Source organism: Aedes aegypti, chromosome 2 (assembly GCF_002204515.2).
Source record: "Aedes aegypti strain LVP_AGWG chromosome 2, AaegL5.0 Primary Assembly, whole genome shotgun sequence".
Taxonomy (NCBI): Eukaryota; Metazoa; Arthropoda; class Insecta; order Diptera; family Culicidae; genus Aedes; species Aedes aegypti.
In genome coordinates, this window is record NC_035108.1 from 29416612 (window position 1) to 29538507 (window position 121896).

A 121896-nucleotide genomic window follows, 5' to 3' on the forward strand; every position below is an offset into this window, starting at 1 on the left:
TGTATATCTGAAGTGTATTACGAAAGTTGATGAGTGATAATCGGTGATATACGTGATAGTGTCAAAAATAAAAGTGACGATAGTGAGTGATGAAATGAAATGGGGAATGAGGACCTTTTGATAAAACTATTTCGTTCTTCACTTTAACCACTCTAGTAGCATTTCAGGCCTTATCATAGTTTGATAGTAGTCTGAACTACTAGACTGCAAAACTACGGCAAGGGCTGATTGCTGCTAGCGTACACAGTGACCATTTGAGCAACATTGCTTAGGAACGTCTGTGTGATGAACGCAATAGAGGCTGATAAAAGCAAATGCTTAGAAGGAGCTTAGGGCAGATTAAGAGTACCAGTACTACCCCTATCGCTACCGACAAATCACCTTAAGAAGAATGGTCATTCAGAACAACATCGTAAAATGCGCTATTTTCCATCATATATGGAAGAGATTTTTAATGGGCATCTTGCAAATTAAGAAAAATTAAAATTATTCTTGTAAATGTTGCAAATGCATTGAATTGGTAATTATAAACTATTCTTATAGTGTACACATTCAATGATGTTCAAATTTGCAGAATTCGAGGAATTTCCAGATCGTGTCCGGTATTGGGTGCCACATTTCAAGATCGATCAATTTGATACTAAAAAACATAATCAAAATGCATTGTCAAAATTCATATTTATATTTTCAAATTTATTTTTGTACACTATAAAAATGATGATATTTATCACAAATGGGTAACACGAGCCCATAAAATCAATAGTTTACGAATTATGAATTTAGTGGCTTAAGTGTCCGGTACTGGGGGATCTCCCCATATTTTTTCTCAATCTCCAAACGTCTCGACTAATATTTGAATAGTGCGCTGTGTTCATAAACATCGTAAGAATGCAGCGCCGCCACACATGTCATTATGACAGTTATGTCGGGAACGAGTCACACGTCGCGTGTCCCATACGCGCGTTCTGATTTGGTAAGCGCGCGATAATATCATCAAATAAATTAAGAGCTACCAACATTGACATTTTGCTTCTTATATCAGACGTTTTAGGTGGACTATAGCCCACCTAACGGGAGCCTACTTAAAACGTAACCCATTTAAGGACTGTTCATTTTATAACCTTATGCGTGCATTGTACAGTTAACTCTCCCTTACTCGATATTTCGTAACTCGATATCGAGTTAGAGAACCATAGTAAAAGTTGGTTTTCATGGCTACCTCGATGGTCCCTTGGATCGCAGTTGCACTGGTTTTGTGTTCTGTTACTCGATGGTCCCTTCAATATCGAGTTAGGGAGAGTTGACTGTAGATATTGTGGAAATAAAAGAGGGACCAACATAATTTAATTAAATTTTATTGGAATATGCACAAAAGTTTTGAATTGTCGTTTTTTCGAAGGTAAAAAATATAAGTTTGCGAAGAAACTTGACAACCCTTTTTTAATACTGGTACAGTTGACTCTTCATAACTCGATATTCAAGGGACCATCGACTTATAAAATTATCGAGTTATAGAATATACTGACACATAAAATCACAAAATCGAAGGAACAAATTTCTGTATTTCCAATACATATATGATCACTTCTGCAATAAAGCAATATTCTCTTGTTGATAGTATTTTACAAACTTTCATTTGAAAACTTGCTTCCAAATGCTCAACTAATCACGGATAAGGAAGAATAAAATAAAGGATTTTAAAAAAGATATCGAGTTATGGAAATAAACTTACTCCTCACGTGATATCGACTAATACATATATCGAGTTATATAAATATCGACTTATAGAGAGTAGGATGTATGGAAATTTGACGGGACCAATCATCGAGTTATAGAGTATATTGAGTTGTGGAGAGTCGACTGTATTTAAATAGCATCATCAATGAAAAGCTTCCTAAAAAAAATTACGTTTGCTGCAACGGTAAATTTTAAAATATCAAAAAAATAATTTAACTCATTTTTTGAAGGAAAAATATTTAAAACTTGAAAAGAGTATGAAATGAGCAGAGCTTCTAGGTTGAAGCCGGTCTTCACAACCTTTTGAATATTTAAAACAACATTGTATTACGGGCCATGATTACACCAGAATCCATCCCAAGATTCTATTAAAAACTCTGCTGTTCAGGATTTCATAACAATTCTGCTGCGCTGGATTTCATAGAAAACATTCTCATAATTTTATCAGAAATTTTCATAGGATTCTGTTAGAACCTCTTCTACGTACTATTATTTGAAAACATTACCAGAGTTTTCTAAGATCCCCAATCTAGCGCAATGCGCAGGATTCTGTGAAAATTATCCCTAGGATTCCGTCAAGTCTACCCAAAACTCATTTTAAAATGATGTTCTAGACTCTGGAGAAGTCTGTACTGTTTAAAATTATGTAAGAAATTAATTAAATTTTGTGTATAACGATATTGAGGGGCCTTCCTTAACCGTGTGGTTAGAGTACGCGGCTACAAAGCAAAGCCATGCTGCATTCCCGGTCAGTCCAGGATCTTTTCGTAATGGAAATTTCCTTGACATCCCTGGGCACAAGATATACAAATGCGAAAATGGCAACTTTGGCAAAGAAAGCTCTCAGTTAATAACTGTGGAAGTGCTCATTGAATACATACTAAGCAGGCTCTGTCCCAGTAAGGACGTAAAACCAGAAAGATGAAGAAGTATAACGATATTGTTCCAGATAATCATGGCTAGAATTCTGTTAAATGCTACTAACGATTCGGTTACAATCCTGTTGCGCATTTTGTGGAAATCCTGTCTAAGTTTTCCGTGGAATTTATCTGAGAATCTTTTTAAGTTCCATAGGCTATTAATCTGCCTAATATATATGCCTAATACATATATGTTATAATCTTATTCGTGTTTAAAATTCCCTGTCCTTTCGGTTCGGGGTATGGGCGCGTTCTGCCAACTCGGTCGAGGCAGATTTCTTGTGTGAACAAGTTACAACATGGACGTTCTAAAGTGCCAGAATGAAGTGTTGTGCCTGTGGTGAGCACTTGAAGATGGTCAATATTCCACGTTCACGCTTTACTTATACTTCTCTGAAAAGTTCTATACAATAATCGACCATTAGCGTAACTATCTAAATTAACAGTTGCAAATACAATAGCCATTTTGAGCTTACTTATATTCCGTCGCGTTAATTTTATTGTCCCGAATGTCGCGTATGGCGTACAGTGACCATTGCCATGGAGTTTCTCGGAAAGTGCATGGGGATTGTTATCAGGGTTGCGATGGATCTTCTTCGTGAACAATGATCGACGCATCTTCGCGATCCAACATTCGCCAAAATTCATTTTTCAATTTTGCGTCACGAAGAGCATCGCAAAAAGCGAACGGATGCAACGCCGAAGAAGCAAAATGAACACACCGACAATTTGTTATCGTGGGAATCCAAAGAGCGAATTTTGTATGATTCCATTGTAGGCCAAGGCCAATACAGCAATAAAGCATGTAGGGGGACATGGGGCAAGAAGGACACCCGGGGCAACAGTGCCACCTTTAATTTCACGTAGTTCAAATCAATTTTTTGATGTTTAACGCAGGATAAGTATAAATTGAGTACTAATTGAGGGTTCTGTAAATATTACAGTTAAAAATGTTTAGTACAAAATATGCGAAATATTATAAGAATGTAAGACTGGAAAACAAGGTTTGACTCCCAATAAATACAAAACATATTGATTTTTCCGCACAGTATTGATGATTTTCAATTGTTTTATATGACTGTGAGGAATTTTTTTCGAAAAAGTCCTTTTGACATTAAATTTTACATATATAAAAACAGTATGTCTTATGGGGCAAGAGGGACACCGCAATTTTCTCATATAAAATTAAATGAACTTTTATTTTTCTTGTTTAATATTAATTAAATCAATGTTTCCTACTAAATAAAATCAAAATAAACCATTTTGGACATTCAAAATGGTTTCTGAATTTTTTTACTATTATTGTTACAGATATAACTATAAGTCAACTTTTATCCCTCAGTTTTTATCTTTACTTACTCTACAATTTATCCTTTAGGCGGGGAAATAATAATATACAAAATTTGTGGCATTTTGCTCTGGTGGTCTTCTTGCCCCATACGAGTGGCGCTCTTGCCCCGTGCCTCGTTTAAAAACCTCATAAGAAGGGACATTTTCAAAAATCTCAAATCATCATGTGTTTCTTATATTTTTGAAATCTATCGATAACATCATTTAGAACAAGAGCTGAGCTTGCCCCTACACTGGAATAATCTTCAAAAATTGTGCTAATCAACCATGATTTGCACCTATATATCTTAAGGTGTCCTTCTTGCCCCCAGCCCCCCTAACAATCACTAACATTTCTCGCGGAACATTACTAAAGGACCTCTTCTGTTGCGTTTTTTGTATGAAACGCTAGCCAAGGAAATTGACTTTCGATCTATAGTGAAAAACTCCCCAAAATCTTCAGTATTCCACTGTTATAATCGAAAGAGAACGAGAGAGGAGAGAATCTCTCATTTGTACATAGGTCCTTTAGTAATGTTCCGCGAGATTTCTTCTTTCCTTATCCTTGTTTTCATATCTAACCCGCCATTACACCAAGGAAAAAATCATCGGAGAGGGAAGACATGGCAGCGAATTGGCCGAGAAAAGATAAGTATTATATTTCTGTGAATATTCTTATTAGATTGAAAGGTGAATCAGATGAACAAAATTTTTATCTAATACCAAACTTGTTTTACAGAGCTATTTACAAAACACCTCACAAAATCACTCCTTTCTTGTGTCGTTTGCTTTCGTAATTTGAAAAGCAAACCAGCTTCACGATTACCGCATTCCAGAGTTCAATTTTCGCCGATATTCCTCCAATTCTCACCATCTTCTAGGAGTACCGTATGCGCTTATATAATTCCAGATGGCCGTGTAGTCGCCACGTTTCATAAAGTAATTAATCTCTATGAGTATCTCAACTAGACTTCCAACATCTTTTCTCAGGCATTCAAGCTTTATGACCAGCCCACTTGAGTATGCCGTGTATGAGTAACTACCTAGAGAAATAAATGACGCACCAGTTTCTTCTATACGCCATTTATAGCGCCACAATGACAAATGCGAACACAGTCTAACTTTCTCTTTATTCTCAATAAGTGGAATATATTTCTCTCTATATAACGTTTGACTTTTTAAGAAAAGACCCAACATTATATTCCAGTGTTGCTTATGCTAGAGTAAACTGAGTGAAATTTGGGTATTCCTTTCGAATATTAGGGATTTATTGCGAGAATGTATATTGGGGATGCTGTGCGAAATCTGTCGATTCTTTGTAAACTCCTAAAATTTAATAGGCAGCCTTATGATTTTCTAGTGGTATACTGCGGATTCTTAATTGTATTATTTTTTTTTGGCAAGATCTTGAGAGTTCTGAATAGGTTTCCAGCGGAGTGGCAGTCTGGAAAATCTTTATGATTTTTTGAGAATTTCGATCCGAAACTTGAGAACATGCAGCAATATCGTAGCAAAATCTTAAAATTCTAAGCGATATCCTCAAAATTCTAAGCATAGAATTCTTATCTGGCTGCTAAGCAAGATCTTAAGAATTCTAAGGAAGATAGATTCTAAGTGAGCTACTTTACAGCTCTAAGGGATGGTACACAAATTATGTCACGCTAAAATTCAACTTTTTTGACCCCCTCCCCCCCATTTGTCACGTTTTTTGTATGAGTCCTCCAAATTTTTTGTAAGGCTTGTCACGCTTGGCTTGACCGCCTCCCCCCCCTTGAAGCGTGACGTAATTTGTGCATGACCCCTAATGGGTTTCTGTAGTTTCCTAATGGACACCTGGAGATTCTTATCGGGCTCTTGGAGTTTCCTAGCGTTCTTGCACTACTTTAAGGAATTGTACTGTTTTTTAATAAAGGTCACTTATGCGATTATTGTTTCTACGTGACCTAGGTATACAAATAAAATACATAAAGCTTATAAAACAACATCGAAGTTATTTCAATAGTAAAAAGTGCGTAAAACGCCTGTCATATGATAATATGATGGGTCTTCAGATTTATAACATAATCCTAACCTATGGAAATCGAAATGGACCGTTCGGAAGTCTGGCCATCATTTGGTTTCATAATTGGGTCCTAAAATGTTTAATGAATTCTTGTTTTTATTTAATAATACGAAAGAGCATGTTTTTGCAACTACTTTAGCAATTTTTCTAGCTCAAATAACGGCTATAACCTATTTAAAATTCAATTTAAAAAATAGTTCCAAATATGAACCTTGACACTTGTGATCATGTTTGACATTCACTTTTTCTACAAAATTGCCACAGGGCTTATAGTTTTAACACGGGGGTTGTTCCTATCTGACATTTCGGAAGGGACACGGAAAACAAAATATACCCAAAATTTGAGTTTAAACCAAGGGGCGTGACAAAATCTCAAAAATGTAGATAAATGGTTTTTGTACTTAAATCAATGAAAATCATTTAAAAATTGAGTAAACAAGTGTTTCTGCCCTAAACTTAAGCGTTTGATACTAAAATTGGGGCAGGGCTTTAGGACCCTATTATAATGGAACAACGTCCAAATGATATTTTTGAAATTAAAAAAATGGGTTCCGATTTTGGCACGGTTCCGTTTTTGGCAACTGAAAATTTCGACATTGTTGCCAAAAACGGAATCCCACTGTATGTTAATCCGTCAAGTCTATGGACTGTGGAAGTCTGGGTTCTGAACGTTAGGCATCCAGTATTAATAGCAATGAAATCATGTAGGTACTCTAATGTTATTTTTTACGCAGTTTTTTTTTGCGTGTTTTTTCGCGGAACCGCGTAAAAACCGCGTCAATTAATTTAAAAACCGACGTAAAAATAACATTAGTCGAAAAAATGTTTTCTATTTTTTTGAATTGATGCGTTTCTCACATCGTTTGTTTTTAATTCACGAGGTTTTCTTGCGCGGTTTTTTTTTTTGATGCGGGATATCGACCGACGTAAAAAAAACCTTATTGCGCAATCCAGTAATAAGAATGAAAATAATAATGAAGAATAAAGAACACCATCTGCGATAGATAGACATAACAATGCACAGGAGTTTGCGAGAATCCATACGATTCAGTGAAATTAGCTTCAACTGTGTTTGACCTTTTGTCGTTAACTTTTGTTTCTAACTTAACATAAAATCAGCTTTGTCACCATTAAATGTTTAAAAATTTATTGAAAAGATTTCTTGCATTTAATCTTTACAAAATTGAGCTTTTTTTAAGTAAAAATTTGTAGAAATCGGTTTGGCATAGCAGAAAAAGCGACAGATATGGAACTGATCTTCAAGTTCTTGGTGGGCAGCACAAAATAAAGCGGATCGTATGTTAAGCAGCCCTGGTTTAAACTACATCCTGACGGAAATACCTTAATGTGAGAAACAACCTACGCTTTTCCACACTATGTTAGTTTAGTCTCCAGGTTGTATTAAAAGTGATATAGATAAAAATGCGTTATTTTCCCCTTAAATTTTTAAAAAATGTTCATGAATTATATCACTTTTGCAATTAAATCTCATATTTTGGTATGTATTATTTCCTTAGCAAGTTTATTTTAGGAAACCCGATCGAAACATATGAAGAAAACGTTCATGAATTGTAGATCGGTGAATGTGCGTATATGTTTGAAAATGTGAGTTTTTTTTTAATAAAACGACCATAACTAGCAAAAATTATAATTTTGAATGCGCCTAAAACTCACTATTTTGCTCTCTTTCATATAAATATAGTTTTTTAGCTAACTAAACCAATCTCACTCTACTTTTTTCCTGGGCGTTATTCTTCTTTTTCTTGGTTTTTACGTCCTCGCTGTGACAGAGCCTGCTTCTTGGCTTAGTGTTCTTATGAGCACTTCCACAGTGATTAACTGAGAGCTTTCTTTGCCAAAGTTGTCATTTTCACATTCGTACATATATCGTGTGGCAGGTTCGATGATACTCTATGCCCAGGAAAGTCAAGGAAATTTCCTTGACGGAAAGACCGGGAATCGAACCCAAATACTTTTATCATGGCTTTGCTTTGTAGCTGCGGACTCTAGCCACTGCACTGCACTGCAGTGCACTGGGCTAAGGAAGACCCCGGGGCTTTTTTTTTTTTTTTTGTTTTTTTACAAGGGGGAAATCTGCAAACAGATCCCCTGAGAAGATAACTCAGGGAATGCGGGGATGACGCACCAACGACGACCCGCTAAAACCAGCCTATGAACTGTGCATGAGCAATTCATTTAGAATTGCTCAAATGGTGAACAGTGCATCGACATGACCCTTGGACTCAGACCCTCATCTCCCCGGAACCACCTTACGGTATTTCTTCGGGAAGGGACCAGTGCATATAGCACAACACGTGTAGCAGAAGTAGCCTAGGCAAACTGCTTCTCCTAGCCGACTTAAACAATGTTACAAGGGACCAGCCTCGGCAGGGCTAATCCTCTGCAGCCAACTCTTGGTCGGCGCGCCATAGACGCTGCAATTCTAACATAATGTGAGTGACAGCCGTAGTTACTGCATTCCAGCACTCGGCATCCGCACACATTCTCTCTATAATATTGTCGGGGGACGTGTCCCCTCCGCATGTAGTGAGCATGCGACCTCTCACAACAATGAAACGGGGCAATCGAACACGACATGCTCCGCTGTTTCCTCTACACCAGTACAATTGGAGCACGCAGGAGATTCTGAGTGCCCGAACCTATGCAGGTACTGTCTATAGCAACCATGTCCTGACAGAAACTGCGTCAGGTGGAAGTTCACTTCCCCATGGCTTCTACCATACCAATCTGACACATTTGGTATTAGCCGATGGGTCCATCTACCCTTAGTGGAGTTATCCCATTCCTGCTGCCAGCTTCTGAGCGTTTCCTCTTTACACGTGTCGCGGACTCCTCTGGTACCCCTTTGGTTGAAGCATTGAGCATCTTCCTTGATGATGAGCCCGATGGGCGTCATCCCGGCTATGATGCACACGGCCTCTTTAGATACCGTCCGGTATGCACTTGCTACTCTTAAGCACATTATCCTGTACGTGCTTTCCAACCGCTTTAGGTTTCTTCTCGTTATAAGCGCTTTTGACCAGATTGGTCCTCCATACCTTAGTATGGATAGCGCCACGCTTGCCAGCAGCTTGCGTTTGCTGGCAATTACAGCAGAGCTGTTAGACATCATCCTCGAAAGCGCCGCTATAGCCGTAGATGCCCTTTTACAGGCATATTCAACGTGGCTAGCGACCCCGGGGCTGGGCGTTATTATCCGCTGTTATCAAGGATCCAAGGTAGCTAGATGAGTTCGACAACCTCGTAATTGTTTCTGTCTTTCATCATTGACAATGACCAATACCATGTCAATTATTGATCAGTCAGAGAACTCAATTCGTCGATTTTGAGTAATGTTTACACATGTTTTCGGTATTGTAGAATAAGTGTTCTCCATATTAAAGACGAACATTTTAACAGTAGAGTAACTTCATAATTTATTTATAAAATTCTACCTCCAAAACTGTTCGTTTTAGAGAAAAATGTTGTATCGAGAAGTTGTAGGGAACAGTTTGGAATATAAACAACTATATAAACGATATAAACGGTCGATTTCAAAAATTTTGATTTTATTTTTTTGATGAAATTCAGTTTACTTTCCCTAACTCAATATTGGACCAGTAACGCGGGTAGATCACCTTTTTGTGGTGCGTTATGGGGTAAAAATCTGCCAATGAACCCTAGTCCTGTCTGCTTCAAACGAAGAGAACAGGATGTTAAAGTATTCAAAAAAACACTTATTAGTCTTTGTTACATTTTACATTAAAAGTGACAAGTCTCGGTTTTCCCGGGATTTTTTAAAATTTATTTAGTTCTCCAGTATGAAAGAATAATGGCTAGGATTTTGATGCATATGGGTGTAATCAGGGTGGCCACCGAACCGGGAAAAGCGGGAAAAAGACGGGAATTTGAATCCACCGGGAAAAAGACGGGAAAAACCGGGAATTTGAGAAGATCACCGGGAAAATCGTTTTGAACGAACATCTTCAAGCTGTAGTGGGAGATCCCCCAGTGTCGGACAGCACCCAATACCGGACAAAGCCGAAACATTGAGAAATCATGGTCCAATCAAGATGGTGTATTAGTAGAAAAGAAAGCTATTTTGTAGACTAATGATCCTTGAAATCCTTGAAAATTCCAGATCTTGTCCGGTACTGGGTGCCACCTTTCGAGATCGTTCAATTTGATACTAAAACTCATCATCAAAATGCAATATCAAAATTCATATTTATATTTTCAAATTTATTTTTGTACACTATAAAAATGATAATATTTATCATAAATGGGTAACACGAGCCTATAAAATCAATATTTTTCGAATTATGAATTTAGTGGCTTAAGTGTCCGGTACTGGGGGATCTCCCCCTAATCTGCAAACCAACCTCCAAAATAAGTTATAGAATGTAGTTATGTTTAATGACATTTCCATGAGACAGCAGCAATTTTGAACAAGTATCTTTCAAACACCAATGAATTAATTTCTACTATGGTACACCATATTTCTTAAAAATGTTTCACTATTTTCTTGGCAATGTTTCGAAATATTTTTTGTGGATTTTTGTTCTCGAACTACCAGGGCTAAAACTTTTTCAACTTTTCTCTAACTTGTTTTACTAGACGTTTTAAACCAAGGTTTAATTACTTATTGTGGATTGGCTTAGCTCTCTTCTGTAATTGCTGAATACCACAACTAATCTTGAAAACAAGTCTCTATTTATGAAAGCTTTTAATATGTCACTAGTTATCTAATCGACGAAGTTTTAAATATTGGCTTTTTTACGATCTTAATAACGATCAAACCATTACAGCTCATATAAAATTTGTAAAATATCCATACAAAAGGCATTACGAGAGGGTGGGTGGATGTCAAAAATGATAATGTTTGGTGTTATTAAAGTTGTGAGTACTTACTTAGCTTCTACGTGTTTGGCCTTGTTTCATTCATATCTTGAACTTATGTGCTTTATGGAATAAAAATCAAAGGATTAATAGGGTGATTAAAGTATTTTGGACAGACCGTTACGCGTATATAATTTGGCCATTTACGGCAAAATCGAATGGAGGTGGCCAAATTATATACCTACGCGTAACGCTCTGTCCAAAATACATAAAACACCCTAATTCAAATAATTTCAATTACGGCAAAGAACTACTTGGGCATCTTGATGATTTACTTAGGCACCTAGGGCTTTTGTTGGCCAAATTATCTCAAATTCAGCATTAAGATGCATTATAAGATGATTATAAACCTAAGAAATTCCAAGAGCATGAGTCTAGAGAGGCAAACAGAGCTTTGAGCTAAAAATTTTGATCGTTTTATCATCACCAGAATGCAACCAACCCATCAAATTTGTAACGCGAACGGTTGTCAGGTTCTCTAGATCTTAAAACTTGAACTTGAAATTTCTAAGTTTGGCTTAAAGAACATATTGTTGGTAATTATGGTTCAGATAGCATTCAAATTAAACTCCTGACGTGTCAAGAGTAGGATCTATTTTATTAGCACAATCAACCATATCTTTCCCATGATAGATAGCTCCAGAGCTCCATTGATTCTCGATGAACGCGAGACAAATCGATTCAGCTACTATACCAAGCCATAGTTTTCAGAATAAGATTCTATATAGATTAGAACACTCTAATAGTCAACATATTTATCCAATAGTGAAACTATTGATAAACAATCAAATTACTATGGAAAAACAACTAAAAAAAATTAAACCGATTTAAAAAAAATGTTGCGGTGCTTTCCATAGAAAAGGTCAATTAAAGTCGTTGGAAAGAATGGATTAAAAACCGGGAAAATTATGTATAATATACCGGGAAAACCGGAAAAAAAGCGGGAATTTCAAAACCGAAATTTGGTGGTCACCCTGAGTGTCACCTTGACTTTACCAAGAAATCCTATATTGACTGATAAAGGGGCACGCCATTGAATAGTGTGAGCACCTCATACCCTCCGAAGGGTATAAATAGCGGAACCTTTAGAATCTTTTTCTGCGATCAAGTTAGGAATGAAATCTGTAAGGAAACCAATAACTTTATCACCTCACGATAGTCACAAAGTAGCACGACGTGCACTAAACAAAGGACATGGGATAAACAATGGTAGATCAAATAATGGTCGCAATGGTTTATGTTCAGAACAGAAAAAAAAAACTCAATATTGAAGGGACTGTCGAATTGGGAAAATATCACGATACAGAATACATATTTTTCAATTTTAGTGCTTTTCATTATTTTGAAAAAAAAAAAAAAATACATTCAAAACAGTAATTTAAACGCGGAAAATATTAAAATTTTCACATATTTGCATATTTTTTCTGAAACCAATAGTTTTGGAGCTTGAATATTGATCGACACTGTTCATATAATCCTCGAAGCAAACACATTACTGGATCTGTTTAAAATCATACCCTGGCTGTTGAACCTGGCACTCCGCAGCCCGGATAAAAACGTACCCCGATTGTCCCTGTCTTCCGGTTCATACAAATCATCTCCTGGCCCATTTTAGTGATTTCAGCTCCGATACCATTCTTACTACAGTTAACTCTCCCTTACTCGATATTCCGTATCTCGATATCGAGTTAGAGAACCATAGTAAAAGTTAGTTTTCATGGCTAACTCGATGGTCCCTTGGAACGCAGTTGCACCGCTTTTGTGTTCTGTAACTCGATACCTCCCTAACTCGATGGTCCCTCCGATATCGAGTAAGGGAGAGATGACTGTAGCAGCTTTATGGTGAATATCAACTTTAACCTCCTTTAGTGGCTAGGCTAGTAACTTATTGACGCGCCTATTTTTGAACCTCATTCCCTGCGCTCTCAGCATCATTCAAGTGTACATCGAAGTCCAGCTTCCATTTTTCGATCAGCTCACGTTCGTCCGTCAAAATGCTTCCATTCATATCGCTGCACTTCTCGGCCTGCGGCACGAAGCCATTCCGGGTTGCATTGAGCTTCTGGTAGAACTTCCACGTTCTGCTGAGTCCCTTGCTGCAGCATGGCCGTCCACGTTGTCGTTTTGTTTCAGAATCTGTTACAATTCTCGTTGAATCAATCGTTCCGTTTAAATACGGCAAGCTCGCGGCACGCTCTCTCGCAAGCTTTCTATTCAAACTTCATTTTTATTTATCATAATAATTATTAATTTTTATTTTTGTAGTTGACTTCACACTCAATCACGATTTGCTTGTTCGGTAATTTTTAATACTGGGTACGAATTGTAATTCATAAAAAATACCGAACTTTCAGCTTTTTGATTGAAAACTTCTGATGTTCAGTAATAATTTTTACTTTTTACTGAACTACGGTAGCTGTCAGACCCAATTTCGCTACATTACCGAACAGGCCGAAAAGTCAGTAAAAACAATTTCCGACTATTCAGTAGTTGATGTTTTTTACTGACTTGTCGTTAAAATCAAATCAAAACAAACAGATGCGCATGCGGGAAAGTGTCAAATGAAAATCTCCTGCTGTAAAATCGTCCGGCGCCGGGAGACACGGCTATGGCCTAAGATAAGATCGGACAACTGGCTTCTTTTAGTTGTTCTTCTTTTCATCCATGAGCCCAGTTTGAAATTTCCCACCCTTGCGTGTTACGCTAAACAGTGATGCCATTTATGTGGAAGATGATATACAACTTCATTTGAAAAAAAGAAGATGATCCGGATGCAATTTACTATCCCGTACACAATTTAAAGCTTTGCACTTGATTTATTATATTTTCAAGCTGATTTCGCTTCAATATTTTCTTGGATGAACATCAGTCGGCTAGTTGACACGAACTTTTATGAACACCCGCAAATAATAACAAGCTAACAATGTAATCCGGCAACACAGGCAAAACCAAAACAAACGCGTCCGATGGTAATTTTCTACACGCAGCCCTACACTCGGAGACATCAAAATCAACCAATCAGCGACTGGATCACAAATTGGATCAAATTCTATACCCAGTTGTCCGATCTTTATCTTAGGCTATGGCAACCAAACTGTTCCTGCACCGATTTTGCGCTTTCTCGTGGTAAGTAGTCGAAATTTAGTGAGAAACTGAATCATTTTAAGCAATCAAAAGGCTCCGCTAAGGACGATTTAACTGCTTACGTTGGTAAATTCGGTTGGTTTCCATACAAGAGGTAAATTCATCTGCATTATTGAGTTTGCCTCTTGTATGCAAACCAACCAAATAATGATTTTGTCACACATTTTTCGATTACTTCCACTAAGCATACCGTAGATGTTTATTCGCACGAAAAATGCATGTCGATGTCCATGTTCAAGTCGGTTGGGTTTTAATTTGTAATGATTTCTGAAAAAAAAAAACAGAATCCGGAGAAGCAAAGCATGAAGCATTGGAAATTGGAAAGCCAGTAAAAACGCTCTTTTATTTTACTGACTAATAAGCGGTTTCTTCACCACCGCTTAGGCCTTAAACCTGGTTTAATCGTATGGGTAAACGTGGTTTACGGCTTAAGCGAAGGTGAAGAAATCGGCCCTAAGTCAGTAATTTCCATCAATCAAAACATATTTTGATTTACTGGGTTTCTTCGGTAATCGTAAAAATTACCGAAAAAACCGTAGTTCCAAAACCCAGTAAAATTTAACTGGGGTCGGTAATCTGAATTGGCTGTGTTCGACGAGTCCCTAACTGGAGGATTTCAGTTCATCATTCAGTGCACAGAGCCTGGCACCAGTCATATTGTAAGTATGGTCAGTTCTCTTTACAGTGATCCAAAGCAGTCTTTAAATATCATCATTATATTACGATTTGTGCAATTCCAGAGAGCAAGCAACCGTTGCTTTGTTGACCACAGAAGCAGAATATTTCGGTTCGGTTTGGGAAGGAATGGGCTTTTCTACAATAACGAAGCACATCGATGTAAAACATCATTTTGTTCGCGAGTGAGTCTAGACTCTCATCATTAGGGATCAGGATGTATAGATGTATAGAAGTATCGCGGATCGCGTCAGGGATGTTTTGTCCTTTCATCGCATTCTTTTTTTCTGTGTGGGCGACGATCTGGATCAACAGTGTTTGATGTATTTGTACGCGTAGTGTGATGAAAAAAAAACGCGAATCGCCTCTGTAGTGTTTGGTTCTTTGATTATGTTGGTTGCTCCTACGAGGGTAAGCGATGAAGTTAGGATATTTACTTGTTCGGCATATAACGGGTGATCCAGTAATATCACGCATGTGGTGCATTCGATTCGCACGCAGATGTGCGCTCATGCGCCATACTTTTACTAATTATTGACCGAACTTACAATATAAATAAAATCATCAACCATTGGTAAGTACACACTAATCTTATATCTTAGGGTTTATTCGCAAGTTTCATAACGCCAAAAATGGTCATTTTTGACACCCATCATCCCCCTCGTAACGCATTTTGTATGAATATCTTTCGAATTTTGTATGAGCCGTAACATTTCAAGGACACCCACCCCCTTCAGCGTTATGAAATTTGTGAATGGGCCCTTATAATTGTTTGACTAATATTCCTTCCCTTTACAGATGCCGTAAGGACGAGGTAAACGGCGTTATTGACACATTGAGAATGGTCCATATTCATAGGATCTCTGTGCATCTTGAATTGATCACGGAGTAGCAGCTAAGTATTGTAAACAATGCTCATGCTTATACAGTTGATCAAAGACTCTCATCATCAGACAATAATCAATGCCATGATTGTTCCTGGAAATGCACACTTCGAAATATCTGAAAGCACGCTTTTACCATAACTATTGTGCTCTGCAAGAGAAATCCACGGAATGCGTTTATCTGAAAATCTTCGATATTCCCACCGCAAAATCGCTAGTGTTTGGAGGTGATGTTAACCTCCAAATTGCGAAAGCATCACCTCCAAGTAAGTTATAATACCCTCCGTTATATGAATTATGGTGGCGCGTCGATCATCGCACGTCTCTCGTCAAACAGTTGATACCGTCGCAGTGATAATAAAAATCATCAAATGTTTCAGATTTGGCTATTTTGCAACATATACGTCCTTACAGAACGGAACAATCCAAGTCTACTTGGAATTTGACGTTGCGTTTGAATTGCGCGCATATTATCTGCATGTTACCCCCGCCGCTGGATGTGGATTTAAAATAAGCACCGCAATATACCGTCGCAGTGATAATAAAAATCATCAAATGTTTCAGATTTGGAAACTTTGGAACATGTGCGTCATTGCAGAACGGAACAATCGAAGCTTACTTGGAATTTGACGTTGCGTTTGAATTGCGCACATATTATCTGCGCGTTACCGACGCCGCCGCTGGATGTTGATTTAAAATAAGCGCCGCAATACAATCATTCAGACAGGGGAGTAACGCTTCCCCCTAAATACGCATCAGGTTACACCTAACCAGGTATCTCACTTGAACGAATCAGCTCGCCGTATGAATCGCCGACGCGAAGAATCGAGTACTCATTGATTCGATGGAAATACGCAAATCCAGCCGCCCTCGGTGCGAAACGAGCCGTCGCCACCGCTCACTTCTCACATACTGTTAGTCACTGAAGTGCACTCACTCCCACTAGCAGCGCTCATCGTTCCATCATTGCGCTTTCAACCGTTGTCGGAGAAGGACGTTTATCGCAATCGGTTCGTTGTGCTTTTAATAGTGATGTATCTACTCTCTTGTGTGTAGTTCAGAAGAAATATCTGTCTGCAAGCTCTTATTACGTTTTCAAAGAAGAACGTAGCTTACAAGGATCTAGTAGTACCAAGTCTTAGATCAATAGACTTTTTCCAGTGGTGGAAGATTACATTGATGGAACCAAACTCAAATCGATAAAAGTGGTGAAAGTGCGCGGGGCTTAAAAGTGACAACGTCGGCCAATCAGTGGAAGTGAAGGAAAAAAGTGCAATTTCTCTCTTGAGCTAGTGCTGCTCCCATTCGTAGCTGGGCACCCCTCCTACTCTTGTTTTCCCATTATTGAAAACGAGTGAACGGCGAAGGTGTCAGTGGCTGTATGGTGTGGATACCATGGAGATATACAGTTTTAATGACTTTGTGTGAGATACAATCGCATCATCAAAAGTAGCAGTAGCATTTCCATTGAGTCTGAGCAACCTTAAGATCTCCCCGAAATAAAATTCAGTGAGAATGGAGAGAAGTAATAAACATTGGCTGTTACGCACGCTCACACTAAAGCGAAGGTTTGTGTCAAAAAAGCAACATTACATTGTTGCCAGACTTGCTGCTGCCTAGTAATGCGAGAATAGCCGCCGTGAACAGTGTTCCCACCAATATTACCTTAGCAGCAAAACAAGACAAGATTGTGAAGCGCAGGGGTGGAATCGTGTTGGTGAATATTCAGGTTGCTCGTCATTTGCAAAAAGCTGGTGTATGTTGAACCGTCTGTGAAGAACGGAGGCAGAAAAGAGACACAGATATTGAGAGACCTTCGGCTAGAAACGAAACGAGAACCAACACTGTGACATTAGCTTCAATCGAGTGAGATCGAGATCTCAGACTTAACATACTTTCTAAATATAATTGACTCTCGACGTGGGAATCGAACGGACGGATTATTTTTGCGTTCCCGAAGTGAGTAAGAAGTGAAGTTTTTTATTCCACAATATCCCGGTGGCTGTGTAAATTAACGCCGCAGGGTTGTCCTGAAGTGAAGCCTGAGCTCTCAATGTGAAGTTACAAGTGAATCCTGTTGGATAACGGATAACGGATGTTGACCAAGTGGTGAAAGTGGATCGATTCTTCACTTTAAGAAAGTTTTTCACCGAAAAGTAGGAAAAAGGGAAAATTCTTCAATTTTTCTTACACCCCTGTGGGTGTATTAGTGAAAACGCTCGTGTGAGTGCGGAAAAATGCATAAATATAGGCGGTCAAGATCCATCTAGTGCTGCGTGGATACGAATGTATGGAGATCTTCCGCTATCATGCTCGATGTATGTGTGCGTAATTTTCGCAAATGTCAAATATGACAACAGTGTTTTAGCTTGTTTTCCATGTCCGCCATTTTCTACCGTCGCCATCGGATGGTGAAAATTTTCGTCTAGTAAACGGTGTAGCCCGCGGTGATTAGGCGGTATTGACCGCGTAATAAGTGAGCAACGAAAGTACGGTGAAGAATAGAAGGATATCGCTGTGCAGAAGTGAATAATAACCAGTCTCGCTTGGGAAGATTTTTTTTTACTGAGTTGAGAAGAAATCTCGCTCTTGCGAAGCCGAATTACAGGCGAAGAGAAGTAAAGAGAGAGAGGTGTCAGTCTCGAATATAAAAAGAAGTTGATGAATGTGCAACAGTGTTTGTGTATCCCAATATCTGCGAATCTTTGTGTTGGTGCATGAAATGAATCGAAGTAGGGAGAAGCAAAGCGCAATCTTACCCACACAGTAAATAACCGAAGTAGAGTGGCAGCAAAAAGCAGTGTAGAAATTGTTTTTACCTCTCTAGTGAAAATGTTAAGCATAACACAACCATGACGCACCAGAATCACCAAACTAACGGCGCAAGTTTGGAAGATTGCCACACCAACTTTTTCGCCCTGGTAAGTGTCGTTTTTTTTATTAATCGCTGACATTCCGGCTCTAACATTCATCGTTACACAGACAAACTTATTTTTTAATAGATTCAAGAAGAGAATAACTCTCAACATAACAGACTGGTTGTTACATTCGTTCTCATATATTTTTCAATAGTTTTTGTATGAATAAACTATTCAAAAAAATATTAAACTATTCGCTTTCACTATATGTCATTGAAAACAAAAAATAATGTTTTGTTGACATGCTGAACAATGGTCGTGTCCACATCATCATCGCTCATTGAAGAGCTGTGTGACTTACATCACAGTAGGCAACGTAAACACAAAACAACAGCAATAAAAGCGGCTGCAGAGCAGCAGTTTCAAGGCGAAAGCGCGTACACAGCCTGCTGAGTCGGTAACCGAGTGTTGAGGTCATGTCTAATTGAGCCTTATCCGGCGGCTCGTTTAGAACGGAGAGTTTCTGTATGCGTGTGGTGGGGCTTTGCGCCGTACAACTATTTTGCACTGATAACCTTCTGTCGTTACCGCTCGCTCTGGTGTCAACCCCATGCAAACCTTATCAGGCGAAAAATCCAAAAATCGCCCGTAAAATGCGTGAGAGCGATCGAAGGTATTGTGGTGGCGGCGATTTCAACCGTGTCATAAGCCCAACATATCTCTAAGCTATTTTAAAGGAACAGAGCAAATCAGCCCGGTCGCGTGTCCACATATACATATACACACATATATAACAAGCAACGCACGACTGTGACGAGCTGTGCTGGTGCTGCAAAAGAAGCTAGTTGCTCCTCGTTCCGTTCGGCCGTGAAGCGTTTGGGCCAAGGAGCCGAAAGAGAGCGACAAGGAGAAGAATTCCAAATTTGCGCACCACCAGGCAGCAGTACAGACGACCGAACCAGTCAGCCAGCCACTCAGTCAACCGACCTGGTTGAAGATCGTCCAACTAGCATCGCTGGAAAACTGGTTCGCTCGTCTCCTTCTCGTCGATGGTTGTTTTACCAGCGTTGGCGTGTGCAGTTGCGGATTTTTGTTGAAGGGGCTGTGTTCTTTATGTACGAAATTTGATTTTTATAATTCCGTACGAGTATACCCCATTTGGCATAAAGACGTTAGGCATAAGGACGTTAGGCATAAGTATGTAAGGCATAATGGACGTTAGGCAAAAAGACATTAGGCATAATGGACGTTTGTCATAAAATAATTTGCGTGTGTGTCATTCAAAACTCTTCTCATATCGAAAATTGTTCCGGTCCATTTACAAATTCCATTACGGTGATGGAGGTGGGTGGATGTCCTTAAGATGTAACAGCTCATAAAAAAATAATAGAAAGTTCATACAAAAAGCGTTACGAGGGTGTGAATTAATTGGTTGATTATTAATGACTATTTCAGGTGTTATGAAATTTGACAATGAATCCATTACCGGAAGATATGGAAGAAGATTGTTATCATGGACATTGTTATCATTCATAAGTGCAGTTCAATCCATTTTGTATGTATCCATTAATATTTACGACTAGTGATCCCGGAAAACTTCGTCTTGCCATCAAGTAGGCTGTTGTGAAACGTCATGCAATCCCCTATGGACCGATGCACGAGTTCACTATCTGACGTTTGAGCGGTGCCGTGTTATTTACGTGACCATGGCAACGAGTGAATTCGGCACCGCTCAAACGTCAAATTAGTGAACTCGTGCATTGGTCCATACAAAATGACACATAAGTTTTCTTTCGTTTTCCTTATTATTCCGGAGACTTTTCTCAACTTGTTTCTAACACGATCACGTCGCATGCCTTGTCGAGTGAAACAGTGAAAAACTTATATCAATCCGTTCATCCATTCTCAAGTTATTTCGTGACATACAAACACCACTCCATTTTTATTTATATAGATAGATGAGCAAGTGTTATTTATTTCTAGAGATGTTTAGTTTGAAGAGTATATGACATTTTTTGTATAATTTTCTTACATAATTGCGTTAATTCTAAAGAAGGCAAAGAATCCATGTAATTATTAGTACTTATAATGCAAATGATTAACTTGAAGACAACAATCTAGAGTCAAGTCAAAAATTCATGTTATGATAGGTCACATAACCTTCAACAATAAAATTCTGGTAGTGTGACACCGCTAACGCATGACGGCTCACCATAGTAGCATGTCCGAAGGAACTGGAAACTAGTGAGAACCAGAGCTACATGTCCAAAGCCCTGATAAAGGCGCAACCCTGTTTAGGTGACTTATCGAAGACTCTTCACCAACCAAGAAAGGCAAAATAGAGGTAGGTGTGACGCCAATAAAAGCGAATCTGCTCATTAATTTAATGTGATGAAAACAGTTCCTTTGCCTCTTCTGCCAACAGTTTTTGATGATTTTCAAACAATTTTGATCAGCCACATATGCCGAAAGCACCTGGAAAATATTTGAAATTCGTCGAATTTGAAAATTAAACTTTAATTTCAAAGTCAATTTTACAGTCAAGCTCAAATTTAACATAGCATAGTATTCAGCATTTAGCATAGCGTGCATTTTTTTATGGAAATATTGTTCGTTTAGTTGAGGAATAGATTATCGTGCACATCTTCAACGAGGAAAAATAAATACTCACACATCAGTTTATATGGCACTTTCATAGAAGCACGCACCTTGCATTCAAAGTACAATCCAACATAATGCGTTACATGTGCGTTACTTGTTGGTTTTGTTAGCTACGACGCCATCCAATATATGGCAAACATGGTGGGAGAATATTTTGGTGGGACAAAATTATTTAGGTGTGAGTCTATTGGAGGGCAAAATCCTCAATATTTACATCTACAATTCCAACAACTATTAGAACAGCAAGAATCCACAAAACAGCATATAATTGAAAGAAGGTCCCTTTCTTACAGTCATTAGATTAACCGTTTAAGTATGAAGAATAGCCTATGATTCAAAGAAGGGAGAATATATGATGGAAGTATTAAGAGTAGTAGTGACCTGAGAGAGACTCGCGAAGAGGAAAAATATCAACGTCATATGCAGCCCAGATTCCCCTCTCACGAAACGTCAAATGCAGCCCACCGTTTTTATGGCTGAAAAAGTGAAAAGTATTGTGTTCAAAGTAAACTGTTATTAAAAACCTCAGTCGGCGGAGCAGTTTTTTCCAAAGTTGCTGATAAATCTAAGCAGAAGATTAATTATTTCTAATGTCTTCTACGTTTGCTGGCATGAAATTTCACTCAAATGGCTATTTATGATTCGATGTGATGCAAACTTAATCATTTTTTGCTGAGAGGTTCATGTGAGGATTTGAACAGCATGCGTATAATTGGTATGCGCATGCGCATAATTGGTATGCACAAAGTGGAATAAGAAAAAAACTCAGCAATCACAGAAAAAGAAGACCGTCTTCGCGAGTCTCGTCTCAGGTAGTGACATAATATTTTGAATTAGTATGTCTCGAAAGAACACTTTAATTATAAAAAAAGATTTTTTTTCTGATTACAGTAATACCTCCATGAGTCGATGTTCCATAACTCGATATCGACTCATGGAACCATACTAGAAACGAAATTTCATGGTTACTATGATGGTCCCTAGAAACAGCTTTCCAAAGGATTACTGTTCCATGACTCGATATTTCCATGAGTCGATGGTCCCTTCAATATCGACTCATGGAGGTTTCACTGTAAAACATTAGCAGCACTAACTCCAACAGTTTTGTCGACAGTATAGCTATAAAGAACAGCCTTCAATATAAAGAAGGGATAATCTCTGAAGAAAAATTTGCCAATGTGTACAACTAAACTCAAAACATGAGCAGCAATTACAGCGTCGTTCATATTCTTGGCATTACGCCCCAACCCAAGCTCTCAGCTTAGTGTTCTAGGAGCACTTCCACCATTATTAACCAAAGTGGCCATATTGCATTCCTATTTGTGTACGATACATATGGTCAGAGAAATTACCACAAAGCTAATGAAGGTAATTTACAGCATTGTAATGCTTATCATTTAATCAAGTTTTATCCTATAAATTGACCTCAAAGGATTCACAACTATGGGACGATTGATAGGCAATCGTATTTTAAAGTACACACTTTTGATCTTTGAAGCCATCCACAATTGCCAAAAAGTCAGATCACTTTTCGCACAAACATTTTTTTTATTTTGGCAATTATGCCAATCGTCCATTATGCCTAATGTCTATTATGCCAAACATCCATTATGCCAAACGTTTATTCTGCCTATCGTATTTATGCCTATCGTACTTATGCCTATCGTATTTATGCCTAACGTCGTGCACCCATTCCGTACGACCTTGCTTTTTAAACTTGACTTGACCTTGCGTTAGCTTCTTTTCAGACAACAAATTGATAAAACTATCATCAAAACTGTTCTAAGCACTCTATTCTTTGATCATCTATAGTCCGCCTTATAAATATTGTCAGTTTGTGACAGCTGGGCCAAAACCCCAAAGCATCTGAGATTCCGAAGAGCTAATATAAATTTCTGCGGATGATTCTAAACACTTTACTGAAAGCAAAAATTCTCACGTATATAACCTGACTAAAATGCGATTAGTGGCTGTATTAATTGACGAAGGACTTCTGGAAGTGGATTATCGATATTGATCCTTGGACTTGCAAGTAGATCTGACGTTCTATGATTGCATAAATATCGTCATTCTGTGAGAGCTGCGCTAAAATCGCAAAGCATCCGAAATTCTGAAGAGTTTATGCAGATGGTTCTAAACACTTCCCTGAAAGCAAAATCATCTTACGTTCATCGCCTGGCCAAAATTAAACAGCTGAATGTATTGATTACTATAGGACTCCGACTCGTAGATCATCCAGGATTCTCTACGCTGAGGTTGAAAGTATGCTATTTAAAGAAATCTTGCTATTTTACGATTCATCAGAAAGCTATCAAATCTGGTGTGATTGCATCGGTACATCCAATAATCAGAATTGTGATAGTTAGGTAATGTTTGAACACCTCCCATTCGGATGTTTCTGGTCACGCAATTGTCTGCCATCAACACTGTCTAGTTACTAGCTAAACAACCGAGCGAATCCCACCGCTCCGTTGTATATTCATGTCGCTCATGGATCAGTATTGGTAGACAACAACCACGGATCCAACTAAAGTAGACCAACAGCAGAACAGCCAAAAGAGCGAAAAAAAACATTGAACTTCTCTGCGGTACTGCTGTCCGACGACGATGCACCAACACAATGAACCTTCCTACGATAACATCGTATACATACGCGAACAACACACTGTGTATTGGAGAAGCAAAACGAGAAGAACAGAAAAACTGCTTTTAAAAATAAATGAAAATGTTTCAATAATAAGCAACGCGCTCCCTGCGACTAATAGGATGACTACGGTACGGCAACGGCGATGACGATGTCAGTGATTGTGTAGTTGGTATCACATATGAATGTACCCGAAAGTGGAAACGACAGTACGTGAGGAAGCGGAAGGACAGAGTGTGTCGTTCGACATCATCATCGTCGTTGTCGCGGTCTTCGTTACGAAGATCTCTTGTTGTTACTTGGTACCTAAGAAAGAAAGACAATATCCAGAGCGTGTAGACGAACAACGCAAAGAAGCGTTTGTGAAATTCCTTGTCTCGATACAACGCAACATGCTCTACAGAGATTGTCCTAATCTTTTGAACATAGCAGATTTTCGCCATTTGGAAAGCGATTGAAATTTTCTGATAATCAACTGTCACACCATAAAGCATACACTGACATTGACAGTTGTCAGCCCTAAACGTAATCTACGACTTTCGTTGGAGGCATTCGCAGCATCGAGGACAGTCAAATAGACGCCTGGCGCAATACGCCGAAAGTAGTACGGCAGAAGAAAAAAAAATGCAATGTAGCTTCGCGTCGGTGCATGACACAGAGAGCTTCACCACATTGGAATAAATTTGCATTTACTAATAGGATACACCAGCCGTGCAGCCTCAATCGCCAAAGGTTGCAGCAATGTTATGGATGCAATGTAACGACACACGCTGAGAAGCAAACGAATGGAATAAAATGCAGCAGCAAAAAAGAATCGAGCGAGAGAAACAGAATACGAAGGTATAATACTAAAATAGAACCCATACAAAAAAATTGAAGAAAAAAATCCTACATCTACACGTACCACAGAAACAAAGTTCGCTTGTCGGTCGGCGCATGCAGGCAGCCCCGGTTGTCGAATGTATCGCTGCTGGTTCGCTAGCTACAACAAACAGAAACGGTTGGATGCAATCGTCGAAGTCGCCGCACGCCGCAGCTGGTGCAAGTAAGACAGCGCGTTGAACCTCCCAGACCCAGGCAGTTCGTTTGGATTCAGATCAAGAGGTAGTGGGAGGAGCGGAGGTAACAGGCATAGAGTGCTCAATGAGCCTTGGCTGTTGCCTTTATCAGCAATAATTATTTTTTCAAGTTTAAGAATATGTATGCGAATCGTTCGTGGAGCAGCGTAGCTTCATGAAGGTTTGCATGCAAAAATATACAACAACAGAATGGTGCGCGGTGCATTGGTACGACGACTACCACATGCAGCGCGAGCGGGCATCGAAGTTGTAGGGGTTGCATATTTGGGTTGTATGGGAAATTGAAACACGACCCTACACGGATTGCCTGTTGTAATGTCATTGAATCCTTTACGGCAAGGAAGCGTTTAGAATAGGATTGAGTCATAACTTCTTTCCATACTCCAGACGCTTCATCCCAGCTGCTTGATGCTCATGTTAGCTCTGTATTAGCTCTATCAAGTTATTCATATCAAGTGCTTACTGCGACAATGATTTATCTTCCATTCACTGTATTGTGAGTCAAACACAATGGTACACTATGTATATAGAAGTCGTGAACATTTTGATTCCCTAACGATCATCAACCAGTCTGGAATTTGTGCCCAGAGCTGTATGTTTACGAACTTAGTCAGGGTATGCCTCTGCAAAGCTCCGCTTCCAAAAATAATGGCATTATTCATCTTTGACAATTAAATCTTGCAAATTAAAGTAAGACTGTAAGATGCATCGAGACAGGCTTTATAATGTTCTTGCTGAGATAGTGCTCGTTGAGATGTTAGTTTTTTTTAAGACTTTATCTATAAAAAGGAGGAAAAATGTGAGAAATACGTACAATCTACGAAACTCCATAACTTACCAAACGTTTCAGCTCTTGGGGACTTCCTTAGCCGAGTGATTAGAGCCGCGGCAACAAAGCAAAGCCATGCTGAAGGTGTCTGGGTTCGATTGCCGGTTGGTCTAGGGTCTTTTCGTAATTGAAATTTCTTTGACTTCCCTGGGCATAGAGTATCATCGTACCTGTCACACGATTATACAAACGCAAAAATGACAACTTAGGCAATGAAAGCACTCAGTTGGTAAATGTGGAAGTGCTCATAACAACACTAAGCTGAGTAGCCGGCTCTGTTCCAGTGGGAACGTTAATGCCAATAAGAGGAATCTCTTGAAATTTCGGTAAATTCAACGTAATCTCCGAAACCTTGATCTCAAAGGCAAATGCAAAGAGAGACTCTATTCAACTTTTCGATAAATTTCTCCTACTTTTACTTTCAAGAGCTTATTTTGCAATATTTCTATAGTTGTGCAAACAATATCACCGAAAGTTCATTTCAATGTTTTGTTCACAACTTCTTCTTTTTTTCTGGCGTTACGTCCCCACTGGGACAGATCCTGCTTCTCAGCTTAGTGTTCTTATGAGCACTTCCACAGTTATTAACTGAGAGCTTACTATGCCAATGACCATTTTTGCATGCGTATATCGTGTGGCAGGTACGAAGATACTCTATGCCCTGGGAAGTCGAGAAAATTTCCAACCCGAAAAGATCCTCGACCGGTGGGATTTGAACCAAAAATTGGCCGAAAAATGCTACGCCATTTATGGACGCTGCCTAACCAAAACAGAGACAAGAGAGAAAGCTTCATCGCCATTTTCTGATGATTCTCTGATTTTACTGTTTGAAGCTCCTTGAGCCTAAAATATAAGTTAGTCCACGAGTTGAAGTATATAAATAACATACGTTCCGTAAAGTTCGGTAGTGCACAAAAGTCTGAAGGGCCTATTTCATAACTCGACTTAACCTTCCAGTTGTTGTTGTTGTTTGAGAGGGACTTTAACCCGAAGGTCATTCGTCCCTAACCTTCTAGTCGTCGCATGGTTTGCCACCGTCAGAATCACCACGCTGCTGTAGTGAACGAAAAGCGAGATTTTTTCAACAGTATTGTACAAAATACAACAGCGCGACGACTGAAGTGTTAACTCACTGTCGACTAAGAAATCACTCGACACGACTATGTCACATGAATTTTTCGACAGATGTTACTTTGTGTGACTGCATTACTATGCTAGTCGATAGGTGACTTTTGAAATATGAATGCGTATTTTGATCGTCTGCAGACTAGTCACATGCACATGATCCATAAAATTATCCCCTAACACATTTAAAGCGTAATAAAATTACCTAACACCTGAGCTAATGCTACAATGCTACATAGAAGATACTTTTTCTTCATTAAACTACCAAATGTAAGTAGCGTTACGGCACCCTTTTTGATTTTGGATGTTTAGAAAGCTCACATTGAAATTAAAATAAAGGGATTGAAGTTGAACTAAATTATCGCCAAACTGTTCAGTTGATCAATAATTTAAGGTGACACGTTTTGGAATCAACTTCTAAGATTGCATTGAAACTTCAAAGGCACAAATCTCGCGAAGAAAGCATGCAGCAACAGTGAACTTTTTATTTTAGCTTTGTGCACTATCAGAAAGCTTAAAATAAGAATATCAAAAACGTTTGCAAACTATTTATCCAGTTTAGTGCCTGTCAAAACGTGAGTAGGGGCACAAGTCGGCCATCCATAACTCAATACAGAAGGGACCATCGACAAGAACTCAAACCTAAAAAATGGTTTCAGCTCAGGTGGTTTGAGCCTTGCTCAAGTCTAGAGTATATTCCAAACTCAAAACAAACAAAAATAACCTTCGCTGATGAACGCACCTGAAACAGTGCACCTTGGGGTGTGAACACCATAACGATGGAATTCGTTGAACTTTGGTGTGCATTGCAGCGCAGGCAGAGAGTCTCTTCATTGTGGTTTCAATATCGTTGTCGTGGTCATAGCGAAAGGAAATCTCAACATCTGCGTGTTTACGTTTTTATTTTCGCTTTTTCCACTCGAGCCGCGAGCCTCCCTGGCAAACGAAACGATGCCCAATGCGCTAGCTCATAGAGCCAGTGCAAATGAATGTAGTCGGTTTGACTCATCGTATTGTACATGTAATCAGCACCGCGGCGCCCACCTACCCTGGCCCCATTCACAAACGCCTTCGATTCACATTCGTCTAATTACCCAGCAGCTAGAGTAGTGCGGAGAAGCTACATCGTCGTGTAATATTTACGGTTTTTTTTCGGTTCATTCCTCCACATTTTTTTTCTGGGGTTTCGTTTGCTTTCTCATCGACATATACAGTGACTCAATTTCATATTCTAACAGGGCTGCTTTTCACAACGAGTAGGTAGAATACTATTATTCGACAATTAGCAACATTTACTTTTATTTTTGGCATAATGAAATAGTTATGAATTTGTATCTCAAACTGACCAGATTCCATTCTCGTATATGACTGTTCAAGGCCTTCATAAGGTCATTCAGATGTATTAGAGTAGGTACATTTGAACGATTGCTAAGCAGAGATATTTGATACTTAGGGTAAATTTCAAACACCAAATACACAGTATTTTCCTATCAAAACACACCAATGAAAACATTTTCAAAACATCAAAAATTAAAAAGAACATCAAATCACACCAATCAAAACAATTTCACATGAGATGTCATTAACTCAAAAGAATCACGTCTCAAAATGCGATCGATTTGGAGCTACCGAAGAGATTTGCCTGCAGTTCTGATGGGAAAGCTGCCGAAGAGAATGAGGCTGCCGACAATAGCTTTTATTAGGACTGTCGGTGTTAATCGGTAGAGGGTTGGGAAGCGCATAAATGTAAACAGACAAACACGTAATTTGTCTGCCGATTTCAGAGAAAATTACAAAAGAAGCGCGGCATCTGCTTAGACTGCCGAGAATACGTAAATTCCCCTATATCAATTTCTGAAAAAAAAAACTTTGCTTCTATTTTTTTCCATTGGATTGTCCAACAGTAATTTGTATTTTGGACCCCCTAAGAAGTTGAATTGGACACCCCAATACATTTTGGACTCTCAAAGTATATGTTTTGGTCCCCGCACAGTATTATCAATCATTCGAATAACAATGAAAAATGAAAAGAATTTTCGCCTTTTGGGCCAGATATATGAAAAAATAGTTTTTGTTTACGTTTACAAAATTGCTGACGGCTGCAATTTCTGTGTTAAACGTATTGTAATGGTTGTATTGATGAACCGATTAAATTTAATAAATTTAAGTCAAAATAAAAACATTTTTTCATGTACAATCTATTGATGAAAGTGTGAAACAATCCTATCTTTTCAAATGACTTGCGCATTGAGTGGATTTTTATTATTTAATCGTGGAAATTAAAGTAGATGAAAAATCCGAATTTAGTAATATACCATTTAATTCCACTATATGTAGTTTGTATCTTTTGACAGATACGCGTATTTCGATCTCAATTGTAAGGCCGTCTTCAGTGTCGTGTACTAGACACGACTGGGAAATTTGTTGGAAAAAGGCCCAGTGGGTCCAAAATATATAGAGGTCCGAAATGTGTTCAATCTACAGACATCTCAAACAGCTCTTGTCATCTGGAGGCTCAGAAAATTGTTTTGGTGTAACTTCAAAACTTTTCTCAAATGTACTGTTTAACCAAAGCAAACCATTTTTTTTTGTTCTAAACAATAGGAAAAGGTTATTTCCTGCAAAAAGAATCTAAATTACTAATTTCGTTATACAACAAACTACTCTAAACCATGCTCTCCATATTTCCAAATATTCGATGTCATCTTAATATTTAGGTTCATATTCAAATTATATATAAAGCTAGCTGCCACCCGTAATGCCTAAAGTAATGTTTTCTTTTTTATATGTAAAAATGGAATGTATGCAGCACAATTCCCATGTTTTTTACCTCATAAATCATTCTTGCGTTATTTACAACCATGCAAAACAGACCCGGTACCAATCAGGCTATTCGTGCTAAAGCTATATGCGCATTTTGTATGAAAGCATAGATTTCATGTTGTTTTTGAACAATCTACTTGAGGCCAACAAGAAGTTTGTCAGGACCTCTAGTATATCTTCCATCTTCTATATAAATAAAAATAGAATGGTGTTTGTATGGCACGAATTGGCTTGGGAAAGGCTACGTCGATTTAAATAATTCTTTCACGGTTGCGTTCATCCAGAACTCCGACGTATTCGTGTGACGAAAAAGTTGAAAAAAAGTCTGCGGAATAGTCAGAGAAAACAGGAGACAACTGATCTGTCATTTTGTAGGGGATTTTATGGCATTTTTCACCAACCTACTTGACGGCAAGACGAAGTTTGCCGGTACCACTAGTTTATAACAAGAAAAACCTACCACTAAAATACTTTGCAAACATTGTCAACATAATCATAAAACTTATCGTTATGAACTCGATTTTCAAAACGGCCAATAATCGCTTTTTTTTCCAAATCATTCATTGGCCCCCGCTCGAAAAGGCCAATGATCGGTTCTCGCTCCATCAAGGCCAATGACTCTCTCTTGCTCATTCATTGAAAAAGGCCTAGCCTTGGGCCAAGCAACAATCTGAGGTTTGGCCCTTTTGAAATGTTACGCGAGCTGTTATGAATTTATGTAAATTTTTTGGTAAGCTTCAAAGAGAAAAAAAGTGTCGACTTACTGTTCCTTCTTAAGGGCTCTCGTCATCGATCCTCTCTTTCACTGATAACTTCGCCAAATTAAATGATTCTGTAATACTTTTTGGCATCCGGTAAAAATCCGGGAATTGGAAAACAGATTTTGAATGCACACCCTGATATTAGGGAAAGTGTACCAGTTATGGCCATAGTGGTGCCCTATTTGGCCATATGCAAAATGTGGATAACTTTTACATTTTTAATATTTTTGAATGTTTCAACATTAAGATTTATCCTTTATTTTACTGCTAAATCATAAAAGATGTTTCAAAATGTGAAGGCATTCAAGATATCACGTCTGGTGAAATAGGGAACCACTATGGCCATAACTGGTACACCTACCCTATATGAATTAGCAGCAATCAACAAGAACGCGCATACATTTAATTTCAATGACGGCCTACTCCGCCTTAAGAGCCAGCCGAGTAACTTTATGCGAACTGATTATATGTTTTTTTTTTTTGCAATTTCTCATCGTAATATGCTGTTTTTCATCGAGCCAACCTAGCATGCAACGGCCTACTTTTCTGCACTGAATTATGCAGTGTCGTAATAGTCATTATGCAGTGACATAATGACTATTACGATATACTTTTTTCATTACGCAACTGTTTAGAGTTTCGTGTTATATCCTCACACAACAATTTTAAGAAATTGCAGAATAATGGTGAATGCAAACCGATATGATTTCTGATAACTTCAAGTGGAACGAAATTACGAAATTGCAAAAAATGTTGTACCCAACTTTGCACAATTTTAGACACAAATTCATTATTTTTATATTATTCCCAAGATTAAAATAGGTAAATGAAAATTGTTTATTGTCGAATAATGACATCTATGAGCTTTATTATTGATAAAGAACTCCAATTTGTCATTTGACAGCTTTTTAAAATTTTAACGTGAAATCAGTACGGTTATGAACTTGAGTCACTGTTCAATGGTCGTTTCGTTTGCTGAGTTCGTTGGAATGTTCGCCGCGCCTCGCACGCTCTAGCTCTAGCTCAGCTTACAATTGCCAACCGCTCACTCTCTATCCGGATTGCGTTGCGTTGATTTGGTGTGCTCGACTTTGCGCCTGGCAGCGGTTCGGTAAGGCGTAGAAGAGCGACGCGGAAAGTTTGATGAACTCTCAACACTACACAATAGTGAATAGTAGTGCCGCTGGAGTAGTGCGATCCGTTCAAGTTGTCTTATTCCGCTCACTGCACGGTATTCGGGCACCGAAAGCGATGACGAAAGAAATGCATAATGAAGCTATATATTTTGGGGCGGATGATAGGCAAAACGCCAGATGATGGAGATACAGAGAGTGAATAAACGTTGCAAGATTTCAGGATGAAAATTTCATAACACCAATTGCAAGTCGGTTGTTTGACATAATGATATTGTTAGTGATTTGGAAAGCTTTATGTTCTGTACTGCCCATAACTGCATATTAGTCACATTAGACATTTTTGACAATATCGCATTAATATCGGGGAGAGTCATCAAATGATAAATACTTTTGATGAACTGAGATCGGTGGGATTGTTCTAGAAAATTTGAAAAAAATACTTAGTTCTTTTGTCACATTGGTAATTGTAACCGCATAACAGTCATGAGCCTTGAAATGTAGTAGCACTGAAATTTCTATCAGAATTATTTTCTGACTCTTCACCCCGTATGCGATATGAGTTGTACAAAATTTCAGCCTCAAATAAACACTTTTGAGTTCTTACTAATTTTCCAAAAATTTTAGTTGCCTCCCATACTGCCGTAAAAAGCACACCTTGTATTCCATTTGCTCAGTGCTTACTTTTGTCGAATGTTATAAATATGCAGTTATGGGCAGTGAAGTTGCCATGGTAGTTTAATATTTTTCCATGGAAAAATTTATAACATTATTAGTCAACTATTTGAAATAACTATTTGACTACCCAGACCTAGACAAAATTAAAACCATATATTGACTGTAATTTTATCAAATTCCAATGAATTTGCATGGATTAACAGCTCTCTACTCAGTGGAATACGTTGCCAAGAATCATTGAAGGAGTAAGGGCTACATCAGCTGTTGATATCTTTGAGGTAATCCACCAAAGCATTGGCATTGGAATAGTTTTCACATAGTCTGTGAAATATCTTACAAAATTACAAACCAGCCTGGATAACTTTCAAGTCGAGTAGGATCTTCTTTGAGATTGATTTCAGATGCATCTAACAAATCATAGATCATTACAGTTGGATCGCAAACAAGCCGAGCTCTGTTCCTGAACAGTTCATGAATTGCGATAATAATAATTGAGATCGTGTAAGTTTCCATTTTCGGATAGTTTGATATTCAAAATATGACACTGGAGTTAACGTCCACAAGATTTTTTGAGATGTTTGAAGCTACATTCCAAACAGTGAGTGTTGAAGAAGGTTCGCACTATTGTCAAAGTATCGAAATAGATACTTAAATACCAAGACTGTTTAGCTGCGAGTTTGGCACGGTCAGAATCAGTATCTGCGCTCCCGAGACTTCCTAATGAATTAAGTACTTCCGAGTTATTTTCATACGAGTAAGGCATCTCTGAGTTCACGAAGAGATTATTATTATCATTAAAATCAGCACTATTGTATCTATTGTTCGTTTTGTTCATTATTTGATTAGTCATTGTTCGGAACTGTGGAATACAATAGCCTTCTTCTATATATTGCTATTGTTCGTCACTTTAGCCGGGATGACTCAGACCGCTATTCGTGCAACTGCCTTTGAGTGGAATAATGGTACAAACATCGAAAAATGCTGTCAGCAATTTGAAAGTATCCATAAAACTCTTCAACAAGCTCTATCAAAGTTGTGATGTAATGCCACAAAGAAGAACAAGTACTGCTCCCGAAATATGTGGCCTAGATTTCCACTCCAGCTAGACGGCTTCTCGCGCTTTGCATACACGCTTAATGCGTCTAAACAGGTCGTCGTACTTTCTGGCCATTACGCGGGCTCCTCTCTCAACAGCACCGAGTTTCGCTTGCCCGCGCTCAACCTCCAAAGGCTGTCGGGACGGGCTGCTGCACATACCTTCTTGGTATGTAGCTATAGTTGGATAATCAGTTTTCGCTTCTTCCATTCCATTCACCTTTCATCTCGGGTACTCGTTCGCATGTTTCTGTTCGCTTGTGTTGTGCTGTTGTTGCCTTCTTATGTAGGCAGCAGCTTTCTTGTGAATGGCTGGCCACAACAACAACAGGCAACGGGCCTCCAAACGTTCGGTGGGTAGCGAGGCCAAGGATTTCCTTCTTCCATGCGCCAAACGCCCGCCGAAGCAAACACGAAAAATCGGCTGCTCTATGAATGGTCTCCGAGGCGGACCGGAGCATCGCTGGGTATGTGCAAAGTTGTTGTAGGGGAGAGAGGTCTGAAATGTACGGATGGATGGATAATGTTTAAAACATTCAGAAGTTTTCAAGTTATATCTGTGCATGGGTAATTGTGTGGCAAACCCAATGATACAATATGCTCGCTCAAGCATTAAATATTTTTTTTTTTCAGAACTTAGGATCTGATTGAGAATTTGAGAATCGAACCCATTATCTGCGGATTGACAATATAGATCCTGAGCTAGGTTCAAAGAAAACTCTGAAGTACGGAGTTCTATAATTCAGCGAACTAATAATTTATTATCCACCTGTAACGCGTGGAGATACCCTTTTCGTGTGATGCGTTACGGAGTAAGATCTACTAATCTGAACCCAAGTTTCATCATGTTTGTCGGGCTAGAGTAATTATGTTATGTTCTGGCAATTCAAGGATTCATGATTAGTAGTACTAAGCCCCTTTCTTTAGTTTTCGGAGACTAACCCAAAAGCGAAACAAGGATGAGACTAGAGTTCCGATGAATGGTCACCGATTTGACTTCTCAGAAATCAAATCGATTTCGTTTGAAAAGGGGTGTGCCTTCAGTGATATCTAAGTCTCTGTAAAGGGTGTAAAGCGGAATCTTTTCATCACATTCGTTTTTTCCATCAATCTCTGAGGAAATAAAACAAGAACTGTACGGAAATCGATACTTCATTACCTACCAATGGAAATGAGGTAATGCGGCCTACTTTCCTGCACTGAAGTATGCAGTGCGGGAATAGTCATTACGCAACTGAAACCAGTGCTGTAATGATTCATTATGCAACGCTTTCTCATTACGCAACTGTTTTGAGTTGCGTAATGAATCATTACACAACAGTTTTTCAGAAATTGTAAAATAAAGGTGAATGCATTCCGATATCATTTCTGATACCCTCAACCCCTCTGATACCTTCTACGAAATTGCAAAAAATGTTGTACGTCATAATTATCCTAAATTTACGACTCGTGCTGTAAAAATCTTCATTCTGCAACTTGTTCCGTAAACTACTAGTGTGTAACTCTTAAGAGTTGCATAATGGAACATCACGCAACTAAAATCAGTTGCGTAATGAGGTTTACTACGTTGCATTATTCAATGCAAAAATGCTGGCCGTTTCATAACAGATTGGCGTGATGAGAAACAGTTTATTACGATGAGCCATTGCAAAAAAAAAGCATTTTACGCTACCTTCCTCTACATAGTGACCCGTTCGCCACAACAACACACATTCTCTAACAAAATGTTCGTACCCCCGTAAGCCCTTCTCCTGGTAAAATGCGGTGAGAAGCATCGTCAAAGCTAACTGTTTTCTTTGACAGCGCCTACATACTGGGTGCAATTTATGTCAATGTCAACCTCTTTACTAAAATTTGCGCAATGCGTATTTGTATGCGCTTGCGAATGCGATCGAGTTTACATGATCGGTCGCGTACTCCAATCTGTTTCGGCCATGTGCGGGGCATTTTCAGTCACATATTTGGTCTAATAGACGTATGAATTTGGACTTGGATCAAGTACCGGTTTGGCTCGCTAGGAATTACAAACTACCGTGCCGACGACACGTAGAGAAACTTCTCATAATGATGAACTATTGTCTGCCGGAAGGTTGCGGCTAGTAGTGTGGGTAAATACACACCATCAACGTCCAACCGTGTTGTAAAGCAACCCCTCGACCAAATGCGATCGGCGCGGAGCTGTGCGATGTGGGAATAATGATACTATGACAACACGGCATTTATCATCATTTTCTCGGTTGCTTGGTTTGCTCTTTCATTATTCGTTATATTTTCTTTAGTCCGATACAATCTCCTGCTTGCGTTCGAGAGGCGAGTATGATTTTTTCTCCCATTTGAAAACAAACGCTCTAAGACGCAGATAGTTACTTCTAGCAACAGTGTTTATAGCACTGTATGTACATACCAAATTGATTTGTTTACGATTTTCATGTTGAGCTTATGTCGTTTATGATACTTTAACACGGAAGAAATCATGTTTTAAAATTTTCTTATTTCTATGGTTTCAGGTGTCAAACCTTATTATTATTAGTTTTCCCTTAGATTAGAACGGCTCACTTGATTTTTCAGAGCAGTGTGCTAAATGATTCAGCAAATTCTCCTAATCATCTGCAATGTTTTACTGAAATTCAACAAATTGTACTGAAATTTCAGCCATATGCTTTGCTGATGACCAGTGCCGTAGCTTACGGTTGGCCAGATTGGCGACCGCCAAGGGCGCAAGCCTTCAGGGGGCACCAAAATGCGTTACGCATTTGGTAAAATTTACAGAGATGCATATTTAGTAAGGGGGTGCAGGTCGTTAGGCCGAATGCCGTTAGGCCGAAAGGGCCGTTCGGCCGACAGGGCCGTTAGGCCGAAATAACATTTGATCATTTACTACTTTTTCAAATGGCTAACACATTCATCAGTGTTTTTTCCTTCTTTTAATCGGAGGCTGTTCTTTCTAGTTGTATTTCGCAGCGGTTATTGTGGGCTTCCAGGTTCATTAGAACTATCCGCCATTTTCGGCCTGATGACCCTTTCGGCCTAACGACATTCGGTCTAACGGGATAGAACCTTAGTAAGGGTATCTCTTAAGTCAATATCCCGAGAAAACAATCTTTGACAAAACATGAAGAGTTGAAACAGTTCCTGAATCGATTCAAACAAAATATTTTGGAAGCATTCCACAAGATGTTGAATTCATTAAAGACTAGTTGAGCCTTCCTTAGCCGAGTGGATAGAGTCCGCGGCTACAAAGCAAAGCCATGCTGAAGGTGTCTGGGTTCGATTCCCGGTCGGTCCAGGATCTTTTCGTAATGGAAATTTCCTGGATTTCCCTGTGCATAGAGAGTATCATCGTACCTGCCACACGATATACGAATGCGAGATCGAAAAATTTGGCAAAGAAAGCTCTCAGTAAATAACTGTGGAGCTGAGAAGCAGGCTCTGTCCCAGTGAGGACGTAATACCAATAAGAAGAAGAAGTAGAAGAAGAAAGACCAGTTGTCCCGACAAACGTATTGCCAAGTAGTAGGCTGTGAAGTAATTGAGATAAGTCACAAACACGTCGCATCCCTTGTCGTGTTTTTAAACTATTTCGTGACATACAAACGCCATTCTATTTTTATTTATATATAGAAAATAATATTTCTTTAAATGAACTATCTGAAAATAATTTCTAATTCCGCTGTGACAGAAAATATTTTAGAAACTCATACAAATCTTAAAAAAGCCACCAAACGAATGATAATAAGGGGCCTATTTTGTAAATCGAGCAGATTCATGTGACTCGTCTGTTTTCATTGTCGATCAAAGCAAGCATGCATATTTCAGATGTCACCCGTCGACCCTCATAGTAATCCAGTCACATAGAGTGACAACTGTCGAAAAACTCAAGTGACAGAGCTGAGTCGAGCAAATTTTTCGGTCGACAGTGACTCCGGTCGAGTCATTTTGATCGACTCGACTTATAAAATAAGCCCCTAAATCTTCGAGCTGTTTAGTAGAATACCTATAAGTAGATGAAAAAAAAAAACGAATTTAGTACCACAGACAAACAGACGTCACACTCTCATCATTGTCCATCGACCACCTTTTTAACGGTCAATTCAAAAATATGGTAGGTGGCCAATCCACCACCCGCAGCGCTCGCATCGTTTTTGTTCGCGTTTGACGTTTACACATTATCGCCATCTGTTGGCCCGTCGGCCAAACACACTAATTTTAGCATTGGGCGTACATGTCCTCGAGACTATGACTTTGATCGAGATTTGTTCTAAGTGTTACGTCTGTTTGTCTGTGTTAGTACTATACCATTTACACACTTAATCGTAGAATTTCATCTCGGTAAACTTAAATGACGAATTCAGCCGGTAAAACATATTTTTACCGAAATCTCGTTCAATTTTGACAGATGAGCGATATTGACAGATGTAAATTGACGAAAATCGGTAGTTTGCATAAATAACTGAGACTCGGTAATCTATTTTACCAAAACAATCAGCAAACAAATACTTTTACTGAATTTCGGCAAAGTGCACCTGTCAACGCCGAAAAATCAGAGCTGTAGAAACCAACATGAGCTCGAAATGTTTTAAAACGTTCGTGGAAAGTATTCACATGCCTACATGTAAGTATTCACATAACTTATTGTATCATGGCGTACACTTGTGCCCATAAATGATTCATTCAGACGAGTCAGCTCAGTTAATGCTATTTTTATTACACTTTTAGGAATATTCCCCGGGAAGTGCTTGAAACAATCGAAGTGCAGTGAAAGTGGTTGTGATGCTATCATTTGTTCCAAAAAGAAAAGCACGAAATTTCACCAATTTTGTGAAAGTTTAGATGTTTTCTGTGATGGTATTTTGTAACACAATTATATATGTAATTTTAATAAATTTGTTTCGATCATTGAAATTTATGTGGGTTTGTTTCTTCTTATTCTTCTTGCAATAGAAAAAAAAAAAACATTTACCGAATCTCGGTAGTGGTGTGCCGAGATTTTCAGCAAATGATTGCCGATATTTTCGTCAAATTTTGACAGCTGGGTTGATTTAACATTTTGCAGTTCAATCGGCACTTTGAACTTTTACCGAGATTTTAGCCGAAATCTCAGCTGTTTCCCCGTTATCATAAAGGTGAGGATACAATGTTCTAGAGAATATTTTGGGCAAAATTTCTTCAGGCCAGAATCGTCTTTGAGTACTTCCTCATGTATAAAATTTCTTCTATTTTCTTACACAAATTTCCTTGAGCTTTTTTTACGAAAATTCTTAAGAAAAATGTTCGATTCAGGACAAAAATATTCATTATTTTTTATTTATTGAAAGAGTTGCTTAAGAAATCAATTGAGAAACTCCTGCGAGGTCGACTATGTAAGTTGATAAACTATTTGTTTAAGGAACGATATTTCGAAGCCATACCTTTAAATTTATAAAGAACAAATCTAGAGAACCAGCCAGGTTTTCGAGCTGAAAACTCAATTCAACGATTGATCATTCGATCAAGTTTTCAGTCCGTACAATGGTCTGCTTCTGTAGATTTGTGCTCTCGAAGATATGTGGCTTCGATTCATCTTTATCTTACGAAATCTTGTAGATAACTTCAGAGCTATCAAACAGTGCAGATAAATCGATGACACACCTCAGATCTAAATGAGCACAAATCAACAAAATCAGACAGACATTCAAGCTCGAAACTTGATCGATCAGTTACTCGTTAGTGGAGACCGATCGATTACGTTTTCAGCTTGAGCCACTATTTGTTTGTTTACAGTTGTGTTTTTTATTTAGGCAATAGTTTCGATTTATTTCCACTCTAAATAAGTTTTTAAATATTTAATATTCTTTTTTGCAAAGTCACAAATTATTCAATGGATTTGTTTTGTAGTTCATATGCTTTATCATGAATTTACAATAGAATTTTAGAAATTAGCGCCGATGTTTTTCTGCAATATTTCATGTAAACTTGTACAATGTATAAAAAACAGCTGAGCTTTGACTTAGGGGCGCTCAAATATCAGTTCGCCGAGGGTATCATGACCCCACGCTATGGCTCTACTGATGACTTCAGTTTAGCGTAAATTACGACAAATTACTGGTTGAAGTTTTTGAAAAAGTCCTGAGCAAAAATGTTGAATTTCTGAGGAAGGTTTGAACGAAAATGTTGGAGATTTTCTTAAGAAAATCCATTGAAGAATCTCTGGATGAAATCTTTGAAGAAGGAGGATTTCTTTAAGAAAACAATTAGGTTGAATATCCAAAGTAAACAGATATTATTAGAATTCCTAGATGCATTCTTGAAATAAAATCATGCAAAAATTTGAAGGATTATCCCATAAAAGAATCGCTTGAAGAATTCCTGAAAAAATCTGGATTTCAGCCTTAACCAAACTTTGGACAAATATCTGAATAGTTGTTAATGAAATACAATCTGAAGTAACGAATATTCAGAATAATTTTAATTAAAGAATTGTTAGTATTTCATAATTCCTACTTGGTCGCTGATCAAAATTTATTTGAGAGATAATGCTTAGGCTTCTATGTATTTACTGAACAATCCCCACGGGTGTCGAAATCGTCAACCAAACATGTATGGACACAAATTGATTAATCCGATAAAAGTAATGCAAATATTTAGGTTCCAGCGTTTCATGTGAGATTGCTCGGCAAAAAAAGTTGCTCACCGTCCTGTGCATGGAGAGCAGATAACTTTCTCGCTATAAAGCCTATAAATCACACCCACACTTACCACTACCCTCAGCAGCTCACGTACTGGCAACGACACGTGCACCGCTAGCTGCGGGAAACGTGAGCCTAATATGAGGTACTCTTCCCTTCTTTGGCGATGCTTCGTCCACCATGGTTATGTTTCTGTACATAGTCGTTTCATACCCCTCTCATCGCATCTAGGGGGGCAACTGGGACAACGAAACGACATAAACCGCCGGTGCTGAAAACGGCGAAGTTTCCCAAAGATACGCCAACTCGCCACACACCCCCCCTCCTATGACGAAGTCCGGTTTGGTTAGTCTCCTCCATCGGCATAGGATCCCACATATACTCGTTCGTCTTCGTTGTTTTCAGATGGGTTTCACGATTCTCTTTTATTATTTGCAAATTTCTTTATTATAGTTGTTTTCATCGTTTTTATCTATACCCTGTGCCTGCCTCACTGTGCTGCGTTTGAACGTGTTCATGGTTGAACGCGTGACCACTAGGGAGAGCGACGATCTTAGTTCGCCGTCGCTAAGGCACCGATGCTTGTTCCCGACCACGATCAAAGCAGGCGACATCGGTTCGATAAAAAAACCCCCCACAACAATCCCCAACGCAACGTAGTCGGGTATTTGCTCTGCCCGTAGCCCCATAGAGGGGGTTGAATCGGCAATGGTTAATCAAATCAACTAACACCATCTCACTACTGTGAGTATCGTCATCATCTCCTGAGTATACGTACCCAGCATGATAGGAAGAGGAGTGTGATACCAATACAACTGGCAACTCTTGACAGTGATGCGGTTTGTAATAGAATAATAAAAACAGGCCGCTTTGGCGACGGCGAGTGTGTAGTGGCGAAGAGCGAATAAAATTCAATGTAGTTATTTTTATTTATAATACCGAAAATGCCGATCGCTCACTCTCTTCTGCTTCCTGAGCAGAAAAGTGACATTTCAACAAGAATGTATTGGTAGATTGTGAACGTCCTTAACTGCACACGCAATGGTATGTATGTATGCCTAGCTAGCAGAAAACATTCAATACAGATGTTCTTCCGATGATTCCTTCCAGGAATCGTGTGGGTTCCCACACACGAGTGAGACCGTTTCAATTATAAATACTCACTAAAAATATAGGGTGTATCAGGGAGAAACGTTTCACTTCTATCAAGAAAACCAGTTCACCTCAAATGCTCGTAGTATCTTCACTTGTCATACATATTAACGATTATCAACAAACCTGGGTGAACTATATTGCTGCCCACAACAATGTTGTCGCCATTCTCTTATCAGTACAACATTTTTCCACTCTTCAGTGCTCTGGGCTGATATCGCGGTGACTATACGGCGACGACGCCACACGGAGCAGTTCGTCTTAATTGAAAGACACACATAGGCCGCATCCCTTCCGATGATAAGGAAACCTGTTTTCGTTTCATGTGCGGCTTGCTCGAATTGGTTGTTCTTGAAGGTGACGGCGCTGACATCGACCCCCTATCGACGACGCAAAGAACCTACGTTCTCATTGCTCACCGTTCGGCGTTGTAAGGGCAAATCATTGCCACCGCCGTCCAGCACACATTCGACATTCCTGCACATGCGCGTGCACTGCACACGGTATTCGTCCAACAGGATGACCTCCTTCTTGTGCTTTCCGGTTGGGGTGCTATGCGATGTTTTTCGAATAGACAATCTCTGTCTGTTTCGTACATAACTACTTCGGTGATGGTACTTGCTAATGATAGCATTCAATTTTCTCATTTAATGAAGTCTAAATAAACGAGATAATTGAATGGCAACTAAGTAAGTGCTATAAGTGGCTTTCTATTGTATTCGATTTGAAGAGATTTATCATAAGCATTCAAACGGATGTGGCATTTCTAAAGAAGAACTTTAAAGAAATGCAAAAATACGTTAGACGTAGAACTAAGATGGGCCCAACATTCCACCACGAGTTACGCGGGAACCAAAAGAAGAGTACATCACGGGCACTTCTCGGAAACATCCGGAAGGGTTTCTATTGTTCTTGACCAAGGTTAAGTGAGCGGAAGAGTGCGAAACAGACAGGAAAACCAAAAAAACAGATTACACAGGAAGAAGCTGACCAATTTACGATCCAGGACAACGGACTACGGCTCCTGTGGTAAAATCCATTCAAGATTTCGTAGTAAACTAATCAATATTGCAAGTTCACAGTGGAACAATTGACACACCTCAACGAACGGCTAGAATATTCGATGACTCCAGACGTGAAGAAAATCATCATAGACGCATGGAAACAGCGATTACCCAAACCGTATCTGTGAAGGACAAGAATATAGCGAAAAATATGGAAGCAAAGGCCATTAAGACAGGAAACGCAACAAGGCAGACCAGAGCAGGACGAGGAATCTGAAAGAACTGAAATAAACTGGCACGTTTATCAAAGTGAACATAGGCATTGTCATCTTTATCACAGATTAGCCGGAACTATGACGAACAGATGGAGAAAAAGATGAACGGAGACCCTTACCGACATTTGAGAGTAAGATTCAATACCCGGACTTTCGGAAAAAAACGGAAGGGCTGCAAGACGATCACTGGCGAGGCTAGTTTGAAAGAGGCAACATCATACTTCCACTCATCAGAGGACTACCGAAGATTCGCAAACCAGGAGAGGTATTGCGAGAGATCATTTCGACAGAGGGATCCCCCAGTCATAAGCTCAGTCATTCCCTTCAAAGCTCTTCCCCACTTGATCGGTTCAAAATGATTGGGATTTCTCCCAAAAACTATTAAAAGTCAGGAAACATCGAGAATGTTGAGATGATGGCGTTTTTCGATGTAGCGGCTCTGCTCCATAGCGCTCCTGAATCTTTCCAAAAAAACAGTCTTTGGATTACCAAGAAGACGGTTGCAGCATGATGCTATGAAAGATCAAAAAATGTTTGAGCTTGGCAAGGTTGTACATGAACGAGAACTACTTTCAATTAAGATGGTATTTCAACAAGCAGACGAAAGGACCCGTTTTTGTGCGAGATATTCTTTGGAAAATAATTTGAAGAATCAAGGAGTATTATCGGACTAATAGTAAAGAAACGCTGATGGCATAACCAGTCTTCTCAAGAGAGAGGACCTACCCAGAATTATAATACATCAAGTTCAAACACGGGACTATGAATATTAGACCTGTTCACTTTTCGAAAAAAGTTCTCCGAATCTCCGTGCCGCGTCAAATTCCGAACTTATTTATCAAAACAAGTTATCTGTCCAAAAATTAGCCAAATCCATAAAGTTTTAGAGGTGTATCAAATCGATTTTGTGTTTTTATGGACCGTTCTACACAAAGGGATGACGTCCAATTTTTTCACTATGGAATTTGACAGCTGAGCTGCTTGAGCTTATCGGGAGCATAATTTATACTCCAGAATCAAATTCCACTCACAAACGTATATTATTCGGATGTTTACCTCTTCCTACGAGAGAAAACAGTACAAAACGCATTGAGCGCAACGAAATCTGCTATAGCTGTTTGATAGTAATGAGCTACAGAAAAGCCAATGTTTCTTGGATAATCTAACCATAGATAACAGACAAAAAAATGAAGTGTGAATCAATTTATTCAGAACTAGTGGTCCCAGCAAACTTCGTCTTGCCATCAAGTAGGCTGTTGAAAAACGCCACGTCCCATACAAAATGACAGTTATATTCACTCTCGTTTTTTCGTCTTTCCCGGTGTATATTTTGAGTTTCTAAAACACACGAACACATCGGAACACTTCAAGAACCTAACTGTGAAAGAATCATTCAAATCCGATGACCCGTTCTTAAGCCATTTCGTGACATGCAAACACCATTCCATTTTTATTTATATAGATGAAACGCAAGTAATGCGTTGAATATGGGTGCCGTGATTCATTTACCCACATTCGCATCAGCAACTTTGTTTGGGTAAGCTCCGCCATCGTTTTATAAGAGGCAACAGAAAAAGATCCTCGTGGCAATCCCTTGGTTCTACAGGAATGCCATCATGAAACACCAAAATTACTTTGAAAATGATTCGAAAATAAAACTAGCCTTTTGCTAACACCAATGACCTATCACTTTGTCCAAGACACTAGGGTGTTTTGACCGCTTCTTCATTATGCTTTTAAGGTAATTATTCCAAAAATATCGAAAAAAGCAGTATATGTTTCCAGTTTGACACATGAATTCCAATAAAAATCTTATTATATTGTGTATCCAATTCATCTATCTATTTCTTCCAAATATTACAAACATATTGTTCATACATCATTTTTATGTAGGAATCGATTTTCAATGTGAAATAATTGAAAATGTATCACTCTATACCCTAATTTCTCAAAGGATTGTCAACAAGATTGCAGTCTATGAAAACCTCAATTACCCATGATTTAGACGTCATATCTTTAAACCCTACAGAGTTCATCACCATCGGCTCAAAATAGAGTGAATGATAAGGTTTGCGCCTGAGGATTAGAAAACCCACTGTTCTAATACAAGAGCCAATTTTTTTTTCTTCATACCAATCAAGCTAACGTTTGTAATTATTTAACCTAATTTGGAACATATTCTTCGAGTTTTTTTTATTTCACTCACATGGAATGAAATCTTTTGTTTCTCAATAGAACACCGTTCTCAAAAAGGATTCTACAGCAAGAATTATATTGTAATATGCAAGGGCAACTGTAAGTGATGACTCAAGTTTAATCAGCGTAGCAACAGCCTTGAGAACTAGAGCCCACCCCAAAACGCCCAGCAACGAGGAAGCATTTATTGAGTACTAATTACGTAATGAGTGAACCAGCATCGTACTGAAAACCGAAAAGATGCTAATAATTATAATCTATAAACCATCGCACTTATGACCAATCACCAAATTGCATGAAGGGGTGGGTGGATGACCTTATGATACAAAACTTGTAGTATATTCATACAAAAAGCGTTACAAGGGGGTGGATGCCGAAAATGCAGTTATGAAATATGTGAATGAGCCCTACCCACACATTGTTAAAACCGTTCAAAAAACTTTCATGTTTGGCATGTATTACTCAAAATACCAAAATACCCAGTAGTAATGTTCATTCACTAATTAGTCATGATATGCTACGATTACTGTTGATTATGTCAAAAAAAAGATGAATGTACTTGAACCGAGGACCTTCTGATCCTTATGCCCAAACATCTACTTTAAGACGATGGTGATGGACTATAGGGTTCAAATATATGACGTTTAAATCATGGGTAAATGTGATTTTCACACAGTGTACTCGTGTTGGCAACCCTATGAGATTTAAGGGTGTAGAGTGATACACTTTCAATTATTTCGCAGTTAAAATCAATTCCCACATGAAAATGATGCTTGAACGATATGTTCGTTACACTTAGATAAAATAGGAATACAAAAAAAATATGATTTTTATCGGAATTTGTATGGCAAACTGGAAAAATATATTGCTTTTTTCGAGATCAAAACACCCTAGTGTCTTCGGCAAAGTGATAGGCTATTGCGTTAGCAAAAAACTAGTGGTATTTTCGAATAATTTTCAATGATATTTTTAGGTTTCAGGAATGCATTTTGGTGAAAAGGTCCAATAAACCACAACATCGATTTGATACACCAAACAATAAACTTTACCGAATTGACTCATGTTTGTATAGATAACTTGTTTTGATAAATATTTAAATATGGATTTTAATGTGGCAAGGGTACCTTAGAAAAAGCGAACAGGTCTAATGAATATGTTCTTTGGACGGCAAGTGTCAAGCAAAGGAAAAAGTTTTGTCATGACGTTTTTTGTTTTACATTTTTGAAAAAGGACCGGTATGTCAGCTATCAATAGTAGACGGAGAATTGACCAACGATGGCTATTCGGTTGAGTTAATTTAAAACCCATGAGTTCGTATAACATAGTTAACATCTGCTCAGTTCAATCATGGTTAGAGAATGTTTGTGATGGGTGATGAGAACATTATGTAGTGAAAAATTAAATTTGAAGGAAAATAGTATTTTAGGTGTTTTTAGTTGAAGAACCTATGGGCCTCCCTTAGCCGAGTGGTTAGAGTTTGCAGCTACAAAGCAAAGCCATGTTGAAGGTGATTTTTTCGTAATCGAAATTTTGTTGACTTCCCTGGGCATAAAGAATGATCGTTTCTGCAACACGATATACGAATGCGAAAATGGCAACTTTGGCAAAGAAAGCTCTCAGTTAATAACTGTGGAAGCAAAGGTAAACACTAATCTGAGAGCAGGCTCTGTCCCAGTGAGGAGGTAATGCCAAGAAAGGAGGCTACACGAGAATCGACGAACGACGAAAAGCGGGTTTCCTCAAGTACGGCAGTTATTTACCTTTTGCCGTCTCCCGCCAGGCCCTTCTACCCAGTACACCCATGTCATTCCGGTTTCACCCTATTCGGGCCCAACGACGACAGTCAGTGGCTCTTTTTGCTTGCATTACTAATACATGAACAAATAACCACCACCGCAACACCCCAACGAAGACAACGACGACAACCGGCCTGATTTGGTCTGCTGGTTGTGCTGGCCGCTCTACTGCTGTTCGCCTCGAAGCACCATGAGAGATGAAAACAACAAAAAGCGAACATTCACCACCACTAGGGTTCCTCATCCCGGTGCGGCCGTGGTCGATGCCTCCCTATTAGGCAGCTTTCCCGTGGAGGTATTTGAGATCGCATACGACGACGAGGTGGGAAATAACGCACACTTTCGACCTTATGTACCGTAGATTCCGCTGTGCTCAAACGTAGATACACAGAAACAGAACTGCTGCACGTGTGGCTTCATTGAGCGCATCGCGCAAAGCCCCGTTCCGGATTCGTATTGGGCAGTCAGTGGGTGCGACCTGCACCAGCATCAATCACTTCATCATCTAATGACCGCCGCAGTTCAGTTGCGTCGCAGGAAACCATGATTATGTGAAGGCTAGCCTGCCTGCTTGGATGTTTTGGATTTCCCTGCGGAAAAAGCGTTATTTCGATTAAAGGAACATTAGCATTTTCACGACTGCGAAATAGCGGAGCATATAGCGAGACTAAACAACAGCCCGGTCGATGACTTCCAGCGTTGATTGGGGGGATGCTCGGCGCCTCCTCAGCCAGCAGAAGCAGTAGGAAATTACGAACAGCTTTTGCAGGTGACTGAAACGGGTGCGAAAGAGAATCACGTGAACGACGCTTCAGAGGGGATATAGCCTACTGCGGATCTCCACAGCAATTTTCGAAAAATGTACATAACCAATGGACTATTTTATATAAGCTTTTGCTTTCCCAACGTTATTTTTTCATCACTGACTAGACGAACTCGGCCGGAATGTCAGCGACAGACTGTTTTGCCCGCTTGGCGAAAATTGCTTTCATCATTCCCATCAACGCAAACTAATCGATCACTGCTATTTTTTCCTTTTTTTTCAGACCGATCTGTGCGGTATCAAATGGCGTAAGTTGGTACAGGGTGAACGACCGAACGCGTCCAGCTATCCGCTGGACGATCCGGTCCTACGGTCCTACTCGAAATGCCTCGAGGTGGACATTCTGTGCGTGTGGCGGCGGGTGGCCGCCCCCAAGCCCGCCGAACAGGACCAGAATGTGTTTGAAATGAGCATGCCGGGTCCGGTGACGGGCGGGTCGGTCATCCATCCGCCACTGTCGCTGACGGCTGCCAAAGAGCTTTGGATTTTCTGGTACGGCGAGGAGCCGGATCTAACGGAACTGGTCGATCCCGAGCTGCTGAAGTCTTCCGGTAAGTGGGAAAATGCTATGACTTTTACACCTATGCTTTGTAATATGTATTAAAAGATATCGCAAATGACTTCCCCAAACAATCAAATTAAGTATATTTTCCATCTACTCGTTGTGGTTGGTAGTTGCGTTTAACCCCTTCAATTGGGTTCGCTTTCTTGTCGAAGCGTTATCAGTTTGTTCAAGCTGTTGTTGATAGCAATCTATCGGAAAGTCAGTGGTGGTTTATCAACTTTCATTTCGCTTTCGTTGTGCTTTCTCAAGCGATATAAACGCGGTTTTGGCACATCGATAGACTCTTTATTCGTAGCCACAGAAGCGCCACCAAATTATGTCGGAGCGCGATAAACCGCGATAAGGGAGGATAAGAGCTGTTGCTGGAATATGTGTTTTTGTCTACTACATTAATTTGCGGCCTGCGTTGTTTGGTTTGAATGGTGATAGTCTTTTCAATTTAGCTTCGCAAATAATGCAACGCTGCTTAATTGGGTCGGTCTATCGCTCTTTGTAATATTATCGCTGCAAGTTATTGGAATCCCGATGAAATGCATGTTGATCAGTTTTGATTGATTGATTTAGGATCTGTGGCTTTTAATTTGTCATATGATCCGATCACAACAATCATACCTTTCTTCTTTTCTCCCAAGCTAACACATATTTCATTCCACATATAAGTTACGTACAATTGTTCGTTGAGAATATGCTAGTATTCTTTACACCCTTTTCCTTTTTAATTATGGAATCTTCCATGGCTCAGTAGTTAAAGTAGAGCCGCTATACAATATCATGCTGAAGAACAGAATGTTTTCAGCTTTTCTGACCGTAATGAATCCTGTTATGTTTTTTGACTGCATCAACACATACTAATGTATGACTGATAACTTTTTCAAAGACAACACTCCATGATTTACTGTGGATAGCTCATAAATCATAGCCTGTGCTCCTAATGGAACGTAATACGAAAGATATTTTCTTGATTATCCGTGGCCTGAGAAAGTAGATGAAAGAGCCTTCATAAACTATTTTTGCGTCATATTCCTGTCGTTGGTATAGTGCGAACATTGGCCCCATACAAGGCGAACTTTGGCCCCCATTATGTGGCTGAGGTTCGCATTTGACTTGTAATGCTAAATATGATATTTCTTGAAATACAAATGAAACATTTAAATTCTCGCACATCGTTTTGAAGGTAGGTATAATCTGTCTTACAAGCCGCAGCATAACTGCTTTCAATTCAATATATATCTATGAAAAGTTAGGTGCGAACCTTTGCCCCGCAATACTCTAAGCAATTAAGGTGAGATTGAGAGGTACTATTTACCTGAAAAATCTGCTCTTGATTCTCATTATAAATTAAGAATTTTAAAATCGTTTGATTTGCAAAGAATTCAATAGATATGCTGTCAGAAACTCCTTTAAGATTTTCTCTCGAAATTGCTCCAGTAATGTTGCTACAAGTGTTAACACAAATTTCAGTGGGTGTCTGTACCAGTACCAGGTAGTAGTTATGGGTTGAGAAATAAAAAAATGTCTTAAAATAAGGCAAGCTCGCTTTTTCATATCTAAAGATGTCATTCGAAAGCTTTTCTGTACTACACACTTTTGTTTTTGCACGAGCTCGGATGTGCGAATCTCGGTTTTTCAATTTTAACCGACATTCAGCTAAGAAATCACCAGGTTGCTTATGAAACATGATTTACTGGATCTATGCTTTTATTTCCTGAGATCTAGTTAAATTTGTTTGACGACTAACTGGGCTGTATGAATCTTGGTAAAAACTAGCCATGATGTGGCATTCTAAATTATGTATATATTCCATGTAACGATTAATCTCTGAAGATTTATCTATAAACCTGAGCATTGTGATCCATTGGAGATTCCTCCATGCATGTTCCAAGGGTTCTTCCGGGGATCGCTGCATACTAATTCTGAAAATCACATTGAAAATAATCGACGAATCCCTCCAGGGACTTCAATTGATATTTCTTCAGCAATTCCTGTAGAAGATAATATTTCTGGGAATTCCTACAATATTTCTATCATATTAATAGTGACAGATCGATGTGTTATATTCTGCTTGCACAACAATCCGTATAATGTACACAAAAAATCAGTGCTCGATTATACAATACCGACAAGAACTTCTCTAAGGATGATTAAGACTGTTTCCAGAGATTTCTTCAGGAATTCATCGAAAAGTTCCGCCAGTAATTAATGCAAGATTTTCGTTATAGAAGTTCCTTTTGAGAAATTCTTCCATGGATTTCTACAGGAACTTCTCTATGGATTCTTTCATAAATTCTTCGGAGTATTCTTATGGAACGTCTTCAGGCATGACTGAAATTTACCGTGGATTTTTCCGATAATTGCTTTGTGTATTCCATCTGAAATTGCTCTAGAGAATGCTTCAAGGATTCCCCTACGTTTTTTTTTTCAAATATTCAACCAAGAATTTCTGTATTAGCTGCACAATGGATTCTTCTAAGAATTGTCAAAAAATGTCATATCCCATTTTCTCCGGGTATTTTGTAATGAAAGTAATTTTTTTAGGTTTTTTTCGGACAGAGATTTCGAATTGATTCTACAGCTTCTTCAGAATCCTTCTGAGTCATGAAAGCAACAAGTTACTGTTGAAGTATTTATTGAATATAGTAAGCTGAAATTAGAATCCTTAAATTGTCCAAGTTTGTCCAAAAACCAAAAGATGTTGCACAAAGCTATTGTGTAATAAATCTACTCAAATGGACCCACCATCAGCATTTCTTTCCAGCGATGGTGCATCCTACCTTCTTCATTTTCCTACGTTGTTGTCCGAGCAAAATGCAAAGAAACGAAACCAGTCCACCAACCCGCAAACCATCCAACTACAATCCAAAAACCACATTCCAGAATTTGCAATCACAAATTTTTGCACGCTTCTTCAACTCTTCAGCCACGCGCTTCAATCTCTCGCTCACTATTGATGATAACTCTTACATAGGGGGTAATATTCCCCAACCCCCGGGTATCGATTTGGGTTCTCTCCATTCTGGAGCGCACACGGATAGCAATGTACAGAAGGAGCGAGTAGAACAACGCGTGCTGAGCATGAATCCTTTTTCCAAGGCGCGCATGTGTCCTCCACGAAAGCATGTCTGGCAGGTTTGTCGTTTACAGACCGACAACGACGACGACCGGCTTCGGCTATGTTGACGTTGGCAACCGCTCACGCGACCTTCCCGGATTAGGTACTTGATGCTTTGGCTCTCATCGCGAAAGCAATCTCCGATTCCGTTTCGCGCTCCCTCGTGGGAGTCTCAGTGCAATTCGAGCATCTCTGTCTGTCTGTGGATGCGAGAGAGTCGCGGGAAGTTCAATGCACAGGGAGCGAATCCAAGCTCCGGACAGCAGCAACAACTTCATCATCATTAATGCTTGACTTTTTCCTTGTAGAATGGTATTGGAGGTGCCTACAATTTGGGGTTTCTCATCGTAGCGGCCGGTGTGTTTGGGGATGGACGAAACAACAGTATCGTTACTGATGGTATGCAGGGCTAGTAGCAGGTCTCTTTATATAGACTTGCTCACTATTTCAATACAAGTCTCTAGTGTTTAGCAAAATGGTCTTCAAAGTCACCTTTTTCCACTTCTGTCTGCAGTAAAAACTGGTGTGGAATTCTTGAGTTTGTTCCACAGATTCCTACAATAATGGTTCTTATCTATTTGATGAAAGGAAGCATAGCATAGGAAAAACCATAATTGATGAAGTCTTAAACGTTATTCGCCTTGAAATGGATACTTAGATAAATCTATATAAATAAAAATAGAATGATGTTTGTATGTCACGAAATGGTTATTGGATTTTGAATTTTTTCATTTAGATATGATCCTGCATGTTGTCGCTTCTAACCGCCGAACGTAACGCCGCTTGAATTGCCTTCGATTTAGTTGAAAATTTGAACGTTTCTCAGTTATTTAAATCACCTGCGCTATTCGATCAAGCCGTTGAAACCTCTCCATCGAATATTTTGGTGATATTTGAAGTTTACGTCGTGATATTTGTGCGTAATCGATATTCTAGAATCGGGTTTTGGTTAAAAGTACAGTGGCTGCCATTCCCGCTTCAACATGGATGAAGAAAAAAATTGCAAAAAGTGCTCTCTGAGAATCAATTTCAAAGCCGACCTCTATACCGTTTGCGAAGGATATTGTGCCGGCTTCTTCCATGCTAGCTGCGTTGGATTGATTGAAGATGTGTTGTGTTTGTTGTCCTCGTCTAACATTATATGGATGTGTGACAAGTGTATGAGCAAGTTTCGGAAATTGAGAGATGAAATTCACTATGATCCTGCCAATGATGCGACCAGCGTAAACAAGACTGTAGCTGACGAAGTAAAACTCCTGAAAACAGTTGTGGCTGGAATTCAACACACGTTGTCGAGTATCGTAAATGCAGCATCTAACAACGAAAAATCACCTCTACATTCGACTCCGATGTCAATGCATTCAAGCAAACTTTTTGATGGAACCGATGCATACGTATTAAACGTAGAGAGTAATGATAATAGAACCGAAACAAATGAAGATGAGTTCTCGTTATTTCTAACAAATATCGATGTGAGTGCTACCGAACGGGACATTCGTATGATGGTCACTCGTGCACTGAACATTCTTGAACCCGAGCACATCGAAGTTGTAAAACTGGTGTCTAAATGGAATCTCAGGCAGTCATGGGATTATATTTCTTTCAAAGTGAATTTGAATAGAAAGTGGAAATCCCGCGCAATGAATCCAACTACTTGGCCAAAAAGTATCAAATTTAGAGAATTTGTTAATTCGGATAGACAAAACGAAACATGGAAACCATTATGATTTATATATGTTCAAATTGTTCTATTTTAAATGTTTGATTGCTCGATCCTGAATGATGTAAAGATTATTTGTAGCTCTAAGATGTGAAGAAATGTAGATGGCTGTGTTGTTATGTTTTCTTTGAAGTAGTCTAAAATGCATTTGTGTGTCAATGATGTGTTATGAATTGCATATAAAATGGATTGTATTTAATGTTTTTAGTTTTAAGTCATTCAATAAGACCTAAGTGGTCAGTTGAATTATCTGAATAAATAAATAAATAAATAAATAAATAAATAAATAAAACTGAAGTGTTTGTGTGTATAAAAAGCTCAGGATATTCACCGGGAAAGTTAGAAAAAACAGGAGTGAACGGAGCAGCCAGTTTTGTATGGGACGTTTCATGACGTTTTTCAGCAGCCTACTTGATAGCAAGACGAAGTTTGCCGGGACCACTAAATTCGTTCAAAAAATCCTACAGTAATTGCTCGAGGAGTTCCTACACGGGTAGTATTGCAATTTTAGGGAAAAATTTCCGTTTTACGGTTCAACGAAAAGCTACCGCAGCAATCACATCACTTGTAAATCATCAGTAGGCTTCAATGATACCTGGGATACCGTCTTGATGATTGTTGTTTATTGCTTTTTTCCATAGCGTTTTGTCTTTCAAGCATACTATGATTGAATTGTTTGTTTCAATGATAGAATGATTTCGAAGCCTGCGGTAGAACTTTGACAGCTGCGGTAGAACTCTGCGGCTACCGCAAACCGGAAATTTTGTTTAATAACCGTAATAATCAGTATTCCATAATCATGATTCGTCGTCATGATTCGGTCGTGTTGAATTTGATGGTGACCGATAGGAATGCTTAGTGTTATAACTCTGTATGTTGAGTCATGATTATGACTCCAAAAATCATTATTTCTAGTTCAATTTATGAATTTCTCGACTTGTTTATCATGATTTTAGAATCAGATTTTTAACAGTGTATAGTGTTTTTTTTCATTGATTTTTCCAGTCATTTTCATAGGAATTGATTCATGAAATACGTCAGGGATTATTTTTCGCCAAATCTATTAGAAACTGTTTTGCACGAATTGCTGTTTTTTTTTTCAACCAGGAATTCGTCATGAAGCTTCTTCTGTACTTTTCTGCAGAGATTTCGTTTGGGATTCCTCCAGCATATCATCCAGAGATTTTTCCTGCAGTCTCTTCCAAAGATTCATTGAGTAATTTTTCCATTAATTTTTTTATGGGTTCTTTAAAAGCTTATATAAGATAAGCTCGATATTCGCATGTACTTTTTCAAATTGAAGACTTTGCAAAACATTTTTTATTCTGTGCGGTTCTGCTAATATCAGTAAAATCTATTAAAAATACCAGGATCCAGTAAAAAATACTAAGTTTATTCATTTAGTGTCTCAAATCAGAAAATGCTATAATGTACAGTAAGTAATGGAAATCGTATAGTTGAGATTTTTAAAATTCTAAAGACTTTGAATTGAAATAAATGGTGTCGTGTATATTTTTTAGCTTGACTCCTCTGGTGGGAGTAGTATGCTGAAATTAATTTTTATGAATTAAAGAAAAAATACAGAAAAAGTTTTTGAAAAATGTATCCTGCTTGAGGGGCAAGTGAAAAGTTTGTCATTTTGAACAATGAATTGAAAAACTAACAGTTATATTTACGATTTTTATTAACTTTAATACATAAAGAGTAAACACTAAATCAATCTCTAATGACTAACTTTTCACTTGCCCCACGTGATTGAAAAATTGACGGTGTTTTGATTTTAATTATTTTAGGTTTACGTCAAATTAATTCCAAAACTTTTTTTATTTTAGTTTGAAACTGTGTAAGTGTTGGTTATTTTATGTTGTGAGAGTCACCATGTTTAGCGTTTTTAGAATTTAATTTGTCAAATGTCAGGAAAACTTGTACTTCGTTATGTTTTCACCGTTCAAACTCCCGAGCAGCCTTAGATATACTCCACCACCCTAGACTACTCTACGCAGCCACTTACCCACCGCAGTGAATAAACCCACCACCAGAGGGCTTGGTTACCATCTTCTGGGTAGTCTTGAGGGGTGGCGTAATGGGGTCGTTGAGTTCATGGAGAGGGCAATGACCGAGCAACGAGGTCAGGAACCGCAAGACAGTCGACGACTCCTTAATTCCTTCACTTGCCCAGAGTTCGTCGACTGAAATAGTCAACAGTTAAAGGCTATACCAAAAAGTTTAAAGTGAAGAATTGAAAAGGATAGAGAGAAGAAAGGGAGTTAAGACGTTGAAGAAGTGAAGGCGAAGTGGACTGCACCTGACGGCATATTTTTCCATGCAGAACCCCGCCGTTTTAAAATACCATTTGTAGACCGTCCCTGCGGTGTCCCGGTGTCCATCTGGGTAACATTCCGGCAACGAACCCGCCGAAGGCCTATCCGTTACCATATCGGCAGGACCAGGACACGCAGTGGATCTACAGTCAAATGCTGTTTTTCCATACAAAATGCCCAAGTTTGGGGTGCTGTATCTCAGCTTCTGGTAGTCGGAATTAGCTGAAATTTGGATGACGAACTACAAATATCTTGAAATGTTGCCTGTGAGGGAATTATTACATTGCAATCATTTTACAAAGAGTTTTAGAGGGTTGTTCAAAGACAAAAGTAAGTAACCGCGAGACTTTGTAATTTAATTATAAAACGGTAAGTCGTGGAAAGTTGGTGTGTGACTTTAGGAAAAAAGGCTGTTATCCGTTGTCTGACAAAATTATAATTTCCTTAAAGAATTTTCGGGAAAAGTTTTCTAGAATTTATCGGGAAGAACCTAATAATGTATTGACAAAATTCTGGAGTTTTTCTTAAAAGTATCCTCAGAGCAATTTCTGGTTGAAATATTGAAGAAATACTGATTTTTTTAAGTAAAACACTTGAGAAATTTCTGAGTAATCTTGAGACAAATTACTGGTTGAATTTTTCAAGAGCTCCTAGGCGAAAATGTTAAAGAAAATCTTAGCCCTAAGATAAATTTCATGAAGGCTGAAAACTTGATTGACAAATTTCTGGAATAAACTGTGGAGGAATTCTCTGAAGAAGTTTCTGTAGTAATTTTTTGAGATATTCTTGGGATAATTTCTGATTGAATTCGTTGAGGAACCTTGAACGACAATCTTGGGAGGATGCTCGTGATAAAAAATCACTGAAACTAGGAGTTGTCTTCAAAGTAATGTGTCAAGGAAATTTTGAGAAAATACTTAAATTGCATACTGTTCAAATGTCTGGAAAAAAATAATGAAAAATACATAGAGTAATATTTAGCGTCAAGTTACGAGGAATCTAAAATGACATTCTTAGAGGTTTTGTGAGGAATTTTAATTAAAATATTTTAAAAGTTTTTTCGGGTCTATGTCCGTTCTCTTTTGAGTTCTTGTTCAGTCTCTTCTTGGTCTTTTTTGGTCTCTTAAGTTCATATTTAAGACACTTGGTCGTCACCAGCCCTGTGGTATGCAATCATTATGCATGCTCGAGTTTCGTTCGCTGCTTCATACAGTGGAAATGCACCAAACGTTCAAAACAAGCGTCCTCCAGAACCATTGGGACAGCTAAACTTCTGCTGGACGTGTGTGATAGGACGGTGGTATTGATTTTTCCATTTATACCATGGAACCGAATAAAACGAGCAATGTTTTCGCACCCACCACTCGGAAGGTCGGACCAAAAAAGCAGCCAAGCGCCAACGCTATGCAATGCAATTGTGCGTTTTTGCGTCATCTATATTTGCATGTACATTGCACAGCCAGCGAAACACGTTGTTGGCTGAGAAATGACGCGAATCACAATGCAACAGCAGAGGAGGGGTATCGAAGCTAAACGTGATAAATTATACCGGCTGCTGCGTGAAAGAGGATCATCAATCGCAGTTCGAACGTCACCGGTTGTACTTATAGTGTGGGAATGCTACCATCATCGGTGCACAAAAGGATTGTAAAACTTTGAGAGTGTCTATTATGGCAATTAACGGGTTCTATTCGATCTATATCACTGTGCTCAAAAAGCTTTAATTTATTTGAGCGTTCATTTTCTAAAAAAATTGTAAGAGAATTTATTGGAAGTGTTCCGCCAGAATCCGAAAAAAATCTACATTAAGGAATTGAGGCCTTCCTTAGCTTATCCGATTGATAAAGTCGGCGGCTACAAAGCAAAGCTATGCTGAAGGTGTCTGGGTTCGATTCCCGATCGGTCGAGTATCTTTTAGTTATGGAAATTTCTTTGACTTCCCTAGGCATAGAGTATCGCCACACGATATACGGATGTTAAAATGGTAACTTTGGCAAAGGAAGCTCTCAGTTAATAACTGTGGAAGTGCTCACATGGACATTAAGCTGAGAAGCAGATTCTGTCCCAGTTAAGACGTAATGCCAAGAAGAAGAATATATTAAGGAACTGTAAAAATAATGAGAAATACCAAATGTAAAGCGATATCATTATGTTCACGAAAGACTAAAAGTATGATTGAACTGTAAAAAAATCAAAAAGCAGCATTACAAAAACTTAAAAGTTCTATATAACCTGGAACAAAAAATTACTTTCAAGAAAGTAGTTGATTGCAGCAGAGTAACATCAAATCATTTGGTTTCGTAACTAAAAATTGGGTCATGCATCATTGATTTATAGAAGCCCCAACATCAATTTGGCACAAAACATTCTGCATTAAAGTTTCCATAACATTTCAGTACACATACAAATGCCTTCACTGTTCACAGCAAAATCGATACCCCACCTCCGCAGCGTCATTAATTTCACTCACAGTAAAACACCCAAATCGGTGCGTTTATTGCATGTTTATTGCCAGGCAAAGCATCCACACGAGACCTGTCTTCTCTGCCTCGAAAGACACCCGATCCTTTCATCGGATAGGCCACGAGCCACTTCCACTTGGGTACGGGGTGGCATTATGTCATAAATACCAATACCTAGCCTAAATCCGGACTCTTGAGGGTTGCTGCAGATTCGAGTTTGGCTACGGCTAGGAAAATTCTCGAACCAAGAGCCGCCTCTCGGTCAGGACCAACCAAGCTGGTGCAGAGCAAAGCGCAAAGCTTCACCGTTTGTTGTCGGTCGGTCCGGTCGTCAGCATGCACTAAACCGAGACCGAGAAAGGCAAAAACTTGACCTGGAGTGGGTGGAACGAACGTGCTGGCCGGCACATAGACGAATGTTGCCTGCTGCTGCGCTGGGTCGTTCCATACCAAGTGTCCACAAAAAACCTGCAAAGGTGTAATCGACCATCACCGATTTGAGCTAAATTTTGGTCAAATGTTGATTCACTTGATATGTACGAAAAGTCAAATTTGTATGCATATCGGACCACCCCTCGGCCTATGGGACCACTTCCCATGATTGTAAATTTGATTTTTTTATCTTTATTAGAGATTTTCATCCAGAGGCTGGTTCATCTCTTTGTAAATTTGACAAAAATCCCAAATTTTGCTTATAATCTTAAATTTATATCTACGAAACTATCAGATATAGAGAATATTACATATATTTGGCAACACTACAACTTAATATTAAACTCGTTACTTTCAAATATAATATGAAATTACAAGAGCTTTCAATCTACCTATTTCATGTTTTCTTAGCTTGATATTATTTTCCATAATTCAATTAAAATATAATCTGGCAACACTGTTGTATAAAATTTGGGCTTTTTTGCATGTTTAAAATTAAATAACATGAAGTTGGTGATGGTACTGTGGCCACTTGGTATGGAACGACCCTGCTGCTGTTGGCATAGTGAGGTTACTGCTAGGGTCAGAGAAGCCCTACATAATGGCTAATATTGTATAGGCGCTGTTTCACCGATCGTCAGTTGGAGGTGTACGTAGTTGCTGTCGTCTGGCTGTGGTTGTTGGCGGGGTATCCATTCCGATGCACATGGGGTAACGACAGTATGGTAAACAACAACCAATAATAGCACAATGATGACCGATGACTAGAAATGACTACTCCCCCAAGACCAATGACTGTTACTTGCAGGGCATGGAAGTGGTTGGCTGCAACCAACACCGAGTGGCACACACCTTTTAATCTGTACCATTATTACTATTATTACTTTTTATTACTGGTTCACCGTAATGACCCCTCTTGAACGGGGCACTATTTCTGGTCGAACATAATGAGATGGGGGAGCAGGAGTTTACAAAACAACCGATCGCGCTCGAATTGGTTTGGATTGTGAGTGGGTGGACAAAGTGAACCACCCACATACCCCTTGCTGGGGAACCAAATTCGATGGCTTCATGTTGGACTTTGTATGATCGCTTTCGTAGCTGTAACAGCTACGTACCAATAATATTGAAAGGTCAATGGTTTGGGATATGGCCGTCACAAAAGCACATTCTATGTATACATTGGCACAATGATTGTAATTTCTGTTCCACATATGGTGGTATCAGGTCTTTTTGGAGACTACGAAACTTCCTAGAAGTCTTTTCATAGTTTCTTCAGCAAACCTTCTCACAGATTTCTTGAGGGAAAGCTTCGGGGATTCTCCAGAGATTTGTTCAGAAATATATTTAAAGACTGCTCCAAAATCCCTCCAGAAATTTTTCAAAAGATTCCTTTTGAATTCTTTTAGAAAGGAAAGACATCCAGTAATATCTGCTTTGATTAATTCCTCCAGAGCTCTCTTAAGGTAATCCTACAGCAGTCCAATGCTGATACCCCTAATATGTTTGCAGGAATGACACAAAAATTCTCACAGATTTTTTTAAAGCTTCTTCCAGTAATTCTTCTTCTGGATATTTTCCAAATAATCTCACAGAAATTTTTTAATGAAAATCTATTCCCTTGGTTATGCGACCTAGCCACGTTAGGAGGGCCTAATCCATCAGCCCATTAGATGGAACTCGAGAGCATAGCCTATAGTGGTGGTATAACATTTTAATACGCACTAATCTCTCGGATGTGATCCAACCGACATTCTGCGCCACAGATTGAATTGGTACTAGTTTCGATCAACCAGTCCATTTGAAGTGGACATCAACACATTTTTCGACGATCAGTTTGACTAGCTAGATACAACTATTGACTAGCTAGATACAACGTTATAACATTCGTATTACATAAGGTAAAGAACTACTCAGGCACTTCTATGATTTAATTTGACATGGGAAGTTTTCTCGGCCGAATTTTCTAAAATTTCACAATAAGATGCACTTCAATACGACGCAAATATTAGCTCTGTACTTCAGTAATGTTCGCCATTGTTATGGTTTTTTTTATTTACTCAGCAAATGTTGATACGTCTAGAGCAGGACTGCCTAACCTTTTTGAACCTGGCCCGCGGTCTCAACAACAAAATTTGGTGGTGGGCCAAATTTTTCGTTGTCTGTAAAAAAAAATCTTTCGACGTTGGATAACGTCTTACGGCAACATGCTGGGGTACAATTTCGAACAACGAAAATCGCTCGCGTCATGAAAAGTGATTAGATTTTGACTGTTAATAACATTTTAACGCCAGGATAGATTTTCGAGATTCTTGCACCAATCGATTGTAAATCTTTCTACGAATCGACTCCAATAATGAAAACTATTGATTTTCATGACTAAACTACTAATAAATGGGTAAATATCGAGGCATGTCTTATTTTCCATAGAAGAGCACATTTTTCTTGCTGTTATAAGGTTTTAACGTTTTGAAGTTTACATGTACCGTAATTTCGAGTGAAATTGATCATTCTTCACGTTTTTTCTTATCTGTTTTCAATAATGTTGAAAATGCCAAACAACTGAATACAAGTACGATGGTCAGTCTCTTTGGCTCATGTGCCAAAATTTTCTGACAAATGTGTTTTTAGTGGTAAAAATCATCCTTTAAATAAAAAATCGGAGAATCCCATTTCGGGGTGAAATAGACCGCTTGTCAATGCGATTATTGTTATTTTTTAAACGACTCTACATAATGAATATGAGCTCCCTGAATCCGAATATGCTTGCCAAATTCTTAATAATGCAACATTTAAAGAAATCTATCTATCTATATAAATAAAAATGGAATGATGTTTGTATGTCACGAAATGGCTTGAGAACGGGCTAACGGATTTTGAAAATTCTTCCATAGTTATGTTCCTGAAGTGTTCCGACGTGTTTGTGTATATAAAAAGCAAAGGATATTTAACGGAAAAGTAGAAAAAACAGGAGTGAACGGAACTTCCATTTTGCACGGGGCGTTCCATGGCGTTTTTCAACAGCCTACTTGATGGCAAGACGAAGTTTGCCGGGACCACTAGTAATGAATAGTTATTTTCAAGAATTGCAATGAAAACGCCTAAATGTAGGCAGTTTCCTAATGAAATCTCCGATATCTAACAGAAATTCAATTATTTCAACCGTATGAGCTAATTGGTGCGAGTTTATACGATGAAATCGGGCTCGGGGATATAATTTAAGCATCCTTACAAATTTTACTTACTTTGAATAATTCCGTTGTCATCGCCGCTACCTATGTAAATGCATGCTAGAGCGATCAGAGTATCAACTTATCAAACAAAGAGCTAAAACTAATCAGCAACAGCTTTGTTGATGTTTTGATTTGGTAAGAAATTGTCTATCGAATCGAAATACGCACACAGAGAAGACTGCAAAAATGCTACCGCCGCCCGACCCAAGCGACGGGAACCTGGGTAAAACTTTGTTTGCCATTTATCTCCGTTGAAAACTAATCAACCAAAATTATAATTGATAAATAAATGAATTAATTAATCAATTAATGGTAATAGATGAAATATCTCTGGGTGTAACTATTTTACGTCGAATTCAATGTTGTGACCCTGAAAAAGGGCGTTTTGTATGAAATTGTGCTGCAATTCAATTTAAGCGCTTTCTCCACGAATACGACGAGTCAGTTGGATGTGCCGAGCGCTAGAATCGTAGATTTGCCTCTACATTTCCCCGGATACCACGACGAAGCAGAAGAAGTTCTTCATGGTGCGGAACTTCTTCGAGTATCAAAAGGAGATCATGCCAATTATCGTGACTGACAACTTTAACATTGTTGTTTGGGGAGCAAGAGTTGCCGCTCGACCGATTCTATCGGTGTCGAAGTGTTAACCGAATCAATCAAATAATAACACACAATGTTCATAATAGGTCAAAATTGACATGCAACATATAGTGTGAAAATTGATTAGATTTTTATCAGTAGAAATTTTTCATAAGTTCATAGGAAGAAATGCCTATGTCCCAACCCAGGAGAACAACAATGGAGTGTGCATTAACTTTCTTTGCAACGCCACTCCCGATATTAACATTAACCCTGAATTGAAACGGTTGGTACGGTTGTCCCCGTTTCTTCTTTTTTCGAATTAAATTTTTTTTGTCTATTAGTTTATTCATGCTTGGATAACCTAATTGTCATGATTGTTTCAATTGTCTTCAACCCCCAAGTCTGCACAGTGGGCCTGACCATTTTAATATTTGTATCATATCGCTGATATTCTGCAAATATTAATACTGACAAGAAAATATTTGAATAATTTTAGATATTTCCAGGATGCTTTTGGCTGTGCAAGCGCTTAGATTAGATTAGTAGAAATCTTTCATAAGTTCGTGACGGTCTCAAGCTAGGAAATAGAAGAAGCTAACGTTATCCAACGTCAATTTGGCGGTTATAACTCGGAAACAACCTCTTACTTTTTCATTAAAATCGTACCAAATCAGCCAATTTTTTTTTTGAAATGTTGAAAAATATATTTGCAGCTCAGTACTTTTTCCGAGTTTTATTTTTTTTAGTATCTTGTCTTGAATTTTATGACAATGAAATCCAAGTTTTATTTTATAAGGAAACAAGTTTTTTCTTCAGAATTCTTTTAGCGTCCAACCTATCTCTGAAAATCCTGCCCAGGATTCTAAAAAACATCAAATTTTTTTGAGATATTTCTCGATAACTTTTTCAAATCGACGTAAGTAACTTTCATACGGATTTGAGAAAATTAATTAGGAAGAATCACAACCTGTCTAAAACTGTTTTAAAATGAATCACCTTTCTAACATTTTTTCGCCGTGTACATCGCTTATATTTTGCAAACAATTAGCGTTTCCACAAAAATAATTGTAACAAAATGATAAGCCGTTTCGAGTTACTTTCGACGTTTTTCTATCAGTGTAAAATCGGCTCAAGTAGTGTTTTGTTTTGATTCGTGGTTAAGTCACTTTGTCTCTCCATACAACGGAGCGGTGAAAGTAGCAGTTGGGTTGCGAAAGTTGAAATTACTACTTACGCCGTTTTGTATTTCCGTTCTAAAACTATAAAATATAGTTGGGTAAGAGCGGAACATGTGGAATTTCGTCTACGAAACACGTAGGATCAATAAAGTAAGATTGTTCACTTTTCTGTTCACTTGAGACTATTTGAATAAGTTTTCGAGATTTGACCGGAGATTAAATGAGGATTTGAGATATTGTGCGTAGCCCTGTGTCAGAATCTAGCTCCCGATTTGATTTGTAATCCTGGTCATGAATATGTAAAATTTCTATCAAGAATTTTATTTGAATCCAGGTTTAAATTCTATTAGATTTCCCCTTCTCATGGTTATGTTCCAGATGCGAGGATACTGTCAAAGATCCTATAAGAATCCTACCATACGCACATGGAAATGCTGCAGAAGTTTTCCATAAAATTCATGTAAGTGATTTTGTGAGAATCATACCCGAGATTTTTCGATAAATCTTACTAAAATAATCCTGTCCAGGGATTTGCATAAAGTATTTCCAAAATTCACCAATTGGATTTATAACTTATGTTGAAGTTCGAGAAAAATTCAGTTTATTTTTATATCAAGAAGTGACAAATAAGAACGCCCTTTTACGAACTTGAAAACTTAAATTTCAAGCTAAACTTTAGTGAAGAACATTGTGCATAGGAACCAGCTACTGAACATACATTCATTTTCAAAAAATTAAAATTGTAGTTAATTTTTTTGAAAAATAAATGAATGAGAATAAAAAAAACTTTATATGCTCCAACTTAAAGTTGGTAAAACATTCGACGGGCCAGATTTGACAAGAATCTTAAATATTTTCGCGAGCCGTACGTTGAGCAGCCCTGATCTAGAGGAAGTACAAAATATTCTTTTTGAAATTACGTTGCATATAAGCCTACTTTATATAAAGGAAATGAACCACATAACGGCCTACTTTTCCTGACAACAAAAACAGTACTGAAAAGTGCTACTTTTCGGTGCTGAAAAATAGCACTTTTCAGTTCTGTTTTGGGAGTCACCAACTAAATATCTGCGTCTCTTCAAACCCCATTTATTGAACGGCCCTGTGAATCTCAATGACTAGTTCGACAATGCTTCTGCTTCTGCAACCATTTGGCAATGTGTATCCGTCTAAAGGGAGCCCAGGGAGCCATTCTCATTTAGAATAAGGTCACCCAGTGTTCGCGAAGGTTACATTCCAAAATGTCCGGAACCTAACTTCACGGTTCGTGCAGGCAGAAAATAGCACATGAGGAATAATTTAAATAATTCGAAAATTGATTCCGGCATCTTACTTGGGCCGTCGTCGAAATCAGATCAATGGACCGATGCACGAGTTCACTAATTTGACGTTTGAGCGGTGCCGAATTCACTGGTTTTCATGGTCACATAAATAACACGGCACCGCTAAAACGTCAAATAGTGAGCCCGTGCATAGGTCCATAGAAAATCGATTGAAGCGTGAACTTTTGTGAATGTCATTCGCAAGATCAGGCTGCTGTGTCACAGCCTACCTGATCAAAAACTACTGAGACTATGCGTCGCATGGAGGGTCATGTGGATACTTTTGAAATAGGTATGTTTGTGCTGTTTTTCAATAATCAATGGAACGGCATTTTTCGTAATAGCAAAAATTGTTGTATTAATCCAACTCGTGCTGAAAAAATCATCATTTTGCAACTTGTTGCTTAAATAACTATTATTATGCATCACCAAAACAAACAAAAATTGGACATGACATCAGTACTATAATTTGTCAACATAGACTATAAATTGGTTCTATGTGTTATTTCAGAACAAACATTTCTAATAGTGCCGAATGCGTAAACCAGAATCCTTCGACGAAATAAACAAGACTAAAGCATGGACTAAAAGTTGATTGTATAAAACTGCCTGCAAAAGATATTTTTTGATACCTCACACAAAAAATAATTCTAAAAAATGATTCTGGGGCATGGTAAACATGATAAATTATCCGCAGATAGACTCATGAAATTGAAACTCAAATATACTGACTTAACTGTTGTTTTTTTCTCTTTTCTCTTCCAGGTATGTATCGATTACATCTTCATGGAATTATCATCATTTTTATCTTCATGGTATGAAATTTATTCCTAAAGCACTCGAAGAAGTCCAAAAAACGCCAAGTGTGCAGCGCACTATGCATACAAGGACAGTGCTCCTGTGCGTCGCGAGTTTCACGCCATTCAGCATTATTGCCTCGTCGTCTAATCAAGTTTAACAACCCCGCTTTGCCGAAACTCGTGCATTGAAATTATGCTTACGTTGGCTTCACGTGTGTACGATCTGCCAATTGCGTTGCCGTTGCTCTGGGGTTTGTCGAATCGTGTAAAGATATTCCGCACCCCTTTGCAGTTCACTGTGCCATTCTTGAAGGTGGGACCGGAATCAACCATTCTCGCGACTGCGTTTCGCTGTTATTGTCGCGAGAACGCGCGAAACTGGCTTCCGAATACAGTTGTTTTTCGTTTTGTCTTACACAGCGCCCACACTTCAACACACATAAAGAGAAAATGCAACTGGGATAATTAGCGCGGTAACAACACAACGAGAGAAGACGGGTTTCGTGCTGTGCAACAAAGAGAGTTCATTTTCGGACCAATTTTGTCAACTACGCGCGCGCTTGGTATATTAGGCAAGTTTCGTAGGATGCACTGTGCTACAGAACCATTATAATAGCTGGTGAAGCAAAAAGTGTGGATCTTGTAGCTACGCCGCGCTACTTGCAGCTAGATAGAGCGTCAGTGGTGGTAATTAAATTAATAGAGCGTTACGACCTTGACGCTCGCGAGTTCTTAACGACTTTACCAGCCAGCGTAAGCAATGCTACTTGCTGCCGTAGGTTGAATTTAATACTACATTACATGCATTTTGAATATGAAAATGCATTTGACTGTTGTTGGAAAAAAGTAAATAGCTGGTGTTGGGTAGAGTGGCTTTGCGTGAAAGATTTTCGCCTAGTTTTGTTAGATCTCCTACTTATTTGGAACAGGGATGCAAATTATTCTCAATCCAATTTTGACATGAACAATGTTATTGCTTTCGGGTTGAGAACTATTCAATCACGAAGCCCTATGGGGACCCATTTTACATTTTTCTTCACACGTACACTTTTGTAATAAAAGACTGACAACATAGATGAAGTGCATTTATCGGACTTGTAATGGTCAAAAATTATAATCAAAAGACATAACCTCACAAAGCGGAAATAACTTAATGTCAGTACATATAATCAAATGCTAGCTGTACAACAAAGCAGAAACCACAAAAGCACCGACCGGAAAAAAGATAATAAGCAGAAGGAGACATAAAACATTAAGCGCAGAAAGAAAAACATACCAGACAAGAACGAAATAAGTACCAACTGGTAGAACATTATGGAAAGCAAAACATACCAAAAGACACAGAAGGACAGAAAACATTAAAATGTACAAAAGGAGGCACATAGTATCGAAAGACTCAAAACAGAATTGATCACAACGCAGAAAGTATTGAAAGGTGACAGAGCCAAAAAAGGAAAGTGATTGACAGATAAGTAAGAACCAAAAGAAAACAACAGTGAAGAGCAACGTTGTTCATTTACGATAAATCTTCCTTCATATTTGGTATAGGTCTATATCAGTATATTCACTATATTTGATCAACCAAGTTGCAATTCAACATTATCGACTAGTTCGATAAAATCTTTTACACCAAATATAAATATTCTATTATTTCTTGGTGATAATGCTCAATCACAACAGACAGTAGCTCAATCGACGAGCAAGAAACGAAACATAACTAGCTCGTTCCAGTTTCCTGTATTGAATAAAAATAAACAAACGAACGAAAGTCAACAATCACGACCCGATCGCTGAGAAGAGCCACACCACAAACGCGGTGCTGTCGACACAAATCACACCACCTATACATAGGTATAACAATCTGAGTACCCAAGCAAATTGCCGCAAACCAGTAGAAAGGAAAACGAGTGTGCAAACAAATCTCGCTCTCGTTGACGGACAGCAACTATTGGATTAGTGATTTGTGTAGATATAATGTTTATTGTCCTTTTTCGATTGAGTTCAACTTTTATAATTTTTCACTCTTGATTGAAAAAAAAAATCGGGGTAGCGGACTTTTCGGTATAATGTGTTTTGAGATTATGATTCTTAAAAAACCTTCCGAAAACCATTAATCCGAATTGTGTAGTATTCAGTTTTGTTGTTTTCGAAGAAATTTTGTAGGATCTGAACATTTTTAAATTTTAAATAAATTATTTTAAAATTATAAACATTGAAGATTGAAATACTTATTTGAATGTGTATCGCATTATATCCCTTTTATAGAGATATATAATATATCTTTAGTATTATGTCAAATGACCCAAATGATAGTTTCTGCCTCCTCATAGACTGGTCTAGGCCAAGCCACCGCTTCGTCCGTTTTACAATTCTTATTACGGTGACCTTGAATGGTGTGCGAACATCGAAAACTTAACGACAAATAGTTTTTCAACTGCATTTTGCATGTTGGCACGCACCCGAAAACGTTCTAATCGTTACTCCTTTGGGCTTGGGGCTGTTCATAAAATTCATGAACCAAAAGCATAGACTTTGATCGTCCACCGCTATTTTCCTCCTAAAATATCCACATGGATTATGAACGACAACCGTGTACCGCACATTGGTCGAAAGTCAACACCAGCAGAATGTGCACAACCTACCCACCAAGTGAAAATCACCGGATCGATGCAGCAATTTCCCCAACTTCATTGATCCATCTCGTGTTGTCGTCAGCGCTTGAACGTCGCCGATACTGGAAGGACTAGCTTCTACAGCACAGAGAGGACCAACGATGACAAGTCCACGCGGGAGGTTCTGCCTTGCCTGGATATTTATGATGGGAATGGGTATTTCACCCTGTCCAAAGTTTCTACCGCTTCCAGCTTGGTTGGTGCACATCAAAAACGCTTCGCCTCCTCAATTCCGCCACCATCTCAGCGTCATCGTCATCATCATCATCATTACCATCACAGCTCACTCGGCTGGCTGTTGTATGCTATGTACTGCTCTGCAGTACTCTAGGCGGTAATTCGATGTACGGTTTCCGTATGTACTCCCTACATAGCGTGAAAGATAGGCAGCTATCACGAGCAGGCAGCCAACAGCAGCACCCCTTGAACGCTTTCTGGAAAATGGGGAGGGAGACAAAGCTTCGCCACCGTACCGGTAGCTTTTTCCTAGAATCTGTCCGTCGGTTGCTGGTGCTGTGTGAAGACAGGAATGTGGTTTGGGTTAGTTAGGTCAAAGAATGCAGTTGCTGTGATTTGAATCCTTCAATACAATGAGATCAAAGTCAAAAGGATAAATCTATATTCATCTTCAAACAATATCAATCGAGAAAATGACGCATTTGTTCTACATTTAATCAGGCCCCTTTCAGAACCGCACCGGCCTAGTACCATGTGTTCAAGAGCACATACCTAATACAACTGTTCTGTGCACACATTTAGCACCATCGCAAGCACGCTTCTGGTCTGCTTCCGAACGAGGAATCAGACCGGGATTATACACAGGACGAAAATTTACGATCATATTTTCCATTTTCGCCCGGTTCCTATTCATTTTCATTCCCTCCTACTTGGAAAGCGGAGAACACAGCCAGCTACAGCAAGAGAGCGTAGGAGGACGATGGATGTCCTGTCTGCCTTCAGCAGCAACCCAATTTCCATTGATGGAGTGGTTGAGATTTCGAGAGCTTTTCCCTGCTCTCCATCCCGGCCAGGGGGAGAAGGTCCCATTCAAATCCCATAAAATATGTCTTGTCACACGCTGGCTGGCGGTTTCAGCTTTGGTTGAACGAAGAAAACTGTACCTAGTTCTTGTTGCCCATGTGAAGGAAGAGGGCACCACCAGAGGTCCATTATTTCATTTTCTTTCTCCAGCCTGTGTCTGTGTTCTATCCGAACCATCAGAAGAGCAGTCAGGTACGAAAAAATAGACTCGTGTGTGCTTCCCAGCTCGTCTCTAATCTGTTTATATGTACGTTGAGTAGGTTTTGTGCTGTTGAGCTTAACCTGATGATAAGAAGATACCTTCTCGTGGCGAACAACCTTCCGCAGCTACTGCGTTGGGAGAGTTGAGCATAGAGAATAGAAAGTCAAGCATAAATAATGCAAACATCGTCGCTGGGCATTGCCATCTATATTCTATGACACGTTCGCAGATGAATATATGGATGCCGTCCTTATTGTGCTTTCCGGAATAGTGATTTTTTTTGGCTTCCTTATTTACTTTTTCTCTCGGACACTTGGATCTATGCATTGTTTGCAGTGTTTTTTTTTTAATGTTGCATATTATATGTTAAAATTGACTAATTTCAAAATGAATTCGTATGGTTTAATGAAAAGCTAGCGACGGTTTTGAAAAATGTCCATTCCGTGAGTTATACTACCAACCATTTAACTTCGATCCAAGGAGTATGCGTTCGATTCCCGCTCGCCATGAACGTTTTCCGACTGTGCCACTGGGCGTTGCATGCTAGTCCATTGTCTAGTTTGGTGCTTCCATCAATGGACTATTTATCGTGCACTGGAAGCATTAACGTATCGGTGTCTCTTAATGTAACATGTGCAGTAACTCACCTCTTTCAAAGTACCAAAGCCGTGCAGCTAGCGGCAGCATTCGTTTAGGCGTTTTGTGCTACGGAGTGTGAGTTCGACTCCCGCTCCAGCCGGAGGAAACTAATCGTCAATTGAATAATCCTTCACCGGTCCACTGGTTGTGGCTTGTGTCCGTTATCTAATGTAAGGTATGTTCAGTATGCGCGCTGAACATGAAAGTTCTTAAAATCAAAGTGCATTGATAATAAGATTTAAATTAAATTGAAGAACATTAGAAAAAAAAAATTGATATCTAAAACAAAACATTTTTCGAAAATAACTGAAAGATCACATCTAAAATCCATATCAGATAAACTAGTAAGGTATGATTCACTGCCGCTTTGAACATTTAGTCAAAATCCAACTTAAATCTAGTAGGTCTGAAAATCTTCTAGGGTAGATTTCAATATCTCATAAGAAATTCATTCCAAAAATGCTCTGGAATCGCTCCTAATAAACATAAAACAAAATTATAGATTACCTCCAGAGATTAATAATCGAGGTATTTCATCAGAAATTCATAATGATCATAATAACGTCGAGCTAGGGGTCTTTCAATCTAGGTTTAATTTCATTTTTTATTAGGTATCTTAATTGATTATGTTGTCTTTTTGTAATAATTTGGCTCATTCTGGAGCGCTGGTATTTTTAGACATAATGATCTAGTCAGAATTGCAACAGAAATATTTTCAAGGAAACCACTAAGCATTACCTCTGAAAGCTGTTACGAATATTTTAAGCATCTTGATTATGGATTTTAAGAGCTTACTGTGAGAAATGATGCGACCAAGGAATCTCCGAGAGGTTTGCCGCAAATCTGTCGAGATGCTACCAATAATTATTACGACAGGTATCTGTTAATCATCTCACCAGGAATACTTCTTAGGCGGCGTTAACATCCGATTAGACTTTTAATAAGGAGTCTATAGATAACTTCAAAAAGGTTCCTCCAATCAAACGTTTGATTGGGAACGTCAAAGTTTTGAAAGGAATCTGTCTTGAATTAACTAGCGATTGCCAAGGCAGTCCTCCAGACATTTTCAACATATCTACAACAATAAATCTGCAATCAGGCTCCTGAGAAGGTAACTCTTGGCCGCAAACCCGGCAACCCACTAAAACCAGCACATACACTATAGGTGAGCAATACTCGCTGAATTGTTCAAGTGATGTACAGAATGCATAGACATTATCCTTGACCATAGACCCTTTTCTCCCCGAAACCACCTTACGGTATTTCTTCATGGAGGGGCCAATGCATATAGCCTAGGTAAATTGTTGCTCTTAGTCGAATTATACAATGTTAAAAGAGACCACTGCAGCCGACTCTTGGTTGGCACTGCAATTCTAGCATAATGTGGGAGACAACCGTTGTTACTGCGTTCTAACACTCGGCATCCGAACACGCGTTGTCTCTTCCCAGTAAACACACGATTGTATATTATTATATAAGAGTATAAATGGATATAAGAGTACAAATCGCCTCCATTTTGATACTCTTATACACTATTGTATACAAGTTTGTGTTTACTGGGTTTACACGCGTTGCGGACTACTCTGGTACCTTTTTGGTTGAAACATAGAACATCTTTTTTGATGATTAGCCCGATGGGCGTCATCCCAACTATAATGCACACGGCCTCTTTCGAAACCGTTCGCAGGATATCCATCCATCCGAGAAATCCGGGAAAAGCGGGAAAAAACCCGGGAATTACACATGACCGGGAAAAATACGGGGAATACCCGGAAATTTAAAGAACACCCCGGGAAAATATGTATTTCAAACATAAAACTACTGGTTTCATTCACTATGGGCGAAATTTCTTCCAGAAGGTGCACGACTGCCTACCACTCGTACTTCCCACTAACATTTGGTGAGTTGGTAGAAAGATAGTTAACGATTAAGATCTATGAAACATTTCTAGAAGGGTACTTAATAATTCATGGCAAGGTTCTTGGCAAGATTCTTGTTAGATTTCTATTCAAATTCATGACAAATTTTCAATGAGATCTACGCTGGAATCCTAACGGGAATCGAAACGATAATTGACCAGTTTGTTAAAAGATTTTTCTGAGAGATCACTGAAATTGTTATTGATAGATTGCTAATAAAATTTTTAGTGGATTCTAGGATTCTTTGCTGATTCTGCTCGAAATTTTTAGTAGATTCGTAGAGGTTAATGAAAAGTTAAGCGAAAAACATAAATGGCTTGTTTCTTGAGAGACCTTTGGCAATCCTGGACAGATTTATGAAAAGTTGACAACCAACTTCGGGCTGAAAATCTCTCGAATAAAAATAAGTAATAAAAAAGTTCCATTTGGCGGATTTCTGGGGTTATTTAGGAAATTGATTCTTGATGAAGCCTTTTATGCATTCGTTTATAGTTTGACTATGACAAAGTTCTTATGAGGCCCCTGACAAGATTTTGTATGGATTTCTGAAGGTTCACTACGAATTCTTCCAATCATTCTCAACAAGCTTATTGGCAAGATATTCGTTAAATAAATAAGCAGCGAGATCCTTTAAGTACTTTTAGGCCTTGGGCAGTTTTTGACTAGATTTTTGATCAAATCTTGTATCTCCAAAGATTACAATTTTATCGAAAGTATTGATCATTTCATGACTCTCCATAGTATTAACCCCTCTACCGGCAGCTTCATTTTTTACCGCAGGAAATTCAAATCGCCATAACTTTTTTGTTTCTCGGTATTTTTGCACCATTTTTTCACAAGTTCTCAAAAAACTCTTCTAGTTTGAGGATCCGTGTCGATATTGATCATTGGTCATCTGGATCCAGAGATATTCCGAAATTCCTTGGGGGACCGACGCTTAATCATAACCCACGTATATATCTTAGGCTACAGATTTTTTAACGTATTCAGAAGTCCACTCTTTGGAACAATACATTAATGAGAGTATGTTGTGAAAATATGAAGCAATTTGGAGCAGCCGTCTTTGAGTAATGAGCATTTAAGTTGCTGGTACCAAGCTGACCAAATAAAGATCTTGAAAACTTCAAAAAACCTCATATCGTAATTTTCAGATATCTCTAAGAATTCTTAACCAATTTGTATGATTTTTTCAGAGTAGCTCCTTATTACATAGCATTTTATAGCCCACATTTTACTTTTTCGATAAGTTGACGTAAAACAAAATGGCCGCCTAAGACATTTTGTATGGAAAATGTCGGTCCCCCAAGGAACATTGGAATATCTTTAAAACCAGATCACCAATAATCAATATCGACACGGATCCTCAAACTAGAAGAGTTTTTTTGAAGACTTGTGAAAAAATGGTGCAAAAATACCGAGAAACAAAAAAGTTATCGCGATTTGAATTTTTTTCTTGCGGTAAAAAAAGAAGCTGCCGGTAGAGGGGTTAACTCCATTTTGTCAAATATGTCAAATGTGACTGTTTTGCAGTTATGGGCAGTGTGCTCTAAGCGCCATTCAGATGTTCACCGTAATGTTTCTTCCACCTTTCGATCCCCTAACGTTCATTCGAGAAAACATGTTCCAATTCTTATAGTTGCATATTTCAGCTAGCGGCATGAAGTCTTTGCGGAATGCATTCAGTGGTTGATAAAACTTCCGTATATTTTTTGTGCGGTTCAACTAATCCCTTTCTTCAAACTTCGTTTTCTTCTGAAAATGTATCTTCATGATCGCGGCTTGACGTTCCTTGTAGTATCTAACTGTCTAAACGCTAAAGCTATATACCCTAAATGTGGCAAACTGCTAATTACGTTGACGGCGGCTGCGGTGTTAGAATCCGCGAGCGACAATAATCGTGTGAGAGCCGACTGTTCGTGTGCCGCACGCACGACACAGCTCGCTCCTCATTCCACACACATCCTGCTGAATCCAACGGCTCTTGATGGGTAGGGAAGACCGCCCGAACTACAATAGGAACAACCACAGTGCGGGTGGTGGAATCTGAGACCGAGCGCGAAAGAGAATCGCTGATGGGCGCTTTGCAATTAATATGGGTAACGCGCGCGTGATTTGGCCGCGTGCGGCACTCTCGTGTTTTGCGTGAACGTTATATTTAGAACCGCACCGCGTGCGGTGTACTGAAGGTCTTTCCTCCTTCCTTTGGATCCAAAACGAAAATAGACCCCATTCGGTGGTGTGTGATTTCTCTCGCAACACAACACCCACCATCATCAGCACACATCACAATCTAAGGCCTCTTTATAGATTGTGTATAGCCCTTTCCGAATCATCTAAGGGTGTATTTAATTGAGGAAAGTTTTCTGTGTCGTTTGCTTCGGTGGTGTTAGTATTCGACGACAAAGATTATTGTCGGTGCCGGTTGCCTGATTGCTACGCAATAGAAGTGCTTCCATAGCGGGTGCGTGCATTCACGCGCCCGTGATCATTCACGATTCACGTTGCGATCGAGTGATTCATACTTAAATAGCATATCGATCAAAACTGAGACGGGATGAATCACTTTCGCCATATTACATAGTATCTTTTTTCCGGTTTTGTGGGGGATTTTCTCTTGTTTGTGATTATTGATTAATATTTGAGTTTTGGGTTCGCTTGTCTTCTTCATTTTCACAGTGTACTAGGCAAACTACGGGTCGTTCGGTGTCATATTCCGTGAAAACATTCTGGGTATCGTCTCTCCTCGCTTGAGTGGTAACCTACTAGTACCGTACTACTCCTCTAGTCGATGTGGTGTTAGTATTGCAGGGCTGGTAGTAAATCTCTTTTGAGAGACTTCGCTTTACTAATGCAAATTGCGTTGTGTGGTAACGGAGTATTTCGTAGATTGCATACTGAAAACTGTCATGTTATTCACTTTACCACTTTTATTCCAGTTACTTATGAAAAACTATTTTGGATGAAATAGTTGTTCAATCGAAAATGCGTCATGGAAAGACATGAAAATGTCCATTGCCGGCCACGCCCATCTTCTCTGTTACGAGGAAAGGGAAGGATAATGATGGTATGACATCTATTTAAAAAGAGGCCAGCGACTTACCGACGCCCTCATAGATGTCAAGGAGTTGGATAATAAGGAATGAAATGGTCTAGGATGCACTATAAGCGAGTGGAGCAAATTGTTGGGAGTGACGCAGCTAAGAAGATTAATGTCACTCCATGCGCTTGTATTCCAGGGAATGGGGCACAGGTATTTCCCCCTTGTGTCCTAGCTAAAGAGCTTTGGTGTAAGCGCCATTGTTCGCTCTCTGGAACGAGAAAAAAACATTACCCTAGCCTTTGAAATAGACCTAGTTTCATTGAAAATAAGTACATTAATTGGAACAAACTCACCAAATCCGATCTAAGCAAATGATTCGATTCATCACGCAAATGGTCATCACAAAAAGCAGTGCCAAGAGTTTGCCACATGTGTTGTACGAACTACAACAGCGCGACCAATAAAGTGTGACCATCGAAATGCTTTCCACCATGATTTTTAACCACTTTGGACGGTATTAGAAAAACTTGACAGTTGAGCACTAAATGTCACTATCAGGGTTGGGAAAAATTCTGAAATTCACTCTACAGTAGCCAAACAAAGCAAATCAAAGTCAGCGAAGCCAGTGAATTTCACGCCCATCGCTCTGTAGGCAAAAATACTTGTAAATAGCAAAACACCCTTAGCAACCCAAAATTACTTTAAAAAATGTTCTATTTCGAGCTGCATTTCCCGCATTTAGAGCCTTCAGTGACACTAACTATTTATAAAATTCATGCACGCAACATAGGCTACTTGATAAGATTCACGTTTTTAAATTACTGTACTGGGAAGAGCCACGTGACTTTCTCGAAATTCAAGCCTACTACTATTACCATTCCCAGCACTGGTCACTATCATATGTTACAACTAAAAAACTTTTGTTTTATCAGAATCACACTTATTACCAACGAAAGAAAAACTATCCGGGTGGCGTAGCACCGGCCGTATCACCAGTGGAATCGCGTAAAACTTATCATGCAGAACGCGAAAAAAACGTGACAGGCAGTTGACAACACAACCGCTCGCGGCGCGGCCTATTGCGTTTCTCACTTCGCTATATTAATGCAAGTCTTCAAAAAGTCTCTTTTTTCAATGGATTATCTCTCTATCTCTCTCTGTACTGAGAAAATTGATCTCCAAAGTCACTTTTTTATGTTCTTATATTTAGCAGGCAAAATTAAGAGCGTTTTTGTATTTTCCACACACAAACACTATTTTTGATACCTTTCTAACCTGCCAAGAGCGTCCTAGCGTTTTTCGAAAGAATATTTCAGGTTTTTAAGCTAGAATGCTTTTTGAGCTTCTGTAAAGATAAAATGGATTTTTTTGCAGTATTTTTGGAATAATCCCTGAACGAAGGTTTTTGGACGAATAAAAAATGTGTCATGATTGTGATCCCTTGCAGATATTACAAACGAATATCTGGTCGAGTTTTGTTAAAGAAATTTTTCCGTAGCTGTAGCTTGAAATATTACATAATTACTAATGGTTTTTAATGTTGGTTAGTTAAACCCATTAAGTAGTCAATTTGCAATTTCTGCAAAAAATCGTGTAGTATTAATTAAGTGTAGTGAATTTTGATGTAAATACTCAGTCGCTACCAGCCATGGTACTGAAGAGAACAGACGCATGCACTCACACTTGGAGTAATTCGCCCACGGTACATAAACAGAAGAAACAAGAAATTCAAGTTTATCAGCCTTCCCGGCTAAGTTGGGGAGGGAGATGACAAGCCGTAGTGCCACCCCTTCCCCCCCGAAAGCTTTGAAAATCTCCCTCACCAATACCTGTTCGTGGTGGCATATGACGTCACAAACATTCTAATTTATTCCATACAGCAACAATAATTCGCCGCGCTCTTCATTTGCTATGCTTTTTCGTTCACGCCATCTCTCACAGTTAAAACGTGCTGCTTCCAGACGACGTCGTCGTAGTGATGATGATGACGTGCGTGTTTCGAAACTCGAAACCAGTTGTTACCTTTTCCCCCCTGTGAGCGAGAGATGGAGAGAACGGGGCAAACTTTATTCGCATATCCCGTTACTATTTCTCATGTGGAGAAACCCCACATTTGCCAAAATTTATTCCATTACTACAATGCTGTGCGTTGGTACTTGGTAGTGCAAATTTATTACACTCCCGTCGACGACCGACCTCCTTTTCGTCACATTTTCCCATGAACCGACTCAAGCCTGGAGAGGAACCGAAGACGGCATTCCGTCATCGTCGTCACGATTTCATTACCCCGTTGTCGACGCTCGTCGTGGGAGATTCCGCTCTCACAGTGCATCCCCTGAGCAAGAGTCCACTAGGGTGCCTTCTATCTACTAAGCGCTGAACGACGTTCATGAATGAACCAATTCTCGATTTTTTCGCCGTGTACATCGCTCAAATTTCGCATACAATCAGATCGCGTTCAAAAACTAGGTAGTTTCTATTAATTTCAACAAAAATAATTATAACAAAATGATAAGCCGTTTCATACAGTTACTTTCGACGTTTTTCTACCAGTGTAAAATCGGCTCAAGTAGTGTTTTGTTTTGATTCGTGGTTAATTCACTTTGTCTCTCTATACAGCGAGGCGACGAAAGTAGTGGTTAGGTTGCGAAAGTTGAAAATCTTACTTTCGTCGTTTTGTAAATCCGGAAATTAAACGTTCTAAAAGTGAAAAGTTGAGTTGGTACAGAGCGCTACGTGTAGAATTCCGCCTGCTTAACACGTAGGATCGATAAAGTAAGTTTGTATACTTTTTTAACTTGAGTCTGTATGAATAAGTTTTCGAGAATTAGTGAATGTGGAAAGTTCCCGCATTTCGGTCCAGCTTGTTCAGTGAGATACTGCGGTGGGCGATATAGACGCAACTACATTGTTGGACGGAAACGTGATTCGACTATGACGAACGATGCGATGTCGGCGATTTCTTGATTTCTTGAAATAACAAGTAAACTCGAGCTGAGCCATCTCTTCAATTTGTGTGTTATAAGTCCTTCCATGGCTGTGTTTTATGAATCAATAGGGTAATTTGCCCATTATTGCGGTATTCCCTATTATTGCGGTATAAGAATTAAACCCTCATTATTAATCGAAAACTCTTTTTTCTATGGATATTATTGATGATGATGAAAGTTTATAGTATTCCCAAGCTGTACCAGATGAATGCTTTAAAAATTAAACGATTTTGATCGTTGGAAGAACAGTTTTAGATGATGCATCAAGCAAAGCCTATATTTTTAACCAGTCTCTCTATCTACGGGCCTGTTTTCATAAGCTTAAATTTTTAAGTTTAGAATCAAAACAATTATATGTAGCGGGTATATCAGTTCAGTATAGATGTAGTTACATGATAGGTATTGAATTTTGAATAAAAGTTCTATATTTTTGAGAAAAAGCATATACCGCAATAATAGGATAATGAAAATAGCTTTTTGCCTATTATTGCGGTATCTGTAAATCTCATTCAAAAATTCGATATTTCAATAGTCATTTTAAATGTAATTGCTGGAAACATTAATTATATTATTAGGATACTAATTTGGGACATAATTTTGAGTTATTCATACATTTATTTATTCAAACAAAAGGGAGTTAGTAGTGTTTGATCCTTTGGTCGCGTTGCTTGCTCTTGCGAGGGCGAACGATGGACATTTGTTCGGCATACAATTCATTTATCGAATAATACCGCGAATCCGGTCAGGCGTGAATATATCAAGGATCGCATCATCGACTAAAGATGACTCCCAGATCCTTACCTTATCCCACTAACCCAATATCCTTTCCATGACAACTATGGAGATGCAGAAGATTCTTCGGTCTCTAAAACCAATGGTTGTCTAACTAACATTCCTTCCCTTCCCCGATGACCGTAAGGACGTGGCCGGCGCCGTTATTGACTTCTTAAGTTTGAGCTCTCGATTTGTGCACATTGATGAATGGTAAGCTAATCCCAAGCCCCATTCACTAAATCCCTGTGCAACTTCGATTGTTCTGGTCAATCACGGAGTAGCAACTACGAATTGTACGGTCATTTATGCTCATGCTCATTTATTTATTCAAACAAAAGGTTTATGTTTATTTTTACCCTGTAATTCCGCTTATTTACAAATATTTTGCAAATAAATACAATGTTTTACCAAAAAATAACGTAAACTGAGTGAAAATCGGAGCAAATGCTAAAAATATGTTAAAAAACTATGATATAAGATGATCGCAAGGAAGCAATTCTTTAAAATTGTGTTGCTAGTGGAAAATATTTTTAAAAGCATCAAAATTGTAGGTTAAACTTAAGTCAACAAATTCATTTCTTATATAGCGACTAGTGGTCTCAGATGGAAGAACCTTGTCTATTCACTTTAACATTGTCCACCTACGACAAAAGAGGAGACGAAACCGGCAGAAAATCATTAGATTCTGTTGATTTGTTTTCGAATCGTGACATAAAGTAATGAATTAGTTTCCCTCATAGATATGTCCAAAGTCACACAAACTGACAGTACCGTGCAATGTCATCAACATGGAGGGAGCATAATTTCAATGCTCGAACATTGTGTGATATTGAATGTATCTTGAATGTAATAAAATCTATGATTTTTGGTATACCGCAATAATAGGACAGTACTACCGCAATAATAGGACAAAATACCGCAATAATAGGACAGATGAAGAGCTTCAGATTTATGTCAAAAATATGTATGTATGATTCCAAAAATTACTTTTTTACTTCACTATACTCCAGATAAAGGATAGTTTTACCACTTAACATTGCAAAATACTATAATAATTAGATTTTGGACACTGCAATACGATTTTAATTTCAACACCGTGCTTAAGTCCTCCATAATAGGACGGATACCCTAGCTCTTATTCTTATCTTCAATTACGTCCAGAACAAAGATTGCTTCTCAGTATGATATTCTAGGAGAACTTGATTAGAAATCAAGCTCTTCAGGTCCTGATACATCCATCCACCTAGCTGATGAGTCCATCCGCCACTCATTGTTCCAACCGGCGTGACTATAACACCATTTATAGAAAATTACAACAACGTTCAGCGTAACTTTCCAACTCAAGCCAGCTTCATGATTCACTGTAGACTTGAGCGAGTTCATGGTTCGTTCTTCGCCTCCCTCGCCGTGCACCGCCAAATATCATTCTAAGCACTTGTTGCTTGAAGACTCCCAAGTTTTGCAAGTCCTTCTCCAGCATGGTCCAGGTCTATGTCTTGCGTGACACCTTCCAGCACAACATGAAAGTCCATCACTCTGTCGTAGTCTCTGGCGAACACTCCATGCAGTTTTGTACATCTTTATTGTTGATTTAATTAATCTCGCGAATTTGACGGAAAAGCTGTTTCCATTATTCAATTACTCCAGTTCAAATAAAAAAAATGAAATTGATGGACAGGTGGTGCGTAAGAAACTGGTGCCCATGGCATTTCTGGCGGATTCGCCGTATGGCAAAGATCGGGTCCATTGACGAGCAGCCATCGATGAAACCCACTTGATAACTTTCCACGCGATCATTAGCTATAAATGATAGACGATGGAAGATAATCTAGGTTAGTACTTTATAGGCGGCGTTCAGGATGGTTATTGCACGATAGTTTTCACAATTCGTTTTGTCGCCTTTTTTTAGATAGTAGTCATTCTTCAAATTCTCCGGTAGCTATCTATCTTCCAATTCTGAGTACCGGTCAAACTTACCTGGTCAATATTGGGCTATTGAATGGGGTCCTCAACTTCCCCCATCATGGGAGCTGGTTGGTTTCCCGCTGTCCTCTGTGCTGATGTAAGCATCATCTTCTATGCTGAATTCTGATCCACTGTGCCGGTGTCCTCTGCGGCTTGAGGTGATCGTGGTACTTGCCCGAGCAGGTGGAAAAAGCTGACCAAGATCATAATTTGTTGTTCTAAAATAATTAGAGTAAAGTGGGGCAAAAGTTCGAGTGGGGTAAGAGTTTCTTTTCAAGATTTCTAGCTCATTTCAAAACAAATTTTATAAATGTCATGGTGGTTCGAATGCTATTCAAGTTAGAGACTTTTACTCCAAATATCATAAAAATCGATTGAGATTTGGAAAAGTTATGGCTATTTGTTGTTTTTTGACGTGAATGTTGTAATTTTTGGTCAAACTTTCGTTGCATGGAACCAATTGTAGATAAAATCTTTTTCAATATTTTATGTAAGGGCGTTTCTAGGCCTATCATAAGGTTGCTTTGAGGTGTATTAGTTTTTGCATAAATGCTTGAAAACAATGTTTGGCCCATAGTGGGGCAAAAGTTCGAATCAGCGGGGCAAAAGTTCGACCCATGTATAAAATCACGAAAAAAATTGCAAATTACCTAAAATCCACATATTATCTTCAAATTTATTTAAATTTGTCTGATCGTGTGAAAACTGTCACCAAAATTTTACATTTCCACTAAGTTTTGTGAAAAACTGCTTTTTTTTAATATATTACAATTAACCCGGTTTTGGGCAATTGTTTGATGAAAATTTAGTGTGTATTTTTCGGCAAACTTAAGTTTACGGCTAGAGTAAAGTATGCCTGTCATAAAAGGATCGATATTTTGTGTTTTAGTCAGCGAACTTTTGCCCCACACTAGATTCGAACTCTTTCCCCACCGGTGGGGCAAAAGTTCGAATAAGACAATCAATTTTGAAACTGTTATAACTAAAAATGAGTAAATATTTTGACACAAGTTTGTTCAGCAAAGTTATAGCCAATATGTCGAAGGTTCACTTTGTTTTGTTTTAACTGCTATTGTTTTCCTGGAAACTTTGATCACAGACAAACAGACGTCACACTCTCACCATTCTCCATCGACCACCTTTTTAACGGTCGATTCAAAAATATAGTAGGTGGCCAATCGGCCACCCGCAGCGCTTGCATCGGTTTTGTTCGCGTTTGACGTTTAAACACTACCGCCATCTGTTGGCCTGTTGGCCAAACACTCTAATTTTAGCATTGGGCGTACATGTCCTCGTGACTATGATTTTTATTGAGATTTGTTCTAAGTGTTACGTCTGTTTGTCTGTGCTTTGATTATACCACTAAGGTCGAACTTTTGCCCCACCTTACTCTACTGACGATCATAATTAGCTTTTGGTTTGTTGGAGATAAGAGATAAAATATCAAAAATTATATCAAAAATTAGTATGGAGAAGTATTGAACAATATCTTGTTAAGATATTATTGTCGCACCGCTTTTGTTCCTAGAAGTTGTCCCGACGTCACTCTGTTCAGTCCGGCCATTTTGCTGTTGAATGTGTTTTGTGTCATGTCAAAGAACAAATGTTGATCTGTTGATCTTGTTTACATATTTTCAGATGTTGAGCTATTGTGCTGAGATCAGGGAGTGAAATTATCGCTTCACGAAATCTGTTTCTCCGAGATAAAGGCGGCAACTAATTTTCGGGTTGCTTGAAAAATGTCTATTTTCGTCTTATTTCCGCGATAATTTCATTCACTGGCTGAGATTTATAAAATTTTGGAACATCTTTTCAATTTCAAATTGATCATAATTTGAGTTCGTTTCGAGATCAAGATGTGATTTTGATTTTTACGTCTGCCCGGGTCTTCCATCTTTTGATCGCCTCGCGTCCTTCCATCAAGATGTTTACGTTCTTATCCCTGCACTCTTGACACAAATCTCTCTTATGGCGAATTCGGTTTTAAACCTGGGGTCAGAGCTGACCCGACTCGCAATAAACGAACGAAAACGGATCCAGGTTCGAGTCAAATCGAATGTGTTATACCTACATTCGAACTGTCAGTCACACAGTTTCATAAAATTTCGCTTCTCTGAGTGCAAAATCACAAAAGAAAGTCTCAATATTAATGCAATAAATATTGCCGAATGCTTTCGTTAACATCTCTTGTTGTTAAATCTATGCTTTAATCGTTAATTTTGATAATAATAAAAATGTAAACAATCAATGTTTGACAGTTGAACCCCGCTCAGGTTGGATCGCAAAAAATCGACAGAGCGAATCTCGTTGTGTTTGGGTCGAACCTGGGGCGGATCCGGGTTCGACCCGATCCAATAAAAAAACGTTTTGACAGCTGTTAGAGCAGATCCAGGGCGAACCTAGGTTCGCCCCAGCAATAAACGAAATCGCCATTAGAGTTCTTCGCTGGAACTCGGACGATGATTAGCTGTCTCTAAAATGGGGAATCATGAAGAACAGACATTCCAGGTTTACTTTACGATATAAAAATAAAAAAGCGCTCTATTCGCAAAGACGGTTATGACGAATTCCATGTCGAATCGGTCAGATACAGATTTCGACCATCTGCGATCTGCAGTAAATTTTGCACATGTTTTGGTATGCTAAAATAAGTGTTTTCCATAAAAAATCCATCGTTTCGATTCGAGAATAACTTTTGAAAATGGCCAATAAATCTTTGCATACATTTTTTTTTAAATTCTAACACCGAAAATGTTGATTTTAGAGAAAAATGTTGTATGAAGAAGCTGTAGTGAACCGTTTGGGCCTACAAGAAAAAATATATACACTAAAAAAATATGTTATGTTTTTTCATGAAAAATTCAAAAATTAAACTTAAATTTTAAATTACACAAAAACCCCACATTTAATATTTTTTTAAATTTTCACCATAGAATCTTGATAGTAAACAGATGTTTGGGACAAAATTTCACGATGGAGAAATTTTTTATAGAAAAGTTTTTCTAAGAACAACTTTCGGTCTATTTTCAATGTTTTATGTTTTTAATTAATCATAATTAAACGATTTCAATTATGGTAAATATCATTTTCCCAAAATTTGGAATTATTTGTCATGTTTGTTTACATCAGTAGCTAATACCATACCATGAATTGCTTTGTTTTCTTCTTGACAATGGAATGCATCCTCGGCTGTACATTTCATCGCATGTCAAAGCTCGCACGTCACGAATGTCACCCACTACGCTGTTATCGCTGCTGTTGATTATGTTGATAAACGGGATTTGATGGGCGTGGCTTCCAATTCGGGAGCCATCAGTGAAGTGTACGTAAACACCAGATAAACACAGTTATCATTCGTCATCTCATTGCTGTGCAACAGTCGAAGCCTAGCCTACTGTGATGCGAAATGAAAACCATCACGCACTGCTACAGACACACATATACAAACGCACTAATCATAGTACACCGTAAACACTACACCCCCATTCCATATTATTATTCCACTCGGATAAGGAAACCTCACGACACGATTATATGAAAGTGTTTTCAACATGCATTACTCCACTTGTGGGGGGCGAGTTCTCTTCGTCTTGTGTAATGGGGACACAAATACAAAGGAGAGCGGGGCTTCAATGCCACCGGCGCGATCCCCCTCAACCCCATACGGTGGCGATGGTGTGCAAATTTGAGATAAAGATTCTTCGTTGGTCAGATAGGCCATGTGTGCCAAAGTAATAATACAATTTCATTACGTCCAATTAAATGTTAATAAAAAATTTACATACAACTAATCGAGTCTGTTCGCTATTCGGCGGCGACAATGAGCATACACATACAAACAAACATTTTAAAGTGCGAAGCGAAGAGAGGCAAAAGAAATGAGAATGAGCGGAAAGAGAGAATAATTTGCGCGGACGCACACAATGAAATTTTCTTGTGAAGTACAGCCGTACTCACAACCACAAACGCAGATAAATGTCAAAAATCTTTTGGAATTTTGTCAACAATAATTTTAATGATGTGTGGATTGCGCAGGGGGTGATACTGGTAGAAGAGAGATATACCAAATTCACGAATACTGACTCGAGGATTGATTACTACTCGAACACCGTCGTCAGACCAGAAAACCACCGCAAAGAGAATACTCTGTACGAAAATGGGACACAATAAAATGTGGAATAACTAAAAACATACCGTGTGTGCGGTGGGCATCCTATACACACAGGAGATTTACAGCAAATTAAAATGAATACTTTCGAACGGGTCTGCATGTTCGGCGCGCATGCTGCTTGAACGATTCCTGCGAATGTAAACGCGCAATGGCTCTCACACATGTATGTGACATGAATCAGTATAGCAGGCTGTGTACGGAACGGAACGGTCTATGGTGCAAGTGAGTACCGTTCAATTGAGTGATCACTCTTGCACATCAGACTCAGAAGAGCAGCGATGGGAAAGATTTGAAGGAATATACTTATAAAGCGATTAACGATTATTACCTGCTTGGTTGATTGTTTGCGTTAGTTGAATATTGTTTATGCATTGATGATGTCGGGAAGAATATTTTTCTTCTATAGCATTCGTAGTAAATTAACACCTTATTCAAACATTTCATTTATTTATTATTATGAACTTAATGCTTCATACTAAAAAATAAATAAAATACTTGAATAAGCCAATGAACTGATTATGTTTTATTTGAGATACAATCGAAGACACGATTGTTAGAATCCAAAGATGTCTATCATAATAACCGCCTTCTTTGTTAAAAAGCACAAATCTCATCATCTAAGACGTTCAATAGATTATCTGATTTGTACTCGAAAAAATGCAATGCAAAAAGTAGAAAGTTGAAATATTAATGAGTCAATATTGGAAATCAAAATACTTACCAGGCACCCCCGTTAATTTGACTACATTTAATCTGGACACTTTAATTTGCACCACGCTAATCCGCACATCATTCAGGTCAAAAATGGTTCAATCGTCAATTAGCTCATGGAATGGAGTTAAAAGAAGCTTTGTGGAACGAAACGCATAATCAAAACTAAACAGCCAAAAAGGTAATCAGAAGTACCGTGTACCCCCGCTAATTTGAACGGTACCTCATGCAAACCATCGGGGTTCATTTTTAATTTGAACATCTAGTCACCCTAGAATCGTGTTTCTGGTAACCTTTTCACTGTTTTGTTTTGGTTTTGCGTTCCATTCCACAGCGTTCCATTTCACTTTACTCCGTTCCAGAAGCTAAATGACGTTTGAACCATTTTTAATCTGAACGATGTGCAAATTAGCGGGGTACAAATTAAAAAGTGTTCAGATTAAATGTGGTCAAACTAACGGGGGTACCCGGTACTATTTCTGTTGTTCGTAGGGTGGCTAGTAGTTCTAATTGAAAATGAACCTAGATGGTTTGCATGAGGTACTGTTCGAATTATCGGGGGTGCTTCAATACAGAAAACTACGAAATGCGAAACTATGTCGAGGGTATGAAGGTTTTATTGTGTATAAAGATAAACCTTGCGTTTTTAAATTATATCTACTCAATCAATTGGTTTGTATTGAGGGACTGTCCATAAATGACTAAGCATTTTCATAGAAGGAGAAAAGTTTGCATAATGATCCCTCAACTACTGATCTCATCACACAACGACTACCCACTTGCACTTTCGATCGAGCGTTTCGCACTTTATATCGTGGCACGTGCCACCTTCCGAAGGGAATTTGCCTTGTCATATTATTATCGATGTCACCTACGAAGGCTCGCGATGATGATGATGATGCACACTTAAGAACTTGTTGCTTTTGTGCGAGCTTGGGACAGGTGTTTGAACAAAGAAAGCGCCACTATTTATACTTATGACACGAGACGATAATTGGTTTTAATTTTATATCTACCAATAGCTTCATCTACTGTTAATTAATCTCCAAGTAGGCGGTGCAATTCAGCGAATAAATCTTACAGCAAATTAATTCATATAAATTTATATTTTCATTAAATCATACAAATTCAATTTATAATTTTATTGTGGAAAACACATTTTTTTATATGAACATGATTGCTATTATTATTATTCTGATTATCGGGTTGAGGAATAAAAGAATTAAAACTATTATACATTTTGTGCATTGCGCGATTATTTATCGCGACGACCATCTTGGAAATCTCTAAAAATGCTTATAGATTGGCTTGGTTACTTGATACTGATTATTGTACTTACATATCGAAACATTAGTTGTTCAACTTTAGGAATCCATAAATACCAAACAAACCTGTATCTAATATTTTATATCGAAGCTATTGACTTCACTATAATTACATACATAACGCATTCCTTATAGGTATCGCTGAATGTCAACCGGGTAATTAACGCACTCGTTGTTTCAGCTGATTGTGAGCTGTAATTAGCGATAGAATAAAAACTGCTTAGCTGGAGTGTTTCTTGATCGACATTGAAGATAAATCGATACGTGCCAAAGACATTCGTCGATTAATGTGAAGAAATTACGATGCTAATCAGATATTAGGAATCCTCATGATACAGATTTTAGAACACATTAACATTCTTACAGATTTCTTTGAATTCCACATTTCAACAGTCAACAAATCTAATATTCCTTTCCTTTTTTTTCTCTGAATTTCTTTACAGAAGGCGACAAAGGATCCTGGGAGGGTGGCCTATCGTACGAGTGCCGGTCACTGCTGTTCAAGGCGCTGCATAATGTTATCGAACGGTAAGTTAATTGATACGCAAAGGTTTCGGTCTTTTTTCCAAAGGAGTTTATTTAGTAGTGGATATGTAGTTGAGGGATTTTGAACTCTGAGGTGTTGCAATATTCAGTATGAAGTATGACGTGTTGCCATACGGGTTCCATACTTCAGGCAGGTTGTCTGTTCATTCGTAAAATGTCCATAGGATATCGTCAATCAATGGTGAACATGGAATTAGGGATTGAAATGATATTTGATATCTTCCACTTGTAGTAAACGAGTACGTTTGTAGGAAGTTATCAAGCCTGTTTCGTTGACCAGAACTTTACTGTACGGCAAATCCAACAAAAATACCGTAAACACTAAGTCCTAAAGCATCATCTTCTGATAACCGAAGAACAATTTTCAACAGATTCAGTCTGTTTGATTGCTTCGCGGATGATATGGATATTTCCAGTCGAATATCGCACAAGCATACTTGAACACTCGCCTGAGACGAAAGGTATTGAAAGTGAACGAATGCGTTAGAGGTAAAGTATGTGTTGGTAACGTGACAGGGCTTGCCTATTGTAGGAAGCAGTGTTACGATAGACGGAAACGCTTTTGAGGTGGTGGATGGATTCGTCAAGCTCGCCCAACAATACGACAAACCCAGTATTCACAAGATTGGAGAAAGATTGATGGATACAGTAGACAGATCATATTGTCGAAATCCCTGACAGCAACCCGTCGAAGATGGAATGAAATCGTGGTACTGTGGCATTTGTTTAGATTTCAACTAAATTAATGATATGATAATGGTAACAGGGTGTCGATTACCAGGAAAAAACCTGATAAGTCAGGGAATTCAAGTTTTGGACCTGGGAATCAGGGAATTTCACTAGAGGTGCGGGAGAAACGCGTTGATTGTATGCATCGGTCTCGTATAGCTAGGTGACAATACTCGAGGTGGTTTGCACGGCGAATCACTTCACTTGAGTCGAGTATTATCACCTCGCTATACGACCTCTACCTTACGCCACCATACGCCATTCGCAGAATAAGGCCAACAGTTTGGATTTCTAGACTTGTGCTCCTGAAAATTTTGGGGAAAATTAAATATGAGGGCATGGGCAGAATATTTCCTTATTTTATTTCTGGTTAAAACTGATGTTTGTCCATTTCGCTACCAGTGGAAATTGTACTGCACATTAATGTTATAAAACATATTTTAATTTTAAAATTTGTAGACATTTCTGAAAATGCGCTGGATTGGGGTTAAAGCCTTACTTCAGGATTTTTATCAGGAGCCAGTTTTAGTATTTTTTTTAGTTTGAGTAAATTCTCCACAAATTATTAAAACGCTACATACAATTTTTCGAAAAATTTAAAGGATATTGTTCGATAATCCATCGAAATATTGTGGGATCATTTGGAGATACTCATAGAAGAATTATTTGAGGATTTCCTCTGAGCATTACTGAAGGCACGACGTATTAAAAAAATAGATTTATAGTTTGGAATATTTATATGTAATTCCTGAAAAAAAATCTTTCGAAATATCCCTGAATTATTCCTAGGAAATCCAAAGGCTAATCAGAAACACGAAGATGTTATAAAAAAAACAGAGAAATCTTTAGATTTTTTATGGAGGAATAATGTAAGAGCATTAGCGTAACTTGAACTCCAAGTTAGAGGGATCATGATCAATTTAATCGAAAAAAATCTTATAAACCAATACATGCTTAGCATAGGGTTCCTAATTTTGTAGAGGGGGCTAAAAGTTTTCTAATAGGGGCTTTGAATCCCCTTAAATCCCACCCCTTATTGACGCCAATGTTCATTGTGGTATTTAAGATATATAATTGGAAAAAATGAGGAGCTTCTGGAGTAAATCTTAGAAGAATTATTGGAGAAGTATTGAAAGAATATCTGGAAAAATACGTCTAAAAATTTCAAGGTGAATTTCTGAGAAATCTATTGAATTCCTCAAATCAAATCTCCAAAAAAATTCTTTGGCAATAGCTAGAATTTTACATGGGAAATTTACTTGCTCTCATCTCGTGTGACCTGATCAAATGGGAGCGATTCGACAATTACCACCTCATAAGACTCGTCTCATCTCACAAGAAGCGCAGAATAAGCACAAGTGTTGCATATTGTATAAAAATTGTTAAATCAGATAGTGTAAAGTGTAAAGTCATTGTCGTTTATGCCTGAATTTATGAAATTATGTTTTAGGTAATTCACTATCCGAGTACTTCCTTCTTTTTTCAATTTTAAATATAATTTTGCGCTTGAAGATTTCAATTGAGTATAGTCAATAGGTGACGCAGCTATTTTATTTATATGAATTTACAAGTTTGATAAGTAAATACTCAAGAGCTCAGTTTTACCATGTCAACATAAATAAACGCTTAAAAAAGTTATACAGTCAAACCTCCATGAGTCGATGTTCCATGAGTCGATAGTTTCCATTACTCGATGATCTCTGCGGTCCCTTTGATTTTCCATACACTTTTGCCCCCAGTAGTCGATATTTCCTTTACTCAATGCCTCCTTTGCTCGATGGTCCCACCAGATTAACATGGCTGTGTTTGGTTTCTATGACTCGATGTCATTCAATATTCGATTCCTGCATCGTGAAGGTCGTGGCACATTCGCTCCGAAAATGGAAAAAGTTGAGAAATGGAAAATCAAGGTGCTGACCGTTGCACAACGGAACACCATAATTGACGAGTACGAGGCAAAAGGTGCAAAGGTAACAGAAATTGCGAAGAGATTCCAGGTACCTCAAAGTTTCAACAATTCTGAAGAACCGGGAGAAATGGCGATCAAAGAAGCTTCAAAATAAAAATCTCAAAGTCAAAAAAGTGAAGGCACCGATTGACGAGCGACTGGAACGGGCACTTCAAGTCTTTATAAGTCAAGCCAGGGAGAAAAGTGTTGCGTTGTCGGGATTGATTATTTGCGAGAAGGCATGCTAGCTAGCAAAAAAGCTTGGAGTCCATGAATTCCAAGGTAGCAGTGGCTGGCTCTTCAAATTTTTAAAACGACATAACATATCGATTAAAAAAGTTTGTGGAGAAAGCACTGCGGTTAACTTTCAATGGCTGGAAACTGGATGACCAACGTTTTGCCAGGTTTCATCCAAGAGTATGAACCGAAGGACATTTACAATGCGAATGAGACCGGCTTATTCTGAATGTGCCTGCCGGATAGAACATACGCATTCAAGTCGAAATCTTGCCATGGCGGAAACATTTGTTCTATGAGTCGATATTTTCATGAGTCGATGTTCCTTTCAATATCGACTCATGGAGGTTTCACTGTATGATAGGTGTATTTTAGTGAAGCAAAACCTTTTGTTCGGTTTATTCAAATAACCTAAAACATAAACTATACTTTATTCAAATACATAGTCGGATATGTATGTTCTTGTACAAATCGTACTTATGTCGGTTCAAATGAAGAAATTCAGTGGTCTGATTTATTTTCTGGAAAATGACTGGAAGATTAGGGAAAGCCAGGGAATTTTATTTTCTAAATTGAGTAGACAGTAGAATCGAAGAACGTGAACTAGCAGTGTTCCCGTACTGATTCGGGCCATTTGGTATCGGACAAAATTAATCGATCGAGGAATTCTTTAATTAGTCAGAATGCCTGAAATGAATGAAATATGCAGAGCTATGAACTGCCCATACTCGCAATACAGTCCCATTAGGAAAATCATCATGTCGAGAAAAACGCAACTGAACATTATGGCAAAAAAAATCATAAAGCCGCTGCCCGCAGCAGAAAATTTTAGTGTCATCCATCAACACATTATCATTAGAGTATAAGAAAATGATCAGTAACCAAAATATTGTTAATACATTTGTTTTGTATGTACAAATCCAAGATACTTGCAAGTGGGACTCATTATCCGAGTACTTTTCTCATCATATTCAAATATACCCGCATACCAGTCCCATTGCTTGGGACTCGCTTACTTTGTTATAGCGCACCTTGACACATTTAAAGCCAAGTTTACTGTAGATTCCATGGCACTTTTACTTTTGCTACTATTAGGGTTCTCATCTCCTAGTTACAATACTTCTTGTAAAATATTAGACTTAACGGTGAATAGTGACAGTCCTGAAGACATTCCTGGATTTGATGAAAGCGTTGCGACTGGCCGATAGGAAAGGTAATCTGGATTCACCTGCAGCACGTTTATATTGGATTTGAAACTCAGTACTCAGGCGGGCAAGTATTATTTAGCTTGATTTCGGCAGAGCTATTCGACAGTTCTTAGAAACCCATAATGCAGGCTTCTTATTGGATCTACTCATTTATCAGCATTGGATATGGCTCATGCATAGTTTGACCACTTGACGATACCAGTGCGCTGCAATGGTAATTTGCGTATTCCCATGTTGGCCCAAAAAGCCTTTCCCTCGTCGTTGGAATATGAATGTACCAAAGATTTTGTGATAATTGGTCAGGAGACGAGGGCAATCACAGCAGTAAGTTTGACTTGGAGGGTTGCTACTTATCTTATTTTTAGTTTAGACTCTCATAAGGTTTAACATTTAGATATTTTTCCTATCACTTAGCGCACCATAAGTCATTTAAGTCATTTCAAGCAATAACAATATTTGTTATGGAATAAAGATGGTTAAAAATACTGTAATTTGTAGTATTTATTTCTCTTATGGAATGAAAAGTACGAGCCAAAATTATAGAAATCATAACAGGAAGAGGTTTGCTTGAATTTCATCGTAAACTACTAGTGGGACTGTTATGCGGGTACTTTCAATATGGGACGCACCTGATTTGATATTTTTTTCACATTTCGTCCATACAAAAATACAATTTTAGGTATGATACCTAGAAGTACACTAATAATAAACATGATTCACGAAGAAATCTCAAAAGTGATGGAAATTCAAATGGGACTGTTATGCGAGTATGGGCAGTGAACTGATGAACTAAACAATGAATATAAGTGAAGAACATCCAGGAACGATGAAGATTTACCAAAGCGGAGGGCAGCTGCAGCTTGATATTGCGTCGGATATCAGCATTATATCCGAGCAGACAAGGCAGAAAATCGGGTGCGTCAAGTACAAGAACAGTGAAGCTGCAATGTAACCATCAGGAAAAGGTGCAGACGGATTCGCTGTAAAGTGTCTTGCGTGGATAACATCTCATCTAAGATTACAACCATACCGAAGAGCACGATTGGTATCGGAAAAAGAAAGGATACAGCATGTACTATTTTAAAACAAAACGATCTAAATATTAGAGTTGCTTGTCTCGTCGACAAAAAAAAATGACAATGATTGAGAAATTGCAATCGATTCATGGTTACTAGAGCTTTTTAAGCAAGAAATTCTGCGTTGTAAGAAGCAAATTAGTGTAACCTCAAATCAAAATTCACAAAGTTTGTCTGTTCAAAAAAGGATTGAATCTCCAACGTTATCGAATGTCATAAAGCTTAAACCAGACGATCTATATAAATGAAATCTGGATAAATGATGTTCAGGGTTTAGGTAGTTGAACAATATGAATTAAAGTAGCAGCAGTTTCGAAGATGTTTTTTTTTATTATCGACAAAATTTCAGTTTTGGAAATTGAGCACTTGAAAGAAGACTGTAGAATTTTTTCGCAGTGTTTGAGTTGATCAACATAATGGAAGCTGAAAAGGATCATGCAGAATCCTAGTTTTTTAAGGCTAACAAAAGTACTTACGTAAAGAGGTTGATTAAAGTATTTCATTGGAAGCTAAAGTTAGGAAAACTACATCGAATTCAGGATACATCAGAAGAATGGAATCAGCAAATATCAAAATGTTGGTCGGAAAACTGTTACTCTATGATGTCGGATATTGCAACTGCTGTATCAATACGATTTGGAAGACAAATCAACTCGCAGAAAATGAGTAAGACAAAGGGGATGAACCTGGTGTAGTAGTTAAAATAGCGGAATTTGGGGCAAGTGTGCCACCTTAAGCAAATTGTTCTCTAACTTTGCCTAAAGCTTATAAAATCCACTAATTTAGCCTCATGATGTTAGTTTCACATCTTTTCATAACCACTGTGCCATTTAAAAAGAAAATAATTTCAAAAAGTATATGTTTTGGAGCTTCTCAAATTTCATCCAAAATAACCTATTTTTCGACACTGTGGGGCAAGTGTGCCACCCATATGGGGCAAGACGACCACCGAATGAACATCGCATGTAGTTTTACTTTTAATGAAATTTTCTCTATTTCCTATTAATAAAGAAAATCGGGTGCTTCAAGTACAAGAGGCTCAAACCATGCGTAACTCCCTATTACTCAATTCGAATAACTAAAATGGTTATTTTTGTCTCCATTCAATACAATATATGTATTACCCATTAGCGTAACTTCAACTTAAATCTAGAGGGGGCTTGACTCACACGATAAACAAAATCTCTTTAGCAAGGTGCATACTTAGTATAAGAGCTTAAATTTTCTAGGGGGGGCTTGAGCTTTTCTGGGGGGGGGGGCTAAGACCTCCCTAGACCCCCCGTATTTACGCCAATGGTCTTACCCTTATATTACGGCGAAAATGTAAAATATTAAACTAGATCAGCACTAAATAACGGTAAAATATTGATGTAGATATGTAAAACGATACCTAATAAGCCGAAAAACATGTCATTATTCAATATTTTGAGAAAAAATCACTCTGTTATTCCCCTAAATGTCAGTTATTCCCTTACTATACTTCAGAAACTACTACTAGTGCCTCATTTTGGTTTATTATGATGATTTTGTTGATGATGTTTACATTTTTATAAATTTCACTCGAACAATTTTTATTTACCAAATAGGTGGCACACTTGCCCCAATAAGTATACATTTCAACCAAACTGGATTTCGTATGTAAAACTAAATACATTTTTTTTCAAATGCCACAATAACTGACAGATTGGAATAGTTTAACGATGTACAGTACGTTAGAAAATTCTGTTAATAATTCACCTTTCACCATGCTATTTATAAACAACAAAATCTTATAAAAATCCTCTCAAATTTGATTGCACAAGTCGATGTAAATACGTGAAAAATAGAGCAATTTTCATCATATTTTGACCATTGTATTGTGAACTATAAGGGAACGTATTGTTAAGCTCAAAGAGAAAATATATACTGTAGTTTTTATTAAAAGCAGGGGTGGCACACTTGCCCCTATGGCTACACGCTACTCCCATCGAGGTCGAATTGCATCCCCAAGAAAGTCACTAATGAAGATTGTAAGTTATAGTGTCGACTTCCTTCGGAACGTTAGTAGACATCAAGTCGATCAAAAATCACAAGGGATTTATGATCGATCGTTAAGTTCAGGAGAAGTCGATTCTATAACATTTGTAAATGTTGCAGCAAAGGAGGTTCTTTTTGTTGAATTTACCTTCTTTATAAGAATTGAACGTTCAGCGAGTTTCCATCCACATAGATTATCGTAGAATACTTAAAAAACATGTCGAACAAAAGAATACGTACACATATTGCTTATGCCTACAAAACTTAAATCTAGCTCACCTTGTCCATAACCCAGCAACTTATTCCATTTTCTTCCCTTTTTCTTCTGTTTCATCCTCCGTCCGACCGACAAATACACACACGCATCCCGTCCCGCAATGGTGGCCCTGACGACGATGATGACGATGGCGATCGAATGCCGGCTGCTGTGGCTCTTTCTACGTTCATTCATCACATCCGCGACCGGTAAAACAACAACATCTCAACAGATGTCTACTCTCGCGGGATGTCGTTCGCTTGGGCAGGTGGTTCGTCCAACCGAGCTCCAACAGCGAGCGAGTATTTGGCAAAAGGTAAGTAAGTGGTTGCCGGCTGTCCCAAATTTAGCCAATGTTGCTACCGCTAATGACCACAGCGTGGATGTGAGAGATCATGTTCAAATTTGCGTGTCCGCTTTTCGAGGCATGCGGAAGCGCCATTCCCACTGTTAGCAAAATGGGTGTCGCCTGGTGCTGAGACTCCTAGTGCAGGCGACACTCGTGGGAAAACCAGGGCCACTTCCAACAGCAAACTAAGGTGGAATTCTGGGACATTTTCGTTAAGCAGGTAGAAAAGTCTTCGTTCCCCCACCAACAGAGTAATTAAGATAGACAACGGGGTGGTCATTAGTCGTAGCTATTTGTTTGTTTCAAAACATATGATCATCAATCTAATCCATTCGTATCTTCCGAGCAGCTCTCTCCATCTGTCGTTTTCCTTCGCGTTCTTCGTACATGGCGATAGTACGGTGTGTGCCTCGATGGATATCCGGGAACATCCTCCGGTGCGACCATTGATGATCAAACACCTTGAGGAAGCTCTAGCCCAGCAGGGTAGCAATGGATCCACCAACGCCACTAGTAACAGCAACAACAACTGCAGTAACCAAACGGGCAGCTCCGGTGACGCCAAACCTCGATCAGTCATACTGGCTCCATTTGGACTCGCCGCAACGCTCACTGGCCAGAGCTACAAGGCCAGCGATCCTCAGACCCAGAAGGTGCTCGATGACTGGAGCGCTTTCTACCCGATCTCGAACAAAAATATCCACCTTTCGGAGAGTGCCGATACAGTGCCGCCCATAGTGGAAATTATGACCGGTATGTACCATGTTCATCATTGATGTTGGATCGTAATAATCATCGTTCTCTTATTTCCAGGCGGTGTCAAAATGCGCTATCCGTCCAAGTATGTGCTGGTAACTGATATCGACGATTGGTCGCCACCGTCCAGCAATGGTTCCAATAGCTTAAGCCAAACATCGGTGGCCAAGTCGGCCACCGCTCAACCGACAGCTTCTCTCACGGCAGCTGTATCCAGTGCCCTGGGTGCTCCCAACAATGATCTTACCACGAACAACAGCAAACAACAGTCGTCCCATCCGGACATGAGTAGCAAACCGCTCATGAACCCACCGCTCACGGTACCGGAATCTCCCTCGAACGATCTCGGCAACCAATACAGCATGTCGTCGACACTCATCAACAACTCACCGGCCGTTCTGCTGCCGGAACGTGTTTGGCAGGATTGCATAATGCACGCTGCTCCCACTATTCCACCGCCACAGCAATCTCCGTTGGGCGAGAGCTCCGGTGGGGGCGGTACGACCGTTAAAACCGAACCCTCCTCGAATGCATCCTCAACTCCAACATCTTCATCCTCGTCGGGTTCGTCGTCCGGTAGCAGCAGCAGCAACAATGAGAACAACTCGTCGATGGCAGTGGCGGCAGCCGCAGCCTTGGTCGATGCCAACGCCAACTCCGTGTGGGAAATTACCGATCCCACCGTCAAGGTGCCCTGTTCGTGCATCAAGTGAGTATGATTTCAGGGCGGGCGCTGATTAGATTTTAGGCCATCTGCGTCGCCTGTGCGGCATCATCTTTGCCCTATTGCCCTATTTTCAGTTTTGTATGCGGATGATCTTCCGAGCTGTTTTAGTGTTTGCAGTTTACTTACTTCGCATTACCTCTACACCTTCGTTTGTGTTCGTAAACCAACCGCTGTGCTAATAACTCAACCTATCTATCGTCTTTTAGTGTATGCCGTTTTGACTAAAACGTAGATCATTTTATTGAATGATTATGAATGATCTAACTTTGAGCATGCTGAGTTCTGTTAAGCCTTAAGTATTATGTTTTTTTTTTGTTTTCTGCAACTACATTGCTTGTTAGTTTACATTATTTCAAATAATTCTAGTAACTTCTTCATTTCTCGCGTTGAGTATCATACAGGCGTATCTGCAGTGATCGATTTCTCTTCGTCGATTTTCTCTTTGCATTATAACGCGAAATTCAATAGGTTTTCGAAACATTTTACGATGCAGTAAGACAAAGGATGATGAGTACTATCTACTAAGTCAAAAATAGCAGTCGAAAACAGTCGCTCGGCTAAATATTCAACTAAAGAGAAAATCGATTAAGAGAAATCGATCACTGCAGTTACGCCCTTATGATACTAAACGCGAGATTTGTTTCTTATTTTTCGGAACTTTACTGTTCCGTTTCGAATGTCCACCAACTAAAATGTAATACAGTCACCTCTCCATAACTCGTTATCGAGGTATAGAATCATAGTCATGGCTACCTTGATGGTTCCTTTACCCGCAGTTGTAATGAGTTAGTGTTCCATGACTTGATACGATCCCTTAAATATCGAGTTATAGAGAATTGACGGAACACTTGTCATACTTTAAACTTTGACGACTGTACCAAAATAGGATAGGATCCTTAAACTTATCACAGATTAGAAGTAGCATTCAGGAAAGCTTCGCACATCATATTCAGATCAAGAATTTCCCTCGGTTTTTGTGTAGAATTATCAATACAATCAAGTTTGTTGTACAAAGTTTTTGAACATTGAACAACGATTCAAACACTCCATTTAAAACCCATCCAAAAACATGTCAGTTTAGTGTTGTTTAGTTCATGTTTTTTAACAGATACATTTTTAAATTAGGTACAGTATGTAATATAAATGATAAACATCTGTGACCTACAAACTGATCGTTGATATACGTTAGTATGCCTCACAACGAATAACATAATAACAGCCTTTTTCCAATCAGAAAACAATTAAATTATGTGTTTAGCGGATAACAAACATTTAGTACGCAGCTTTGAGAGCAAACAATAGAGCGTGGCAGTAATCTTTGTCTTGTCATGTTTACTAATGCAATTTTGTATATTACTGCCTGCCAAAAAGTCATCCGATTGTCGTTTTTAACTACTGATCGTATTTGAGCTAACACGTGTCTGTTCAAAATCACGTGTCAGATGTAAGTTAATAATTAGTGCTATATAAAATGAGTCCCGCTGATTGGTAAATCTCTTCACCCTCTTTAAAAAACCCACCATTTGCGAGTCCAACTGAGCTGAGCTGTTATGTGGCTCTTTCAGGTGTAAGAAGCCGATCAGCACTGGAACGGCAACGAGCGGTTCTTCCGGTGCCCGGAGCAGCCAAGTGCAGCAGCCCACCCTGTCCGGATCCACTCCCGGGCGAGATCCGACTATTGCGGGCTGCTCGCAGTCTTCGCCCTTACCGTCATCCGGCAAGACTAGTTCCGGCAAGCAGCCCCGATCGCACCGGATACCGTTCCACAAGCGACCACCTCTTTCGCAGCAGTTCCCGTTTTGCCGGTCGTCGTCGACTGCAGTTGCGACAGCTGGGGCCGCATCGTTCGTACCTTCGTCCTCGTCCTCTTCGTCAGGAGTTTCTCCACCCGGCGACAGTCCTGAATATCTCGAGTCGACCCAAAGGTGCGTTTTTGTCTACACCCCGAAAACTCCCACGCAAACAGTTTCTAAAAATCACATCACGTTCGGTACCGCAGAACAGTCAAACCAAACACATGCTCTCCTCCCATTGAAATGGTTTTTTCGTTGGTGTTAGTAATAACAGTCTGATATCTGTTGATATTAGAATTTGAGTTTCTGTAAATAAGAGTCATCAATATCTACGTTCACTTTCGATTTTACACTACTGATTCGCATAATTGTTTTCAATACAAAATTCATCACTAACTTAAATATAGTTTTAATGTAATTCACCTAATCAAATATACATAAACATCTGCTTTCAATAGCTACTGGTGGTAACACGTAATTCAAACAGCTGTATTGTTCAATGGCGATTCATATACCGGAGTTCATTGTGAATTAGCTTGAACAACTTCAAAATTTCAATATCATAATGAGATCGTGTTCAGTTGTTTCCCTTCATAGGACCTTTTCCAGCGACGCTATTTTTACTAGCGTAGTACCATTATTTAGCTTATTCATTTAACCTGCTGACTCCACGCTTACCCCTTTCCCTGCGGGCGAAGAATTTTATTAGTCTATTAAACTTTTCATTTGGCGGAATTCAAATGCCCGCTTCACATGCAATGCCGTAATTCATTGTATCAACAAACGACAGGATCTGCGGCATCTAGGAGCTAATACGGAGTGGGTGTAGGGGTGATGGTTCGATATACTCAACTCTTCTACAAGTTACTACCAGTTGCTACTATTAAAATCCATTATTTCTTTCACCTCCTTCGCCAAATCTATTCGTTCGAGTTCATGTGCATCTAAGTGATTGAAGTGATTGCATGTCGTGCCGCTGTTCTCTGTTTTATTGTCTTCTGCTTTCTACCTGCACTGCATTTTCCTTAGTATTGCTCTTTTCCTTCTTCATATTAGCTGGTAGTGCAATTGATTTACGCGTGGTGAATGGGTTTTTACGATTATTATTGTTTTACTTTTACGAGGTTTGGTTGTTGCTTTAATTGTGTGTGGTACATACTCTTCCCAGCTTTACGATGTTTGTTTGGGGTAACGAATCAATTTGTTCTAATGGTTTTCTTTTTCCGTTGCTTTCGTCGCTGCAGGTCCAATCAAAATTGCGGAGCCGGCGGAAGTACGCCGTATGGTGGTCCTCCGTCCTACTGTCGGAACCCACTCTCGATAGGCGACTCGCATCCGCTGCCCTCGGAAGGATCTCCGGCCAGTGCGGCCCCTTCACCGATGCAACCATCCTCGGTGTCGCAGCCAATGTCGGTTCCATCTGGCGATCAGGTAGGTTCTAAGAAAAGAATATCAATCAAAGGCAAAACTATTTTTATTGTTTTTTGTGAAGTGGGAAATGTGCTGGTGTTTTAGCTTTTCGAGAAATTTGGAGAAGTATTGCTAAGAAATCCATTATAAAATTCCTGGTGGATTATCTAGAGTTAAGCCAGGAACTCGCGTTTAGATTTTTTGTGTACTCTTATAGCAATCCATTGAGAAAACCTTGAAGCAAATTTCTGGAAGTATTCCCTTAACAAAATCTCAAATAAGTTCATAGATAATGTACTAGACCTTGCTAAATTCCTCCATAAATTCTTAGAGGATTTCTGTAGAAATTTCTAGTGGAATTGCCTATAGATTTTCTGAAGAAATATCTGAATAAAATTCCTAGAATATTTTCTGAAAATCTTTTGAGGATTTCCAAACACATCTTAAGCAACTGCTACAGAACATTATTTAGAGAAATTTTAGTAGAAACCCTTGGGAGAATTGCTTGATGAAATCCGTAATGAATAACTTAAACTCAAGCACAATTGGAGGAAACCCTCAAGAATTCTCAGCAGAAAACTTCAACGAAATTCCGGATAAAATTTCTTATTATCACACAAAAATCTCCAAAGGATGTCTAGTAAAATCTCCAAAAGATCGTCTGAATGTAATTTCTAGAGGAAATAAATTAGAGTCCAGCTTACTTACATAAGGTACTAACGTGTGTCTTTTTCTCATCCCACAGTTGATAACCATGTCACCGCATCCACCTGCATCGAACAACCCGCGGAGCGTTCAACCAGGAACACCCACTTGTCTAGACCACCTGGACAAGAACACTCCGGCTCCGACGCCTACCGATCAACACGATAGCAAAAGTATTACCGCTTCGCCGTACCATACACCGTCGCATCCGGGCGGTGTTCTCAGCGTGGAAGCACCTTCCTCTCAACAACCACAGCAGCCTCAGGGGCAGCAACAGCAACAACTGCACCAGGGTCAGCAGCAACAGCAATCACATCAATCATCACAACCACTGTTAGGAAACAATTTGAGCAGCACTAGTAGCAGCAGTAGTGGAGGAACGACCAACAGTAGTCCGGGGAATCTCGCCAGCGGAGGCAACGGAATGCTCGGCATGAAAATCAAATCCGAAGGGGCACTGTTTGGAGAAGGTGGTAGCTTAACACTGGGTTCTAGTCCTAGTATATACAGTAGTTTACATCCAATCGCTAGCCAAAATCAGGTTTCCAAACGAGAAGCCATGCTGCAAATCCTGCAGTCGCTCAAAAGGCCTTCTCTGTCCTCCAGGGATTACGAAGGCATGATGGGAGAAGAAAGCCCCAGTACATCTCAGGTCCTGTATGACTATTCGACAGTCGACGCCTGGATGAATCATCCGGTGAAGCGATTCCGATCAAACGAAGAAACCAAACTGTCTCAACAGATGCGAGGTATGGATCTGTACGCAGATCAGAAACATTCGGAAAAGTATCTCCAGTCTTTACAAAACCCCGCATCTGACGGAGCGAATCCCACTCGACAAGATCCACAAGACCCTTTGGCATTACCGGAAGATACGGATCCTTCGACGGGCCTGTTGAACGAAAGCCAAATCAAAACGGAAATAGGTTGCGAGCGAAACGACGATGATAGCCCGATGTTGGGAGCGCACGAGATCAAGAAAGAAAAAGAGGACAAGGATGACTTGTTCACAGAGCAAGGCCTTCAGCCTGGTCTGGATGATCTGGACCAGTTATTCGACGACAGCGCCAACTATCATGACGATTCGGATATGCATGCAAACACGAGCCCAGCATCGACGAAAAGTGGTGGCGGTTGCATGGAAGACATGAAAAGGTTTTCTGGATCGGGTCACACGAACCACGGTATGTTTAGTCCGAAGGAACTGTCGCAAATGTTCCCAACTCCACCCAGTTTAGAGCACCATCCCAATTCCAGCCCGGGCGGTGGTGGTTGCATGTCAGATGGCATTATGATAGATACCATGATAGAACCGGCCGCAGCTATTCCCATTCTGGGAAGTCCCCAGGAAGAGCCCATCTGTGACTGGTCGTTCGTGTTTCTTCCCCCACCATTTTGTAAGTACGTGGGGTCTTCCAAATACGCTCCACTTCTGCAGCTTCCAAGCCAAATGATGCAACCACCAATTCCCCAACCCCCTACGTACAAATCCAGCTCGCAGCTAAGAAAAGAGAAACAGGAACGCGAGAAACTTCTTAAACTACGAGAACTTCAGGAACAGCAAGAAGTCCTCCAACAGCAACAAGCTCAGTTGGAAAACATTCCTCCAAACGCCGGACCTGCCGGCAACCTGATTCCCAAACAGGAAACCCCACTAACCGTACCGCAACCACTCAGCACACCAAATTCTCTTAGTTTCAATGGCGCTAGCCATCCGTACTCGAACCCACCTTCACAGGGACCACAACCCCTATCGAGGCCACCCTCAGTAAATTCTCTTCCTGGTGGAATGATCGGTTCCGGAGGTAACATGATGAGTCCTTCGCCGATTCATAACGGACTCATGAACAACACTTTGTTCCATCCGGGCATGGGAATGAACGTTCCTCTCCGACAAGGAATGTCCCCAATATCTCCAGCAACTCCTGGAGGTGCTACACCGGGAAGTAGTTCAATGCGTGTACCCACTCCTCAAGGTTCCTGCCCTCTTCCGTATCCATCACCCATTGGTGCCAGCGGAGGGTCAATGCCCATCAACAACATCGGCAGTCCTTTCCGGCGGACGCCAATTCTTCCACCTCCACCGTACGATGTTGCTGTGGCATCTCCAGCTACCTCTACCACCTCATCCTACAATAACAAACAATTCGGAATGGATGACGGACCAGCAACGCCGTCAGCCGCTGGCAATAGTGCTCCTGCTCAACGGATAACCATCGAAACCAGTGCCCTCCTGGTGAACGTGCTCCTGTACGACACCTCGCTCAATATCTTCCGCGATCATAATTTCAACAGTTGCACGCTGTGCGTGTGTAACGCGGGTCAAAAGTGTGTGGGAAACATCCGTGGAGCCGATTCGGGTCCTTATCTGGCGCTTCCGGGTACGAGCTTCCTCGGTAGTGGGAAAGGTGGTGGTTCAGCTAGCGGTAATAGCAGTGAACGAGAGGCCGCCAAATCGACGCCTTCATCATTATCGCAGTTTAACGGGAACAATCACAACAACAACGGTGCCTTTGGAATGGTGGATTCGCCGGCCGGTGCTGGCAGTGGTGGTAATTCGTCAGGTGTAGTGGCCATCAACACGAACAACTTACAAAATGGATATCTCGACGAGGATCCAATCAAGTGTACGTGTGGTTTCAGTGCGTTGGTGAACCGAAGGCTTGCCCACAGGGCAGGTCTGTTCTATGAAGACGAGCTGGAGATCACCGGTATGGCGGAAGATCCAGCGGTGCATAAGAAGAACTCGCTGCTACAGTTCTTGCTTGGCAAGAGTGACTACAACAGCAGCGGTATCAACTGTGATATTTCCCCTCTGCCGCTTCGGATCATAGATCTACTGCGGCAGCACTGTGCAGTCATTCAGAGTTCCAGCAACTCTATCCACCGAGCAGTGGCTCGGTTCCAAAGTGCAATGCCAGCCAAAAGCTTGGCCAACGCTACCGTACATATATTAGAGTACACCGATGCCAACGATGTAATCAGTTTGGCACTGGAACAAAGTAGATTGCAGGCAATTAACGAAATAAAGATAGAAGACAGTGCTCTGGTCAAATCAGGACTTCTGCGAGGGGTGATGAATGTACATAAATGGCCGTACCTTAGAGCGGGAGGACCTAAGAGCAATCAGGATATTGTACGAATAATGAAATCCATGCAACCGCTTCTACAGGATGCCTTCCATAAAAAGTGTACAACTCGATTGTGGGACGCCCCGTACACGATACAGGGACCACTGACTTGGCGTCAGTTCCATCGACTGGCTGGACGAGGTACCGGCCAATGCGAACCTCAACCCGTTCCTTCGTTGGTCGTCGGCTACGAAAAAGACTGGCTTTCACTATCACCATATGCCATTCATTACTGGGATAAGCTACTTCTCGAACCGTACTCTTACCCGCGAGACATTGCCTATGTAGTTGTCCTTCCGGATAACGATTTCGTCGTATCCAAAGTCAAAACCTATTTCAAAGAACTTAGTACAACCTACGAGATGTGCAAACTTGGCCGGCACAATCCCATCAAGGGATGGGACGGAATCCTCCGTGTGGGCTCAAATCGAGTTCTCAAAGAAACACAAAATTCAAACATGGACGAATGGTTTACCAGTTTAGGGGACACGCGGTTGAGTGAAATGCTTCGACTGTATGCACAAACCTGTCAGCAGCAGTTGGCTCCATACCTATCGAAAGTTCCGACGGACAAAAGTTTACTCGATCCACCAGAGAACCATAACATCTCCGCTTCGGCGCACGCCTTGTCCTTAGCACAAGCCAGTTCCACGCCTAATCGGGATGGACCAGGACAAAGTCCAATGCCGCCTCCACCTCCCAGCACGCCGGATCCATCACAGCCGGGAGACAAGGCTCCCAGCACACCAAAGTCCGATAATGGTGAGTATTTTTACGGCTGCATATCTATAAACTTTTGTTCAATTTCATATGTATTTTCTCTTTAACCTAGATCAAGAAAACCGTGATACCCTCAACACCTCGAGTACAAGTCCGGCCGACCGGATGCAGCACGATGATGACGGCAAGGAACCGCCGCATATCGTTCTGTACATGGTGGAACCATTTACCTGCGGAACAGATGCGCCGGAAATCGAACGACTTGCTTGCTTGTCGCTTCTCCGCTGCTATTCGAACATCCTCAACACGGTGCCAGACTCCATCCGAAGTAACATCAGCGTACAGGTGAGTTTTTGTTTGTGTAAGTGAATCTTTTCTGAATAATAATTCATGGTAAATTATCTACAGCTCATCTCGCTGGAGAGCATCATGGAGCTTGGGCGAAGTCGGAATCGGTTACGGCTGAGTGATCACATGCGCAGTCAGGCGTTGAGTATATTTTCACAGAGCCGACGCTACATGCAGCATCTGAATAACGTGAAGAGCCTAACCGGTTTCGGAACGGCCGCCAATGCCGAACAGTTTATGAAGAACAAGGATGAGAAGAACCGAGCGCCGTACAAACTGTACACTCCACCGTACGTGTTGGCTAAGCTGTGCGAAAAGAAGGAAAGCTCGGAATCGTTTGGTCAAACCAGCATCAAACAGCAATGCTCGATTATGTACTGCAACTACTGTTTGAGCGAAGATCAATGTTGGCTTCTGGCGGTGGCAACTGACGATCGGGGGGAGTTCTTGGAAACGACTACCATCAATATCGACATTCCGAATCGCGTTCGACGGAAACGTGCATCTGCGCGGCGGTTGGGACTTCAAAAACTGATGGACTTTATCTTAGGTCTAATCTCACAAACAGTGCAACCCTGGCGAATCGTTATCGGCCGCATCGGTCGGATAGGGCACGGGGAATTGAAGGGCTGGAGTTGGCTGCTAGGCAAAGAGAATCTGCGGAAAGTCTCCAAACATCTCAAGGACATTTGCCAGCAGTGTTCGCTGCTACATCCGGTTTCAGTACCGAGCATCTTGAGTGCCTGCTTGGTAACACTGGAACCGGACTCGGAATTGCGCGTGATGCCCGATCAGTTCACACCGGACGAGCGGTTCAGTCAGTTGTCGATGCAGTCTCCGTTGACGACCCCACAGGATGTGACGTGCACGCACATTCTGGTGTTCCCGACCAGTGCGAGAACGCAGGTAAGATTTGATTTTCACTGCGCTCGTTAGACAGTGGCTGACCAATGGAATTTCATCGTTACAGTCTGCCCAGTCGGCGTTCGTGGCGGAGCACATCAACGATGAATTGGAGTTGACACTCGGAGGAAATCTCGACGATTTGGGTCTCGGAGATGAAGGCGATGGAGACGGTATAGACGGGTTCGACGATTTGTTCAACAATTGGGGTAAATTCCAAAAGGGTGTGGACCACTTGTAGTTTCAGATGACTAATAATTTCCTCTTCCAGAAGATATAGAGATGCCACAGAGAATGCCGCAGGATTCCCGACAGGGCAGTCCGGTGGGACAGTTTGAGACACAGCGACAGACTCCGGGCGACAGTGGTTCAAACTGTGCGCAGAATCTCAATGGCTACGCGGCACAGGAGGCGGAAGATGTAAGTTATCTTTATGCATAGATATTCGCTTATAAAATTTGAGATGTTCTCATGTGTATACTTGAGCTGTTGAACGGCATCCTTAACTTCCCTCAAAGTGGAAGCTGATGGGTTGCTATTGTCAGACATCCCGACGTAGTCATTTCTCAGCGCCATTCAAGTGTTCATCGTTGTGCTGCTTCCACCTTTCGATCACCTCGCGTGCGTCCGACAAAATGTTCCCATCTTTTCCCTGCACATTGCGGCAAGAAGCCTATGCGGTTTACCATTACCAAGTAGTGGTCGGAGTCTATGTTAGCGCCACGATAGATAATGTCGGAGAAGTACCGTCCATCAATCAAAACGTGGTCGATTTGCGATTCTGTTTGCTGTGGAGATCTCCAGGTGTATCGGTACGGAAGGCTATGTTGGGAATAGGTGCTACGAAAGGCCATATTATTGGAGGGTGCGAAATCAATCAGTCGTAGGCCGTTCCCGTTCGTCAGCCGGTGGCCGCTGAACTTCCCAATCGTCGGTCTGAACTCCTCCTCCTGGCCAACCTGAACGTTTAAAACTCCTATGATGATCTTGATATCGTGGTTTGGGCAGCGATCGAATTCACGTTCAAGCTGCACGTGAAACGCTTCTTCATTATTATTAGTGGTTCCGGAGTGTGTCAATGAGTACAGCCGTTGATTATGCTAATGTTGAAAAATCGGCCCTTGACCTCAACCATCATGGATCGGCCTCTAATCGTTAGTCCTTTTTCGTCGCATTAGTCTATGCCGATTGTTTCAGTCCGTATTATTCTGTTGACGTGCCTGTGCTTGTTATTTTTTACGGTTGGCTTGCAGGGCCTGACACCAACCCCCTAGAATTCCGGAGGACCATTCCCCTTAAATGTTCGGAGGACCATAGTGCACAGTTTAGTTTAGAGTCCTTCTCTGGCATTCGGACGATTATCAGCCGCTCCCGACATGCGGAACAGACGCTGTTGTGAGCCGCTCCTAACATGGAGTACAGACGCCCCAGGCTTGCAGAAGCAAAAACCGGGCCCCCCTGTTCCTGTCAGCATATGACCAATGTTCCCACCGGTATTGGTTACCCGATCTTCCCTAAGGTTGCTAGTACTCCGGCCAGTATCACGAGAAGGTATAGCGATATGAGTTGCCGGTCAGGAGGCTTAGGATTCCACTAAAGGGTCTATTATATTCCTGCGAGTACGTAAAATACCCATGGTACGCTTTGCCCAGCATCTACCAACCAGACCGCTGGGAAGGATGATATCGAAGTGGAACTTATTAAGCTGGGCCAGGAGAAGTTGGTCGCTTGTCTGCATCAGCTGATAGTCAGAATGTGGGAAACAGAGCAGCTACCGGAGAAGTGGAAGCAAGGGGTTATACAATCTTCAATCAGAATGTCAGAAAGTTCATTTTATTATTTATTTATTTATTTATTTATTTATTTATTTATTTATTTATTTATTCGATTCTACCTAATGTTGTTACAAATTCGTTTTTTTTGGCAGAGATTTGTGTCACTTACAGCTGCGAGTAATGTCAAAAACTATTTCAGGAGGTCGATTATTATTTCCAAAATTCAACCCACAGGGAAAAATTTAAAAAAAACCCTCGAATTCAATTTTATTCTATTCTTATATCTAATAGTATCACAGCTATGCTTGAGGAAAAATGGCAACAATTAGTGTATTATTAGACATTTCGCAAGATAATCTGAATCTTTCTGCAGCTTTTTCTACGAATCTGAAAATTGTTTCAATTTCAGCTATTTCATGCACTTCTTCTGTACAATACCAAGGGCTTAAATCAAGCATCATTTTCAGAAGCTTGTTCTGTTTAACTTGAAGCCGTATGTGGGACAGCGCACAATTTCCCCAAACTGGGCAGCCATATGTGAGGACAGGCCTAAACACACATTTGTAGAGAAGGAGTTTGTTGGCTATCTGGAGTGGTGATCGACGATTTATCAATGAGTAAAGGGAGCGAGATAAACAGTTGGCTTTGTTGATGGCCCGATTTATGTGCTTATCGAACAATAGTTTTTGATCTAGGGTTAGGCCCAAATATTCTACTTCCGCCTTCCAGGGGATGTTCGATCCATTGACGTTTATTTCTGCTGTTGGTAGAAATCTCGGTGATCGCCTTCTGGTGAAAAATATTGCTTGAGATTTTGTAGCATTGGTTTTGATTCACCATTTATGTTGAAATTCCTGTAATTTTTTCTGGGCATGTTGGAGTTTACAGGTCACAATTTCGGGGTCATCATCAGTCGCTAGAAACGCAGTGTCGTCGGCAAAAAATGCGTAGGTGACGCCGTCCACTATCAGCACATCACTGGGGAATATGTGCTAGAGTGTAGGACTCAGTACGGATCCTTGAGGTACTCCACATGGAATACGATGGACACCTGATGTGCAACCGTTGACAGATACAGCAAAGGACCTCCCCAAAAGGAACGACTTTATCAACTTCACCAGGTATAGCGGGCAGTTTGCTTTTTGGAGTTTGAAAATTATCGCTTCCTGCCAAACGGAGTCGTAAGCCTTTTCTACATCTAGCAATATCATACCAGATGACTTTTTAGCCGAAAATCCTTGTTTAACAAGCCTCGTGATTCTGGCGAGTTGATGGTTAGTTGAATGACCGTTCTTGAAGCAGAATTGTTCGTTGGGAACTACAGGATTTGCTTCCAGGTGGCGATTCAAGCGATTTGGAATTAGCCGTTCTAAGATCTTACTCGGGCTGCTCAGCAAACTAATTGGACGATAGTTTGTAGGAAGGGTAACGTCTTTGTTGGCTTTTGGAATGGCTACACCATTTGCATGCTTCCACTTCTCAGGAAAGTACGTGAGTTTCAGGCAAGCGTTGAAGACTTAAACCAAACCTTTTCGAGGAAGCCGCTTGAGCATAGCATTACGAATCCCGTCTTGTCCTGGTGCTCTTTTGCTTTTTAGTCTCTGGATGATTTTCTTTATTTCGCTAGGTTTAGTGAAAGTGGCAACGTCGATATTATGGAGAGCGTGACTTTCCAAATCCTCCATTGCTCGATGTACTTCTGAGGTAGTTTCTGGATCACTGAGAAGTTGGTTGTTGTGTGAGTTTGCAAAGTGCTCTGCTAATGTATTCGCCTTTTTCGCGTCAGACACCATGAGCCGGTTTCCGCATCGAAGAGGTGGTAGGTATTTGATTTTATTCCGGAGATTTTTGCTGATTTTCCAAAATTTGCTGCTACCATTTGCTAGATTACGGATGGTTGTAACAAAATTTCGAAACTTGTAGGTGGCACTTTCGTTGCGGATTTGGAGATTGAGATTTTCAACAATTGTTCGCAGCAAGGGATCTCTAGTTCGGCAATATTGCCTTCTTCGTACGTTCCTCAAACGAATCAGAAGTTTGATCCGATCTGGAAGGTCGCGCTTCTGAGGATTACCGTTGACAACTGGCACCGAAACTCTTTCAGCCTCAACTAATGTGGTAACAAGCGTTTCAATGGCAGTATCGATTTTGTCTTCAGTATCCAGGTTATTTATGACGTCAGATGTTTGATCCAGACTTCTGGAGACTGAGTTCACATAAACGGTCCAGTTTGCGCGTTTATAGTTCCTGTACTGACGGAACTCATTTTTGAAGGGAGTATCAGCATTGATAGTAAACATCACTGGAAAATGATCCGATGAAAGATCTTGAATTGTTTCTGGGACTGACATATCCATGGAATTTCCCGACAGTACTAGATCAAGTGTAAACGTACTTCTACCGTTTGGAGCCATTCGAGTAAAACCAGCTGGGAAATGAATGAAGAAGCCAGATGTTTCGTATTCCCGGAAAAGTATTTCACCCGCCTTGTTCATTTTTTTGGCAATTCCAGTACCGGTGTCTGGCATTAAAATCATCAATTACGAAAAATGGCTCAGAGAACCCTGTTATGGTACGAAGATCACGTTTGAATTTGTTGAGCGTACTTAGGTTGGATGATCCAGGGAAATAAGCAACAACTAGATGAATTGGAGTAGCGTCGGTGTGAACGGTTACTCGTAAGGCCTCGATGACGTTAGTATTCAGTCCACCAGATTGGGTGAATTTAATTCCTTTTCGAATAAATATTGCCACGCCTCCTACTCAGGTTGCCTCCGATGAAGAACGATCTAAACGATTGCATGTGTAGTCATGATGGTAGATGGAGATATCTGGACGTAACCAGGTTTCTGTCACAACTGCAATATCGATATTCTGGTTGTCCAGTAGATTGAAGAATTCGCTTTCCTTATTACGAATAGAACGACTGTTCCAATTAATTATGTTCAAGCTGGTTGTGTTATCCATTGTACACATACTTGATCATCAATTCCGACAAGGCGAGAAATTGCTGTGCCTTCGTTTTACACGAAGAGAGACGAGTGAATAAATCGCTAGCAAGATTCATAAACTCGTGTAGCGAAAATAGTTCCGATTGATCGGGACCAGCATAACCACCACCACCAGCAGCACCATCAACAGCAACAGCAACAGCAGCAGCAGCAACAACAGTAGCAGAAGACCCATCTTTGATAGCGTCAGCGAATGATTTACTCGGAGTAACAAACGTGGAACGAAAGCTGCGACCTCCCGGGGCATGGGACAAAGCAGGTGCATCCATTCTTCGTGAGCTTTGCATCTTTTTCTTCTCTTCATTTTCCTGGATGTGGTTTTTTCTTGCTGGACATCCTTTGTAACTAGAAGTATGATTCTGGCTGCAATTGGCGCAACGAATTTTTGAACGATCATCCGTTGCTCTACGAGGCGGTAATGTACAGTCCTTCGTGAGATGCAGTTCCCCACATTTGACACACTTTGCATCCATATTACAGTTGCGCATTCCGTGGCCGAACTTTTGACACCGATAACACTGGATAACTTCTCCAATCCTCCTTGAGAAAAAGCGCCAACTGACAACTACATTGAACAGCATTTTTATTTTTTGCAGTTCCTTCAATTTCACGGCACCCTTCGGGAATTTGAGCAGGTACAGAGCTGAATCTTCATCTTTCGATGAGTACAGTAACTTGACCTCTACTGGGAGAACATTTGCTTGCTTCAGTTCTTCTCGCACTTCCTCCAAATCGAGCACCGGCAGACCAGCTAGCACTATTCTGATCGGAACTTCGTCGCTTGTACCGTGGATGAAAAATTTAACATTTTCCGATTTGAGGGCAGCAACAACAACGGTAAATTTCGTCTTTTCTTTAACGTGAAGACGAATGCCGCCTTTGATGATTTTCTGTGCGTAATTTTTCTCGCCTACTTCTAGGGAGGACATTAGTTTATTTATGTCCTTCACAGTACCGTTTTGCACGAAAATTGGAGGGCAGTGAATCTTCGATGCTGATTGTTGTGGTGTTACTCTTTCTTGCAACTCTTCATTGTCCATGAGCGTATCGAAAGGATTTTCTGTCGGTACGTTTGGAACCGCAATCGAAACATTGTTGGCATTGCTGCAGCCTGCTATCGGTTGAGATGAAAACTGGTGACCACTATCGCTGCTCTGGTTTCGAGGCCGCATACTGTTTTCGTCAGTCGAGTTATGACGACGCCTTTGCTGGACATTGGGGTCAAGAGATCATTATCAACCATGGTACTAATCTCTGTTTGCGTTGAGGTTATGCGGACTTTACTTTTATCGTAATTTTTACGAATCATTATGGAACACGGTCCTCCATTGGGGCTACATTCCGAACTCGCGACGTTAGACGACACGCCCGGGGTACGTTTACCCAAAGTTTTTGATTTTTCGGACTGTATTTTGAGAAATTATTCAGTAACGAATATACGTATGAACAAATCGATCTAGCCTTGTTGACGTTTCGGCATGAACTGAGAAAGTTCATTTGCTAACGTCTTTGCAAAAGTGATGTTTGGTGTCATCGGCACCCAACGGTGCTTCTATGAAAAAACTTGCGGATCTCCGTAAAAGAATGAAAATTAGTCGAGCTCAACTGAGTGTGTATGCCCTTATCTACAAAAAAGGCGACAAGCTAGAATGTGAGAACTACCTAGCGATCTCTATTCTAAATGCCGACTACAAAGTACTATCCAATATCATCTTTCGTCGTCTATCATCAATAGCAAATGGGTCTGGGTCATTTGGCATAAAGCCATTTGGCATAAGGTCATTTGGCATAACGCCATTTGGCATAAAGGACATTTGGCATAACAGCCATTTGGCATAACGGTCATTTGGCATAATTTTGAACAATGTGAAAATAAAGGGTCATTTGGCATAACGGACATTTGGCATAATATCAAGCCATATGTAAAGTAAGAATCAATTGGCATAATATCAAACCATATGTGAAGTAAAGGTCATTTGGCATGTCGGACATTTGGCATAATATCAAACCATCTGAAAAGTAAGGGTTATTTAGTATTTATGATTTATTGGTATTTTATATTTTATTCAGATACTCCTTCTTCTATGTGAAAAAACTGTTGTAATAAATATTACGCAAAAGAAAAAGTCATGTTAGAAAGAAGGGCAAATTCCTATATAATAAAATAACGCGTCGAATCGCTATAGCAATAACCCTCGAAAGAATACCTTATGTTTAAAAGAAGGGTAAATCTCTAGATAAATATCATGACTAAACAGGATAACAGAAGATGAACTAGGGTGTCAATCAGTGACGCAATATTTCTTAATTTGAAATTAAAAACGAATCCGATCAAGCACTGCACACTGGTTCAGGAAGCTAGTTTAGGCGGACATGAGGTTTTCGTCTCGATTTATTGATTTTAGAGCCATAGTTGCTTCTGATAATATGTTCAGCATTTTCGGTTCCGGGTCATTTGGCCGAATGCCGTTCGGCCGAAATTGAAAACAAAAGTGAACTACTGTTAGCATGGATTTATAATGAATTTCAAAGAACTTTTTCAGCTTATTCATGAAGAAAGTTACACCATCATTGATATACACATAATTAGCTTTTGAGTAGTAGCTCAAGAAACAGTTCGTGCTGAAAAAAGTACATCCTAAATGTAAGCACTTATTCACTTCTCTGCTAGCGGTGATAGCCACCTACAGATGTTTGTAGTTAGATTTTGACAGTAACCAAAAAGGTTTAACACTTTTTCGTCCTTCTGCTAGATCGGGTTGCTTTGATCCCTCGGATCGTACTAAGTAATATATGTCATAGCTCTAGCAACCACAAGTCTTGGTTTCTTTGACTTAAATATTCCCCGAGTAGTTTATTGCTATACGCAAGCAACGATGCAGAGTTCAGTTCACAAGTTGCAATCTTAAACTTGGAGGAGAATGACATCTCACCCAAGTTGAGGAAAAAAAAATTGAATAAGACGTAAGGCATTCTGGGGTAATATGCACTCTTGAGGCAAAACAACCCCACGGTGCCTTTTATGAGTATTTGTAAAACAATTGGAAAAGATTCGTCAAGGGCGGATAGGAGTGACCCACAACCAGTGCCGTAGCGTGCGGTTGGCCAGGTTGGCACCCGCCAAGGGCGCCAGCCTTAAGGGGGCGCCAACACGCGTGACACAAATGGTAAAGTTTGAAAATACATATTGAATTCAAACACAATCTCTATGAATCACAATATGGATCCTGAAAGAAATTTTCATGAAATACTGAGCATGAATCTAACATAGTATTTGACTGGATTCAACCAAAAAATTGTCGAGATTCTCAAATAATCAAGGTCTTCTATATAAACTATGTGTGGTTATGATAGAACGCTTTGCGGTTCACCGACACTTTTGAACTTTTTAAAACATCTTGATGACATATTCAATCCAGGGTGTGGTTTTCTAAGAATTTAACTCCGGCCAAATCCGCACAGCATTCTGCGAATTATTCTTCCCAAATCAGTGGTACATTTTTAATAACACCTAAAAATATTGTACGCTAGCTGATAGCCATTTGATTTTACAAAAAAAAATGGAATCAGTAGGATTGATATACTCATTTTTGGTTTTCAGAAAGCTATAGATGACGTAACCCATCGTACCTTTCCTTAAAAATTCATTTAAAATTACTTTTTTAAATGATACTTTATGAAAATGTCTTGGCCAAGACAACGTGAATTGAAAAAAAATCTTTTTAGCACTAATTTTTTTTTATGAAAAATGATTTTTTTTTATTTACGTTTTTAACACTTCAGTAGTCGTGCTGTTGTATTTTGTACAACACTGTTAAGAAAAGCTCGCAAGCCTTATACGGCAGCAGTGTGGTGAAAAGTGTAACACATAAGCGTATGGCTTTGGTTTTTTTTTCAAGGTTGTACTATTAGTGTCATATGATATAAATATCGGATAAAGAAGCTTTTATTTTTTTTAATCAATATTTTTAAAATGTTTAGAAGAATTTTTCTTCAAATAAACATTTTACTAAAATTGGCACCAAAAAATTGTTAGAACACCGATTTTTCATATTTGTTTCTTATTATATAAATTGTAATATTCTTGGGAATTTTTCAAATAACATTTAGGATAAATAGCAAAATATAGCATAGACTAAAAATACTCCAATTATTGCACATCCATAAGGAATACACGGGTTGTTCAATAATTGGCACGTTTTTAGTCTGTGCAATAGTTGGCAATCTGCCCTAATAGATAAAAGAATTTGCGTTTTGTCCAGCAGGAATTAACTCAATAATCAAATATGTTCTAAATTTCTAGCATCCTACGATTCTTTTCTAATGAATTCTAATGATATAGTTCACGTTAACTCTCACCATGTTAAATAGATGTGTACAGTTTTGATTGAGAGGCGCTTAAATGGAAGTTCGCCAAGGGCGCCATGAACCCACGCTACGGCTCTGCCCACAACATGCGATTTTACAAATTCAACTTCCAGGAAAATGTCTAAATTTTTCTAAAATATTCATAGAATCCCCAAAAAGTAGTTTTACTCCTGGGGTGCATATTACCCCTGATACCCTTATTATAAGCTTTAACATCAATAACTATGAGAATTACTTCACTCTTGAAAGAACAGCCTATGATCAAAAGAAGGAAAAATCTCTTATGAAAATTTAGGCAAGTTTAATGCATATAATAGTTTTATCAGGACAACTACAAAGAACTTCCGATTATTTAAAGAAGGTAAAATTCCCAATTAAAATATAAGCTGAACTATTTTCAATAGTAATGAAACCAGTATAACTCGAATGAATAGTCTATGTGCAAAAGAAGGAAAAAATCTGATGAGATCAATAAAACACTTGAAACCTTATTATATCTTTGGTAATCCAGAGGCGAATTAACCGTCACCTCAGAGTCTTGACGCGATGTAAAGAGTTCACAACTTCGTCCTGAATTAACGGGTTGATTTTATCATTCTCTTAGAGCTCTTACAGAGCATATAAAATCAAATATAAAACGTGTATTTATATAGAAAGAAAAAGTGCATCGTTTTTTAGTGGTTTTTGATTAACTTGGAAGCTTCTGAAAGAAATTCACCATCTTTTTCTTTATCGGTATTTCGTCTATTAGTAAGCGATATCACCGGATTGGAAGTCAACATAAGTCGTATAAAATACATCTACAAAGTTTACAGTCCGATTGAATTCGGTGGTATGATTTAACCGGATTCTTCTGATGGATTCATATCGCACTTATTGGCTTCTTCGGCGGCTTGCCAGAGAAGAGAATAAATAAATTATTATTGAACAGATTCAGCTGTTACTAAAAAAAACAGTAATAAAATGCTAAAATCTTCAATTTAAGTATGTACAGAAAATATATTGAAATTATGCCAAATGTCCGTTATGCCAAATGACCCTCATCTTTCACTTAGTTAAAAATTATGCCAAATGTCCGTTATGCCAAATGACCGTTATGCCAAATGTCCTTTATGCCAAATGGCGTTATGCCAAATGACCTTATGCCAAATGGCTTTATGCCAAATGGCCCGCTCCCAAAAAAATCCGTTCTCGTATCCGTGAACAGCAGGCGTGAACTCGTCAACAAGCAAAAATACACCGTGAACTAGATCATGTATACGAGAACTTTCTTGGTAGTTTACGGTGTACTTTTGACAGTTCACGTTTTCCAGAACGCTTTTTTGAGCGTGCATAAACCAAATAGAATTATTAGTAGTAGAACGCTAGAAGCGTTGTTCTCACAAAATTGATTTTAATAATTATTACCTTAAATTATGGGTTTTCATTGTTTGTTCAATACCATGTTGTTGTTTTGGTTTTGAAAATTAATCTGACACTTTGAGGCCCGGTACTCACGCTGTCAGTTCGTGGCAAACTAGATGTTGGTAACACGAACAGCAGCGACATTAGCATTCTTAGGTTAATGCTTCTACTATAAACCACGACGCGGTTTTATCGTTATAACATTGTAATAAATATCAATAAATGAATGAATGAATTGGTATACTTGAATGCATTGAAATTGTTACAAAAAGTTTCTCAAAACTGAGGCATTAAACTTATTTAAAAAAATCTTTCTTCTTCTCCCTCTCCAGGTCGGTTCCCTGGCGCAACAGCCGATGGCCATCGGGTACCTAGTGTCCACCGCCCCAACTGGCCGCATGCCGCCATGGTTCTGGTCGTCCTGTCCGCATCTGGAAAACGTCTGTCCGGTGTTCCTACGGATAGCGCTGCACCTCAACAGTTTCCAAATCCTGCAGAACAACGACGATCCGATGGTGCAGTCGCAGTCCACCACCGAGCACCCGCTGGACTCGAACATGACCGCCGATGTGTTGCGCTTCGTCCTGGAAGGGTACAACGTCCTCTCCTGGCTGGCCATGGATTCGAACACTCACGATCGGTTGTCCTGTTTGCCGATGCACGTGCAAGTGCTGATGCAGCTGTACCACATGATGGCCTCGTTGGCGTAAGGTCTTTCCCGATTGGAGGACTACGAACCCTCCTCATTGCTCTGTCTGTGATATTAGGTAAAATGGTGGGTGTATGTGTGTTTATGGAGGGGTTGCTTTAGGAGAGATTGGTTTTCTTATGTGATTGAACGATGAACCGACATGGAGCCAAGATCTGGTTTTATACAAGTTTATAAGTTGTATTAATTTATTGATTTTATAATATTTTTTTTTGTTTAGGCAGTTTCCCAATTGCAAGTATTTGTCCGCTTGGTTAGTGCAAGCGGATGAACTGCACTTAAGTAAAAGTTTACATTGAAAGTGAGATTGTTCGAGATACTTTTGAACAGTATTTTAATTTGTTTACTTTTTATATAGCAACAGCAAAGCATACAACCTGAAGAGATTAAAAAGTTAAAATATTAACTGAGCTATTAGGGAACATTGCAATCATAATCTTTCAATTGTGTTTTGTATACCCCTTAGTGTAAATTCGAAATCTTGTGTATGTAAATATAGTAAAATGTCAATTTAGGACGCGAGGAAAAGAGGCTGCAGGGAATAGTTAATGAATGAGGATGGTTTTGAAAGTGCAAGCTGTTCTAACATTTAATAGATTTTTTTTAGCTACAACAACCTAGATTTGTGCAGCGTAAATTTCCATCATCATTTTGCGTTCCTGCGGTCTCGAGAGATGAGTCTCTAGGGCATGCTAGTTAATTTATCAATAACCATAAGTGTTATTCACTTGCAGTAGGAACAAGTATAAAATGCACTTCTGAATTTATAGATTGACTTTGTAGGGTTAAAATAATATTGTATAGGTAAGTTTAACTCAGTTTCTTCAAGTAGGAGGAATTGTCATGAAACAAAAACACTTGTAAATGTTGTAGATATTTTCTAAATTTAGAAAAAGAAATTTTAGCCAATAAAACGAAACAAAATCTGAATCAGACATACAACTAGTGCTAGTAAGGTTATTTTTAAGCTGACCAGCATAAGCCATGATATGGCACAACTTACGCAAAAAGAGACCAAAACTAAGCTCATGTAAATAGTTAAATTTAAGTGTGATATTATTTCTTTAGAATCGTCTTTACCAAGACACATTCAACTAAATAAATAAAAGAAATAGCTCGTAAGTGAGTAACACTGCAGTTGCAATCTATAGCAAAACATGATCTTTTACTCAAAGTACTAAAGCAGCAGAAATGTGGCAGGCAGGAATCGAATCGAAATCAAAACTAGCATGAACTACGCACTCTATTTGTAGGAAATGGCCAAGTTTTGAACAATTTTGACAAGGATAGGAAGTAAAGTATTAGGTGAACTGCAAAGACAGAAAAGTATAGAAATGGAAATCAAACCTAGATTCGTCAAGAAGTGTAGATATGTATAAAAAGGAATCATCAATTTACTTGTAAGGAAACAAAAACTGAAATTACACATATTTAATATGAGAAACACTAGACAAAGGAAGGAAAACAGTAGTAATTCTAACATAAGTTTAGGCCAAATTGTATTGAAACAAAAAGAAAAGAAACTAAATGAAACAGAGAAACCATAGTTCTAAACTGAGTAGTTATAAAGAGAACGTAAATTTAAGAAACACGAAACACCGAAAAATGAAACATGTAGAAAAAGAAATAACAATGAATGGTAGAGCAACAGAGAGAAAAAAGAACACAGAAAACAAGCATATACATTTAAGAGAGGAACACTAATACTTACACTAACACCTTTGAAGGGCGTGTCTTGTGAGTGTGTCTGGTTTACACGATTGGATTGGATTATTTAAAAGGCAGAAAATATTGTATGTACCAGTTTGCGCGTGTGAGTGAGCGTGTGTGGATGTGATTTCGAACAAATGACCTAGATAAAGCAAAGCAAAACAAGATGGAAAAACAAGTGTACGAATTGAGAATATTACTATTACAATTATTATTCGACACACACACATACACACAACAAAAAACAAAACAACCTATAGACAGTAAGGAGAACAAAACAAGAATGAACGCTGTAAAGAAAAACGTAAATTAATTACTGTACAATTGAATGAATTATTATATAAACTATTAATACTTGTATATGTTAAGGTTTCGTTTACAAAAAAAAAAAACATGAAAATAAATGGAACATTATTGAATTACATCGTGTACGCTCAAGACAGCATAAGCAATATAGAACGAAAAAGAACTCAGTCCTGAAAATATCCTGAAATCGAGTGGTGCTTCTTATACCGTAAAGCTGCCGCACATTTAAGAGCAGTTCAAACTCCTATTCAAACTAATGATAGAACTTTTTTAAACACTGAAGATATTACCGTGACCTGCTCTAATTCCGTGTGTTGCCTAATACCGTGTATTTGGGAATTATGTGGATTTTTAGCATATTATATTATTTATTTTTCTAAATGATTTACACAAACGTTACTGTATTAACTAGTGTTCAGGAAGCCATGTCAAATTCTAACTAAAGTTGCATATACAAAAGAACAAAAATAATGTTAGAATTCAATCGACTTGTGCCAACACACGGTATTAGGGCACGGTTGCCCCTGAGTTCCAAATACCGTGTTTCAGTTATAATTGCATAATGGCTGAGTAAATGATATATTTTATTCCCCAATTTAATCACACAAACCTCAAGACGTTGCTTGACACAAAAGTTTTAATTATGATGCGCTTTGTTCGTTTAATTGAGAGATGTTTCAAAATGACACCCGGTAGTCGGGGTCAGATGCACGGTATTTGGAACAATGATATGTTTAACAACAGCAACTGTAACTATGGTTAAAATTTTTAAAATAGTACAAATCATATTTTTTGTGCAAAATATATAAAACGGTCTACTATATAAAACATAAAAAAACTTGAAAATAATCTTGCATTATTTTTTTTCGGATTGATTGAAACTTGAGATTTTTCAACCTCACGGTAATAGGGCATGTCACGATATGCGATTATGGGCAGCATACAATAACATAAAAAATCAGTCATTAATCAATCTTTTTAAGAGCTGTCCGTCCACATTTTCAGAAAAGATCAATTTTAGCCATTTGCCTACACTGCCCATAAATGCATGACAGTCCCATGTTTGCTGGATTTCCTATTCACATGGGACAATTATGCGTTTATGGACAGTACAGTATTGAACAATGGTCAACTTTGGAGGATTAGATCTAAGTTGTTCACGGACCGTTATGAATTAACTTTTTAAAGCTTTTCAAACATGAATTACAACATATATTTGCGGTGTGTGTGGTTTACGCTTGAGTGTAACGTTTTTATCCCTCCGTGATTGGATTGTGTTTTTTTTTCGTAGAACAATACTTAAAATTATTTGATTAAGTTCCTCGTTTCGTGGTATTGCTGTTTTGACCACCGTACTTATGGAAATGTAATTATTTGAACTACGAAAATAATCGAAAACCTGTTCGGGATATAGCATAAGCCAGAAGTGGATTACATTCAACAATTGCAATGGATACACAATGCAAGAAATGCTCCGCAGACATCGATATGATGAACCGCTTATACACTGTTTGCGAAGGAAGATGTGCCCAAAAATTCCACTCTACGTGTGTTGATGTAACCGAAAATGGTTTATGTGCCCTCTCAAGAAACATCGTTTGGATATGCGATGATTGCATGATAGAGTTCTGTAAAGCTAGAGACTCGATTGCAGAATCTTTCAAGGATAATGGACCCGACAATAATGCAATCACCGCTGACCTAGAGGAATTCAAGTCACAAATCGATGGCATAAATAATTAATTCGCCAAACTTTCCATTGCTATTGCTTCATCATCGTCTTCCAAATCAACGCATCAACAACAGCTACACTCAACTCCAATTGATTCACCGGAACCAAGCTCTAGTGTGTGTATGTCCGAATTCCTGCGATCGCCTATTCCCAACTGTGATGGTCGTGATGGTACGTTCTCGCTGCTTTTTGTTAGCAGTGTATAAGTGGGGGCAATATTTTTACCCGGCGCCACTACACTGCAATCATTACTGCAGTAGAGAAAAAGTGCAATCAAAACTCCTGTGAATTTTCATTCCCGTGTAACAGTCCGATCATTAAACACGTTCTAGAGTAGTCGGTACGAGTTGCGTTTTATTTCCTCGTTATCGCAAGTTCCCCGGGTTAATTCCGTCCGCTTTCGGTGTTGGCCTGTCCACTTCGCTACCTGCTGGGTGTCCGCCGGTGAATCCCACAGGTTATGGGCTCCAGGCCTTGCGGGAACTGGAACATAAAGTGTTTTTTTTTTTTGCGAAAGTGAATCGTTTCGGCGATTGAGGTTATGTCGCTTGGCGAATAACCACCAGTGATGCGACTGTGTGCGTTGTTTCATCGATGCGAGTGCGAACAAGTCAAGACAAGTTTGCGTACGACTCTCTCGGTGCGGGTGCGCGAAAGTGAAAACAAACTTTGCGAGTGTTTTGCTTGATCACGGGCGTGCGAACAGTGAACCGAAAATGAGCGAGAAATATTTGTTTTCCCGGTTGAGTAACCAGAACTATCCCGTCTGGAAGAAGCGCATGGAGATGCTTCTTAAGCGCGAAGATTTGTGGTCGGTAGTGTCGGAGGCGAAGCCGGAACCGGCAACCGATGTGTGGTCTAAACGTGATCAGAAAGCGCTAGCTACTATCGTTCTGTACGTTGAAGATAGTCAGCTGAATTTAGTGCGGGATGCGGTTACAGCGGCTGATGTGTGGAAAGTGCTCCGGGATTTCCACGAAAAAGCGACAATGACGTCGCGGGTGGCATTGCTCCGGCGGATTTGCAGTCTCAACATGGCTGAAGGAGGAGACATCGAGAAACATCTCTACGATCTCGAAGAGCTTTTTGACCGACTAGCCACTGCTGGTCAAGCTCTGGAAACACCACTCAAGATTGCGATGATTTATCGCAGTCTCCCTGAATCGTATGGAGGTCTGATAACAGCATTGGAAAGCAGACCCGATGCAGATCAGACGCTCCAGCTGGTGAAGCAAAAATTACTCGACGAGCACCAGCGGCGTGTGGAGCGATCAGGGGAAGTTTCGGAGAAAGCCATGAAGAGTCGGAGTAAGGAAAAGGAGAAGATCTGCTACCATTGTCGGAAGCCAGGGCACTTCCGGCGCGATTGCCGTCTGTTGAAATCGCAGCAGAAGAGTGATACCGAACATAAAGTGAAGCCTTCCGGAAGCAAGGCGAAGAAAGCGGTGGAGAAAGATGTGCCGATTTGTTTCGCTGCCGGGGGCAGTCGGCGCAGAGGCTGCTGGTATGTCGACAGCGGATGTTCTAGTCATATGACTAGCGACAAGGGCTTCTTCGATAAGTTGGATGGAAAAGTAAAGATAAAAGTGATTCTCGCCGA

At 39.4% G+C, this 121896-nt stretch overlaps 1 protein-coding gene across 3 annotated transcripts; it reads left to right on the top strand.

Annotated features, from left to right (window-relative positions):
• The first annotated feature begins 16605 nt into the window (after nt 1–16605).
• LOC110675422 (mediator of RNA polymerase II transcription subunit 13) lies at nt 16606–118677 on the top strand. 3 transcript variants are annotated; one of them, XM_021840391.1, is made up of 14 exons: nt 16606–18571; nt 47471–47798; nt 86867–86951; nt 94672–94755; nt 95138–95541; nt 95602–96253; nt 97837–98196; nt 99309–99495; nt 100220–104072; nt 104143–104375; nt 104439–105284; nt 105349–105490; nt 105553–105701; nt 116172–118677. In XM_021840391.1, the coding sequence occupies exons 1-14, from the start codon at nt 18503–18505 to the stop codon at nt 116547–116549; spliced, it is 7770 nt and encodes a 2589-aa protein (XP_021696083.1). In that variant the 5' UTR covers nt 16606–18502; the 3' UTR covers nt 116550–118677. The 3 variants fall into 3 exon arrangements, with proteins under 3 accessions (XP_021696083.1, XP_021696084.1, XP_021696085.1); XM_021840392.1 differs by having other exon boundaries at nt 105556–105701; XM_021840393.1 differs by lacking the exon at nt 97837–98196.
• Nucleotides 118678–121896: the final 3219 nt, after the last annotated feature.

Excerpts from the sequence above, each read along its gene's own strand:
- LOC110675422 (XM_021840391.1), top strand. The coding sequence starts at position 18,503 with ATGACGCACCAGAATCACCAAACTAACGGCGCAAGTTTGGAAGATTGC. Across the intron at positions 94,756-95,137 it reads GAGCGAGTATTTGGCAAAAG|CTCTCTCCATCTGTCGTTTT; the intron begins GTAAGTAAGTGG and ends TCTTCCGAGCAG. Across the intron at positions 105,702-116,171 it reads CGGCACAGGAGGCGGAAGAT|GTCGGTTCCCTGGCGCAACA; the intron begins GTAAGTTATCTT and ends CTCCCTCTCCAG.